At 48.7% G+C, this 103,585-nt stretch overlaps 20 protein-coding genes across 22 annotated transcripts; 10 read left to right on the forward strand and 10 right to left on the reverse strand.

The window, feature by feature from the left end:
- Positions 1–44,540: 44,540 nt before the first annotated feature.
- Positions 44,541–46,552, forward strand: LOC112342944 (F-box protein At5g46170-like). The gene has a single exon (XM_024665620.1). The coding sequence runs from the start codon at positions 44,893–44,895 to the stop codon at positions 46,072–46,074; it is 1,182 nt and encodes a 393-aa protein (XP_024521388.1). The 5' UTR covers positions 44,541–44,892; the 3' UTR covers positions 46,075–46,552.
- Positions 46,107–47,327, reverse strand: LOC9644126 (peroxidase 51). The gene is made up of 4 exons (XM_024665599.1): positions 47,106–47,327; positions 46,810–47,043; positions 46,587–46,752; positions 46,107–46,531 (listed from the first exon to the last, which is right to left on the reverse strand). The coding sequence occupies exons 1-4, from the start codon at positions 47,325–47,327 to the stop codon at positions 46,107–46,109; spliced, it is 1,047 nt and encodes a 348-aa protein (XP_024521367.1).
- Positions 47,328–47,624: 297 nt separating this feature from the next.
- Positions 47,625–54,434, forward strand: LOC9644453 (UDP-glucose:glycoprotein glucosyltransferase). The gene is made up of 37 exons (XM_024665612.1): positions 47,625–47,811; positions 47,868–48,245; positions 48,304–48,457; positions 48,505–48,676; positions 48,733–48,809; positions 48,862–48,958; positions 49,011–49,123; positions 49,192–49,307; positions 49,366–49,423; positions 49,473–49,628; positions 49,698–49,796; positions 49,849–49,983; positions 50,037–50,105; positions 50,156–50,238; positions 50,300–50,462; positions 50,519–50,659; positions 50,708–50,810; positions 50,861–50,955; positions 51,011–51,135; positions 51,192–51,369; positions 51,415–51,483; positions 51,532–51,674; positions 51,726–51,827; positions 51,881–52,028; positions 52,078–52,134; positions 52,187–52,308; positions 52,360–52,448; positions 52,503–52,849; positions 52,900–52,980; positions 53,033–53,088; positions 53,139–53,241; positions 53,288–53,446; positions 53,493–53,633; positions 53,684–53,727; positions 53,783–53,897; positions 53,952–54,104; positions 54,162–54,434. The coding sequence occupies exons 1-37, from the start codon at positions 47,672–47,674 to the stop codon at positions 54,318–54,320; spliced, it is 4,740 nt and encodes a 1,579-aa protein (XP_024521380.1). The 5' UTR covers positions 47,625–47,671; the 3' UTR covers positions 54,321–54,434.
- On the reverse strand, positions 54,349–55,917 carry LOC9644127 (plant UBX domain-containing protein 2). Its single transcript, XM_002991790.2, has 3 exons — positions 55,026–55,917; positions 54,700–54,978; positions 54,349–54,647 (listed from the first exon to the last, which is right to left on the reverse strand). The coding sequence occupies exons 1-3, from the start codon at positions 55,812–55,814 to the stop codon at positions 54,432–54,434; spliced, it is 1,284 nt and encodes a 427-aa protein (XP_002991836.2). The 5' UTR covers positions 55,815–55,917; the 3' UTR covers positions 54,349–54,431.
- Positions 55,821–58,667, reverse strand: LOC9644454 (mitotic checkpoint serine/threonine-protein kinase BUB1). The gene is made up of 14 exons (XM_024665615.1): positions 58,523–58,667; positions 58,404–58,463; positions 58,187–58,340; positions 57,966–58,123; positions 57,317–57,908; positions 57,177–57,264; positions 57,020–57,123; positions 56,896–56,967; positions 56,752–56,841; positions 56,539–56,696; positions 56,435–56,486; positions 56,247–56,381; positions 56,077–56,198; positions 55,821–56,024 (listed from the first exon to the last, which is right to left on the reverse strand). The coding sequence occupies exons 1-14, from the start codon at positions 58,621–58,623 to the stop codon at positions 55,844–55,846; spliced, it is 2,067 nt and encodes a 688-aa protein (XP_024521383.1). The 5' UTR covers positions 58,624–58,667; the 3' UTR covers positions 55,821–55,843.
- On the forward strand, positions 58,654–60,948 carry LOC9644455 (DNA-directed RNA polymerase III subunit rpc3). The gene is made up of 13 exons (XM_024665619.1): positions 58,654–58,754; positions 58,829–58,994; positions 59,051–59,260; positions 59,306–59,430; positions 59,492–59,641; positions 59,699–59,788; positions 59,843–59,954; positions 60,004–60,159; positions 60,219–60,256; positions 60,314–60,403; positions 60,457–60,540; positions 60,598–60,741; positions 60,803–60,948. Exons 1-13 carry the CDS (start codon positions 58,695–58,697, stop codon positions 60,917–60,919), a joined length of 1,542 nt encoding a protein of 513 aa, XP_024521387.1. The 5' UTR covers positions 58,654–58,694; the 3' UTR covers positions 60,920–60,948.
- On the reverse strand, positions 60,905–66,233 carry LOC9644128 (probable manganese-transporting ATPase PDR2). Its single transcript, XM_024665613.1, is given in 24 exon segments — positions 60,905–61,920; positions 61,922–62,061; positions 62,117–62,233; positions 62,284–62,395; positions 62,449–62,603; positions 62,664–62,735; positions 62,784–62,849; positions 62,910–63,038; positions 63,086–63,194; positions 63,249–63,328; positions 63,377–63,505; positions 63,558–63,608; positions 63,658–63,840; positions 63,898–63,984; positions 64,033–64,143; positions 64,200–64,304; positions 64,355–64,526; positions 64,580–64,752; positions 64,804–64,876; positions 64,943–65,142; positions 65,205–65,297; positions 65,375–65,867; positions 65,932–66,015; positions 66,068–66,233. Coding segments are annotated over 22 exon segments (3,519 nt in total). The 5' UTR covers positions 65,621–65,867; positions 65,932–66,015; positions 66,068–66,233; the 3' UTR covers positions 60,905–61,004.
- Positions 66,234–66,430: 197 nt separating this feature from the next.
- Positions 66,431–67,570, forward strand: LOC9644456 (syntaxin-132). Its single transcript, XM_002991764.2, has one exon. The coding sequence runs from the start codon at positions 66,613–66,615 to the stop codon at positions 67,504–67,506; it is 894 nt and encodes a 297-aa protein (XP_002991810.2). The 5' UTR covers positions 66,431–66,612; the 3' UTR covers positions 67,507–67,570.
- LOC9644129 (ABC transporter G family member 22) lies at positions 67,531–69,866 on the reverse strand. Its single transcript, XM_002991793.2, has 8 exons — positions 69,603–69,866; positions 69,347–69,502; positions 69,085–69,268; positions 68,725–69,027; positions 68,390–68,662; positions 68,051–68,335; positions 67,885–67,992; positions 67,531–67,825 (listed from the first exon to the last, which is right to left on the reverse strand). The coding sequence occupies exons 1-8, from the start codon at positions 69,728–69,730 to the stop codon at positions 67,556–67,558; spliced, it is 1,707 nt and encodes a 568-aa protein (XP_002991839.2). The 5' UTR covers positions 69,731–69,866; the 3' UTR covers positions 67,531–67,555.
- Positions 69,867–70,472: 606 nt separating this feature from the next.
- LOC9644457 lies at positions 70,473–72,664 on the reverse strand. 2 transcript variants are annotated; one of them, XM_024665617.1, is made up of 2 exons: positions 72,486–72,664; positions 70,473–72,436 (listed from the first exon to the last, which is right to left on the reverse strand). In XM_024665617.1, exons 1-2 carry the CDS (start codon positions 72,571–72,573, stop codon positions 70,665–70,667), a joined length of 1,860 nt encoding a protein of 619 aa, XP_024521385.1. In that variant the 5' UTR covers positions 72,574–72,664; the 3' UTR covers positions 70,473–70,664. The 2 variants fall into 2 exon arrangements, with proteins under 2 accessions (XP_024521385.1, XP_002991840.1); XM_002991794.2 differs by having other exon boundaries at positions 70,473–72,664.
- Positions 72,665–72,834: 170 nt separating this feature from the next.
- Positions 72,835–75,798, forward strand: LOC9644458 (leucine-rich repeat extensin-like protein 6). The gene is made up of 15 exons (XM_002991765.2): positions 72,835–73,025; positions 73,145–73,369; positions 73,436–73,604; positions 73,675–73,746; positions 73,812–73,883; positions 73,933–74,004; positions 74,057–74,125; positions 74,181–74,249; positions 74,313–74,387; positions 74,445–74,516; positions 74,570–74,713; positions 74,769–74,831; positions 74,887–74,966; positions 75,034–75,459; positions 75,515–75,798. Exons 1-15 carry the CDS (start codon positions 72,968–72,970, stop codon positions 75,790–75,792), a joined length of 1,944 nt encoding a protein of 647 aa, XP_002991811.2. The 5' UTR covers positions 72,835–72,967; the 3' UTR covers positions 75,793–75,798.
- LOC9644130 (probable serine/threonine-protein kinase WNK3) lies at positions 75,790–79,107 on the reverse strand. Its single transcript, XM_024665616.1, has 9 exons — positions 78,853–79,107; positions 78,750–78,787; positions 78,470–78,697; positions 78,175–78,398; positions 77,949–78,106; positions 77,509–77,887; positions 76,223–77,462; positions 76,119–76,136; positions 75,790–76,051 (listed from the first exon to the last, which is right to left on the reverse strand). The coding sequence occupies exons 1-7, from the start codon at positions 79,012–79,014 to the stop codon at positions 76,603–76,605; spliced, it is 2,049 nt and encodes a 682-aa protein (XP_024521384.1). The 5' UTR covers positions 79,015–79,107; the 3' UTR covers positions 75,790–76,051; positions 76,119–76,136; positions 76,223–76,602.
- On the reverse strand, positions 75,799–76,587 carry LOC112342945. Its single transcript, XM_024665621.1, has one exon. It carries the CDS (start codon positions 76,557–76,559, stop codon positions 75,879–75,881), a length of 681 nt encoding a protein of 226 aa, XP_024521389.1. The 5' UTR covers positions 76,560–76,587; the 3' UTR covers positions 75,799–75,878.
- A 125-nt stretch (positions 79,108–79,232) lies between the features above and the next one.
- Positions 79,233–81,477, forward strand: LOC9644459 (carotene epsilon-monooxygenase, chloroplastic). The gene is made up of 9 exons (XM_002991766.2): positions 79,233–79,752; positions 79,818–80,114; positions 80,167–80,364; positions 80,420–80,521; positions 80,610–80,750; positions 80,802–80,909; positions 80,963–81,045; positions 81,105–81,267; positions 81,325–81,477. The coding sequence occupies exons 1-9, from the start codon at positions 79,297–79,299 to the stop codon at positions 81,352–81,354; spliced, it is 1,578 nt and encodes a 525-aa protein (XP_002991812.1). The 5' UTR covers positions 79,233–79,296; the 3' UTR covers positions 81,355–81,477.
- Positions 81,478–81,573: 96 nt separating this feature from the next.
- Positions 81,574–84,310, forward strand: LOC9644131 (ABC transporter G family member 17). The gene is made up of 3 exons (XM_024665614.1): positions 81,574–82,326; positions 82,387–82,655; positions 82,716–84,310. The coding sequence occupies exons 1-3, from the start codon at positions 81,781–81,783 to the stop codon at positions 84,220–84,222; spliced, it is 2,322 nt and encodes a 773-aa protein (XP_024521382.1). The 5' UTR covers positions 81,574–81,780; the 3' UTR covers positions 84,223–84,310.
- Positions 84,311–84,345: 35 nt separating this feature from the next.
- Positions 84,346–85,210, forward strand: LOC9644132 (photosystem I reaction center subunit II, chloroplastic). Its single transcript, XM_002991768.3, has one exon. It carries the CDS (start codon positions 84,459–84,461, stop codon positions 85,083–85,085), a length of 627 nt encoding a protein of 208 aa, XP_002991814.2. The 5' UTR covers positions 84,346–84,458; the 3' UTR covers positions 85,086–85,210.
- Positions 85,211–86,060: 850 nt separating this feature from the next.
- Positions 86,061–88,248, forward strand: LOC9644133 (beta-catenin-like protein 1). Its single transcript, XM_002991769.2, has 8 exons — positions 86,061–87,134; positions 87,185–87,248; positions 87,302–87,398; positions 87,453–87,510; positions 87,561–87,617; positions 87,667–87,704; positions 87,757–87,838; positions 87,888–88,248. Exons 1-8 carry the CDS (start codon positions 86,076–86,078, stop codon positions 87,954–87,956), a joined length of 1,524 nt encoding a protein of 507 aa, XP_002991815.1. The 5' UTR covers positions 86,061–86,075; the 3' UTR covers positions 87,957–88,248.
- Positions 88,249–94,569: 6,321 nt separating this feature from the next.
- LOC9644135 (pentatricopeptide repeat-containing protein At4g02750) lies at positions 94,570–96,264 on the reverse strand. Its single transcript, XM_002991796.2, has one exon. It carries the CDS (start codon positions 96,262–96,264, stop codon positions 94,570–94,572), a length of 1,695 nt encoding a protein of 564 aa, XP_002991842.2.
- Positions 96,265–96,422: 158 nt separating this feature from the next.
- Positions 96,423–97,648, forward strand: LOC9644460 (oxygen-evolving enhancer protein 2, chloroplastic). Of its 2 annotated transcripts, XM_002991771.2 has the most exons (4): positions 96,423–96,742; positions 96,820–97,052; positions 97,107–97,157; positions 97,224–97,648. In XM_002991771.2, exons 1-4 carry the CDS (start codon positions 96,484–96,486, stop codon positions 97,482–97,484), a joined length of 804 nt encoding a protein of 267 aa, XP_002991817.2. In that variant the 5' UTR covers positions 96,423–96,483; the 3' UTR covers positions 97,485–97,648. The 2 variants fall into 2 exon arrangements, with proteins under 2 accessions (XP_002991817.2, XP_024521362.1); XM_024665594.1 differs by having other exon boundaries at positions 96,425–96,742; positions 96,820–97,157.
- Positions 97,627–99,069, reverse strand: LOC9644136 (UDP-glycosyltransferase 13). The gene has a single exon (XM_002991797.2). The coding sequence runs from the start codon at positions 99,067–99,069 to the stop codon at positions 97,627–97,629; it is 1,443 nt and encodes a 480-aa protein (XP_002991843.2).
- Positions 99,070–103,585: the final 4,516 nt, after the last annotated feature.

Genomic DNA, 103,585 nt, shown 5'->3' on the forward strand with positions numbered 1-103,585 from the left:
CCGCAGCAGATCGATGAACTTGGGGGCCCCCTTCACGTACTCGTCGATGTCTTCATTTGACAACTCCAGCGCTTCCATCATCTCTTGCGTGGTGTCGATGCTCACCCTCTCCACGGCCACTTGCTCGAAGATCCAATCCTTCAATAGCGCACGAGCTCTCAGAGTCGTGCACAAGTCCTCGTATGTCACAATATGGCCGGGAGTCATTTTGGTCTTGTTGAAGACTACCTCACCACGTAGAAGAGCATTAGCCACTGTCAGAAGGTCTTCGTCGTCTAGAGACCGCGAGAAACGCAAGGCATTGAGCTTCAAATCATTGGGCTTCCGGCCGTCCTCCACACCCATTGAGTTTAGCAACTCCCCGTCATGGTACCTCCTCAGCACATCTACCCATTTGTCAAAAACAACTTTTGTCGCGAGTATAATGTTATGGATGCTGAGTGTGTCATTGACCCCCAGTGTTTTCGAGAGAAGACTCGAGAATTCCTGCAATGGAAATGGCGTGAGGCCATATGCTATGCCACATGCAACGAGGCTTACCTGCCAGGCGCTAGTTGCTAGTGCACGTCCTTGTCCTGGTTTTTGTGGCTTCTTTAGTTGAACCCAGAGCTTCCGTGTTCGTGCCAATGTCTCGTGCAGACCCGATTTGTAGCACGTTTCTTGCTTGACATTCTGCGCGTGGGAGATGGATATGATAGATCGGAGGGGCGAGTTGCCTTTTATCAGGCGGACAACTCTTGTCTTGAAGACTTTCTTCACCTCCTCGCCCACCATAATATCCACAACTATCTCTTGCATCGCCAAGCTAGAATGCTGCCCGGAGACGGCATAGAACCGGATGTTCTGATCGTCCAACACCTTCCTATTGATCAAGTCTGGAAACCTCGTCTCGCCCTTCATTGTTCGGTAGTAGGGGATCACGTCTGCGATGTCGGGTGTTACTGGACTTGCCAGCATCTTCTGCTTCAGTTTCTCCACCCACTCATCAGATACTAGCCTGTGGTTGTATTTGCTTTGGATGTCGATACGGCTCACGTCGATTGTATATACTTTGTTGGAATAGTAACAAGTACTATTATTTGCGACGATTTTTGCTGCCTCTTCTTGCTCTTTCTGCTCTTTGCGGCTCTTCTTTTTGGTGGGTGTAGTGTTCGAACCCGAGGCAATGGCATCACCGAGTAGCTTCTTTTTTGGAGGAGAGTCGGACGTCGGCTTGAGCTTGACCACCCTTTTCTGCTTCGGGGTAATTTCCAGATCGACCCCCTTCCCCTTCGCTTCGCGAACTGGAGGCACTCTCAACGACTCAATGTTGGAATATAGTTTTTGAACATCGCCGTAGGTGAGGTCCGTGGATTCCATGTGATCTTCATAGACCCGCAGCGTCTTTGAAATTGTGGGCCTCCTGGACAACCTCTCCCTAGCTCCCTGTAGGAATTCCTCATAACCGCTGCCCCCCTCCGGGAAGCCGCTAGGATGTGCAAGGTGGATCTTGAAGGCAGACGCTGTCTCTACCACAAGTGCCAGTCCATATTCTTGCATGGAACTGCATGGAGTGTCTGTCACTTGGATGAGGATCCCCATGCATTCTTTTCTCCCACCATCTGTGTTGTACAGCCTCAGATCCTCGCCTTCCATCCCGAAAGTCCAACTGGTGAGCTCCTCCCCCTTCTCTGCATCCACATTGACAGTGGCTGGAAGAAGAACGCAATTCCTCGCCTATTCAGAAATGCACAACAATTAGAGCTGACAGATGAAAAGCTAGCAGCTATAAATAACGTGAGGCCACACGCCATTCACCACTGCATCAGATGTCTTGAGGCTGCATCCTAAGATGGCGTGAGGCTACATGCCATCTGTAACCGGACTGCACTCGAGAGCCCAATCGGTGCATGCCAATGTTGCTACTGAATGGCATGTGGCCTCATGCCATTTTCTACTTGGCCTAAAAGACTTACCATTTGAAGCCGAATGGAGGCGTGACAACCGGACTCGCTGGCGAATGTGCACTGTGTGTGCAGCGGATCGTAGCAGCAAGGCTACTCTGCCACTTACAGTTGGAGAGTGGCGCTGAAATCTCCCGGGACGCCAAGTGGGCTGCGTATGGGTGGCGGAGTGGGCGGCGGAGTTGGCGGCGAAGTTACAAACTGGGTGTGTCTTGAAGTGGACGCCGATGCACACGAGTGCGATGCGAGCGCGAGTGTGATGCAAGCGCGAGTGGACGCCGATGCACACGAGAAACCTGTAGAGAAGTGGGAGCGCGAGTGGGAGCGCGATGCGAGCGCGAGTGTGCGAGTGCGAGTACGAAGCAAAATGCAAAACCTAACCTCACACGCGCGAAATGTCACGACGGTTGGTAATCCCGCCACGTCATCATTCCTCGGACTTGGGCGCCACCATTAATTTCTGGATCGGCGCGCGCATGCGTGAAATCCAAAAGAAATCCGCAACGTCATCATTCCTCGGACTGCATGCACGCGAAATCCAAAAGAAAGATCATGATTGGGATATCATTTAATACCCTCGCTATATTTATACCATGCATGATTGGATATTCCAAAGCATCTTGTATTTCCAAAAATGCCAGATGTTCAGCTAAATAAATTGTCAGAGGATTTGATATGACGTTCAAGCGTGTGGGCTCATGCAATTTTGATCCCAAAAAATGCACCAAAAAATGCTCGGCGTCATCTGGCATTATCTCTTGAATGGCGTGGGGCCGCATGCCATTTTCAGGAGCACATAGGAGTATATTCCTAGAATATTCTGACACGTGCGAGATTGTTTTGAGTTTCCTGGAGATCCAACCGTTAGATCACAACTAGATTTTACAGAATGGTATACAATGTCTTTCTTGATGACCCTACAAAGAAGCATCTCGATCGGACACCACATGAGACCACACGAGCCTTATAATGTTTCAGGGGCATTTGCCATAGATCCGACCGTTATTTTGCTCCAAGATTCTACATTTTGGTGTGCATTGACCTTTCCATCGACACTGCAAAGGGACATCACAATCAGATGCGGGATCACAAGAAACCAACTTCACTAACTCTGGTTTCACCAAGATCTACGTAAGGAGTTATGAAATGAAAGGACCCTCTCTATTGAAATGTGTTTATGGTTCTAGGGGCATTGTGACATATCAAAGGATTTTGCATCAAGTTCTGTATTTGCATGTTTATCAAGCTACTGAATTGCTAAACCCTAAACCCTAACCCTAAACATGTGGCAAATGCTGCGTGAAGAAAGATGCCCTTTCTAGGCAAATGCTGTAAGAGGCAGATGCCGAGCAGATGTATCTCAGGCTAGCGAAGGGGACAAACGAAAGCTAGCTATAAACATGACGGGATGCAAATAGATTACTAGGCTGGTCCTGCGAAAATCAAAAACCATAATTGAAAACATTGAAAATGCAAAAAGAAAGGTTTATAATATTTTTGAATTTTAAGCAACCAAATGAATGTAAGTAGGGCATGTGTTTGTAAATTTAAAAATGCCTCAACCACTTAAATTCCCAAGTAAATAAAGCTGTTTCTATTTTTGGTACAGGTAAACTTTATAGCGTGTGGGCTCATGCAATTTTGAACCCAAAAATGCACCAAAAAATGCTTGACTAGCATTATTCTTTGAATGGCCTGTGGCCTTATATTGCCATAAATGGACGTACACACACAGCATAATTATTCCTTTATACGGCGAATAATCTTGGCGCGGATCGCTAACATGGCATGGCAAAGTTCGAATCACTGACATGGCACAGCTGGATCGAGGCAAGGACATGATGTGACAAAGTTCAACCTCCGACAGCAAAGTCTAGAAGCTACTCAGTTTGAAATTTGTCAGAGGAATCATAAGATCTGGTTTGTCAGAGGATTTGATGTGACGTTCAAGCGTGTGTTATTTTTGAATTCTCGAACTCATTCCTAGGTCTATCATTTTTGTGCGCCGTGTTCTTGGTTCCGCTGAGCGCAGTGAGCGCTGCTTGTGTAAGCGGCGTTGTGAGCTGTGGTTTATGCGTCTACAAGCGGTTGCGGTATTGCGAGCGCCATTGCGAGTGGCAGTTTATGCGAGTGGCAGTTTGTGTGAGCGGCGCTACGAGCAGTTGCGGTGTTGCGAGCGGCGCTACGAGTAGTTGCGGTGTTGCGAGCGGCACTGTCTTTGGTGTGGCTACCGCTTCCTCTTGATATTCGGCACTTGTGCTTCCTAGTATGTTCACCATGGAATGGTTTAGGACCACATTTAGAAATGGCATGAGGCCACATGCCATCTTGGGCCCTTGCAATTTCATGGCTAGCGTATTGTCATGTATGTTTTTACTTGCCTGCAGCTGTGTGTATATCAAGATGGCATGAGGCCTCATGCCAATTTTGTGAATGCGAAATTTCATGTGGGTGTCAATAGCATGTTTGAATAATGGCATGTGGCCTCATGCTATTTGGTATGTTATGATTTAGGGCATTCTCCAATCATTTTTTGTATGGTCTTAACTTCTTTTCTGCACTTTCAGAATGGCCTTCAGGGTTGGGGAAAAGGTTTACATTTTGAATGGTGGGAAGAGAGTTGCAAAAGGGACCCTTGTGTCTATGGATCGGAACTTTGTTATACACTGTCAAAGGCTTGGGGAAGGCAATGCTGCTGTATCAGTAGAGACTGTCTTCGATGGGAATGTGGTTGCTATTGAATGAGGAGAGATGGTCGTCGGGGTAAATGTTGTTGTTGCCTTGAAAAATCTGCAGAAGAAAGCAGATGTTGGGGACAGCGCAAGTGCGACGCATGTTCCCTCCGTGGATCTTAAGAACCGTGTTACATGGATTCAGGCAAAGGTGTTTCTAAACAACCCCGAGGGGGAGGTGGTAGCTGAGGGCTTAGCCATAATTGTCGATCCAAGAGATGCGGTTGCTAATCAAGAATTGGGCTGGGATGATGTTGGAGTTGCAATTTTAGAGGTTGTTGACACAGAAGAAAACAGTCTGACTATTGGAAGCATTGTGCGGTGGAAATTGAGGCATTTAGTGTTTGAGAATGTGAAGGATTCACAATCAAACACCACTACAACTGATGACAGAACATCTCTTCATGGGAAAAGAAAGTACACCTTCCTACAGCGCAGCCAAAGGGATCTGAGCAACGAACCGAAAAGGCAGAAAATGGCGATGGAGGTTCGAATGGTCTCGACAGTTGCTTGTTGCAAGAGGAGGTGCTGTCAACATGCTGATTGGGATGCTATTCAAGAGGAGAGAGCAAGATACAAGACATTGTCCTGGAAGGCAGCTCGCAATTTTGTGTATGAGGCATTACGGTCATCTGTTGATGCTTTAGAACATCAGGTGGGGGGCATGGTCTTCCAGAGGGGTTTGGTCTGCATGAAGGCATGGAGAATCATTTATGGAGTCCCTCGAACCACATTCTACAGAATCAAAACTGAGTTCGAGGAACAAAGGGTTTAACAGGCAGTCCATGGGAACGACGGTACGCACAAAACCAGGGGTCATGTTGTATATGGAGAGGCAATCTTCAAGAGGTTTGTCGAGACATGTAGCGAGCAGCAACCACATAAAACCCGCCTCTTGGAAGATGGAACACGAGACACCCAACGAGTTCTCCCTTCCATGTATACCAAGGGGGCCATATTGGAAGATGTGAATCGGGAACTCCAGAGTAATGGCTACAGGAAGCTGAGCCAATCTAGATTTAGTAGATTGTGGAGCAACAGGTTCAGGGATGTGAATATAGGAAAGTACTCTAGCTTTTCAAAGTGTGGCGAGTGCACTGCTATCAAAATGGCTTTGTCGAAGAATTCTTGCAGCGCTCAAGAGCGAGAGACGTTGGTTAGAAGGCGGCTTGACCACAACATCGAGCAGAGAAGCTGCAGGACTGCATATTATCATAACAGGATTCTCTCCATGGAGAGACCTGACTCTTACCTCTGCATCATCCACGACAAAATGGACCAGAAAAAGACGTGCTTACCTCGACTCAATCCTGCCCCCAAGGCAATCTCTTCATCCATGCAGCTGCCTGTGTCTCTGTTTGGCATAATCGCTCATGGGCATGGTGCCCAGAACTATGGGAACTTCTTTGTACCTCTATGGGGTGGCGGGGGTGCAAACATGATGATTGCGTCCCTAGCAAAACACTTAAGGTCTCTGCAAAGTGCGCAGACTGAGTTGAACGGCCAACCCTTGCATAAGGCCCTTGTCGATCGAACCCCATACAGGGTTCAGCTGGAGGAGGAGCAAAGGCTTGCAGTATCGCGTGGGGCCCCATGCCATCCCAGTGAATATGTTGGCCGTCAGATTGTAGGGTTATCACGTGAGGCCTCATGCCATTCCGACGAGGCTGGTCGCCCGGTGAATGCACAGCCTCATCCAAACGAAGCAGAATCTCAAGGAAGTTCTTGCGGCCGATGTGGCCTTCCACCCCATCTTCTGCTCCAAACAGACAATGCTGGCAGTGAGAACAAAAACATGTACGTCTTTGCGTACTTGGCAATGCTTGTTGCCAAAGGCATATTTGAAACGGTTACACTTGGCTTTCTCATGGTTGGGCACACTCATGAAGACGTCGATGCCATGTTCAGTCACCTGGCAGAGTCCCTCCGGCGATCCAATGTCCTCACCCTCCCACAACTCTACGATGAATTCCAAAATTGCATCAAAGGCATTGTTGAAGCTGCACTTGTGACAGAGGTTCCAGACTTTAAGGGGTTTGTAAGAGGCTACATCAGGGATGGATCCGAAACGCTGATTGGCCACTCCAAGCCTCTTCAGTTTCATTTCAGCATGCGTGATGGTGCTCCAGTGATGAAGTACAAGATGAGAGAATGGGACACAGTGTGGCTGCCAGTGGATGGCATTGAACTCTTCAAGAGAGATCCCATAACTGGGGAACCTATGATTCCTCAGGGTTCCCCACGGCCGATGCACCTGGATGGACTCAAAGACCAGGAAAGTATAGTGGCCGGGATTAGACAGCATATTGCCTTCTGGAAGAGGGGGTTGGTGTTTGGTGGAGAATCCTATTTTAAGAGGTGCAAGCCTTTGCTCGAATACTGGGAAAAGATTATATCTGCTATCCAAAATGGGCCGGTTGTATATGAAGAATTGGAAGAGTCCTTTTGGTCAGAACCCAGAGCACCAGATAGTAGCGGAACAATGTCCTTTGGAAATGCAGTGACAGATAACGATGTTGAGGATCACTATTGTGGGCCGAGGAACAAGAAGCTGGATTCAGCATTCAATCCAGTACAGGTCTGCAAAGGAATGGTCGTGCTTGTCAGACCCAGTAATAAAAAACAAATGATATGGGTGGGGCTCTGCATCACTGATGCAGAGGAGGACGCGGAAACTAACTCCTTCAATGTAACTGTGGAGTGGTTCAAGCCAAGTTCCGGATATACGAAGGATTGCCTAGAAAAGAGATGGGTGCTGAATCCAAGGGATCCCAGCATGAGCATATCGGTGGATAATGTTGTGCATGGTTGGATGCGGAAGCAGAGTGCCACCATCACCTTGCCAGACCATGCAAGAGATGCAGCAAGAGCATTCATAACCCGGGTTTAAGGTGAGATTCATTAATATTCCTTTACTAAGTTTCTAATGTATTTTATTTCAAGGTGAACAATCTGAATCTGAATCAGAGGAGGCGTGATGGCATGTGGCCCTTTGCACTAGTATATCTTAATACCGGTCTGAGAAATAGAATGGCATGTGCCCTCAGGCCTTTTACTAAATCACCTTTGAAAGAAATGCAAGCCTCTATGTCGTAAAAAAAAGGTACTAGAGAAATTCCTTAATAATATGAATGTTATTTAGTTTCATGAAAATACACTAAGGGTCAAATGAGTTAAATGACTTCTCCAGACTAGCAATGCCTCTTGCTACACCTTCACAATTAGATTCGTTAGAAAAAGATAACATTGAATAATATCTAAATGTTCTCACCATTAAGTTATATGTCTGGCTAATAGGAATGACGTTCATCTTGGAAAGCTCACCACACGCTCAATGAACAAACAAATAGTGTGTGCGCGCATGCCATCGCTTTTCTTTAGCTTCAAATTCGGCTTGTTCACCTTGACAATGAGATTTATTATACAACCAGATGGACTCAGTCTGGACACAAAGTCACCGCGCTAGTCACCATGCCCCAGATATGTCTAGCCTCTGGACAAAAAACATATAATTTCACGTCATTTTCAAATACTTGAAAATTTGTACCTAGTCCCATTTTACTGAATAAATCCCACTTTAACGAAATAGAGCTTCTCGGTTGATGACGGAGGTATTTGGGCGTTATCTTCATGAGTTTGTGGAGATTTTCTTGGACGATATTCTTGTTTTTAGCAAGAATATGGAGGAGCATAGGGTGCATTTGCACAAGGTTCTTTTGTTACTTCGAGACAGCAAACTTTATGCGAAGAAGAGCAAATGTGAATTTGCAAAGTCGGAGGTGGAATATCTAGGCCATATTGTGACATCTAAGGGTGTCAAGACAGATCCAAGGAAGGTGGCTGTGGTGGAAAACTGGCCTACACCGACTACAGTGGCCGAGTTGCGCAGTTTTCTTGGTATGGCTAGTTACTGCCGACGTTTCCAGCATAAGTTTGCAGAGGTGGCTATTCCTTTGACGCAGATGCTACGCAAGAATGTGCCATTTGAGTGGAAGACGCCACAAGAGGAGAGTTTTGTGGCGCTGAAACGATTGTTGAGCGAGGCTCCAGTGCTTCGCATTGCTGATCCATCGAAACCTTACGAGGTGACATGCGATGCGAGTGGTTATGCACTGGGAGGAGTTCTCATGCAAGAGGGACAGCCTATTGCATATGAGAGTCGAACTTTGAATTCCGCGGAGCAACGCTATTCCACATATGAGCAAGAGTTACTCTCTATTGTTCATGCTTTGCGGACGTGGCGGCACTATCTTTATGATGCAATGTTCGTGGTGTTGATAGATCACAAACCACTTGTGTATCTTTTCACACAGAAGGAGTTGAACACTAGGCAAGCTCGTTGGATGGTCAAACTCATGGAGTTTGGGGAGTTTCCTATTGAGCATCGTCCGGGAAAAACAAATGTGTGTAAGGAACCAACTCCCCGAGATGTCGTAGGCTAAAGGATCCCCAAAAGCTTGACCGAAATGACAAAGAGTTCATCGGATGGGACCAAGTCGAGGATCGAGTCCAAGACCGACTCTAGGACCAAGTTCGAGATAAAGTCCGGAATCGAGTCCGAGACCGACTCAGGGACCGAGTTCGAGTCCGAGTTCGAGACCGAGTTTGAGACGGAGTCCGAGATCCGAAATTGGGTCCGAGACCGAGTCCGAGGTCGAGTCCGAGGTCGGGTCCGAGATCGGGTCCGAGATCGAGTCCGTGATCGAGTCCGAACCCGAATCCGAAGTCGGATCCGAAATCGGGTCCGAGATCGAGCCAGAGACTAAGTCCAAATACTAATACGGGTCAAGGGGTGAAAGCCCAAAGCGTGCGTCTCCCAGGGGGGGGGGGCTGCAGGGGGTTCCAAAAGTATAGTAGGGATAGTGAGGTCCAGGAACCAGTTTTGAAGGGACTCTCCAGTTGGGCTTCCAAACCGACTTGAGGTTGAGACTGGGACCGAGGGGCCTTGGGTGGGAGTGAGCATGGACTTGGCTGGTGCCAGAGGGGCCATCCAAGGAAGTGCTCAAGAGCAGCTCCCACTCTCGAAAGGGAAACCGATTGCAGTGCTCCCGGCTCATGTGGAGTGGTGCCCCACTTGAGTACCATGCGGCTCATTGGTCTTCGCCCTTCCTAGGGGCTTGGGCCTTCCTTCGGGATGGAAGTGGGGGGCGAGAGGTACCCATACCGGGCCGCTAGGCCACGGTGTTTCGCCCCGGCGTCCCGAAGCAAGTGTTGCACTCAAGACTTGGGATTTAGAGGGTCCCATGATCAAGTCTTGTGGTACCAAGGGATGTTAGGAACCTGGAAGCTTGGTGTGCTTGGCTGCTTGTGCTTGTGGGGAGTGTAGCCGAACCTTAAGTCCAGTCTAACCTGGGGAGGGGGATTGGGAGTGATTTGGGAATCCGTGGAAGGATGGCTAACACTCCGTTGCTCGTGCAGTGAGTAGCTGAAACCAAGTAGGAGCTGGTACCATAGGCGAGAACCTTGGCGAGGGAACTTAGCAAAATCCAAGGCTGTGTTGGACGGATAGGCGAGGTAAGCTGGCAAAGTGGAAAGGAAAAATTTGTGGCTTACAATTTGGTATCAGAGCCTTTATCTCAGTTCTAGCGAAGGATAGAGGCGGATTGCTGGGAGATGGCAAGGGCAGGGCGTAAGCGAACCCAGGCGGAGACGGAACCTCCGCCGGAGCTGGAGCCTCTGGTTGAACGAGAGGCTATGGATGAGGAATCCTTGCATGAGGAGGACTCTAGTGAGGAAACTTCCAAACAGGAGTCCGGTGGCGAGGTTCGGTCGTCCAAGGCTCGATTGGACGTGCTAGAAGGACAGTTGGCACAGACCAATGCCCTGCTGGAGACTCTCGTATGCAAGTTAAAGCGTGACGAGAAGCGGAAGAAAAAGCGAAAGACTGCGGATGAAGGCAGCGCAGAAGGTGCGGACCCTTCGGCAGGGACTGAGGCAAAACCAGACAAGGTCGAACAGACCGAAGTGGAATCAGTCCCTCAGGCAGTTCCCAAGTACAAACCAAAGCCCCCACCGGTGTTCAAGGGAGTGAACGACTATAAGGTTGTGGAGGATTGGTTTTACGATATGGAGGACTACTTCCGAGCGTTACGATTACCGAGCTCGGAGAAGGTCCCATGTGCAAAACCATACTTGGCAGATAATGCCAAGTCTTGGTGGAGAACAATGGAGGCCAACGAAGGACCAGTGGCCACCTGGGACATGATGAAGGCGAGGATCCGCACGACATACGTTCCTCCGAATACCACTCTGCATCTGAGAGATGAGCTGAGTAGGCTGAAGCAGACTGGAACCATCCAGGAATATGTGAATGGGTTCATGGCAAAGAGGATACTTGTCACGGACATGGGGGATATGGATGCGTTCCATGCCTTTATGTCAGGGTTGCAAACCTGGGCTCACGGTGAGGTGATGCGCTGGAACCCGACCAACTACAAGGAAGCGTTGGATGCGGCCATCAAGGTGCATTTCAACGATAACCTGCGAAAGGGGAACACGACGGGGTCGGGATCCACGTTTCACAAAGGGGCCAAACCGAGGGGAACATATAACAGGGGGAAATTCAAGAAGAGTTTCTCTAAGAATGAGTCCTCGGGATTCCGGAAAGGCAAATCTGGTGGCCAGCGAGCAAGTACGTGGGGGAGTCAAGCGAAAAGAGACAAACCCACGGATAAGAAGGTCAAGTCATATAGCAGCGTGGGAAACAACGTATGCTACAACTGCGGTGAAGCGGGACACTTTTCGAGGGAATGTCCCTACCCGAAGAAGGCCAGAGCCAATATGGCCATCAAGTCGGGTGAAGTCCAAAATGAGGTATGTGATCCAGTCCCTAACTCAAAGTTACTCATTACACGAGCAACTTTGGTAGAGAGTCGTTCGCGACATCTACTAGCCCTCCGAGGGAAGCTCGGAGGTAGCTTTGTTAAGATCCTTATTGACACGGGTGCTTCGGATAATTTTGTGGCTGCAGACATAGTCCGGCAAGCCGGACTAACGGTGCAGCGGCTAGGCGAACCAAGGACTATAGAGTTTGTTCAAGGTAGCCAAAGCACCGATGAGGTACTTCGACAAGCGAAAGTCGAAGTAGGGACATGGAAGGTAGACATGGATTTCACCGTGTTGGACATGGCGGGATTTGACGTGATCTTCGGAATGGATTGGTTCAATCGGTTCGTGGTAGCCCTACATGGACAAGGTAGGAACCTTGTGGTACTGGCGAATGCCCAAGGAAGAAGATCTAGGGTGGAAGCCCAGGATCTAAGGTAGGGCAAAGCAAGGCCAAAGAATCCTGCTTAAACCTGGTGTCCACGAGAGGACAACTCACTAAAGGAACTAAGGCAGCCTTTTTGTGCTTACTCTCGATGAAGAGTGACAAAAAGACAAGAACGGAAGAAGTGCCTTTAGTGATCCAGCGAGTGTTGGACCAATTCCAGGATACCATGCCGGAGGAGCTACCGGCAGGGTTGCCCCCCGCACGACCGATAGAACATAAGATTGAGCTGGTCGAGGGCGCTGAGGCGGTGGTTCGTCCACCCTATCGTTTGAACGAAAAGGAACTCAAGGAGCTCAAGTGCCAACTAGAGGAGTTGGTGGACAAAGGGTATGTTAGGTTGAGCAAGTCGCCGTATGGGGCGCCGGTATTATTTGTGAAAAAGAAAGATGGATCTATGCGCATGTGCATAGATTACCGGTTGCTCAACAAGTATACCAAGAAGAACAAGTACCCTTTGCCTAGGATTGAGGACCTGTTCGATAGGTTGGGAAAGGCAAAATATTTCTCGAGGATTGACCTAAGGTCAGGATACTACCAGATCAGGGTAGCTGAGGAAGATGTCGAGAAGACAACCTGTCGAACGAGGTATGGGAGCTTTGAGTTTCTAGTGATGCCCTTTGGGTTGTGCAATGCGCCGGCAACGTTTTCGGCGTTGATGAACCACATCTTTGTACCCTATCTGGATCACTTCGTGGTCGTCTATATTGACGACATCCTGATCTATAGCGAGACGCTAGAGGAGCATGCTGAACACTTGGCGAAGGTGTTTGAGAAACTAAGGGAACACAAACTGTATGCTAAAGAGAGCAAATGTGACTTTGCTCAACAAGAGGTAAAGTTTCTCGGGCATGTGGTGGGCCAGGACGGGCTCAAGGTGGACCCGGAGAAGGTCCAAGCGATCCAGGAATGGGAGTGACCATCGAATGTACATGAGTTGAGGGCATTCCTGGGGCTATGCAACTACTATCGAAAGTTTATCAGACACTATTCGAGAGTAGCCCTGCCCTTAACGGACCAAACAGGAAAAGGGAAGATGGTATGGACAGCAGAATGCGAGGTGGCATTCGTCCACCTCAAAGGGAAGTTGAGGAAGGCTCCCGTATTGGCATTGCCAGACTTTGGTAAGGACTTTGAGGTAGAAACGGATGCTTCGGACTTTGCGTTGGGCGCAGTTCTGAAGCAAGACAACCATCCGGTAGCGTTCTTCTCAAAGAAGCTGGACAAGGCTCAACGGAAGTGGCCTGCCCATGAGAAGGAATTGTTTGCGGTGGTCAAGGCACTCAAGGAGTGGCGACACTACCTTGGGAGACACTTCAAGGTTTACACGGACAATGTGGCAACGAAACACTTCTTGTCACAGCCTGACCTAAGAGGGAAACAAGGTCGGTGGGCCAATGCCTTGGCCGAGTTTGATTGCGAAATTCTGTACAAGCCTGGGAAGAGCAACATCGTGGCGGATGCGCTAAGTCGAAAAGCGAGCTTGAAGTTGGCAATATCCAGCGCAACAGCAACCTTCTGGGACGATGTGCGGACAGCATATGAGAACGATGGTCTAGCATAGGAAGTGTTGCTGAGGAATCTAGAGGCGCGGGAAGCTCACCAGAGAGGTGAGCTGCCAACGGAAGAGAAAACGGGCTATGTGGAACGCAACGGACTCATTTATTACAAACAAACGAGGGTGTATGTTCCAGAAGGGGAACTAAGGAAGGTGGCCTTAGAGGAGTGTCATGACGGACCTCTTGCGGGACACGGTGGAGTGCCCAAGACGATGGGCTTACTCAAAAGGAAGTACCATTGGCCAGATATGGCTAAGGACGTCCAAGACTATGTAAAGACATGTCCAACATGTCAGCAGGTAAAAGCCGTGACCAAGGCTAGTGGGGGCTTGTTGCAAAGCATCCCAATTCCAGATCGCCCGTGGAAATGTCTTACGATGGACTTCATCACGGGACTCCCCCCAAGTGAGGGGTTTGATGCGATATTCGTGGTGGTGGACCGATTTTCGAAAATGGCACACTTCATACCCACCACAACAGAGGTGGATGCGGAAGGTGTGGCAAAGCTGTTCTTCGAACAAGTGGTTCGAGTGCGGGGAAGACCGGAAGAGATAATCTCAGATCGAGATAAGATCTTCACCAGTAGGTTCTGGAGGACTCTCTTGGAACAGTATCGCACCAAGTTGAAATTCAGCACAGCCTATCACCCACAGACAGGTATGGGGTATGGAGTCAAGTTGTTGGCACTAACACTTCTTGACAGACAGACAAACGGAAAGGGTGAATAGGCAGCTGGAGGATTATTTGCGATGCTATGTCTCGGGAGACTAGACCGATTGGGTAAGTCATTTGGGACTTGTGGAAATGTGTTATAACAACTCACCACATTCGAGTATCGGGGTGAGTCCATGGGAAGTCATCAATGGGCGAGCTATTGAAGGTCCTGTGGAACTCGGCGTGGCCGAGTATCATGGAGAGTTACCCGCAGTGGAGGCATTCACGGCAGAAAGACTCAACATTTGGAATCTAGTGAGGGATTCCTTGGAACGGGCTCAACAAAGGCAAACCAAGTACGCGAACCTAAAGCGCCGAGATGTAGAGTTCCAAGCTGGGGAGAAGGTGTGGCTGAACACCAAGAACCTCAGGCTACCAAGTGGGATCAGCCGAAAGTTGACCCAAAGGTAAAAATGCATGTATTCCTGTAAATGAATTGATCTTGAGTTCCTTAAGCAGGTTCGCGGGGCCTTACGAGATTGAGGCACGAATCGGTAAAGTGGCTTACCGACTCCGACTTCCTCGAGAGATGGGGAAGATGCACCCAGTGTTCCATGTGAACTTACTCAAGCCGTACTTTGAGGATCCGCTTCGCAAGGACCAAGTAAGACCTTTACCTGAGGTTATCCAAGGGGAAGAGGAATACGAAGTCGAGGCCATCCTCAATGCGCGCAAGAGCAAGCGACAAGGACGCGAGGTGAGAGAGTTCCATGTGAAGTGGAAAGGATTTCCACACTGCGAAGCAACATGGGAACCGGAGGAGAACCTAGCGAATGCGCGAGATCTAGTGGAGGAATTTCTGCAAAGCAGAACTCTATGTACTTATGCAAAATTCAATTAAAAATATCAATTTGCAAAGTTGAGCAAGTGGCATATGTTGGGACCCGAAGGCGCGCCAAAGGTAAGCTAATTAGCATGGGTTGGATAGGTTGACCAGGCGTAGGGCACTACGCCCGACTCCCTGCGGGGATGTCGAATCCGTAGACGTATTCTACGAAGGTTGGGTTCCAGTCCCAACCCCCTAGTAAAGCAAGGCTGGGTTCAAGTCCCGACCCTATACTAGGGCATGGTGAGGTGAGGAGTATAGGGACACCTATATTCCGTTGTCATGGGCTCTTGGCCGGGGATGCTAACTTAGGCACACCGCTAAGTGGGGGGATGCCCCCGGAGACATGGACAACAAGTCGTAGGATAAAACGAGACATTCGATGTGGGCATCGAACTTCTTCTATGGGTGGTGGAGTTGTAAGGAACCGACTCCCCGAGATGTCGTAGGCTAAAAGATCCCCAAAAGCTTGACCGAAATGACAAAGAGTTCATCGGATGGGACCAAGTCGAGGATCGAGTCCAAGACCGACTCTAGGACCGAGTTCGAGATAGAGTCCGGAATCGAGTCCGAGACCGACTCGGGGACCGAGTTCGAGTCTGAGTTCGAGACCGAGTTCGAGACGGAGTCTGAGATCCGAAATCGGGTCCGAGACCGAGTCCGAGGTCGAGTCCGAGGTCGGGTCCGAGATCGGGTCCAAGATTGAGTCCGTGATCGAGTCCGAACCCGAATCCGAAGTCGGATCCGAAATCGGGTCCGAGATCGAGCCAGAGACTAAGTCCAAATACTAATACGGGTCAAGGGGTGAAAGCCCAAAGCGTGCGTCTCCCAGGGGGGGGGGGGGCTGCAGGGGGTTCCAAAAGTATAGTAGGGATAGTGAGGTCCAGGAACCAGTTTTGAAGGGACTCTCCAGTTGGGCTTCCAAACCGACTTGAGGTTGAGACTGGGACCGAGGGGCCTTGGGTGGGAGTGAGCATGGACTTGGCTGGTGCCGGAGGGGCCATCCAAGGAAGTGCTCAAGAGCAGCTCCCACTCCCGAAAGGGAAACCGATTGCGGTGCTCCCGGCTCATGTGGAGTGGTGCCCCACTTGAGTACCATGCGGCTCATTGGTCCTCGCCCTTCCTAGGGGCTTGGGCCTTCCTTCGGGATGGAAGTGGGGGGCGAGAGGTACCCATACCGGGCCGCTAGGCCACGGTGTTTCGCCCCGGCGTCCCGAAGCAAGTGTTGCACTCAAGACTTGGGATTTAGAGGGTCCCATGATCAAGTCTTGTGGTACCAAGGGATATTAGGAACCTGGAAGCTTGGTGTGCTTGGCTGCTTGTGCTTGTGGGGAGTGTAGCCGAACCTTAAGTCCAGTCTAACCCGGGGAGGGGGATTGGGGGTGATTTGGGAATCTGTGGAAGGATGGCTAACACTCCGTTGCTTGTGCAGTGAGTAGCTGAAACCAAGTAGGAGCTGGTACCATAGGCGAGAACCTTGGCGAGGGAACTTAGCAAAAGCCAAGGCAGTGTTGGACAGATAGGCGAGGTAAGCTGGCAAATTGGAAAGGAAAAATTTGTGGCTTACACACAATCAGCCAGCCCAACCCAGCCCAATAAGATAGCCAGTCCAACCTAATCAGCCAGCTTGTTCCACTCTGTCAGTCAGACTAATTATAGCACACTTCATTTCTCTCCCCTTAAACTATCTAGAAAAGAGCTAATTGGTTGATGGAGTAGCATTTGGAGGAATATAAATTGCTTAAATCCTCATCTTCATCACTTTTTAAAATATTTACTTCATTGAAGGTAATATTTGAAAAAACTACTCAAAATGGTGCTATATATACTGAATGGTTTGAATTAAATATGCATGGTTCTAATGCATATGTAACCAACAAAAAAAAATGACTTAAAATCCGATCTATAAAATTCAAATATAAAGAGAAAGGGCTAAACAAAAGTGCATTCCATTTTGTAATCCGTTAAGGGTTTTGGGATACTTAGAATTAAGCATCCTTGGGTTTGAATAGTATTAGGCTCGGTGATATTCTGGGAAGTCTAAATTCAAGAGCTTACATTTAGTAATAAAAAGGTCTCAAGTCCAACTTTATTAGTTAGTTAAAGGAATCATACCACATATTGAAATTAATATTTAGTAGGTCCAGGTTGCCTTCAACTGGGCTCAATTCAAGGGGTAGCATATCAAGAGAGTGGGGTTCTCATAAGAGTTATAGCTCTCAACTTTTGTTCATGAGGGCGTGAACTTATAAAGAAGCATAGTGGATTGTAAAATAACTTGAGAGATAATCTATAGGGTTTAAATATAGAAAGAAAGGGCCTATGAATAAAAGTGCACCCACTTTTTTAATGGGTTAAGGGTCTTGGGATATTTAGAGTTGAACATTTTTTGTTTAATTAGTACTAAGTTCGATGACATCCTAAGAAATCCAAAATTCTGGAGCTGACAGCAAAATAATATATATATATATATATATATATCTTAAAATTCCTTTACATTATACATATAATAATCACACTCATCATGATTAGACATCAATGAAATATTATCTCATAAATGTATTATATTTCTCCATCTAATATTGAACTTTATCATTTACATTTTATTTTGCTTCACAAAACAAGTGTTACTTCTTTCAACGATGAAACTAGTTCATAATTGTAGTGCTCTTGAATTTAGAGTTAAACTTCAAGCCCATTACATTATGAAATAAAGGTTCAATACGCACTCAAAATTCCCTATAAGCACTAGCTCTCCATATCAAACTCTTTCATACAAAATAGTATCAAATAATGTCTAGCACAATTTTGGCATACCAATAGTCTAGCACGAGGAGGAGAGTATTGTAAGTGACTAATTTTTTCATTTTACTTTAATCACTCAACGACACATTTGACCACTTGGAAGAGTCTCACTCATAACTTTTATAAGTTTTATTTCAGACTTGGGGACATAGTAGCCCTATAAATGGCATCTATTCCACTTAGCCTTTGCATTTGGTTCAAATGCTCTACGTATCTAATCCCATGATAAACACCCCAAAGGTACTATTGACATATCAGCTCGTTATGCTAAAGTTATGTCTATTCACCTTTGTCTCATTAATAGTCCAAGATCACCTATACTATAGTTTTGTCTCTCAAAGACTGGGCCATTTGTCTTTTAGTGGTCTTCTTAAAACCACACCTTAGCATCCTTAAAATGCTTGGAGACATGAGGAACACTTCGTTAATATCCTTTTTGCGGTCCCCACTAAGTCCCTCTCCATCTATGGCCTTGTTCACCAACACTACCATTGAGTTAGGGTTTGAAAGCCTGACCACTAAGTCCTATTGACTTCTACAACTCCTTCACTATATGGCTATATCCTTGATCACTACATAAGAGGACTATTCTTCTTCCTTTCCACAGTCTGGTACTTTGAGGCGACATTTCAAAACACCATGGCCTTAAGTAAAGCTCATAATTACTCTTCCCACCTTTTGCCTTTGGGTGCCCTAGCCATAGGGTTAGAGCAAAATTCCAATGTGCCATGCCAGGTATTCAAATATATAATGCCACCTACACTTGGATTGGGAGCATTGACCATTTGATCTCCCAAGCGAGCTAGAGCCAGCTCTTGAACACTTCACCAAGTTACTTGACTTGTCTGTCCATGTTCACTTTAGCCTTAGACTCTTCAATGGTCATATCATCACCCACCACATGGGTATAGCCTTCCTTGGTCACATTGGTCTTTTTTGGCCAAACTGACTCCACTAGAGTTTTCCCCCTACTATACTTTTGGAACTCACCAAACCCCCCAAAGTCTGGGAGATGATTGCTTTGGGCTTTCACCCTCAAACTCAGATTTGGATCACTTTGGGCTTTCATCTTTGGATTCGAATTTAGATTCAGACTTGGACTCGGACTCAGACTCTGTCTCTATCTCGGTCCCTATTTCAGACTCCTTTAGACTCTATCTTGGACTCTATTTCAGATTCCTTCTTGGACTTCATCTTAGACTCTATCTTAACACTTCTATATGTCATAACAATTGCAATGTATCATTCCTTCTTGTGTCCCTTTTTAGAGACTCATTCACCGATTACTTCATGCTCATTCCTCAAACACTTCTTTAGGAGTTCCACTCCCATTTTTTACTTTTTAAGTTAGAACTTTTAGTCTAAATATGTTATGCTTGTTGGATTTCCACTTTGACCACTATTATGTGGCACACTTTAGTGCTTAAGGATTTGTGTTTCATAGGTACCTCACCAATTAGAGTAATATGGAGCTTGGACTTAAACTCAAGTTAAATGCAAAACAAGGAGCAATATAGCCCAATAGGAGCCAAACTAATGATTCAGATGGTCAACCATGCACTTCAACCACTATTTCTACTGTATATTTAAAATCCCTCTAGCCCTGCACCCCCCCTCCCTACCCTGAAAAACACATGCTTTGGGCTTTCACCCTAGTACTAGGAGTTAGTCTCTTGGATAAGTTTAAAACTTACTAAATATAGAATGGCATTAGATTGTGAATTAGGATATGGGAACAACACTATAGGGTTTAAGACACACTTTACATTCTATAAATATGCCTTTTAGATTTAGACAATTATCATAAATATCATATTGATCTAGAATAGTACCAAGGCATGATAGCAAGGGTGTTTAATAGATATGGTAAACTATTATATAGTGATATTGAGGGACTAGACTCAACATGTGAAAGTTTTTGCCAAGCTAATGCAAGACAAAGTAAAAGAGAACTAACAAGTCAAGCCAAGTATACTTAACTAAATAGATATTTAGGAATTCCTTTTTTATGCTCATTTAGTTAAATATTATTACTAAATCTAGTTTATTTAAACTTGGACAAGAGGGGCTGACAAAACGAACCAATAGTACCGATCTTCTACCATCATAACAATAAGAAAAGAGTATCTGTAAGAATTAGTTAACAAATATCTTTCAATACTCAAAGTCATATTTGTGATATTCTTCCCTCTTTGGGAAAGATTGACATTCTCGTTAATGCATACCCTAGTCTAGCAATACATCAAGGAAACAATTCCAAAAAATAGAAAGCACACTTTATGAGAAACACACCAACTTAAATTAGTGGAGAAATTACTTCTTCTCTACATCAAAAAACACTAAGACTCAAACACCCTCCAACTATCACCGACATGAAAATAATTAATGGAGTTAGCCACCTTTATTGCTCTGAGTACCACTTAGATTACAAAAAAATGATACACCTCTATCTGAAGGGATATAGGGATAAAAACAAAGGCCCAACTCCCATGAGCACAAAGTCTAAGATGAAGTCTGAGATGGAGTCTAAGGAGTCCAAGAAAGAGTCCAACATGGAGTCTAAGATGGAGTCCAAGACCAGAGGGAATATCTTCAAAATGTCCACTATAGTATTAATCTTAATCCAGGTAAAACTAAGGAAGAGCCTAGGGGACATAAATGTCCTAGCAGCTAAGTGCTCTACAGAGTGTTCTATGATAGCCCCTGGTTTCCCTTACGTCACTTTAATCTTAAATGTCATGGCTGAGGCGGAAAATGGCAAAAGAATCACTGCTCTTCTACTGTAGGTGTGGATCACAGCTAGGTTCTATGCAAGGTGTCACTTTGAGAGGGAGCAGGGAGAGATCCTAGATACCTGTGTTTCTGGCTTGGATGGGATGAGGATGGAGAGGGTGTTATGATCTGGCGCAAAAAGACAAAGATCTAGTTGCCCTAGACTATGCTACGCCACCTCTTGAGGTTCCTCACCACCCAACCACCCCCGAGCTACCTCAAAAGCTCCATTGCGTCGCCGCTCCACTGTGAGCCCTAGGGTAGGTTAAGTCCCTTACCCTAACATGCCTTAATATACCCTTGAGCCTCCCTTTGACCGACGTTGACCACGTAGTCAAAGCTGGCACCTAACAATTCTTTCCCCCCAACAAAGTCCTTGTCCCAAGGACAAGTTGTACCGGTGATCACCCTTTCTGGGGAATCCTGCTCAAGCTCCTGGTCCATCTTCCACAGCCGTATACATCAAGGAGGTATTGGGCCCGTCACTCCGAGATAGTACACCTTTCAACTGGCTGACATAAAATACCGGATGAATTTTCACCCCAACTGGCAGCTGCACCCAATAAGCCGCTTTACCAATGCGCTCCAACACTTCATATGGACCAGCATATCGATGGGAAAGTTTATCACTCTTCCTTGTCCGTAAAGGCACCAAGGTGTTCCGCCGCTCACTTGACAGAAAGATCACTCGCACAAAGACGAGATCACCCACCTTATATTCCCGGAATTGGCGATGCTCATTGGCAAACTTCTCCGTTCTATCCTGAGCTGCTTGCAAATTCCGTTTACACACCACCAGAATCTCATCAAGTTCTGTGGCCAGATCAGTTGCCTCGGAATCAAGCTTATCTTGAACGTCCTTACTTAAATGCAATCCCAACTCCACTGATGTTCGAGGATGCCTTCCAAACATGGCAAAGTAAGGACTTAGCTTGGTTCCACTGTGTTGGCTATTGTTGTAAGCAAATTGCACCAACGGAAGATATAGATCCCACTGTCCTTGCCTTTGACCAATGCTACAACGTAGCATATCCTCCACCACCTGATTCACACGCTCAGTTTGCCCATCCGTCTGAGGATGATCTCCACTCGAGAGTTTCAAAGTCACTTGCATAGCCTTTGCAAAGCTTTTCCAAAATCCACTGGTGAACTTTGAATCTCGATCACTAATGATTTCCTCCGGCAAACCAAAATCAGGAAAAACCTTCTCCAAGTAAACCGCAGCCAAGTTTGAGGTAGTGACAGTCTTCCGAAGAGCCAACAACCGCACATACTTCGTCAACCGATCCACTATGACCCATACTTGCTCCTTTTGCCTCTGTGTTCGTGGCAAACAAGTGATGAAGTCCATAGAGATAATACACCAACGGCTCTAAGGAATAGGTAAAGGTTGCAAAAGTCCCCCTGGCTTCTCCCGTGGCACCTTAACCCGCTGACAAAGCTCACATGATTTACAATACTTGAGGATATCAGCCTTCATATTCCTCCAATAAAAGTTGCGCTTAATCAACTCATACGTCTTCTTCCCCCCAGAATGACCGGCCTCTGGACGATCATGATAGTGGAATAAAATTTGAGTAATTAATGCATCCACCCGTGGCAAATAAACACGGCCATTGTAGCAGAGAATCCCATCCACCAATGAGAAAGGAGCTTCCATCTGGTCTCGCAAAGAGGCCACCTCAGCATCCTGAGCCTGAGCATGCTCAACCAATTGCCCAAACTCGCTGACCACCTTACTCAAATGATGACAAAATCGTGTTCGTAATGTCATCACATGACGAACACGAGATAAAGCATCCGCCACCACATTGTAAGCCACAAATTTTTCCTTTCCACTTTGCCAGCTTACCTCGCCTATCCGTCCAACACTGCCTTGGCTTTTGCTAAGTTCCCTCGCCAAGGTTCTCGCCTATGGTACCAGCTCCTACTTGGTTTCAGCTACTCACTGCACGAGCAACGGAGTGTTAGCCATCCTTCCACGGATTCCCAAATCACTCCCAATCCCCCTCCCCGGGTTAGACTGGACTTAAGGTTCGGCTACACTCCCCACAAGCACAAGCAGCCAAGCACACCAAGCTTCCAGGTTCCTAACATCCCTTGGTACCACAAGACTTGATCATGGGACCCTCTAAATCCCAAGTCTTGAGTGCAACACTTGCTTCGGGACGCCGGGGCGAAACACCGTGGCCTAGCGGCCCGGTATGGGTACCTCTCGCCCCCCACTTCCATCCCGAAGGAAGGCCCAAGCCCCTAGGAAGGGCGAGGACCAATGAGCCGCATGGTACTCAAGTGGGGCACCACTCCACATGAGCCGGGAACACCGCAATCGGTTTCCCTTTCGGGAGTGGGAGCTGCTCTTGAGCACTTCCTTGGATGGCCCCTCCGGCACCAGCCAAGTCCATGCTCACTCCCACCCAAGGCCCCTCGGTCCCAGTCTCAACCTCAAGTCGGTTTGGAAGCCCAACTGGAGAGTCCCTTCAAAACTGGTTCCTGGACCTCACTATCCCTACTATACTTTTGGAACCCCCTGCAGCCCCCCCCCCCTGGGAGACGCACGCTTTGGGCTTTCACCCCTTGACCCGTATTAGTATTTGGACTTAGTCTCTGGCTCGATCTCGGACCCGATCTCAGACCCGACCTCGGACTCGACCTCGGACTCGGTCTCGGACCCGATTTCGGATCTCGGACTCCGTCTCGAACTCGGTCTCGAACTCGGACTCAAACTCGGTCCCCGAGTCGGTCTCGGACTCGATTCCGGACTCTATCTCGAACTCGGTCCTAGAGTCGGTCTTGGACTCGATCCTCGACTTGGTCCCATCCGATGAACTCTTTGTCATTTCGGTCAAGCTTTTGGGGATCTTTTAGACTATGACATCTCGGGGAGTCGGTTCCTTACAACTCCACCACCCATAGAAGAAGTTCGATGCCCACATCGAACGTCTCGTTTTATCCTATAACTTGTTGTCCATGTCTCCGGGGGCATCCCCCCACTTAGCAGTGTGCCTAAGTTAGCCTCCCCGGCCAAGAGCCCATGACAACGGAATATAGGTGTCCCTATACTCCTCACCTCACCATGCCCTAGTATAGGGTCGGGACTTGAACCCAGCCTTGCTTTACTAGGGGGTTGGGACTCGAACCCAACCTCCGTAGAATACGTCTACGGATTCGACATCCCCGCGGGGAGTCGGGCGTAGTGCCCTACGCCTGGTCAACCTATCCAACCCATGCTAATTAGCTTACCTTTGGCGCGCCTTCGGGTCCCAACATATGCCACTTGCTCAACTTTGCAAATTGATATTTTTAATTGAATTTTGCATAAGTACATAGAGTTCTGCTTTGCAGAAATTCCTCCACTAGATCTCACGCGTTCGCTAGGTTCTCCTCCGGTTCCCATGTTGCTTCGCAGTGTGGAAATCCTTTCCACTTCACATGGAACTCTCTCACCTCGCGTCCTTGTCGCTTGCTCTTGTGCGCATTGAGGATGGCCTCGACTTCGTATTCCTCTTCCCCTTGGATAACCTCAGGTAAAGGTCTTACTTGGTCCTTGCGAAGCGGATCCTCAAAGTACGGCTTGAGTAAGTTCACATGGAACACTGGGTGCATCTTCCCCATCTCTCGAGGAAGTCGGAGTCGGTAAGCCACTTTACCGATTCGTGCCTCAATCTCGTAAGGCCCCGCGAACCTGCTTAAGGAACTCAAGATCAATTCATTTACAGGAATACATGCATTTTTACCTTTGGGTCAACTTTCGGCTGATCCCACTTGGTAGCCTGAGGTTCTTGGTGTTCAGCCACACCTTCTCCCCAGCTTGGAACTCTACATCTCGGCGCTTTAGGTTCGCGTACTTGGTTTGCCTTTGTTGAGCCCGTTCCAAGGAATCCCTCACTAGATTCCAAATGTTGAGTCTTTCCGCCGTGAATGCCTCCACTGCGGGTAACTCTCCATGATACTCGGCCACGCCGAGTTCCACAGGACCTTCAATAGCTCGCCCATTGATGACTTCCCATGGACTCACCCCGATACTCGAATGTGGTGAGTTGTTATAACACATTTCCGCAAGTCCCAAATGACTTACCCAATCGGTCTGGTCTCCCGAGATATAGCATCGCAAATAATCCTCCAGCTGCCTATTCACCCTTTCCGTTTGTCCGTCTGTCAAGAAGTGTTAGTGCCAACAACTTGACTCCATACCCCATACCTGTCTGTGGGTGATAGGCTGTGCTGAATTTCAACTTGGTGCGATACTGTTCCAGGAGAGTCCTCCAGAACCTACTGGTGAAGATCTTATCTCGATCTGAGATGATCTCTTCCGGTCTTCCCCGCACTCGAACCACTTGTTCGAAGAACAGCTTTGCCACACCTTCCGCATCCACCTCTGTTGTGGTGGGTATGAAGTGTGCCATTTTCGAAAATTGGTCCACCACCACGAATATCGCATCAAACCCCTCACTTGGGGGGAGTCCCGTGATGAAGTCCATCGTAAGACATTTCCACGGGCGATCTGGAATTGGGATGCTTTGCAACAAGCCCCCACTAGCCTTGGTCACGGCTTTTACCTGCTGACATGTTGGACATGTCTTTACATAGTCTTGGACGTCCTTAGCCATATCTGGTCAATGGTACTTCCTTTTGAGTAAGCCCATCATCTTGGGCACTCCACCGTGTCCCGCAAGAGGTCCGTCATGACACTCCTCTAAGGCCACCTTCCTTAGTTCCCCTTCTGGAACATACACCCTCGTTTGTTTGTAATAAATGAGTCCGTTGCGTTTCGCATAGCCCGTTTTCTCTTCCGTTGGCAGCTCACCTCTCTGGTGAGCTTCCCGCGCCTCTAGATTCCTTAGCAACACTTCCTATGCTAGACCATCGTTCTCATATGCTGTCCGCACATCGTCCCAGAAGGTTGCTGTTGCGCTGGATATTGCCAACTTCAAGCTCGCTTTTCGACTTAGCGCATCCGCCACGATGTTGCTCTTCCCAGGCTTGTACAGAATTTCGCAATCAAACTCGGCCAAGGCATTGGCCCACCGACCTTGTTTCCCTCTTAGGTCGGGCTGTGACAAGAAGTGTTTCGTTGCCACATTGTCCGTGTAAACCTTGAAGTGTCTCCCAAGGTAGTGTCGCCACTCCTTGAGTGCCTTGACCACCGCAAACAATTCCTTCTCATGGGTAGGCCACTTCCGTTGAGCCTTGTCCAGCTTCTTCGAGAAGAACGCTACCGGATGGTTGTCTTGCTTTAGAACTGCGCCCAACGCAAAGTCCGAAGCATCTGTTTCTACCTCAAAGTCCTTACCAAAGTCTGGCAATGCCAATACGGGAGCCTTCCTCAACTTCCCTTTGAGGTGGACGAATGCCGCCTCGCATTCTGCTGTCCATACCATCTTCCCTTTTCCTGTTTGGTCCGTTAAGGGCAGGGCTACTCTCGAATAGTGTCTGATAAACTTTCGATAGTAGTTGCATAGCCCCAGGAACGCCCTCAACTCATGTACATTCGATGGTCACTCCCATTCCTGGATCGCTTGGACCTTCTCCGGGTCCACCTTGAGCCCGTCCTGGCCCACCACATGCCCGAGAAACTTTACCTCTTGTTGAGCAAAGTCACATTTGCTCTCTTTAGCATACAGTTTGTGTTCCCTTAGTTTCTCAAACACCTTCGCCAAGTGTTCGGCATGCTCCTCTAGCGTCTCGCTATAGATCAGGATGTCGTCAATATAGACGACCACGAAGTGATCCAGATAGGGTACAAAGATGTGGTTCATCAACGCCGAAAACGTTGCCGGCGCATTGCACAACCCAAAGGGCATCACTAGAAACTCAAAGCTCCCATACCTCGTTCGACAGGTTGTCTTCTCGACATCTTCCTCAGCTACCCTGATCTGGTAGTATCCTGACCTTAGGTCAATCCTCGAGAAATATTTTGCCTTTCCCAACCTATCGAACAGGTCCTCAATCCTAGGCAAAGGGTACTTGTTCTTCTTGGTATACTTGTTGAGCAACCGGTAATCTATGCATATGCGCATAGATCCATCTTTCTTTTTCACAAATAATACCGGCGCCCCATACGGCGACTTGCTCAACCTAACATACCCTTTGTCCACCAACTCCTCTAGTTGGCACTTGAGCTCCTTGAGTTCCTTTTCGTTCAAACGATAGGGTGGACGAACCACCGCCTCAGCGCCCTCGACCAGCTCAATCTTATGTTCTATCGGTCGTGCGGGGGGCAACCCTGCCGGTAGCTCCTCCGGCATGGTATCCTGGAATTGGTCCAACACTCGCTGGATCACTAAAGGCACTTCTTCCGTTCTTGTCTTTTTGTCACTCTTCACCGAGAGTAAGCACAAAAAGGCTGCCTTAGTTCCTTTAGTGAGTTGTCCTCTCGTGGACACCAGGTTTAAGCAGGATTCTTTGGCCTTGCTTTGCCCTACCTTTAGATCCTGGGCTTCCACCCTAGATCTTCTTCCTTGGGCATTCGCCAGTACCACAAGGTTCCTACCTTGTCCATGTAGGGCTACCACGAACCGATTGAACCAATCCATTCCGAAGATCACGTCAAATCCCGCCATGTCCAACACAGTGAAATCCATGTCTACCTTCCATGTCCCTACTTCGACTTTCGCTTGTCGAAGTACCTCATCGGTGCTTTGGCTACCTTGAACAAACTCTATAGTCCTTGGTTCGCCTAGCCGCTGCACCGTTAGTCCGGCTTGCCGGACTATGTCTGCAGCCACAAAATTATCCGAAGCACCCGTGTCAATAAGGATCTTAACAAAGCTACCTCCGAGCTTCCCTCGGAGGGCTAGTAGATGTCGCGAACGACTCTCTACCAAAGTTGCTCGTGTAATGAGTAACTTTGAGTTAGGGACTGGATCACATACCTCATTTTGGACTTCACCCGACTTGATGGCCATATTGGCTCTGGCCTTCTTCGGGTAGGGACATTCCCTCGAAAAGTGTCCCGCTTCATTGCAGTTGTAGCATACGTTGTTTCCCACGCTGCTATATGACTTGACCTTCTTATCCGTGGGTTTGTCTCTTTTCGCTTGACTCCCCCACGTACTTGCTCGCTGGCCACCGGATTTGCCTTTCCGGAATCCCGAGGACTCATTCTTAGAGAAACTCTTCTTGAATTTCCCCCTGTTATATGTTCCCCTCGGTTTGGCCCCTTTGTGAAACGTGGATCCCGACCCCGTCGTGTTCCCCTTTCACAGGTTATCGTTGAAATGCACCTTGATGGCTGCATCCAACGCTTCCTTGTAGTTGGTCGGGTTCCAGCGCATCACCTCACCGCGAGCCCAGGTTTGCAAACCTGATATAAAGGCATGGAACGCATCCATATCCCCCATGTCCGTGACAAGTATCCTCTTTGCCATGAACCCATTCACATATTCCTGGATGGTTCCAGTCTGCTTCAGCCTACTCAGCTCATCTCTCAGATGCAGAGTGGCATTCGGAGGAACGTATGTCGCGCGGATCCTCGCCTTCATCATGTCCCAGGTGGCCACCGGTCCTTCGTTGGCCTCCGTTGTTCTCCACCAAGACTTGGCATTATCTGCCAAGTATGGTTTTGCACATGGGACCTTCTCCGAGCTCGGTAACCGTAACGCTCGAAAGTAGTCCTCCATATCGTAAAACCAATCCTCCACAACCTTATAGTCGTTCAGTCCCTTGAACACCGGTGGGGGCTTTGGTTTGTACTTGGGAACTGCCTGAGGGACTGATTCCACTTCGGTCTGTTCGACCTTGTCCGGTTTTGCCTCAATCCCTGCCGAAGGGTCCGCACCTTCTGCGCTGCCTTCATCCGCAGTCTTTCGCTTTTTCTTCCGCTTCTCGTCACGCTTTAACTTGCGTACGAGAGTCTCCAGCAAGGCATTGGTCTGTGCCAACTGTCCTTCTAGCACGTCCAATCGAGCCTTGGACGACCGAACCTCGCCACCAGACTACTGTTTGGAAGTTTCCTCACTAGAGTCCTCCTCATGCAAGGATTCCTCATCCATAGCCTCTTGTTCAACCGGAGGCTCCAGCTCCGGCGGAGGTTCCGTCTCCACCTGGGTTCGCTTACGCCCTGCCCTTGCCATCTCCCAGCAATCCGCCTCTATCCTTCGCTAGAACTGAGATAAAGGCTCCCAAGTCTTGAGTGCAACACTTGCTTTGGGACGTCGGGGCGAAACACCGTGGCCTAGCGGCCCGGTATGGGTACCTCTCGCCCCCCACTTCCATCCCGAAGGAAGGCCCAAGCCCCTAGGAAGGGCGAGGACCAATGAGCCGCATGGTACTCAAGTGGGGCACCACTCCACATGAGCCGGGAGCACCGCAATCGGTTTCCCTTTCGGGAGTGGGAGCTGCTCTTGAGCACTTCCTTGGATGGCCCCTCCGGCACCAGCCAAGTCCATGCTCACTCCCACCCAAGGCCCCTCGGCCCCTAATATAGAGGGAAAGGGCCCATGAACAAGAGTGCACCCCCTTTTCCAATCGGTTAAGGGTTTTGGGATAGTTGGAGTTAAGCGTCCATGGGTTTGAATAGTATTGGGCTAGGTGACCTCCCAGGAAGTCCAAACTTAGGAGCTTACATTTGGTATCGGAGCGGTCTCGGGTCCGACTCTGTTGGTTGGCTAAGGGAATCACACCACATGTTGACTGACATCTGGCTGGTCCAGTTTGCTTGCACTGGGCTCGACCCGAGGGGTAGGGTGTCAAGAGAGCGAGGCTCTCGGGAGAGCTGCGGCTCTCAGCTTCCGTTCACGAGGGCGTGAACTTGTAGGGAAGCATGGTGGATTGTAAGCAACCAAAGGGAACGACTCGAGAGACGATCCATGGGGTTCAAATATAGAGGGAAAGGGCCCATGAACAAGAGTGCACCCCCTTTTTCAATCGATTAAGGGTTTTGGGATAGTTGGAGTTAAGTGTCCTTGGGTTTGAATAGTATTGGGCTGGGTGACCTCCCAGGAAGTCCAAACTTAGGAGCTTACATTGTGCTAGCAATTGGTAGGTTAGCAAGCAAGTCCAATTGATGAACCAAACTTGTCTAGACATGATTGCTTAGCAGCATAACTAAGTAACCAAACTGTTAGTTGACTAGGCAAAACTAGATTTAATGATGAACCAAACTTGCTCAAACATGGTTGGTTGGTTGGCTGAAATGACTGACCAAATGGACTAGGTTGCCTTAATGAGTTAGACTAGGCTGGACTAGGGTAGTTGACCTTGCTGGACTTGCTAGTTAACCATTGATTGCAAGGGTTGGCACTAGTAGGAAAATCTGATTCATTGACAAACCAAATTTGCTAAAACATGGTTGATATAAGCTCTTAAGTTTGGACTTCCTAAAAAGTCACTTTGCTTAGTACTATTCAAACCTAAAAACACTTAACCTTAAATATCTTAAATCCTTAACCGATTGGAAAAGAGGATGCACTTTTATTCATGGGCCTTTTCCTTTTATATTAAACTTCATAAATCATATTTCAAATCATTCTTTTTAGTTGTTTACAACTGACTATTTGGCATGAGTGACTAGTTAAATTGAGGTGGATAACTAGGTTAAACCAATTGGTTGATTGGGTTGGACAAACTGACTGACTAGGTTGGCTGCTAGTGAGCTGGTGGCAAGTCTAGTTTACTAGCAAACTTGACTTGCCCAAACATGTCTATCTAGTTGGTGTTACTAACCAAGTAAACTGGGGTTGTTGACCAGGTTTGACTGGGCTAGGCTGCAGTGGAATGGTGGGCAAGTTTGGTTTGTTGGCAAACCAAACTTACCCAGATATGGTTGGCTAGCTTAAACCTTAAAATAAGCTAGACCCATAATGTGAAAGGAGAAGGAAGAAGCAAGTAAAGAAAAAAATGGAACTTTGGAGGAAAATTAAGAAAAAAAGATACTTAATTTTGGTGGAATTGTGGTTCACTTAATTATTAATGGCGATAGTGATGGTGTGAACTAGGGCACAAGCATGGTGTTGCAATGCTACAAGTGTGATGGCACAATAGCACTATGGCATATTGGCACAATTGATCTAGCTTCCACACCAATCAAGGCAACAAATCTTTTATTTATTGTTAACAAATTTATTTATCAATGTGAGAGCTAGTGAATCTATGACAATAATAATAGAATTAATCTTGGCATGGAATCTTGACAAGGATTTGGCTAGTTTCATATCATCCCTGTACTCATTCTAAGTTGGTGTTGCATAAAGGTACTATTTCCTTCATCAATATAGAGGCATATGTGCTTTGGCACTTGGAGCTTCATATTTCAAACTCACCAAGCCCCTAAAAAATGCCCCAAACTTCAGCGGTGAAAATAGATGTTTAACTAGTGAGGAGTGGTTCCATGTTTACATTTGGGAGGTCCTGATAGATATGAAGGCATTTTTTGAGGCTACACAGAGTTGTGCATGTTTCATTGCTTCACAACAAGCATAAAGTTCCTCAGTGCTGGGTAATAAGTATCCAGGTCTTCCATTATAAGTATGGCTAGATATTGTGAGTAACAGATGCAAAGCTATGACTTCCCAATGTGGCAACTTACTCTTTTAGCATAGAGGTTGAGGACCACTACCATGATGCAAAGACAAGCTCTAGTACATAGTAGAGCATTCATCTTTTTTCAAGAAGCGGTGAGGTTTAGGCATGATATAGTATATAAAGCAAACTTTATTGTAAGCAACCAAAGAGAATGACTTGAGAGACAGTCCATAAGATTCAAATATAGAGGGAAAGGGCCCATGAATAAGAGTGCACCCCCTTTTCTAATTAGTTAAGGGTATTAGGATGTTTGGGGTTAAGTGTCCTTGGGTTTGAATAATATTAGGCTGGGTGACTTCCCAAGAAGTTCAAACTCAAGAGTTTACATTTGGTATCGAAGCAGGTTTTAGGTCCGACTCTGTTGGTTGGCTAGGGGAATCACACCACATGTTGATTGACATTTGGCTGGTCCAGTTTGCACCCGAGGGGTAGGGTGTCAAGAGAGTGGGGCTCTCGGGAGAGTTATGGCTCTCAGCTTCCATTCACGAGGGTGTGAACTTACAAGGAAGTATGATGGATTGTAAGCAACCAAAGAGAATGACTTGAGAGATAGTCAATGGGGTTCAAATATAGAGGGAAAGGGCTCATGAATAAGAGTGCACTCTTTTTTCCAATCGGTTAAGGTTCTTGGGATACTTGGGGTTAAGTGTCTTTGGTTTGAATAGTATTGGGTTGGGTGACCTTCTAAGAAGTCCAAACTCAAGAGCTTACATTTATGTGGCAATAGTTTTCCAGTGATTTATGTGCTAATAATTTTGTGTGATTTACATATAGTGCATTATTATATCAATTATAACTATGATTTGTACTACATATTGTCACAACCTATCCAAGACAACAAGTAACATCCTACATACTTTTATTTATTATGTGGGCAATCTAGGGAATCTAACAATATAAGTAAACATATAGAAAGGTTGTCACTTGTGACACTTGTCCACCCTAAGTGTGAGTGCATGATAAAGCAAAATATTCTCTAGTTTAAATTACAGCCTTCCATATTGCTTTAGAATGCTTTATTCCAGAGGTGTAGTAGCTCATATAAATTTAAGGAAATCTCTTAGAACACAATTGTGTTTCTTTTGTGAATATAGGCTTTTGGTAAACTTTATGGTTGTTTAGGGTCATAATATCTTTATCAGTAAGGGGTATACTATATTGCAATAGCATGTATAAAATGTTGGGGCAAACATGCTCATCACCTTAACTTGCATTTGTTGGGTTGGAATAATCTTTCCAAACCATATGTAATCCAATATCCATGTTTTTTTTTATAGTGTAGACTATATACAAATTCCATGCACTTTTATGTTCTTCAAGCCACTATAGGAAATCAGCATAAAGGACTATGAATATGCCAAGTATCCTTTATATCAATTAAGTGATACCACTCTATAGTTAGCATTATACTTTTGAAGTACCAGGCCACTTTGCATTATATCTCTTTTAAAACATGTTCGATGTGGTACAAAGTTACTATTATTATTACATAATACACTATAAATATTTTAACCTAGTTATAAACTAATGAACCATGTATAAACACTCTCTAACAACCCTCTCATACATTTATCAAGTCCATCTGAATTTTATTATACTCCCCCATCCAATCACCCCATATGCATTTCAATCACCCATAATATACAATTGCCATGCCATAGTATTCATAAATACTTAATCTGCTTTTGTTTGTTGATACAAGCATGATTGTGACATAGTGGGTCTCTATAAAAACAAAACAATATCAAAGGAATTATTTGTATGCTATAAAAAAATTAAAAAAATTACTGATATCAATAATTCTATATAAAGAGATGGCCCAAGGTTCTAACTTGTAGTGCTTAGGCATTGTGGTGGCCAACAATCCCCCCATCTAGCCACTACGGTTCTTTGTAACAGAGTTGTTCCCAACTAGTTTCAGTGATAGGACAGCCACCAAATTACTGGTTGAGTTTAGAACCTTGTTAATAGTGGCTATCTCATGACAGAGGAGGGTGCTAGGATATGAATTCAATGTAGTGTAGGAAATTTACTATCAATACACTAGAGCTTTATAAGCAACTCCACATTGAAAAGCCTATGGGGAATTAGCTCTAGGCACCTTTGCAAAACACACTTTGGGCAAGTATTACCAAAAATGATAGATAATAATCACTGTAAAGCAATTGAACCCATAGTACATATCATTCTCAATTTGTCCATATCATTATGTTCTTGAATTGTAGAAGAATCTGCAAAAGAAGCACTTCAACCTTGACAAGAGTTTTCATTGAGTACACAACCTATGTTCTTAAGATAAGGTGCAATGTGGAGCAATCCACACCAATAGATTCAGTGAGATCCTTTATTTTGTAACCTCCAATCAATATAGCATTTACCCACCTTTGCTGACAAACTACTCTTTCATATAGTGAATGGGGGATCAATTTTGCAATGAAAGAGCTTGTTTTATGCACTGTTAATTACCAACAGTTTGACATAGTCCTATAGGAAGTGTGGAAAAGCCGCTAGAGTGTAAAATCATTGCCATGGTTCTCATTTACAATTCTATGCATGGCTAGTGTTGATTAAAAGCATTGCTTACACCATAAAAAACACATTGACAATAAACTCCTATATAATGCTGCCAAAAAATCTAAACCCTATACATAATGGTGACATGTAAAATAGCTCTTGGTATGAAAAGTATGCCCATGCCCAAAAAGATAGTTTTAAAGTTTTACAAAAACAATTATTCATTCATGTGTTTTTGTTGTGAATATGACTTTAGGTATTGAAAATTACCTGTCAGCTAGTCATTTCAGATATTTTTTCCTTATTACTATGATGGCAGGAGGTCGGTATTGTTAAACTTTTTATTAGTCCCTCTTGTGCTAGTGGAGTAAATTGGGCATTTTGAGTGTACTTAGACCAGACAAGCATAAGGACGGAATTCCTACATGCTATTAACTAGGCTACTTAGCCTAGTAAGGAGTTCAATATTGCTGGATAATAGCTTACCGTGTCTGCCAAACACTCTCACTATCATACCTTTGTGTTAGTCTCATTCCAGTTCTAAATGCTAATTGTGGAAAGTGTCTAGATTTGCTCATTTGGCATATCTACTAAATGTAAAAATTGTCTTGAACACAATGGTATTCGTCCCGTGTCCAAATTCACAATTTAGGAACATACTATATTTAGTAAATTTCAAGCTTGTCCCAGAGACTAACTCCTGGTACTAAGGGAGGCTTGGGGTGAAAGCCCAAAGCCTGTGTTACCAAGCTCAAAAAAGGTCCCATGTGCAAAACCATACTTGGTAGATAATGTTAAGTCTTAGTGGAGAACAACAGAGGCCAACGAAGGACCGGTGACTACTTGGGAAATGATGAAGGTGAGGATTCATATGACCTATGTTCCACTGAATACTACTTTACATCTAAGGAATGAGCTGAGTAGGCTAAGTAGTAAGTGGGAACCATTCAAGAGTATGTGAATGCATTCATGGCAAAGAGGATCCTTGTCACGGACATGGGTGATATAGAGGCATTCCATACGTTCATATCAAGCTTACTGTGAGACACAAAATCCCTAGGCCCCAAAGTGGAGCCAGAAGGGCACCACATGGTAGTGGCCGAAGCGAGAGCCAAACGAGCGTAACACGTTTGGACCAAAAGCTCCGACTTGAAAAGTCAAGAGCGGGAGTGGAACTCCCAACGAAGTGCTCGAGGAATGAGCATGAAGCGAGCAAAAGGCGAGGCTCCAAAAAGGGACCCAAAAGGACCAACACATGACACGTGGGAGTGTCCGAGATGGACTCAAGTTGGAGTCCGAAGTGGAGTCCGAGATGGACCCGAGTTGGAGTCTGAAGTGGAGTCCGAGATGGACCCGAGTTGGAGTCCGAAGTGGAGTCCGAGATGGACCCGAGTTGGAGTCCGAAGTAGAGTCCGAGATGGACCCGAGATGGAGTCCGAGATGGAGTCCGAAGTGGAGTCCGAGGTGGACCCGAGTTGGAGTCCGAAGTGGAGTCCGAGATGGACCCGAGATGGAGTCCGAGATGGAGTCCGAGATGGAGTCCGAGATGGAGTCCGAAGTCGAGACCGAGACCGAGACCGGGACCGAGACCGAGACCGAGACCGAGACCGAGACCGAGATCGGGACCGAGACCGAGACCGAGCCCGAGGCCGAGACCGAGCCCGAGCCCGAGTCCGAGTCCGAATCCGAGTCCGAGTCCGAGTCCGAGTCCGAGTCCGAGTCCGAGTCCGAGTCTGGAGCCTGAGAGGGTGAAAGCCCAAAGCGTTCGTCTCCCAGACCCTGGGGGGTTTGGTGAGCTCCAAAAGTATAGTAGGGGGGAGGACTGCAGTGGAGCCAGTTTGGCCAGGAAAGGCCAGTTTGGCCCAGGAAGGCCGGACCCAGTGTTGGGTGATGAGCTGCCCACTGGGAAGTCCAAGACTAGAGTGAACACAGACCGACAAGCGGGGTAGCTTGGTGAAGTGTTCAAGAGCCGGCTCTAGTTCCCCCGGGAGATCGACTGCCCGATGCTCCCAGTCCAAGTGTGGGTGGCACTACCTACTTGGATACCTGGTGTGGCTCAACGGAACCCGCTCTAAGCCCATGGCTAGAGCACCCAAGGGCAGAAGGCGAGGAGAGTACCCAGGTGGCTCGCGTAAGGCCACGGTGTTCCGAAATGTTGTCCCAAAGGCCCAGACTGTGGAAAGGAAGAGGAGCAGTCCCCTGGGGTAGTGACCAAGGACACAGTCGTGTGGTGGGGAAGTCCCAGAGGACCGTGGGACTTAGTGGTCGGGCCTGTGGGTCTCGATCCAGTGGCAGTGTTGGCAAACACGGCCAGGGGCAGAAAGGGACTTAGTGGGGACTGACAGAGGGATATTGGGGAAGGCTATTCCCCTTGTCGGTGGGCATCCTAAGGATGCTAAGGAGTGGAGCTGAGATGACCACTCATGGATGGTTTGCCTAGTCTTGGAGAGCCAAGACGGTGATGCAAGTGGTATTGGACTACCAGTGTGGCAAAGGTGATTGGGCATGGCCTTAGCGTAACAGGCTGCTATGTCGGTGGTACCTTTGAGTGTCGGTCATGGGATCGGACACGTGGAGCACTTGGACCAAGTGCAAATGTTGAGTGGCATGGATGCCATTCTCGGGGCTAGCAAGTCCCAAGTCCTGGATTGGACTTATGGAGGTTGTGAATGAGACTCCTCCAAGTGGTCAGAGGTGTGGTTAAGTGACTAAAGTAGAATGGAAAATTTAGTCCTTTACAACTTGGTATCGGAGCTGTTCCTTAGTCCGACTTTTATTGGTGCTCAAGTATATCACCACTGGTGTTGGCAACGGAAGGTCCGAGAAGTGGGCCTATCCTTGAGGAGTAGCAGGTCGGGAAGACATGGCTCACCATTACAGTTCATGTGTGAACTTGTAGACAAGGTGGTGGATAGAAAAGGGGCCAATAATGGAACGACTTTGGGATCTTGGGAACAGTGCAAGGTTTTCCTCATTGAGTTGAGGAGGTGATCCAGATGAGTGTTTGACTCAGCAAACGGGCCAATGTAGTTGTGGTAAACAACTAAAGTTGGGATCACAGGAAAGATAAAGACTCCAAAGCAATAAAGGAGTCACAAGATTATCCTCATATAGCTGAGGTTGGTGCTCATGAATGTGAGACCAAAAGTAATGACCGTGGGAGGTCAAATACGGAAGAGGACTCAAGTCCTTGAAATGGTAGCCGGGGCTAACTTTAATAAATGTTGGAACAACCCAAGGAGTTGGGGGGTGTACTTAGAGATGAGTTGGTATTCTCATCACATGGACAAGTAGTCCTAAGGGGCAAAGGTTGCCCCAGAGAACAAAAACAAGTGTCAGAGTAACACTTGTGAAAATAGTCCTTCTAAGTAGGACAAGAATGCAGGAAGTGTATTCCAGTGAGCTAGTGCCTCACAAGTGGGACCTTACGGGTCTGTGGATGAACCAAGTCCAAAACTGCTGGATGACTCAAGTAAAGTCAAGGAAAGGTCCTAAAAGGACTGATTGAAGCATTTGGACTGAGGTGTGTTGCACCCCATGAAGGATGGGGGGGGGATCATAGGATCCAAGGATGAGAACAGAGGGTATCTCATCGATGGCAAAATGTGCCATACTAAAGTTATGGGAAAGGTGTTCCCAGAAGAAAACAACTTTGACACAAAGTTGTGTGTGACCTCTATGGTTCAGTGCTAACAGATGGTTGGCATGAGAAAGAGCGGTGTTGGTCTTGGCAAAGACTTAAACACGAAAGGGAAGAGTCATAGAGGTAGGCTCGTGGAGCCGATGGTGTGGAGACACCAAATGTGCCAAGGTGTGATACCTTGAGGCTATGTTGGTGGGTTCATGAGAACCCCTTGCCAAAGGAATCCCAATGGAAATGGGAATGGCATAGCCTAAGCTGCAAAGCATGCAGTTGGAGTGTGGTGACCCAGATAATGATGGAGGTGTGAAAGCACCAAGCAATGAGTAGTAGGACTTGACAAATATGAGGCAACTAAGCAAGAGGTGCAAAATAACTGGTTAAACGGGTAGAAGGTAGCTACCCAAGACTTCTAACATAGGGAAGTCGGATATACCCTTACGGGGGATAAGTTGCTTATGTTGCGATATAGTAAGTCAATGTCATAAAAGGAAATACTCATTGTCAAAACGCCATCATTGGGACACCCGAACACTCTAGAACACTAGGAGGTGGTGTTTAATGTCGCGAGGGCAATGGATAAAGCCCAAGGGACTAAGTCCCTAGCGAATGATGGATAGAAGGTGCTATCCAAATGTCCAAGGTTGCGGAGACAGGAGAGGACTGTCTACCCGAGTTGGACAAAGCCAAAAATGGAATTTTGGCAAGGCTAGTGATGGGCATGTAAAGGCCCATAAGCAACAATGTAATCCCAGTGTGTGGGATTATAAGGTGAGCATACCCGGATTGAGGAACCACTCCCTAGGCTATTGGGTAGGTTCATCCCTAAGAATACTTGCTAAAGCATGATAGAAAGTGCAAAGCTATCCTCCTTGTCTGGAGGAGAATGACCAAAGGAAAGAAGTGAAGCCAAAAAGCAAGAAGTAAGGGGATAGAACCGAACCGTAGGAATCAAAGGGCATAACTAAGGTTGGTTATGCCAGCTGGGAGTGGAGAATCAAGTGGGGGCTCGAGGGTGTTGCTGCTAGCAACCGTGATGCCATGGAGAGTCTAAAATATGGAATTGTCCATGTTAGACTATATGGCATTTGGAAGGCTTGCAAAAAGGGAGGCCTTAGCAAGCTGAGGGATAGAGTTCCTTCAAGGTTCCCAAAGATGATTCTAGGTAGTTTAGTACCTAGAAAGGCCAAGTGTAAATGGTTCATGGAACGCGCGAAATTAGAGTGGCGCAGCAGAAGCGTGGCCTTGAAGCTTGCCATGAGGCAAGGCTATCAAGGTTAGGGAAGTAGTTCCCGAGTGTTCAAAGAGAGGGCTTTGAACGAAAGTCGATGATCAAGGACTTTCACGCTTATGCAGGAACCATGTTACAGTGGTCAAAGGACTTGCCAAGCGAGATTGGCACGTCGGGGGAACAAATACCCTAGTTGAAGGTGATAACTTCAAAAAGGGTGGGCCATGGGGCCGAGCATGGAGGAGTCCATGCATGATCACAGACATGTCAAGTGAGAGGACTTGGCAGTGTGGAGGAACTAGGTTCCTAAGTTGTGATCTGTAGCGCGCTTTAAAAATAAGGTGGTGCACCGGCGTGGGGAGTCACGCCAGGCATCTTGTGTGATGCCGTCCGTAGATGCATATACGGAGGTTGGGTTCAAGTCCTGACCCTCTAGTGCTTGGGTTCGAGTCCCAAATCACTAGGGCGTGGTGATGGTTTGGAATATGAGGACACTCATATTTCGGTGGTCATGGACTCTCAGTGGGGAGACTGGTTTGGGCACACCGCCAAGCGAGGGATGCCTCGGAGTCGTGATGCACGGTTAGATTGCTTAGTGTGAAAGCTCGGCATATCTAACTTGAACACTTTGGTGCGAGTGGCACCAAGGACGTGGTGAGTGAGATGGGGACACCTAATCTCAGTTGCTATGGACCCTTGGCCGGAAGGGCTGGCTTGGGCGCACCGCCAAGTGTGGGGGATGCCCCCGGGGTCGTAGTTAACAAATTAAAGGTCTGGAAGACCTAGTACCTATTGGCAAACCTGTTAAGGTGCCGAGGTGAGATCACTAGGTGATCTTGTGGCTAAATAAGGACAAGGTTCTTGTTTGGGTTAAGGAATAAGGTTCCTAGTTCAAAGTGTTGATTTGAACTATTGATGATGGTGTGGCTTGGTCAAGGTGACCAAGGGGGAAAAGCACCCTAGGGAAATGAGCTATGTCATTGCGATGGCATAGTGTGTCCAAGGAAAGTAGTCTCTAAAGAGACCCATGGGAGGGTCACAAGTTGGGCCGTGGATAGAGCCCACAGCAGAAGGTGCTAAAGAGACTTGCTAGGGGTGAACACCCTAGTCTTGGCAAAGCAAAGCCTTTGCTATGGAATCAAAGGAATACCTCAAGGAGGGAGGTAGACATTCGGTGTTGCTGAGTGCAACCATCAACGGATAGGAGCAAAAGAGGAGTGGCCAGGATAGGGCCGTGGAATCCCTTGGAAGGAATCCAAGTGGCAAAGTTAGGCGAGGAACACTAATGTGTTGGACGCTAACAAATTGCGGGAAAGGAAGTGTGTTTCCAAGGATGGATTCCGAATTGCTCCGATTTGGCGAAAGTGGAAGCTCCAAGGGAGGGAGCGGTAAGGTAGCCAAATGATAGGGCGATGGACAACCCTAGCACAAAGTGTGATAAATGGAACTTAGTGCCCAAGGTGGCACGAAATAGAAAAGAGGATGATGGTGCCCTCAAGTAATGAACTTCCTAGGATAGGGAAGTGGAGTTGCACAATCTGTGCAAGGCAAGGTGTTGGAGACACCTAGGAAATTGACTTCCAAAAGTCAAAAGAGTAAAAGTTCCAAGGTGCAAATATTCAATAGATGGAAATTGAGACTACTCGAGAAGGAGTAGTGGGATTGACTTAGAGAAGGGTCTCTAAGAGGTTTAGCGAGAACTAAACCAATAAAAGGAGAGAACCACTACATGTGGTTCAATCAGTCTCTAAGTTGGAGAGACTACCCTCCTTAGAGGATAGGCAAGGCATGGTGAGCCTTTGGTGGCAAACCATTGAGGCATATGCAAAAGGCATGGTGAGCCTTCAATGTCAAACCATTGACAAATATTGGCTAGGTGTCAAAGATGGAAATGGTAACACATGCGAGTGTTACTTTACAAAATGGTTTACCGTTCGATGAGGACATCGAACTTCGTCTATGGGTGGTGGAGTTGTGAGACACAAAATCCCTAGGCCCCAAAGTGGAGCCAGAAGGGCACCACATGGTAGTGGCCGAAGCGAGAGCCAAACGAGCGTAACACGTTTGGACCAAAAGCTCCGACTTGAAAAGTCAAGAGCGGGAGTGGAACTCCCAACGAAGTGCTCGAGGAACGAGCATGAAGCGAGCAAAAGGCGAGGCTCCAAAAAGGGACCCAAAAGGACCAACACATGACACGTGGGAGTGTCCGAGATGGACTCAAGTTGGAGTCCGAAGTGGAGTCCGAGATGGACCCGAGTTGGAGTCTGAAGTGGAGTCCGAGATGGACCCGAGTTGGAGTCCGAAGTGGAGTCCGAGATGGACCCGAGTTGGAGTCCGAAGTAGAGTCCGAGATGGACCCGAGATGGAGTCCGAGATGGAGTCCGAAGTGGAGTCCGAGGTGGACCCGAGTTGGAGTCCGAAGTGGAGTCCGAAATGGACCCGAGATGGAGTCCGAGATGGAGTCCGAGATGGAGTCCGAGATGGAGTCCGAAGTCGAGACCGAGACCGAGACCGGGACCGAGACCGAGACCGAGACCGAGACCGAGACCGAGATCGGGACCGAGACCGAGACCGAGACCGAGATCGGGACCGAGACCGAGACCGAGGCCGAGGCCGAGACCGAGCCCGAGCCCGAGTCCGAGTCTGAATCCGAGTCCGAGTCCGAGTCCGAGTCCGAGTCCGAGTCCGAGTCCGAGTCTGGAGCCTGAGAGGGTGAAAGCCCAAAGCGTTCGTCTCCGAGACCCTGGGGGGTTTGGTGAGCTCCAAAAGTATAGTAGGGGGGAGGACTGCAGTGGAGCCAGTTTGGCCAGGAAAGGCCAGTTTGGCCCAGGAAGGCCGGACCCAGTGTTGGGTGATGAGCTGCCCACTGGGAAGTCCAAGACTAGAGTGAACACAGACCGACAAGCGGGGTAGCTTGGTGAAGTGTTCAAGAGCCGGCTCTAGTTCCCCCGGGAGATCGACTGGCCGATGCTCCCAGTCCAAGTGTGGGTGGCACTACCTACTTGGATACCTGGTGTGGCTCAACGGAACCCGCTCTAAGCCCATGGCTAGAGCACCCAAGGGCAGAAGGCGAGGAGAGTACCCAGGTGGCTCGCGTAAGGCCACGGTGTTCCAAAATGTTGTCCCAAAGGCCCAGACTGTGGAAAGGAAGAGGAGCAGTCCCCTGGGGTAGTGACCAAGGACACAGTCGTGTGGTGGGGAAGTCCCAGAGGACCGTGGGACTTAGTGGTCGGGCCTGTGGGTCTCGATCCAGTGGCAGTGTTGGCAAACACGGCCAGGGGCAGAAAGGGACTTAGTGGGGACTGACAGAGGGATATTGGGGAAGGCTATTCCCCTTGTCGGTGGGCATCCTAAGGATGCTAAGGAGTGGAGCTGAGATGACCACTCATGGATGGTTTGCCTAGTCTTGGAGAGCCAAGACGGTGATGCAAGTGGTATTGGACTACCAGTGTGGCAAAGGTGATTGGGCATGGCCTTAGCGTAACAGGCTGCTATGTCGGTGGTACCTTTGAGTGTCGGTCATGGGATCGGACACGTGGAGCACTTGGACCAAGTGCAAATGTTGAGTGGCATGGATGCCATTCTCGGGGCTAGCAAGTCCCAAGTCCTGGATTGGACTTATGGAGGTTGTGAATGAGACTCCTCCAAGTGGTCAGAGGTGTGGTTAAGTGACTAAAGTAGAATGGAAAATTTAGTCCCTTACACTTACAGACTTGGGCTCGAGACGAGGTGATGCATTGGAACCCAACTAACTACAAAGAAGCATTGGATGCTGCTATTAAGGTGTATTTCAATTATAACTTATGAAAGGGTAACACAACAGAGTCAGGGTCCACATTTAACAAAGGGGCCAAACTAAGGGGGATATATAGCAAAGGGAAATTCAAGAAGAGTTTCTCTAAGAATAAGTCCTTAGGGTTCTGGAAAAGCAGATTTGGTGGTCAGCGAGCAAATACGTGGGGGAGTCAAGTGAAAATGGACAAACCCACGAATGGTCAAGTCCACTAGTAGCATGGGAAACAATATATGCTTCAACTGCGGTGAAGTGAGACACTTTTTAATAGAATGTCCTTACCCGAAGAAAGCCAAAGTCAATATGGCCATTAAGTCAAATCTAAATTGAGGTACGTGATCCAGTCCCTAGCTCAAAGTTACTCATTACAACCCTAAACTGGCTATGGGGGGTTCCAAATCTAGATAGTAGGTAGGTCGGGCATGGCCGACCAACCTGAAGCATAATTTAAATCCCACTTGCGTGCCTGTCCTTGTTTTATGTCTGGCTTGGGTCTAAGCCCAAGTTCCATACCTTGCTAGTTGGTGGAGTACCTATATCCTCGAATTAGGCCACCAGTATGCTAAAATAGCGCCAGAATCTATTTAACTCCGTTTTACATGTTTGTCTTGGCATTAGGATGCTAAGTGCTCTAAGATTATTCCAAGTTGCTTTGCGCTTTTGTTCTTTCATTCCTTGGGCTGTATGCTCGAGAGTTGTTCCATGCTCCAATGCCATTGTTCCTTGGCTCCATACTTAGGAGTTTGGCACTGTTCTTTCGTTAAGTGGCCCAAGGTTTTGAAACTCGGGTTTTGCAACACTATCATTTGGACACGTGGCATGTAACATATGGCATGTGACACGTGGCACATAGAGGGTTTAGGTTCCACTTCATGGTTATCCTATGGTAAATAGTAAAAACTATATGTGCTACAATTTTGCAAGATTTAACTTTATGTGTTGAGCCTACCTTCTCTCTGCTAAGCCTGCTACCAACTAAGTTTGGGCTATACCCACCTTTGGAAAATCTAAGTTCAGCATATCTAAACCACCACATTGTAAGAAACCAACTCCCCGAGGTGTTGAAGGTTAAAGGATCCCTAAAAGCATGACCAAAATGATAAAAAGTTCATTGGATGGGACCGAGTCTGAGATCGAGTCCAAGACTGACTCTAAGACCGAGTTCGAGACAGAGTTTGGGATCGAGTCAGAAGACCAAGATTGAGACTGAGTTCGAAATCAAGTTCGAGACAGAGTTCGAGATCCGAGATCAAGGTCGAGTCTGAGATCGAGTCTAAAGTCGAGTTTGAGATTGAGTCTGAGACCGAGTCTAAGGTCGAGTCCAAGATCAAGTACGAGATTGAGTCTGAGACCAAGTCCAAGTACTAATACAGGTCGAAGGGTGAAAGCCCAAAGCGTATATCTCCCTGTTCACCTTATCATTGCATAAACCCAGTGACATACGCTTTGACTGTCCTGAACAAGGCTTCCAGTCGCTCAAGTAGACTTGTCATATCATCCAGACTAGCAGACTCAACAGCCTCCTTCAAAGCTTGTCCAGTATCAGGAATCTCAACACCCTCACTGATGTAATGCACGGCTGATTTGGCCTTGAGCTCCTTGCTGAAGCTAGCTGCAGTGTAACTTTCCCCTGCATATATTGACGAGGATCGGAAATCACTTGCATCCTTTCCTTAAACTCGGACAGCAAGGCTGACTTGCCAGAAGTCAGAGCAGCACTAGTAGCTCACCTACTGTTGCACTTGTCTCGAGACCACCCAGCAGAAGAATGGGCACCAAAAGTAAAACTTTCAAACCATACTCCAGCAACGCCAGCACCAAGCCAACACTGCCACACCCAGCTCCCAGCTCAATCCCTAGCTTCCCCTGGATCCTGTTGTGAATCCTGCCCTGCCGGGCCACACCATCATCCTGATGTGCATCGATCTAATTCAAGAATCATTTAGAGCAGAAATATTTAGTGTGGTGCGAGAAGGAACAAGCCCAGACTTCCAACAACAACAGATTTACGGCCTTTCCTCCGCCATGCTTCTGACAGCCATCTCAAACCGAACAAGATCGTCCATTTGCGTTATCAGCTTGCGCACGAAAATCTTCTTGACCGGGTGTAAAAGGCATGCACAGGGGCCGGAATATGCTCATTTCCAAGAGACTCAACCACAAGTATATGATTTGCCGGGTTAGTGATCCGTACAGTCTTTTTGTTTTTGTGCCATGTGGCTCAGTGCGCAGACGCGTACGGCGATGGCGTGATGGACCGAGTTTTTTGTGCTTGTTCCGCGGTGTCGGTCCGTGCTTCTTGAAGGTTTGATCTTCCTTGTTGGTGGCTGGCGGGGAAGGGGGAGGGCCAAGGCGGCGGCAGCAGCGGCAGCGACGGCTGATGCTCGAGGGGGGCTGGGCCCCTTTTCACGCGTAAGTCACCAGATCTATCCGTTTTCGTGAGTGCCGCACACGCAACTCAAGCAAGAACAAGTGATCCGGGGTTCCAAGCCTCTGAATGAGTGAGTGAGAGAAGGAGAGATCCCGGAAGCAAGAAGCGATCACAGGGTTTGTAGGGTGTATTCCTAGAATGTATCTCGAGGAGGGCTTGATCCATCCCGAGCAATGCCTGGATGAGCAACGGCGGCAGCAGGAGGGGCAGGAGGAGGAGGAGGAGGAGTTTGATCACTTTGAGCGGCTGCCCGACTCGTTGCTGCTCACCATCTTCAACAAGATAGCCGAGATCAAGGCGCTGGGCAAGTGCTGCGCCGTGTCCAAGCGCTTCAACAGCGTGGCGTCTCAGGTGGACAATGTGGTGGTGCGAGTCGACTGCGTGCTATCGGGCGAGGACACGAACTGCAGCAGCAAGGCCAGCAAGGGGCTTGTGTCCAGCCTCGTCAAGCTCGTCTATGGCAGCCTCCTCAGGCCCTTCCAGGTACTGCAACAGATGCTCTCCTTCAGCGCTGGCGGGAAGAAGAGCTCAGGCTCCCGGCCGGTCTCCGCCACGGAGGTGTCTCACCACTCTCCGGGCGAGGTGCTGCGCAACTTCAAGGAGATCCAGACGCTACGGATTGAGCTCCCGGGTGGGGAGCTGGGGCTGGAGGAGGACATTGTGTTGAAGTGGAAGGCGGAGTTTGGGAGCACGGTGCAGAGCTGCGTCATGCTGGGTGCTTACAGGGAGAAGGTGGCGGACGTGAAACCGCTTGAAAGCAAGGAGGCGGCCGAGGAAGTCAAAGTTGGCGATTGCGATCAACACGAGGGGGAGCGGGAGCAGCAGCAGCAGCAGCAGGACGACAATGGGAGCATTCCGGAGACGTTCTACACGGATGGAAGCCTAAAGTCGAGAGTGGTGTGGACAATCAGCTCGCTCATCGCGGCGTCGGCCCGGCATTTCTTGCTGCAGCAGATCATAGCGGAGCACCCGACGCTGGAGAGGCTGCTGCTGACGGACGCAGATGGGCAGGGAACGCTGTGCATGAGCAAGGAGCAGCTGTGCGAGTTTCGCGACAGTCCGATCGCCGCCGCCTCCGTCTCTTCCAACCGGACTCAGGTCCCCGCCCTCAACATGAAGCTGTGGTATGCTCCCCTGCTGCCGCTGCCCGACGGCACCTTGCTCCGCGGCGCCACCCTCGTCGCCATCCGGCCCAGCGACACGCCGGCGCCCAAGGACCTCCAAAGCCTCGTCGCCGGCGCGTTCCAGGAGCCGTATGCCAGTGCCGCCAGCCTGCTGGTCAAGCGCCGGACTTATCTCCTGGAGATGAACGCGTTCTAGCGCTTTTTCTAGAAAGCAGGGAATGCCATTGGCTAGGTGTTTGATCGAGCATTGAAAGCTCTACAGTCTCTGCGGACCTCGCCCTGGCTGCCGGTCTTGATGCCGGTGTAGCCCAGCTTCACCATGGCTTGCATGAAGGCGAAGAAGAAGTCTTCCTGGCTGGCGGCCAAGCTGGCCACCACGGGCGACGTCCGCTTGTCCAGGGCCAGCGCCTGATCCGACACGAGCAGGCCCCTGTTGTTTTGCAGGTTGCGGTAGTAGGAGTTGTCAAAGGCTAAGGGCGTGGTGGCGTCGAATCCCCGCACCGTGTTGGGGCTCCCGCCAACTTGCGGGCACGAAGCCTTGAGCGACGCAGCTAGCGTCGGATCCAGCGACGGGTCCGTCTTTGCGGCGCTGCTGAAGTTGTAGAGCCTCTTGGAGAACTGGTTGCAATGGGAGAATCCAATTGTGTGTGCTCCTGCGAGGAACTATATCACTATCTAGTGTCGCTACTTGTGTAATACTATGCACACCTGACAGTACAACCAGATCTTCGATGCTCAAGTTGACAGTGGCCAGCAGGGTGATAAGTTGCGACACATTGAAACTGGAGGCCGGGAGGCGGCCCTCGACGCGTGCAGCGCGAGAGATGAGGCCGTCCCGCCGACCTTTGGGGACCGCCCACCTGGGGCCGCCACTCTGTCGTATGAAGCGCAAATATTTGGATCGTGAGAGAGAGCATCAATCGTCACTTACAAACACAACCACGTCCCTGGCGGCCATTGCGAGGATGTCGGCGCACGAGACAACCGCGGGGCATGCAGCCTCCACTGCCTTCTTGGCCTCCACAATTGCGTCGAATCCATTCTGCGGGAAGCTCAAATTGTCGGCCGCGTCTCGCTCCGCGACGTTGGTGGGCGTGGAGGAGATGAGAATGGATGCATCACAGCCCTGCCAGTGCCAACCAAGATCATACAATGTCAAGCTAAGCTACACTGCCAGTGGATGGATCGAATTCATCCATAATTCGCAACACGGCCTCACGTACTCACCTCCACCAGGCAATCGTGGAAGTAGAGGCGCAACACCGCGGGTGGAACCACATTGTCCCTTTTGGAGAGGGCGAGAGTGACGTTAGCGACGATGGCATCCACATTCGGACAAGCGGTCTTGTAGAAGTCGAAGGTAAGCTGGCCAGTTGCTCCATGTAGTAGACAAGACAATGAGACAATGACGATCCAAGAGACAACGTTAGCATGGATGGGATGAACCATCGCTCGATCGTAAACCGTAGAATCACAATGCAACGCGAGGAAATCGTCCTCTCGTTGTCGCCGTCGTCGTTGTCGTCGTCGTCCTCGATGGGTGATAGATGAAAGTGGCCGATTCGTGATCGATATCAACCAATCTTCTCCGGCTCTTGGACAACAATCATTCCTGGCGACAAGGTTGTGAAATTCATGGAGGCTTCGTTCGTTCGTAAGACTCATCTCTTTTGAGCCAGCCACTGTCCCGTCTCGTGACTGTACAAGACCACATGTGACTTCGCTGACATCGTAGGGCAGCCAGGCGTTCGATTCCAGCGAGGGGCTGCAACAAGGTTTAGGGTTTATAGGCCATGTCGAAGGCGCTGCTGCCGCTGCTGGCATGGGTCGCGATCCTGGTGCTGGCTGCAGCAGCGGCGCATCGGCTCCACAAGAATGTGATCGTGGAGCTCCACGCCAAATGGAGTGGGACGTCGCTGCTCTTGGAAATGGGGTAAGTTGCCTGAGCGCCATACGCTAGAAATTCCACTCTCCCGTGTGTGCTTGCAGTGAGCTTGTGGCCAAGGAGAGGGATGACAATTTCTGGAAATTCATTGACTCGTGGATCGAGCGGGAGGAGAAGGAGAGCCAGTCCTCCTCCAACAGCACCAGCAATTGCCTAGAGCAGATATTATCGCAAGGCTCCGCTTTGTTGGACGGTCACCTCGCGTCTCTCTTAGATTTGTCCCTCTCGCTGCGCAGCGCGTCACCAAAGCTTGTTGTCTACGCACAGCTCGCGCAGGAATCACTGTCAGCCTTCAACCTTCATTCCGGAGGCAGTGATCGGCCACGACCTCCACGGCAAAAGTGCTGCTGGGTGGACGTGGGATCCAGTCTTCTGCTAGAAGAGTCCGAGCTCCTCCACTGGCTGAAATCCTTGTCGGGCGAGTGAGTTACCGTCTCGTTTTTTTGTTTTCTCCTCGCTTCTCACAATGTTTTGAAACAGGCCTTTGCTGGATAAAGCTTTGAACTTGTTTGAGTTTGATCACGTCTATCCACAATCCGCATCTTTTGCCTACACTGCCATCCTATACGGCGCACTTGGTACGCCGTGCTTCAAAAGGTTCCACTCAATCCTCAGCGACTCCTCAAAAACTCAGGTACGCGAGGCATACTGCGGAGTGCTTTTAACTGCTGTTTCTTTCAGGACCTTGTGCGGTATGTGGCACGGCCATTCCTTCCAGATGGTTGCGAAGAGTCGTGCTCAGCTTGTAGTAAAGCAGGGGTCGGCGAGCCACTCAACCTTGCGGGCTACGGTGTTGAGCTTGCGCTGAAAAACATGGAGTACAAAGCTATTGACGACAGCGAAGTCAAAGCTGGTACCATGTGTCCGTGCTGTCTTCCCTTACCAAGTTTCCTTTGTGTGCCTCACCAGGTGGATCATCTGAAGATACCTCTGCTGAGGATCCCCTGGCTCAAGAAGTCAGAGGGTTTATCTTCTCGAGGCTTCTTGTACGTACATTGCATTTTCCTTTGTTGTACTGTTCTTATTGCATGCTCTCAGGAACGTAAGCCTCATCTTGAAGGGGAGCTCATGACGTTCAGAGACCAGTTACTGTCGTCCGAGATATCGGACAGCATGAATGTCTGGGAAGTAAAAGGTAAAGGGGAATAACGTTTACTCTTCTAGGTACTTACTCACGTTTCTAATAGATCTTGGATACCAAGCAGCTCAGAGAATCGTAGGAGCATCTGAACCATTACGGCTGATGCAGGAGTTGAACCAAAACTTTCCAAATCTCGTGTCGTCATTGTCTCGCATGAAGGTAACTATCTTCGTACATTCCTCGTCAGACTGGGCTTGATACACCTTTCTTTTTATTTATTTACCTAGATCAATGAGACCATCAAGCAGGAAATAGTTTCCAATCAGCAAATGATTTCACCAGGAAGAAATCTTCTTGCTATCAATGGGGCTTTAGTCAATCCCGAGAGCCTTGATCTTTTCACGTTAGCCTACTACTCTATGTAGATAGCGGTCTGCTACACTGACCTTCTGTTTTTGCAGGTTGATTCATATGGTGCATCAAGAGCTGTCCTTTGCTGATAAGATACTGAAAATGAAGGTCAGTATGACGCTCTGGAGGATAAAAACGTAACTATTTATCTCTACAGGTTCCTTCTAGTTCTGTGTCGAAGCTTTTGAGGCTACCTGAGCCGGTTGAATCAGTTGCAGTGAGAGTGGATTTTCGCTCCAAGGATTTTGTACACTATCTGAATGATCTTGAAGAAGATAATAAATACAATAGGTGGAGGACAAATCTGAACGAGGTGCTATCGGGTTCTTCTTTTTCTTTTCCATTGATATCTCGCCTAAATTCTCTGTATACTTTGATGCAGCTATTAATGCCAGCTTTTCCAGGACAGCTTCGCTACATCCGAAAGAACTTATACCATGCAGTCTACGTACTAGACCCGGTTTCCGTGAGAGGACTCAGAGTAAGCCGCTTGTGAGACTCTGAACCTTGCCCACCAATATTGATGTTCGCAGACGGTGGAGATGATTCTGCACTATTATCATAACAACTTGCCAATGCGTTTTGGTCTCATCCTGCTCTCGGCGGCAGATTTGCATTCATTAGACGAAGAAAATGGAGCTCGTGAGAAGGACGATTTATCCAGCTTGGTGAGCCGTTTTATTTTTCTTTCGGTTTCACCTGTTTCAATTTGAAATTCCAGATGATACGTCTTTTTCTTTACGTTAAGAATACGGGAGGAGTTTATAACGCTTTTGAGTTTCTAAAAAACGTGAGAGTTTCGTGGAATTTCCAGTATGATGAGACTTCTTTGCGTTGTAGGTTTTGGACTCTTATTCCGAAGATTCTGAAGAAAACTATACTGAGGCTAGACATATTGAGGAAGGATTTGTTAAATCACTCGGGTAAGCTTTTCTTTGTTGCTGTCAATTTGAACTCCGATGCTAATGCTTGCAAAATTCATAGGACTATGACGAAAACCAGTGCTATGGAGGTCTTTTCCAAATTGAAGAATGGTGAAGATTATAGAAGGGAAGCATTTGAAAGCAGCCAGTTTGTATACAGACTTGGTTTATCCGAAGTATATCCATGCCTCCTCATGAACGGTCTCGTTTATGGAGAAAGTCAGGTATACTGTCATTTATCAAATCTTAGGGACATTCCTAACGTGTCACTTGCACTTAGCCACAATTTTCAGTGATGGCGGCCATGAATGAAGAACTCCCTAAAATACAAGAAATGGTCTACTTCGGTCAAATACATTCGCGGACAGATGTTTTAGACAAGTTTTTAGCAGAGGAAGGCCTTAAAAGATATAACCCAAAGGTACTAAGCGCGCACTTGAGCTTTACAATTAACTTGTGCTGCATGCAGATAGCTGGCACTGGGAAAGATTCGAAGTATGTGTCAGTTGCACTGGTGGTTTCTGAGAGCCATCCAGTTGTATGTAGTCTCCAGTATCTGCACACACCTGGAAGTACGTATCCATTATTCACGTGATGTGCTGAAGCGATTGCATGCTTGCAGCCGAAGACGACGTAAAACCTGTAACTCACTGGCTACTTGTTGACTTGACGAAGGAATCTGGTATACGTCTGTTGACGCAAGGTGTCCGCTACATCGTAAGTTGTGCTTGATGAAGCGAAGAGTGTATTATTACCTTTGCTTCAATTTCAGATGGAAGGTACAGACAGAGGGCGTCTTGCTATTCTACATAACATGAAGGATGCGGACAATACTCCAGAATCATCAAAAGAGTTACTGCTTCCCCGACTTGTTAGTCACGTTATGCAGGCATCAAGGTACTAAACACTAAGGTTTTGTTATCACTTTTCTCTTACGGTTTTCTTTTCTCCAGTCGCCGAGCAAAATACCTGCGGTTGTTACATTCTTTTTTAACGCATTACAAGTCAGGCACTTTTGGGGAGGTTCTGCATTTGTATTTGAGTACTGCTAAAGAGATGGGTCTGGACATTGCGAAGGAGGCAATCTTGGAGTCCTCTACATTATCTACTCAGCTTTTACAGTTCCATAAAGTAATGGATTTTGTTTCTATATCGATGCTGACCAATAGTCTACAGGAAAAGAAGTTTGTAGCGGAATTGTTTGGCATCAGGCCAGGTATTAACGCCGTAGTTACAAATGGGCGGGTAAGTCCTTATTTTTATTTTACTCATGAGTTACCACCGTCTGTTTAGATTTCTATTCAAGACTCAAAACCTTTTATTGCGGAAGACCTCATGCTTTTAGAATCACTAATGTATCGGCGAAGGATAAAGGACGTACGGGAAATTATTGAAGATGTGAAGTGGGAAGGTTTAGAACCTGATGACATTACAAGGTATGTCAACCTAATTAATGTGGCTTTCCTCTCTTACTTTGTTGTGCTTAGTGCGTACCTAAGCACCGTCATCATGGCAGTCTCATCCACAATGGCGTCGCGCACTCGGAGCTCCGAGACGGCACAGTTTGAGCTCCTCAAGGCTGATCACAGGTATGTACTTATTTCACCTGCGTTTTCTATTCACGTGTTCTTTCGGTGGAAAGTGCTATTGTCCGGCATGTCGATGGCTCGCCGATTCAAATCGATGCGGTCATCAACCCGCTGAGTGCTCTTGCTCAAAGACTGACTCCTCTTCTGCTGATGCTTGAAGAATGGCTCCATCCAAGTATACGTATAGTCTTGAATCCGATGGTACGCTCGCCTGTGTCAGTTTTTCTTGCTTTTGACGTAAATTTTTCAGAGCTCACTGGGGGACGTTCCCCTAAAGAATTTCTACAGATACGTTCTACCGTCAAAAGTAAGACATCTGATTGTGTTGCAGCTGATGCCTGAGAGTTGCATGTTGCCAGGAAGAGTTTTTATCAGGTGGTATCGGGCCGCATGCGAGGTTCTCCAACATGCCCCCATCGAAGACGCTAACGCTTAATCTAGATGTACCCGAGCCATGGCTTGTAGAGCCTGTCGTGGCTATGTAAGTTGACGTTTATTCTACTATCTTGTACTGACGTGTACTGACTTGCAGTCATGACCTGGATAATATTGTTTTGGAAAAGCTCGACGATGAAAGAACTTTGCATGCCGTTTTTGAGCTTGAAGCTCTTATGATAACAGGTATTCACAGTTCTATATCGTTCTATCGCATTTCTTGATTCTTTTATTTGCAAGGACACTGTTATGAACACAATGAGCCGCCTCGTGGACTTCAACTTATCTTAGGAACTAAGCAGCACGCTCATGTGGTCGACACCATTGTCATGGCCAATCTTGGCTATTTTCAACTCAAAGCTGCTCCCGGGGTATGGACTCTTGGTCTAGCCAGAGGCAGATCGAGCGAGCTATACACTTTACAAGGACATAAACAAGGAACGGATGAGGGTCCGATCAGCAAGCAAATCTTAGTTGCTGACATGAGAGGAGAACTAGTACATCTTGAGGTGGTAAAACGAAGAGGGATGGAAGATGAGAAGCTGTTGGTAGTGGATGACGACAACGGGAAGAAAACATCTCTAAGCGTATGTTCCCCATCTTATCACATTACGTTGGCCTTATGCTATATATGCAGGACAAGACGAAAGGTTTCTTTGAATGGGCTGCGAATATTATGGGCACAGGAGAAAAGAAAACTTCAAAACAGAATACCTCGGTGAAGTTCTACTTTACAAGTTTTAGACTCACAGTGAACAATTTCATTACAGGCTTCAGCGAGGCATGGTGAAACCATCAACATTTTCTCGGTTGCGTCGGGGCATCTGTAAGTCTTAGATGTTTGAATGATCCGACTTTCTCACAGAAGGTTTGCAGATACGAGCGTTTTCTAAAGATTATGATGCTCAGCGTTTTGAAGAATACTAGACGGCCAGTGAAATTTTGGTTTATCAAGAATTATCTTTCTCCACAATTTAAGGTTGGCGGACTTGTAAATCGCGTCTAGCTGACAGGATTTCGTGCAGAATTTGATACCTCATATGGCTGTCGAGTATGGCTTCGAATACGAGCTTGTAACGTACAAGTGGCCTACCTGGCTTCATAAGCAGACTGAAAAGCAACGAATCATATGGGCCTATAAGATTTTGTTCCTTGACGTGATTTTCCCTCTCTCTCTCAAAAAGGTATGTGCTTAATTGCCTTAATGGCAATCCTCACTCCTTGAAGCAGGTTATCTTCGTGGACGCTGATCAAATAGTGCGTGCTGACATGGGGGAACTATATGACATGGATATAAAGGGCAGACCCCTCGCTTACACGCCTTTCTGCGATAACAACAAAGATATGGATGGTTATCGCTTTTGGAGTCAGGTATTCCTTTTTACTGCCATTGCTTGTTTTGTGTAACTATTATATGTCAGGGATTCTGGAAGGAACATCTGCAAGGAAAACCTTATCACATCAGGTAAAAATCTTTGGATCAGCTGTTCTTTTTGTTTACTTGCACTGTTGAGTTGCAGTGCGCTCTACGTTGTGGATCTTGATAAATTCCGCCAAACAGCAGCCGGTGACAACCTGCGTGTATTTTATGAAAATCTAAGCAAAGATCCAAACAGCCTTTCCAATCTCGACCAGGTGAGGTTTGAAGTTGAGTTGTTTTTAATTTTTTTTTCTCACAATTTGAAGCAGGATCTTCCAAATTATGCTCAACATACGGTACCGATATATTCTCTCCCTCAAGAATGGCTGTGGTGTGAGTCTTGGTGTGGAAATGCCACCAAGGGCCGAGCAAAGACAATCGATTTGTGTAACAATCCCATGACCAAGGAGCCCAAACTACAGGTAAAACCGCAAACTTTCTTGTGTTCGTTGGTAAATTCTCATTGTTCTCCACCGCAGGGCGCCAGAAGAATTGTCCAAGAATGGCCGGCCCTTGACGAAGAAGCGCAACTTTTTACCAAAAGGATCCTCGGCAAAGGCAGGGACGAGGAGAACACAATGCAAGTGCCCAAGGAACCTTCTTCCACAAACGATGCTGACGTGAAAGACGAGTTGTGAGCTCTTAGTAGCATACGAACGAACGGTAAACGAGTCAAGAGTTTGATTTATTTTATTGTATTCAAAACGCGTCTGGGACGTGGTTCCATGAATGATTGGTTTATGCGCTTCTCAGAACGGTGTTGGCGTCAATGGCTCCATTCTCGCGAGATAGTCGGACCGAAGCCCAGAGAAATCTGCCGCATCAGTTTGGAATCTCAACATGGCTGTCGGTACCAGATCCGCTTGGTCTAGACTGAAGTCAGAATCGAAGGCAATCGGCTTTGCCACAGCAACTGGATCCACAAGCTTGAACTCAACTTGGTTCTTGAGGGAGGCCTTGACGAACTGCACACGACAAATCTATAAGCCAAAGCGGAGATACAAGAGTAGAGACAACCTCGTGGATTGCGGACGTTGGCTCCTTGGGAAGAAACAGGCCCTGCAGCACCACATTGTCGGGGAAGAGTATGCGAATCACCGACACCTTGTACTTCTGACGTGCTGCAAGTACTTGCTTCTCCCTCAGAGACTTCGGAATGAGCAGCTGAGAATCTTCCAGTTTCTTTCGTTTGATCGCCGCTTGCTTCTTCACCTCGTCCAGCGACAGCTCGTAGAAGTCGGCCGAAAGCTCTGCACGCGACGCAGTACCTTCTGCCGAAACATAAAACACTCGCACCTGCCAACACAGTCGTCAGGACAAAATCCAGAGCCTGGACCAAATACCTGTCTGTCAAACGAACTCGCCTCTTCGGTTGTCCTCGCCGCAAGCTGTGGCTGTGAAGGCTGTGCAAGCTGTGCCTCGAGCGCCGCTACAACTTCCTTGATCACTCGCAAGCGCTCAGCTGACGGCTCTTCCATTACGTTCCACAGCTCACCTTGTTCCATGACGGCCTCGAAGCCCAGAAACTCGAGAAACTCGGCACCACCAACGGCCGAGCCAATACTCTCCTGGATCTTGGGATTTCCCATGCGAACTTTCCTGAACTTGTCCGACGCCGGATCTCTAATGATGTTTGTGAGAAGCCGGACGACAACTTGGACAGCTCCGTTGGAGGCGCCGCCAGAGAGAAATGTCGCCACGGCTACCTCCATCTTCTCTGTGTCGTCGTGGGTCATTTCCTGAGAGACATTCGGATTGTTGCTGCTTTTACTGAAGAGACCACCACCACCATCGTTTACGCTTGGATCGGGGAGTAGACGGGACCGTTGGGGCTCTACGCTCACCTCCGCCGATGCCGATTGCCTTGGAGTCAATGACGGCGTCGTCGGCTTGGGGCTTCTCGACTTGGATTTGTCGGCCTTGAGCTGCTCCGCTTCCCACCTTTGCTGCTGATTTCTCCTCCATTCGTCCTGCTGCTGCCGCTGATCGCTACTCTTGGCTGCTATGCGGGGCGACGGCTCTGGCTGCGGCTCGCCCAACCTGTGTCCCTCTCCCTTAAATCTGCTAGAGGAGCTGAAAGGATTCTTGAGCTTCTTCATCAGCCCCTTGGCCTTGTCCTTGACGTCGTCCATATTCGCGCATCAACCCTAGATGGACTGCTCTACCGCCGGGGGTACATCATGACCGTCTGCTTTATAAGGAGCTCCTTTAGCCGCCTTGGGTGTGCCGCATTGGAGACGATGGTTTGTTCCAGCATTTCCCGCAACGAGGATAGCGGCAGTGGCGGCGAGGCATTCAAGAGTGTCTTGAAAAACTTGTCCCACACATTCGTGTTCCAATACCTGAGAAAACGAGGGGAAAACGAGCTTTAGCTACCGTGGGAAGTTGAAGTACCGTTTAAGCGATGCTTTGGGCTTATGGACGCGACCACCGTCCGGGCTTCTCTCCTCTTCGAGCTCCATGTAGCTTCCATGGAGCATACAGTGCACTATACAGCATAAACCGTAGCCGTCAACCTGCAAAAGCACTTTATGAGCATCGAGTAAGAAAGCATTGTCACTCACCTGATAAGTCCATGGCCTTTCTTCCACCATCTCAATGCATCTAAAGGCCGATGTTTTGCTGTCTGCAAAAAACTCGGTCCCTTCTGGAAAGAGTCTCATATCTATGCTTCTTCCCCAGTCGATTAAACATAGTCCCTGCAACGCGAGACATAAGCCTCGAGGGACAGAAACTAAGAGATATCTTTTACCTGACCCTTCCAGCAACCGGGCCTGTTCGGCGCCCAGTTTTCCCAGTTGTCACTGAAACATAATATGCAAGGGCGTAACAAGGCAGAAAAACTTCCAGAATTACCTGTCGTTTCGAATAAGTAGATTGTCGGGCTTAAAATCAGCGTGAATGATGCCAACTCCGTGCAACACCTCAAGCATGCGCAGCATCTCGATCGTGTAATACATGCAGAGGAGCTCGTCCATTTTCAGCGAATGCGCTAGATACGCGTTCACAACGTCCTGGATGCAGTAAGTCATGAGATACTAACAATCAAGTGAAGAAACCCCACATCACCTGTAAGGTTCCATGCTGGCCATAGCCAGCAACCAAGATGCTGCAATCGGAAAATACATACATTTTCCGGGCACTGCCAAAGCTGTCTCTCTGCAGCAATGTACATCATATTAGTTACACAAAAGCTTGGCCAATCTACGTAACCTCTTCAACTGGGATCCTCTTGTCCAGCTGATAATATATGTAGAACTCCCACGGACACGGCGGCTTTTGGATCTACATATCATGTTTGAGACTCAACTGAAAAACTCCAAGGGGCGCTTCTCACCTTCAGTACAACTGGTGATTCATTGTTGCTGTTTTCGTGGGCCTGGTAAACTTGAGCAAAAGCACCTTGTCCTGTACATCCTTTTAGGAAATAAGTCGAGTTTCCTGTCACACAGAAAGGAAAATCTTGGTAACCAGCGCAACAAACAGAACCGTACCTAGTTCGACAGTCTTATTGCGTGCGTTCGCTTTGAGAGATGACAATGAGACGCCTCCGCTATATTTTTTGCTGCTGCAATGGAATCCCTACAGGCAGGCAACTCTAAGTTCATATAGAGATTATCACCAAAGACCATACCTTGTAAGTTTGCAAGGGTGGCGCCAGTTTCTTCAGCAAGTCCGCAACCAAGGTCTCGTCCCAAGGATCTACGAATTCGCTCTTGCGGTCTCGCCGGTCGTCGCAGAAAGCATCGTCAACGAATATATTGAAGTCCATCTTTCCGGCTCCCAGGCTTGGTTTGTCCTGTCCCTGTGGCTTCTTTGCCTGTTCCGAAGGAGCTTCATCTACAAAGACATTTAGCTCCATTGCTCCTGGTAGCTCACGTCGTTGAGATGAAGGTGCTTTAGGCTGCTTCACTTGATCCAATGGCAAGGGCTGGTTGAACAAGGAAAGAACGTTGACAAGAGCTTCTCTGGTGTTGATTGTCGGCTCAACCAGACCAATGTGAGTCTCCGCGTTTGCTGCCTCTGGATCAACTCCCAGAACGATAGCTTCCTCCGCGTACTTTTTGATAGCGATTGTCTCATCTCCATGAGGCCGTGCAATATTGGACATGGGATTAACAGCGGCTACGGAGCTTCCTTTCACTTCGGAAGGCCTGCTCGTCTTGAACTTGCGCTTCAAAAAGCTCGCGTGCATTTTCTCCAGTTGCTCCACCGGTTGAGCGTGTCTGGGAGGATGGAGATAAGTACAAAGAGAAAACAGCCAGTGAAAATGGCAGACATACCTCGAGATACCGAGCTCATAAATCTGGTTTGCCTTGGTTATGTCTCCTCGTAGCTCGAGGATCATCGCGTAAGCTTCGTAAAAGAGAGAATGAGTCTGGCCAATACGCTTCGCCTCTAAGAGCTCAAAGATGTGAAGTGGATCCGCGCAGCAGTCTGCCTGAAGCGGTTGCAAAGAAGGAAAATAAGAATACAGAAGCACCAAGCAGAGGAGGAGACTTACGTAGCGCAACCAGATGCGCAGGTACCTCAGGTCCTCCCGGTATCGGGGATCGTCCAGAAAAGCTTTGGTGCAAAACTCGAGCAATGGACAGAGTTCTCCTCGGACTCCCGGGGCGGAGGAGGAGGTGATGATGCTTTTGGCCCACTTGACACATCTGGGAGGGAAAATCTCGAGTGAGTGAGAGCGAGCGAGGGAAATGCAGGACGAGCACACTTACGCAACCCATGGCTTGAGCGGATCGCTGCCGGCGTAGCTCTGAATGGCGTCAAGAAAGTACCTGGACAAGCAAAGAGAGCACAGATCTGGATGGATGAACGTCTGCTGGAGCTCGATTACCTGCGCTGGGACTGGATGGCATCGCTGGATCCGTTGCTCTTGAGCAAGTCCTGGAGATTGGGCGGGAGATTCTCCTTACCCTTGTGCTGCGCCAATGCCATGGGCGGGAGCACAAGAACCCTAGCGAGAATTTGAAAGCTAGGGTTCTTGAGTGTGCCCAGCGCCAGTGAAAATGGCTGCTCGCAACCTGGCGTGTGACCTCATCAACGACCAATTCGGGGAGCTTGTCCAGGTAACGCCATCGCCATCGCCATCGCCATCGCTCGCAGCGTAGCTCACCATTGCTCTCTGGGTGGATGACGCTAGAAAGTATGCGACTGCCTTGTGCAGCGTGGAAGCCTGTTGCTGTCCGAGATTGCGCGCTTCACTGGCATCGACGTCGCGCCGCTGGGCGACTGCCTGAAGCAGCTCATCCAGCACAACTGCGTGCAAGCCTTTAGAGCATCGGTGGAGCAAGAACACGATGGCCTGGGTGAGTGCGTGACTTCTTCTTCGACTTCGCTTAGTTGTTTTTCTTTGCTTGTCTAGGCGCTGGAGGGAGGCCAGCACCAAAGCCCAACACCTTCTACATGCTCATACTGGACAACGTCCTCCACCGGATGCGCTTCCCAAAGTTTATGACGCTCGTCCGCGACGACATTGGCAGCGAGGCGCAAGGCTTGCTCGGCGCCTTACTGCAGCACGGCCGACTGACGCTCGACCAGCTGCTCAAACGCGCAGCGGAATGCGCTCAACCAGGTAGAACTCTCTCGCGCTCTTCTATTCTCACGCCTCCATTGCCAGGTGACGTTGAGGTCGAAATGAGCGTGAAGAAAGCATTCGTGGAGCTTGTCGAGGCGCATTTCATTGAGCGCTGCCCGTTGCCAGAGCCAACGTTGCCTCTGGCGGAGGAAGAACAGCCCAACAAGGTACCTGTGCTTGTTTGCCTACAACTACAAACAAAAGCTTTTCATTCCTTGCCAAACGAAGCGAGCCAGGATGACGGCTCAGACGCGGGAGCGGCGTGTACTCGATGCGGCGGCACAGTCGGACGCCCTCAGGTTTCGGTTGCCAGCATCGTTGCAACTACAATCCGGGGACTTGGTCACGCTAGATGATTCTCTTATCACGGGTCACAAGGTATCGCTCATTCACTTTTGTTATACTGAACCTTGACTGAGGATCACTTGGAACCAGCGCAAGGAAATGGATACGACCCTCCTTGACGACAAAGATGTTATTTGGCGAGTCAACTACGAGGAGTTCATACGTCGCCTACGGCATCAGGTAAGTAGGAGTAGTGCTCCCAGCTACCATCGTACGTAATCGTTTTATTTCCAGGCCTGCGTGAGGCTGGTGAGCTCCAAGTGTGACCTTGGGTGTGGAACTGTTTTGGCGTGCATTCTCGACAGAAGCCGCAAGGCAGAGCGGAGCGTCAGACAAAGGCTGTCCAGTAAGCTTTTAGCTCGATGCTTCGCAACTAGCTTACGTTTCGCTGTCAGGCCCTCTTGAAATGGAAGCGATTGTCGAGGCCGTGAGAAAGACAGAGGAGGGACGATGCATGCCCTTGGAAAGGATACGCTGCGCTCTTTTGCAGATGACGGCTGATGGTTTTGTCGTTGATCGAGCTGGTGAAGCGAGTGAACAGTATGCTATCAGTTCGTATTTCCGCCATTTTATTCTAGTCGTGCTCTTATGCCGCTCGGCATGTTTCCAGATATGCGAAAAATCTTAGATGTTGCGAGGCAGGCTGAAGTAAGTGAAGGAGATATCGTTATTCTCACATCTCATCTGCTCTGGCTACTTTGACAGATCGAAGGCATTGTGCTACAAAGATTTGGACGGAAGTGCTGCAGAATCTTTCGGCTCCTGTCAACAAAAGGCCGCCTGGATCACAAGCAGGTGTGCAAGTTTGAACGCTCGACTGTTTTAACGAATTTGTTGTGCATGTAAAGATCTCCGACAAGTCGCTCGTACCTTCAAAGGAGGCATGGGAACTGCTGTCGAAACTTGTCAAGGAGCACTTCATCGAGCTAGAGGCATGGCACTCTTGATTTTGTAACTCAATGCTAGCGTTTGACCTCGTTTCCTAACAGGAGGATGATCCAAAGCCTATCTCGTGGCGCGTCAATCTCGAAATAGTGGCATGGAACGTGCTCAACCAAATGCATAATGCAGCATGGAGTCTGGGCCGTCGCCTCTCCCAGGAGCTTGAACAGCAGGAGCAGGAGCAAGATCAAGTAAGTAGTATGGTTGCTTGCTCGTGAGACTTATGGATTAGATGTGTGTGATCCACCACAGGCTGGCGCGAGTGTTCCTCTTGACGAGGCGAGCAGCAGACGAAGAAACATCGCCAAGGTGCTCGAGGCATCTGCGACAAGGCTAGACGACGCAATCATGCTGTTCCACGACTTTTAAAGGCTTCAAAAAATTTCGTCTGCCAAGAACTCGTCGTACAAGCTCTCCGTCAAAAGGATTGCCCCTCCAGTCGAGAACCAATCTACTACTGCACCTTCTTATCGACGTTACTGCTCGCCTTGCTCCGTGTAAGTGGTCGCCTTCCGGGGAAGAGAGCCCGTAGAAGCCTCTCCCAAACAAAGCAGCCAAGCGACATCATCCCCGCCCACAGCAGCAGCTTCCACCCAAGCGGCTTTGGCAGTGGAACCAGCCTGAGCCAGTCATTCAGGTCCCTCAGCAGGTCGGAGCTGATGGTTGTGAAGAACAGAGCTGCGGCTGTTAAGGCGTAGAAGAACGGCTTGTTCTCTCGGATACTCTGGTTGAACGGGTGGCCGATGTAGTTCACCGCAAACGTAGCCACTTGAATCATCATGTTGGCCATGTACGAGACCGTGTTCACCAGGTTGGGGGTGAAGTCCGAGTCCGGCTCCACGCACTCCTCGGGCATATACGACTCGGCAGCCCGGACGACGGAAACCAGGAAGCAGAGGTGCATCGCAAACTGTCCCAGCATGGATATGATCACGTAGGCGGAGAAGATGTTGGGGTGCGGCCTCTGAGCGGACAGTGTGCTTAAAGGTCGTGCGTTCGAGATGAAAAGGAAGAATGCCGCCGTGAAGAGACCACTGATTGTTGCCTGCACGTCGCCAAGCTTCACGCCATCCAGGTACATGACACTGAGCACATAGGCCGTTGACAGGCAATTCAGGCCCAGGATCTTGAACATCTGCAACGTCGTCACCAGAGTGCTCCTGCCTTGACGTATGATATCGGCCGTTGGCTGCACCGATGCGTGCTTGGCAGTAAACGCGGACGCCATGGACGCATCACCAAGTCGCACCACGGGAGCGCTTCTACCGTCGTCCGAATTCATCTCGTCCATCATCTGCTTCAATTTCTGCCTTTGCTGCTCGGCACGACTGGCAGCACTGTTCGGACGACTTGTCTGCGAGGATGTCGGGGCCCTTTGTCTCTTCACTGTCACTATAGAGGCTGTTGGACAACGAAGAATATAAAGTGCAATGCCTACCGGTAGAGCTGGAGGCCGATGGCGATTTTCCAGGCACTTCTACAGCATTAAGTAGTGCGACCCCTACGTGCGCCTTTGAAAAACCCAATCAACGGTAGGAAAGACAGTTTATAAAAGAGATTACAGACCTGTTTCAGAGCACCGACGTCGTTTGTACCATCGCCGCACATAAGGGTCGTTCTACCCACATCCTTCAAGGTGATGAGAATGAGCTCCTTGTGATCCGGGGCAACTCTTGCATACACCTGTACTGAAGTAACCTCAGGACCGCACAAGAACATGTTTCGACCCTTACCTTTACGAAAGGTAACACTGATTCTAGTGCACCTGTACGCTGGAGCATAGCAAGTCCGTCACCAGAAACGCACAGGTCATAGTTGTCCGCCAATATCTGGATCTTCTCTACCCTGGAAACAGCTCCCATGTTCGAAAATATAAGAGAAAAGACACAGAGTCTTACTCGTAAGCTATCTTCGTTTCCTCGTCAGGCGAAAGCCAATTAAAACCATCCTGCCCGTTTGATGGAGGAGTCAAGATTAAAACTGGCTGAGAGACAATGTGAACTTGACCAGCAACATGACAAGCCGTAAGAGCTTGATCCCCTGTTATCATCACCTAAGAAACATAAAAAAAAACAGCGTCAGCGTTAGAGCACGAAAATCCAACGTTATGTACCAGATCATGAGACGAATCTTTGAGGTCTTTCAGAACGGAGGCCGAATCCTTCCTGAGAGGACAAGCAAAAACCTACGGCCGACGTTAACTAAAGAGAAAACTTGAAAAACTGCATCATACCGCAAAACCACAAAAAACTAAATCGCTTTCAACGCTCTGCCTTTCTAACGATCGAGCCTCGCCCACCTTGTATACAGCACCCGTTAATAGTAACAAAAAACTGCAATTATGTCCATAATCACTTACCGGAATGTCTGGAAGGACTTTGTAAGCTAAAGCTAAAACTCGAGCTCCCTGCCGTGTATACGTCTTATATGTGTGGACGTAAGACTCAGGAACGTGAACCAGTCTTTCTTGAATTGTTTCAGGTGCACCCTGGAAGGGCGAGTCGCCAGATACTTAAAGTGAAAACTAAACACTACCTTTGTGAAGGCCAGAAAGTTCTCATCTATACGCACAACGGTGGACATTCGTTTCAAAGAAGAAGAAAAGTGATGCCTCTGTATGATTTGAACGGCTGGCACGCTTCCCCTGTCACAAAGGAGCATAAAGTACACGTCTTTACAAGCACGAGCTACCACAGACCTGCGGGCAACAGCCTTCTCATCGGCTGTGTAAGACCAATCCACACCTTTCAGAGCAGCCTTCTCAAGAGGATCTCCCACCTGGAGGACACTTTCCACGTTAAGCACAGTCAACAAGCAAGGTATTACCAGTTTGTTATCCACGAAAACAAGGGCGTGGCAGGCGGCCAAAATCTGCAGAGTACGATCAGGGAGTTTCGTAGGATCGCTCTCGAGATGAGAGCCTTTCCCCTCCATGTTGCAAACCCCAAGAAATTCCTGTACATCAAACAGTGAGGAGAACTTCCATTTAAACAATATGTGTGAATACCATATCATCGCTCGTGAGAGTCCCAGTTTTATCAAAACAACAAGTATCAACCTGGATGCCACACCCCGTCAAAGAAATCAACAAAAGACTACAAGCCTACCTTCCCCGCGAAAGGTATTCTAAAAGGTTCAGTGCAATAGATTCCACGTCGTACAAGAGCTATGAGAGAGGTATTCACTGCAATCGAGAGTTCCATCGGCAACTCCGGCGGTATAACAGAAGTTATTATCATAGAGCAATTCAGGAACAGCTTGAATTTGCTGCGCGTTGGGTGCTCTAGCCCCTGAAAGTCGCTATGAATAAATAAGAAACTCCAAGCTTGCACAAAGAGAAACTTTACCTGCTTGAGGACATACCCGGCCGCAACCAGAGCAAAGAAGACAAGGAACAGAATGAAAAGACCACTCTCCCAATTGTTTGCAGTAACCTGCAGAGCATAGTAGTCACAATGGATCGCAATAAATCACGTGCTCACCCTCTCGGTAGAGAAAAGTATAGTCCGCATTAGCTTCCCTTGGCTCGTTTCGAAGCCCGTGCGTAGTACGACAGCCAAACAACCACCGTCCGGAGTTTTCAAGTGACTAGCCTGCAATTTCAAAAGAAGGCGATCCTCAACTCAAGTCGCACACAACTTTGCCTTGCCTTGTCTGGAGTATGCTGAAGTATTTTAGTTCCCCCAAAAAGTACGTGAGCTTTATCCTTTCGGATTGACAGCTTCTCCTCCATATCGCGGCCTACAATGGAAACCTGTCGATACACTAGTAAACGTACGAGAAGACGAGAATTCCGTATGATACCTTCCACTGTGGTGTCGATTCACCCGTCAGAAGAGCTTCATTGGCGATAGCCGTCCCGGCAAGAAGTAGCATATCGGCTGGTACCGTGCGTTCTTCGCTTGTTTGCCCTGTGGCTCGACCGATTGATACAAGATCTCCCGGTAAAAGATCTACTCCTGAGAGTTTTAACCATCTGCAGGAAAGGCAGCCAATGACACAACAGCGGACTTTTAAGTATCAACTTACTTCCCAGTGCGATACACATGAATTGTCTGACTATCCACTCGCACGCGACGCAATTCCGCGAGCGTTTTCAGGCGGGATTTGACGACAGTGGACTCGAAAAGGATCAACATGAAGAGCGTAAAGATGCTGTAGTACCAGTACTCGTCAAGGCACCATAGGCCTACACAAAACACCTGGGGAAAGAACATATAAGCCAGGGAACTTTTCGAACGATCAACAAGTACCTGGAAAACGAAGAACGGTTCCATGCAGTGCTCCTTCATTAGCTTCTGAAACGTAGGTTGAGGGAACTCAAAGCTGCATAAAACGAGGTCAGTGGGGAAATCAATGCCAAGGGCAGGGCGGGGCGCGAGATTTTCCTACACGTTCCGGCCCCATTTGCCCAAAGCGGCCTTCTCTTTCGCATCCGTTCCATAGCCGCTACTTCTGCTGTACACGCCAAACGTCTCTTTGGACGGATAGAGAAGCTTGCGAAAGGTATCGTCTGAAAAGATAAACTTTTGCTTGCGAAACTCGAAGCTATGCTCTGGCTGAGACGATATCGAATTCTTGGATCCGACTTCCTGATTGACAATGAAGCAATGGTCAGTCCCATGAAATGGATCGAGCGAGCGCATTTCCATACCAGGGTTGTATGCACCAAGGGAACAACTTCTTTGGAGCCGGAGAACTTGGCAGGAACAACTTTGACGACGTCGGCCTCGCGCACACGATTCACCTGCAAAGAAAGCCACGGGCACGATTCAGCGAGAGGGGAGAGAGAGAGAGAGAGAGAGTAGCGCGTGGAAGGCAAACCTTAGAAGCGTGCATGAAGCAGCGAAAATCCACCGACCAGGCAGTGAAGAGCACGACGAGAATGTGGAGCAAAGCCAGGCCGAGCAAGACGATCGCGGCATCCATAAAATCGAGCTGGGGAAGCAGCAGCAATGCCCAGGCAACATAGAGCAGCACAAACGGCCACACATCCAGCTGCCAGGCGACGCCGCGCCATCTGTAGAGCTCCACGCGCTTGATAGTCTTGGCGTCCACATCCAGCTCCATAGCGCTGCTGCTCACGATAAACCCTAACCCTAATCCTCTCGGCGGACGAACTAGCCTATAAGCCGGCCTCGCTCGAATGCGGCGGTGCCCCTCGTTGCACAGCCTGGACGAGGTATGGCGCCGCGCTCATCCCCAGGCTGGATGGCTGCGCAGCGCTCACCAGCGATGGCGGGCCCGCGACCTTGGCTACCTTGTGCGCCATTTGAGCAGGATTGGCACCCTCGAGAGTGTCCACGACCTCGCAGTTCTGTGGGAGCAGCAGTGGGACTGTGAGAGAGAGAGAGAGAGAGAGAGAGAGAGTGGTTTGATACCTGGATGAAGACGAGGAAGGGCGCCGCAGCATCCACTGGTACTCCAAACTTGTGTGCTATCTCCGCCTGCTCGTCAGCGTTGATCTACAAAGGAGGCACATTCGTTCGGGGCATCAAAATCGATCACGCAACTCACCCGGAGGAATGTTGCCTGTGGGGTGTCGGCGGAGAGGCGGTTCAGGAGCTCCTCCGCCTCCTCCACGTCCTTGCCTTGGCGCGGAGAGAAATGCAGCACCACCGCTGAGCCCCGCGCCACGATCGCCTCCAGCTCGCGCAGAGATGTCACGCTGCCCAAGCCCATCTCTTCTCTCTTCAGCCCTAGGTAGCGCAACGTGGCAAACAAAGGGGATGGATGGGGTATGTTATTTCTCACAGGGCCGAGAGCTCTTGGAGCTCTTGTTATCTTCTCTATAGCTTTTTGAAAGTGGCATATACCCGCAGGATATTCTCTTCCGCAATTCTTTCCCAGCTGGTGGGACGTCTATGTCTTGTCAGCTGGCACAGGGGCTTATCACGAGCCCGATCTGGGGAGACCTTCGTCTCCCAGTGCTAGGCCAGCGGAGGACTCACTCACCCTTTGGATCAGATCGATGGAATGGTGGTAAGCAGCGCATAGATCTATCGAACTAGATCGCAGAGGCAGGGTGTGGAAGTAGCGGGCGCACCTGCATTTGGCACAGGATGAACGATCTTCTGGGTGGTGATGGTGGCGCCGATTTGGAGGCAGGGCAGCAGCGCCAGCCGGAGCATGGGAGTGACAAGCTGCTGGGCCGCTTCTTCGACGAGGTGGGGAAGATCAAGAGCGACATGGAGAGGCTCAAGATGCTGCTGGGCAAGCTACAGGCCGCGCACGAGGAGAGCAAGACGATCCACAAGGCCAAGGCGATGAAAGCTCTCCGGCAGCGCATGGACAAGGACATTGAGGAGGTTCTCGTCAAGGCCAAGCTCATCAAAGACGAGATCCAGAAGCTGGATAGATCCAACATTGCCAGCCGCCAAGTTGGCGGATGCGAGGAAGGGACGCCCACGGACAGGACGAGAACGGTGATCACGGCTAACCTCAAGAAGAACCTCCAGGACGTGATGGCCGAGTTCCAGAAGCTGCGGCACAAGATCACGGGGGAGTACAGAGACACGCTCATCCGGCGCTTCTTCACCGTGACGGGGAAGAAGCCCGACGACGAGACGGTGGACTACATCCTCGAGACTGGAGAGAGCGAGAGCTTCTTGCAGCGGGCGATCCAGGACCAGGGGCGAGGCCAGATTGTGGAGACGATACGAGAGATCCAGGAGAGGCACGACGCGGTGAAGACGATGGAGAAGAACTTGCTGGAGCTCCAGCAGATCTTCCTCGACATCTCGGTGCTGGTGGAGTCGCAGGGAGAGCAGCTAAACAGCATCGAGCACCAAGTCCACCGCGCGGCAGCGTACGTGGAGCAAGGGGCGGGGAGCCTCCGCGGCGCCAGGAAGATCCAGAGGAGCAGCCGCAAGTGTATGTGCATTGCCATCGTTTTGCTCCTCGTTGTCATCCTCGTCGTCGCAGCTCCGGTCATCTTTAAGCTCAAGAAGAATTGATCTATCACACCAAGATTGCTTGCTTGGTTTCACTCCATGAATATTACAACTATCTGGCTGTGTTCATCCTTTTGAGAGCGACATAAGCCAGGATCCTGTAGCCGACGACCATGAGGAGCAGAGCAAACACGTCCTCCATTGGACCGGCCTCGTTCAGGTCCACGTCAGCCATTACTCGCGCCGAGGCAATGCTTTTGCAACCCGTTGCGCTGAGGCAGTCGTAGACCTGGGAGCGACTATACTGCACCTTGATCAACAGCCTAAAGGCGTAAAAAGTGTAGGAAACGTACTTGATCCACTTCACAAATGATGCCAGGCCCTGCTTGGATCATCACGCAACGTTATATCGTGAAAGAGGTTAAAACTTTCAAGGCTTACGTGAGTGAAAAATCCACCCGTGAGCATGAAAATGAGGAGAAGGATTGATGCCAGAGTTGTTGCATGCTTTGTGTCCATCATCGCGGCACCGATGAACAGACCAAGCCCCTGCAAGGACATATAAGATCAATCGCTGTGCTCTTCCAAGTGCGTCAAGTTTTCTCACCTCAGCGGCAATGACAATGAGGAAGAGGCTGAGGAGTGTAAGCAGGAAAGCCCCCACGGTGAGTTTCAAATGCGCCATGAAGTATGTGATGAGCAAGAAGACCAGCGGCAACACCAGGTTGAGCGGAAGATCACCGAGTGTTCTACTCATGAAATAGGAACTCAGCCTGTACATGTCAGACGCTCTTTCCTTCGCGATCATGGCTCGTTCTTGAGGGAATGTGTAGATGGCCACGAAAATGGGGAAGTAGGCCCAATAAATGGAGATAAAGAAGATCAGCCCAACCTGATGGGTTCATCTCCATGAGTTACTTAGTGCATGATAGATTGAATTGCTCACCTGGTCTTGTAAGTGTTTTTCCGAGTCGGCGCTTGAGTGCCACCACACGAGGCCGGCTACGACCGCCGAGACAAGAACTTGAAACACCCTCAACCAGCTCAGGTACTCGTGCCGCCTCTCTTTGAATCCGCGGCTCATAAGCACCAAAAACTGCTGCCACCACCCGATGCTCCACTCGCGCCTTGGCGGGAGGATCACGTCCTTTGCATGGGGCGGAGAATCAACACTGCTGTCCCTAAATGCTACCTCGGAGCTGAAGCACTCCACCAGATACTGCAAAGCACAGACCCCCGTGACTTACAAGATCAATGGAAACTCTAATGTGGAAAACTTACTTCTTGCACTGCAAGCTCGGGAGGCTTTCCTACTTTGCTATCACCTTTGCTTTGTATAAGCTTAATCTCTAGCTCTGGGGGGATGGACGTGTCACTGATGTTACCATTGGCGAGATCTAACAGGAAGTCCGCTGGATTCATAAGCAGCGATGCGTTGAGGCCGATGGAGCTGAAGTACGGCAGAGCATCCTGCCCTCTTCCGAAGAAGATAGCGTGGCCATTTGAGAGGAGGAGGAGATTATCAAACATATGGTAAAGCCGGCTAGAGGGCTGATGAATTGTTGTGATGACTGTTCGTCCAGCCTGACAATTGGTGGTTAGACTTTTCCTCAATGAATGAAGGGATCAATTCTACAATACCTGAGCAAGCCCATGTAACAATTGCAGGATCCTTAAAGCAGTTGTAGAGTCGAGGCCAGAAGTTGGCTCATCCAGAAAGATTATGGATGGATCAATCAGAATCTCCTGCCCGATGCAAACCCGTTTTCTTTCACCGCCTGATACACCACGCTCGAAAGGCCCTCCAATTATCGTGTCCTTGCACCTGCATTGCAAATTGCCAGTTAGCAAGGGTTAGCGAGAGAGGGAGAGTAGAACTCTCGCGAGCTAAGATCTTTCTTACTTATCAAGGCCCAGCTCTAGGATGATACTGTCTGCCCGCTGAATCTTTTCTTGCCTCGAGAGTTTCTTGGGCAGCCTGAGCAAAGCTGCATAGCGGAGCGTTTCTTTCACTGTCAAGTGCATGAACAGCACGTCATCCTGTGTCACGAAACCCATTCTGCCCCAAATCAAATGCTTGGTGTTTTCAAACCATAGGCATTACTTTCACTACCTATGGAAAAGAAAATCTAGAGCCTAGGCTTTTGAAAGTTTAGTACCTTCGCTTGAGTGCCTTGGTGTAGCCCATGTCATTGTAGGTGATCGATCCAGAATGTAAATTTGTTTGCGATCTTCCAGCTAAAAGACTGAGCAGTGTGGTTTTACCACTCCCGGAAGGACCCATCATCGCTAGAATCTGACCGGGTCCAACAGCGCCAGATACTCCATGAAGGATTTCCTTTCCAACAATATTGGAGGAACCACGGCACAAGGTTGAAGTCTTGAATCGGATGTTGCATCGAACATCCACAAACTGTGCGAGAGGATCCAACGATTCAATGATCAGATGAGAACAACACGAAATAGACTACCTTCAAATAGATTGGAATCACAACGCTCTTGATGTCCACGGAACAGTGTTGGGGAGCTACTTCCACTTCACACATACATGCAGGATCCTTTGTCTTGATCTTGATCTCACCCAATGAGATTTCTTGATGATCCACACATGATTGCCTGGGAGGAAGAGCCATGCCAATTGTAATGTATCTCCAGAGCTAACTGGAGACATGCACAAGAGCCCTAATTCGGTTTGCAAAGGCAAATATAAACACTGACGGTTGGCCGTCAAATTTCCGCCGCTCAAAAATGAAATCGAACACCTGTACCCGCCTTTCGTTATCAACGGCCACTCACAAATATTCCAAATTCCAAACTTAGTGGTCGATGGAGGCAATCTAAGATCGATCGCCCAAAAACAGCAGATACTTTCCAGATTCTACATATTTCTTTTGTGCTCCCAGCAGCCGCACTCACATGCCGCCCTTCCCGCAAAATCTCCTTTAGATCATGAAAGTTCCAGAGCTTCTTCCAGATGTTGCTCTTGTGATGGTCTCTTTTAATCATTCTAGAGCAATCATGCTTCCAAGTCCATGAAATGGCCATCCCATATGCCTTTATTGGGAATCTTGTTCCGTGTGGCATCCTCCAAGCATATTCAGACACCAGGTATCTACCATATGCCCAAGGATGGCATGGAGATTTGGATATGCCCACAAAGGTCATATTGATGATTTACATCAGGCAAGGAGGCAAGAGGGAGAAACAATGAGAAAAAAAACTCATCTCATCTCATCTAACAACGTCGCCTGCGCAATCACCTGGTTGATCACGCCATCCACAATCTCTCTTCTCAGCTCTCCAAAGAGTGCCGCAACTTCCTCATGCAGCAGCTGGAGTGACTCGTCACCACATCCGGCAGCCCGGTAAAGAACGCCCATCTTCGACAGCGTCTCGAAGTTCCCGGGAGCAGTCTCGTGCAGGATTCTCAAGTAGTCGCCAGCGCTTGGAAGCTCCGGATGCTTGAGCACGCAGACCGCAGAGTAACGCTCCACCTGTGCCGCACGGATGCAATCCTTCTCCTCGTCGCTGAAACCCCTCGCAGTCATCCTCTTCTCCAAGTCCAAAACTTCGTCGAGGGTCTTCTGCGCGTCACCTCGACGACGATCATAGAACTTAAAGCTGGCGACAAGATCCTTGTTCGTCCTCTCCAAGACGCACCGCTTGCAAGAGCACTCAAAGTCGAGGCGCTTGCACTTCACCTCCCGCGCCGGCAACGGAGCCAAGAGCAGTGGTTCCATGCTCCCAGTCGCCTCGAGATAAGATAGCAGAACCTCGTCACCGGCACTCATGTTCCTGGCAGCCCGGATGAACATCACGCGTCCGAAGCACACCTTGGAGGCATTGGGAGTGCACGAGTGATTGAAAAAGCCGCTCGAGGCCCAGACTCCGGCGATCCAGGCATCTCCGGCCTGGGTGGTGAAGCCGCACCGGTGGCCAACTCGTCTCACTCGCTCGATATCCACCTCCTCAACTTTCGATCCCGGCGGTACCACAACTCTTCCAATGTTGCACTTGAAGCGATCCAAGTCCGGTACCGTCGTCATCTTGCTCGCGTCCGCCATCGCATAGATGTGGTACCGTGGCCTGCTGGAAGTGCTGCAAGATCGTATCAGCTCCACGTACAAATCCCTGTCCGCGTTCTCGATCCTCGGAGTCTTCACGTACGCAGTCGGGTTGCAAACGATGAGCAGCTCCCCCCGCCTTACGTCCCGAGTGAGATACACACCTCTTCCTCGACCGTCCGGAGTCATCCTCAGCTCCAGAGGTCCGAAGTAGTCACTACACTCGGGTTCCACCTTCCGGCCCAGCACGAAGTCCGTGATATCGTACTCACCGTCCCGGCTCTCCCGCAAGTAAGTCCTGGATCTCTCCAAGTCGATCGAGACGTCAGGCGGAGCGTCCGGCAGCGCCACAGCCGACCGGAAGCACGGAAGTGCGAGCTCGTGCTCCTGGAGCGCGGTCAGGCTCTTGCCTTTGCACCACAGGCTCCGTGCATGGTGGCTATCGGACGCCCCCGGGATCTTGGTGGCGGTCTCGGCGTCCACAAAGGCCTCCTCGTACCGTCGCAGCCGGAGCCTCGCCTCGGCTCTCCTGGAGAAGACTTGCTTCTCCAAGACACCGTAAGTTGGAGCTCCGCTCTTGGCTCTCATGTCCAGCAGCTCGGTGTAGTACAGCTCGGCCAGCACGTAGCTCCCTCGACTGAGCAACGCGTTGGCTTCCTTGAGGAGCCTCCCGAGCGGCTTGGCGCTGGCGGCTCTCGCGAGTCCCAGGAACTCCACGGATGCGGGGCTGGAGACTTGCAGCGCGGACGAGAAGCACAGCGGCTCTTTGATGGCAACTCTGGCATTTGGCGGAAACAAGAGCTCGCCATCTTCCTGCCTCGAGGTGGAGGCGACGGCATTGAAGACGTGCAGCAGCGCACAGCCGCGGTCGTTTCCACCGTCCTCCTCCTGCTCCACGAGGCACAGCACCGCATTGGCGGCCGGGAGAGCTGCGGAGGTGCATATCTTAGCATACACTACGCGACCGTGATAGCAAACCTCGCGGCTGAGGCACCGGGTTCCAACGCAGGCGTCCACCATGTCCAGCTTCCTCAGCCCTGGCAGCGGCGCCGATGAGAGCTTGCATCCATCGCTCATCGCCGTGCCGGTGGCATTGGGCACGGCGGCCTTGAACGCGCGCAGCAGCACCTCCTTATCCATTGCACCCAAGCTCTAGGGTTTATGCCACGTCACACGAAAGCATATTCCCAGGATTTTACCTACATTCTTTTCTCAAGGGGTGAATCTCCATCCGCGACCAACGGTCGCAACGGCTACCACGTGTTGTTTGTCTGTTGGCCACAGCAACTAAAGCGTAAGCGTTAATGTGGGTTTTTAGCGCATATTCTGTCGCATTCACACACGCAACACTTGAGCTCCTGCCAAGGGAAAAAGGGAGGGACGCAAACGCCCAACGAGCTCCAGTTTTTTTAGGTTTGCGCGTTGCCAAGATCGATCCGGCTGCGCCGACGGAGGTGTAAATGGCGCCGATCTGGTCGGCGGCGCTGCCACTGCTGCTTCTTCTTCGTCACACCATAGGTAGGCGCGCGCCGGTGATTCTTTGTTCCTTGATCTCTTCCATAGTTCCGGGGCATAGCATTCCTGCTGCATTCTCATCTTGTTCCAGACTGGTCTCTAACGCCTCCAGGAGAGAGCAGGATATCACGGTGTGGCACTCGATCCGGATCAAGTGGTAGCAGCGCACCGCCGACCTTGGCTGCTTGAGGAAATCGACCAGGGCCACCATCCTCCGGGTGTAGGACATCACCCTCCTGGGGTGGGGCATCATCCTCCGGGCGTTGGACACCATCCTCCCGGTGTTGGACACCATCCTCCCGGCGTTGGACATCATCCTCCTGGTGTCGGTCACCATCTCCCCAAGCGTAAGTCTGATTAGCTTCTCTTGGCAGCAATGTAGATCCACTCATGCGTGAATTCATGCTCTACAGCCTCGTCGCTAGCTCGGGCATTTGTGGCATTGCAAGCCTGGAAGCGCATGATCTTTCGCGACCCGCTAAACATTACCGGGAGCTGGGTGGGCAGCGAAGTATGTAACTACAGAGGTGTCTTTTGCGGGCCTTCTCTCCACGACCCTACACTCCGCGTTGTGAGTGGGATGTACGTGTACATGTAGACCATGCTTGCGCGGTATTTCACTGACCTTTTGATGCGTTGCTTGTTATTCCAGTGATCTGAATCACGCCAATCTTGGTGGTCAACTCCCCAGTGAACTGGGACTTCTGACCGAGCTCGGTATCTTGTGAGTGTGGTAAATTCATCCACCGTCCAAGAGTTCTTGCTTATCTTTTTCTTTTCCTTGTCCAGTCATGTGAACAGCAACGAATTTACAGGGGGGCTACCCGAAAGTCTGAAAAATCTCGTTCTCCTTGGAGAACTGTAAGCATTTGCGGTTTAGCTGTTGGTCTTGACGTTAATATTTTTACAGGGACGTAAGTAACAACAAGCTGTCTGGAGTATTTCCTGCTGTTACTCTGCAATTGCCAAGTCTTATATATCTGTAAGTTGACACTTTTTCTTCGATATGATATGTAAGTTTGGTACTTTTGCAGGGATATAAGATTCAACCGGTTTTATGGAAGCATACCCGCAGAAATCTTTGATAAGAAGCTGGATGCACTGTAAGTTACTATACTGCAATTATCTGAGACAGGACTTGACGTTTGCTGTCTTCAGCTTTGTCAACAACAATAACTTCGGAAATCCTATCCCGGCCAATTTCGGAAACTCTCCAGTTTCTGTTGTGTACGTGTCCTGTTGCACATTTTTTATGCTAAAACAATTTGTTCTGTTGCTGTCATGCTGTAGGGTCCTCGCCAATAACCAGTTCACTGGAGATATTCCGAATAGCTTAGGAAGCATGTCGAGGACATTAAATGAAATGTGAGTGACGACGAAATGTCGACCATACTGCGCCTGATCCTTGGAGTTCTATTGCAGAGTATTTCTCAACAACAGTCTCGCGGGTGCCCTACCATCAGAAATCGGACTTTTGAATCAAGTATCTGTATTGTAAGATGTTTGTTTTTTGTTTCGAAGTTTCTAATACCTGCTCCTGTGTGAAGTGACGTGGGCTTCAACAAACTAAGTAGCAGTTTGCCCGACAGCATCGCGAACATGGTTGAGCTGGTTGAATTCAACGTCGGAAACAATCTCCTCTCCGGAATTCTGACTGACAATGTCTGCAACTTGCCGAAGATAAGAAATCTGTGAGTTTCGCTAAACGGTCTTGTATGTATGTTAGTAAACCTTTTGTGTGTGCAGGACCTTGTCTAACAACTACTTCATTGGGGAGAGTCCCTCGTGCGCGTCTCTATCAAGACGAGGGTATGCATCGCACTCGTTCATGTTGTTTTTTGCGTGACGCAATTTGTTTTTGCAGTGTGACGGTAAGTACGAGTGGGAACTGTTTCTCAAGTCAGAGTGGCCAGAAGTCAGGCAAAGAATGCAGAGATTTCTACGGTAAGCTCGTTAGGAAGTTATGCGGATTGTGCTAACTCTTGTTTTTCTTCTTCTTCTTCGCTCTCAGCTCCACCTCCACCTTCAGCACCAGCTGCTCCACCGGTGGGAACACCCCCACTATCTCCGACACCTCTCCCTCCTAGCCCGATATTTTTTCCACCTCCAACTCCACTGGCACCATTCGGCTCTCCACCTCCACCGTCACCAATCGGCTCTCCTCCACTATCTCCGACACCTCTCCCTCCTAGTCCGATTTTATTTCCACCTCCACCTCCACCGTCACCAACCGTTTCTCCTCCTCCAGCATCCTGTCCATCGGGATATAGCAGGGGTCAAAATTCGGGACATTGCTTCCAGCTTGTGAAGCAGCATGCAACCTGGAGCAATGCCGAGAAATATTGCGCACAACATGGGGGTCACTTGGCAGCAGTGACGGATTTTAACGAACTCAAGGACATCGGCGACTTTTGCAGCCAGGCTCCCCCGAATCAAGGTAAGCACGTAGACTGTCTCGTTCGATATTTCTAACAGGAATTATCCTCTTGCAGCATTGGTGGATCCTTATAGTCCTAAAGGTCAAGGATGTTATCTGGGAGGCCAGAAAGCGAACGCCTCCTGGATCTGGCCGAGTTCTCCATGCATCAACTTCAACAGCAGTTACTGGAACTTCTTGGAGCCGAATAACTTGTATGGAAACGAAAACTGCACGTCCATAAAGTATGAGCCCCCAATCTTGCGAGCCTCGGCTTCTTCACTAGCATACATGCTCAACGATCTATTCTGCGAACACGAGCTTCCGTTCGTATGCGCACCAACAAGATGCTGAGCCCGAGACTAAAAAGTTACGTTTTATATAAAATACAGCCCGGCCAAGTCCTCCCAGGTAAACAGAAAGAACACAATCGAAGCGTTTTAACTGCTTTCATCTTTTGCAGCATTGGCAGCAACATCACCAGCAGCAGCAGTAGCACGCAGCGCTTTTCTCAAGCCGAGCACTATAAACAGATTCGTGACTGTAAGGAAGGATTCGGCACCGCCGTGAAGCCAATCAACGTTCGAGAGAGATGTGCCGTAGTGAACTTTGGCTGCATAGCAACACACAGAGTTCGTCATCAAATCGTGGATATAAGGCTTTCGCATTTGCGAGCGTACCATAGATGCCAGCAGGAACTGTGGTAGCACAGAAGCGGTTCCAAAGACGTACATATGTTGCAAGTTAGTTAGATCCACAACCAAAACAAGACGAGAAGACTTACTTGTAGCTGCGACGAATGCGAGTAGAAAGTAGAAGCCAAAGAGGGTGAGCTGGGGCGCAGTCTTGGACTTGGTAAGGTGATAGAGGAAGCCGAGATACGGGAAGAGCGATGCAGCAAACAGCTGAGACGCCAGGCTCTGTGAATTGACGCCACCGGGAGACCAAGGATCCACCACAGTCGCAGCAGTAGCAGCGACACTAGAGGCCGCGAGCTCCACCAATTCAGTAGCACCTGTTGCTGCTGTCAATCTTCCGGGCCTGCGATTGCGAAGACGGCCATTGGGATGCAAACCCGTTGTCGCTGGAGGAGGAGCTCCCGTGAATGCTATCACCACCATCGTCCTAAACCAGATAGGTAAGTAGAGACTGACTGTCTCCCCTCTACACCACTTCCAAAGAATGACCGCCCTTGTGCTCCGGTCTCGGCATTGCTTCCAGGGCCAAGGATTTCTTCACGTCCATATCCGACATGCTCTTTTGCCTGCGCTGCACGTCCAGGCCACAGCTGGTCTTGGACGCCGGAACCTCCTTGAACTGAAACTCGGACGATCCAAAACTCTGGCGCTTGTCACCTCGGTCGTCGCACATTGCGAGCTCTTCGAGTGATGGCCGGCCACAGAAGCGCATACCGGGCTTCTGCTTGTATCTGTCTCTCAGCTCTAGCACTGCCTGCTCGTGCTGTCTCCGGAGTTGCCTCAGCTCCTGCTCTTGCTTGTGTGCCAGCACCGCCATCTCCCACTCAAGTGGATCGTCAATCCCAGCACTAGAGCCTTCTTCCTCGCATGATGACCCCTCCTCTGGAACAGCACCGGCATGCTCGGGTCTCTTGTCTGGAACTGGCGTCGAATGGAAGTCCCACAACTTTGCTGTTTCCTGATTCTCTCTCGGAGTCGCGTGAGATCTCATTGGCAACGACTGATACGTAAACTCCTCGAATCGTCCGTGCATTGTTCCCTCCAAGTTCTGTGGTGAAAGGCTCTCGACTTCGGAGTTTCTGGAAGATACTGTCTCGCAAGTGTCGATATCGTCGGTATCGTGAAGGATGGTGTCTTCTCTGTGTTCTTCAAACGAAGCCCCGGGTCTCCAGTGAGGGACCAGCAGCACTATCTCCGCATCGATCATATCAGCGATGGTCGTGACATCCTGGTCGGAGAGGTCTAGCTCGGCTACCATTTCACTTGCCACGCATAGTGCAGTGTCAGCTTCTACGTCGAAGGGGAAATGAATGTTTCGAATGCAGCCTGCGATGGAAAGATTAAAGAAGCCACTTTGAGCAGAGAAGCATACCTTCCTGGTCCGCAATCCGGAGTTTTAAAAAGATTGTGTCGTCGTTTCTTCGCCTGACTCTTACTCTGAAGTCTCTGCTGCGCCGTGTCAACTCGTGGTGATTGTGATGTGCACCTCTAGGTGCCAGGTCATAAGCCATAGCTCCAGCGTGAATAGTGGACAGCGAGTCGTCGCCATTCTCTTCGAGAATTACTTCCAGCTCGTCCATGCTGTTGTGAGGCTCGTGAACGACCCCCCTTTCCGCTGTATGGCACTGAAGAAATGGATCCATGAGCAGCTCTCTTGCTGGAAGCCTCCTACATGCTTTGGCTAGGCACTGCTCCACAAAAGCCCGCATTTGAGGATCCTGAACTTTGTTCAGCGCAGCGGGCTTCTTTCCCTGTCACAAGGAGTCACCAGGGAATTAGTAACCGGTCGGGAAACTCTAAGATTGAGCTCACCGATGTAACCTTCTTGTAGATTTGGGCCGCATTCATGCACTCGCTGTAAGGATACTCGAAGGTGACCATCTCCAGGAGGCACATACCAAACGAGTAGATGTCGACAAGTTCATTGTAATCCTCCTCGTACAGCTCAGGAGCCATGAACTCCGGCGTTCCTACACAGTGCATGCTCTGTGAATATCTCAGAATTCCAGCAACCTCTTCTTGTGCTGCTTGAGCTTACCAATCACGCTATGAGCACCGTGTGCTTGCCGCAAAATCCCAGCAAGTCCAAGGTCTCCAATCTTCACTTCGCCGTGGTTTCCATTCACAAAGATGTTGTCACACTTGAGGTCGCGGTGTATGATCGGTGGATCATGGCTGTGCAGATAGAGAAGCCCCCGCAGAATCTGCCTTGCCCAGTGCTTGACAGCCTTCAAATCAACATGCTTGTGTTTCCTACGGTACCTGCTCTGAGAGAAAGAAAAATTGATCAAGCATCACACTTGTTTTGAGCACAGAGAAGAAACAAAACTTACTGCCTCAAGTTCCCCGACGTGAATATCTCGGTGATGAAATTCACGTTGTTGTTCTTGGTATCCACCCACGAGTTGTAAAACTTGATGATGTTCTTGTGCTTGAGCGATTTGAGCAAGTGTACCTCCGAGTATAGGCGCTCCAAATCCTCGGGACTCCTGAGCACATCGTGGAGCTTCACTTGATTCCAGGCAACTTCGATCCCATCGATCTCATCGAAAGCCTTGTATCTGTCACGATTGACAAGTTAAAGCCAAGGAAGCGCAAGAGAAGACAACTTACACAGTCTTGAAAGCCCCTTTGCCGAGTAGCTCCTTGTACTGCGCGGGCATGAAGCGTTAGATTACTCTTTTATCATCATCGCATCGCTAAAGCAAGCACATACCCGGCCATAGCGACCAGTTGGATCGACTTCCACGAATTCTGCCTCATCCTCACTGCCTAGATCCAGCTGAGAGCTCATTCTAGAAGCAAGAAATCTGGATCTCGATCGATTCTCACACTGATGGAGCTGCGCCTCCGCCTGGCAGCCGTCGCCGGTGCGCATTGGATGGATCCGTGGAGCTAGAAGATCACGCTACCCTCCATTGCCCGACTACTTAGGTCGAGGAGCTAGCTAGGTTTACCCACCCAACACACACCCAACCCACACACACTCTCCACACATCACACACGCACGAGTTACTCCTAATTAAAATTCTATTAACACATAAATGGTTTAAACGCCGTGGATCTGGGTTAAGCTTGAAAAGCATCTTTCCGCCATACAGCGCCAAGGAGCTAGCTAGTGAAATGGTGGAGCGCGAGAGTGCTAGGGCAGGGGCTGGGAATGGAGGCTCTGGCGCCGCGGGCGCTGCTGCTAGCCGCCGCTCCTCGATCCAATGCCAGAATCTCCATCGCCTCCCGGCGGCCGTGCCACAGGAGGATAGTGTGCTGCAGCCACAAGCGGGTGAATTCCGCCACGGTGAGCCTGGAATGGCTGACATCGCTGGTTTCTGGAAGAGGGCGCGGCGAGACTGCTATTCCGACTGCCCAGGTGAGGCTCGAGGACTTGACCAAGCTGCTCCAAGGCTCGCTCTTCTTGCTGCTGTTCAAGTGGATGGGAGAATGCGGCCCTGTGTATCGACTCACTGGAGGGCCGATTAACTTCATCGTGCTCAGCGATCCCGCCGCTGCCAAGTACGTGCTAAAGAACTATGGGAAGTACGCCAAAGGCCTTGTTTCCGAGGTGGCCGAGTTTCTCTTTGGCTCTGGATTCGCGACTGCTGAGGGTCAGATATGGATGGTGAGGTTTTTTTAGCGACTAGCCAACTTCTACTAGAAGTGCTCATGATCGTTCTCTCCTTGCAGACTCGCCGAAGAGCGGTGGTTCCATCTCTTCATCGTAACTTCTTATCCACAATGGTGGATGGGGTCTTTTGCAAGTGCTCCGAGCGGCTTATTGACAAGCTTGACAAGGTCGCGCAGACAGGAGAGGCAGTGAACATGGAGGCTCAATTCTCTCAGTTGACACTGGACGTGATTGGCTTGTCGGTCTTTAACTACGATTTTGATGCGCTGACGACCGATAGCCCTGTGATCCAGGCTGTTTACACGGCTCTCAAGGAAACGGAATCTCGTGCTACAGACTTTGTTCAGTACTGGAAGGTACTCGGTGTAGAAAGATGTCGTGCACTCTTACCATTTGCGTGCAATGCAGGTGCCTTTGCTTTGTCAAATTGATCCGAGACAGCGAAAGGCCGCCAAGGCGGTTTCTCTCATTCGAAACACTGTTGAGGATTTAGTTGAAAAGTGCAAGAAGATTGTTGACACTGAAGGGGAGTGTTTGGAGGGCGAGGAGTACGTGAACAAGTCCGATCCAAGTGTTCTTCGGTTTCTCTTGGCAAGTCGTGAAGAGGTACGTCACGCAACGGTTTTTCTTCACAAAAAAATACTCTTTCCTTCTGATGTAGGTGTCAAGCCAGCAGTTAAGAGACGATCTTCTGTCAATGCTAGTTGCGGGACATGAAACCACAGGTTCCGTTTTAACTTGGACAGTATATCTCCTAAGTAAAGTGAGCAAGTAGCCTCTTCTATCGTCATTATGTTTAAGTGTGGATTTTCTTATTTTCTTTGTTTTTTTTGTTTTTTTTTTTTTGCTAGAATCCTTTGGTGCTTGCCAAAGTGCAAGAGGAGCTGGACACTGTCTTGAACGGTCGTAAGCCCACAGTCGCAGACACGAGAGAGCTCAAATACCTTACACGTTGTATCAACGAGTCCATGCGTTTGTATCCTCATCCTCCTGTATGTCTGCGTAGTAGACACGGTCTTGTTACTAATTTTCTTCTTGCGCAGGTGCTCATTAGAAGAGCTCAAGAACAGGATACACTGCCTGGCGGATATAAACTGGAACGCGGCCAGAATGTCATGATATCTGTGTATAACATACATCATTCACCAGCTGTAAGCTTCAAATCGCATGTTGAATGTTTCCTGATATTCATAATCACACGCAGCTCTGGGAGCGAGCAGAAGATTTTGTTCCAGAAAGGTTCGATCCAGATGGTCCCATCCCGAACGAATCGAACACAGACTTCAGGTGCGGCTAGTAATTTTATTATGGAGCTCTGCTCACTTCGAAAGTTACTCGATTGGCAGATACATCCCATTCAGCGGAGGGGCTCGAAAGTGTGTTGGAGACCAGTTTGCAATGCTGGAAGCACTTGTCACACTAGCAATGCTGCTCCAACGTTTTGAGCTCGAGCTGGTTCCTGGTCAAGATATTGGGATGACGACGGGTGCAACAATACATACGACTAAGGTAAGAGTACGTATACAGTGGAGGAGACCATTGACAGGTCTTTGTTGTGCGTTGTAGGGTCTCTTCATGACGGTAAAGCGACGATGAGAGTAACAGTTTTCTAGAAAAGAAGAAATTTAATCCGCGGATACAATAATAATCAACGATGAGAGTCATGGCCGTTCCTTTCAAGGTGGGCTTGTTCTCATCTCGAGCCGTATGTTTCTTCAAGTGCTGTTTCCGTAGAGCTAGGAAGGAATCTTCTATTTCCTGTAAGGACAAAGGTGGAAAAGCTGGCAGTCTGGACAAACGGCCAGCTGAAGAGGCGAAGTGAAGGACAAGTATACCATCTTTGCCAGAATCGCCAGGAACTAGAGGCCTCAATTCCACCTCTCCATCAGAGAATGAAATGCCTGTGGGAACTCAGGAAGAAGGCGTCCTTTTCTTAGGGGGGTAGCCATCTGCTGGCATAAGTATGGTATGAAGTAGCAGAAGCAAGTAGCATCGAGCGCAAGCAGCAGCGGCAGCAAATTCATGGCTCGTCAGAAGCACAACGGATTACACCGCCACGATCAGCCGACCCTGCAAAACTTACTGGGAAGTGCGACGCCATATAGCCATGCTGGAAGTGAGTACAGCGAGAAGAACGACAAGCTCTACGGCCCGGGCCTGGTATTTGAAGATCTCTTGTACAGTGTGAGCAAGAAAGTGAAGAAAGAAGGCAAGTCGGTGGTGACTTCAGTGGATTTGCTGCATAACATCTCGGGCGAGGCACTCAAAGGCCATGTCACTGCTGTTCTCGGGCCGAGTGGAGCTGGGAAGTCGACTTTCCTGGACGCTCTAGCAGGCAGGATTTGCAAAGGAAGCCTGCGAGGCCGAGTGACGGTGGATGGCAGGGCAGTGAGTACAAGCATGATGAAGAGAATATCTTCATACGTGATGCAGGACGATCAGCTGTTTCCCATGCTCACAGTGTACGAGACGTTTCTTTTTGCGGCTAACGTTCGGCTTCCCAGTGCGTTCACTCCGGAGGAGAAGAAGGCGCGTGTCGAAGAACTGATCACGCAACTTGGCTTGGAGGTGAGTTGTTTAAGCTAAACGTGTACGCTTAGACTTACATGTGATTGTTTTCTCCTGTAGCATGCAGCTGATACGTACATAGGCAACGAAGGAGTGAGGGGTGTCTCCGGCGGAGAAAGAAGGAGAGTGTCAATTGGCGTGGATATCATCCACGGGCCATCTCTCCTCTTCCTTGACGAGCCAACTTCGGGATTGGATTCCACGAGTGCATTCGTTGTGGTGGAACGTCTGAGGGACATTGCGCAGCGGGGAAGCACAGTTATTCTGACCATTCACCAGCCGTCCTACCGCATTCAGCAGTTGCTCAATCGGCTCATTGTTCTTGCGAGGTAGGCATGTTTAAACTCTAGCTAGCTCTTATTACAGCTTTGAGTGGATCTGCTTCTCAGGGGGAAACTGATCTACTTAGGAAAGCCTGATGCGCTCGAGGACCACCTTGCAGGCCTTGGACGGCCTGTTCCCGACGGGGAGAATGCACTGGAGAACCTCCTGGACGTTATCAAAGAGTATGACGAGTCGGACTTGGGTTTGGAACCTCTGGTGCAGTTCCAGAGGGATGGCGTTCGACCGGATGGGCTTGGAGCAGAAGCGACGCCACTGCCATCCAAGAACAGGAACAGGAATTACTACCAAGTCGACGCCGAAGATGACAATGACTTCGACCGCTCCCTTCCAAAGAGCATGGCCATGACTCCCTTGCACAACGATCCCAGGCTTGCGGCTCAGTTTTACAGGGAGTTCTCCGCGTGGCTGTACAACGAAGCCATTGACACGTTAAGACGGACTCCGGCGAGGACACCGGCAAGAGCTTTACGGGGGCCAACACTCTCTGCATGGAGGACGCCTATAGTGGCACCCGAGAAGCAACAGCGGCAGCAGCAGCAGCCAGTGGACGTTTCGGTGTCTTGCACCGTTGCTCTGGATGACCGCTTCCAGCCGGCCCACGCGCCATACTCGGATTTCAGCACCGATGACGAGGAGGAGTCGGAGGAGTGGAGGCACAAGTTTGCAAACCCATGGTCGAGAGAGCTGGTGGTTCTCATGTGGAGGAACTACAAGAACGTGTACAGGACACCCGAGCTCTTCCTCTCCCGCGAGCTGGTGATTGTGGTGATGAGCGCAATGCTGGCGACACTCTTCAAGCGGCCAAAGGACACTCTGGACGGCGTGAACGAGCTCATGAACTTCTACATCTTCGCGGTGTGCCTGCTCTTCTTCTCCTCCAACGATGCCGTGCCCACCTTCATCCAGGAGCGATTCATCTTCATCCGGGAGGCGTCGCACAACGCGTACAGGGCCTCCTCGTACGTGATCGCCAACCTCATCGTCAACCTCCCCTTCCTGGCCATCCAGGCGCTCACGTTCGTGGTGATCACCTGGTGGACTCTCCGCCTCCACGGCAGCGTCTTCACCATCTGGCTCATCCTCTTCGCGTCGCTCATCACAACAAACTCGTTCGTCATGTTCGTCAGCGCCGTGGTTCCAAACTACATCATGGGCTACGCGGTCGTCATCGCCATCACCGCGCTCTTCTTCCTCAACTGCGGCTACTTCCTCAAGCGCTCCCAGATCCCCGGGGTGTGGCTGCCGCTGCACTACATCTCCACCATCAAGTATCCCTTCGAGGCGCTGCTCGTCAACCAGTTTGACAATGGCTACCACGCGTGCTACGCGAATGGGCCCGTGTTCGAGAAGCCGGGGCCGCTGGGCAAGGTTCACACAAGCGTAACGTCCAACTCGTCGTGCACGGTGGATGGAACCGACGTCCTCAAGACCATGGACATGGGTGGCGCGCGAATCGGGGTGGACGTTTTGGTCCTGCTGGCCTGGGGGGTGTTTTACAGGCTGCTCTTCTACGTCATCATCAGGTTCTACTCCAAGAACCAGCGGCATTAGATCTCTTCTCTATGATATTTCGATAAAGCTCTAGCGATCATAAGATCACTAATAAGTACTAGCGCAATAAAGACTAAGTTTCGGATCATCCTACGTGGCGGCTTCCTGGCGTGTGATTCGTGCTTGGCCTATCCGCGTTCTATCCACACCATCCCTGGGCTTGGAGGTGAATCCACACACACCATCACTCACTAGTGCTCTTGAGTTTCAAGGGCGCGATTGCTAGCACAGCAAAGATGCAGGCTCTGGCAGCAATGCAGGCGTCTCCAATGTCGAGCGTGCGCTCCACCATCAGCAGCATCGCCAGCAGCAGTGCTAGCAGTGGGAGCAGCAGCTTCTTCCAAGGTCAGTCCAAGATGACTGTCTCCATGGCGGGTGCGCGAGTGAGCATGATGGCGACGGCGGACAAGGCAGCAGCACCAGCGCCGGCGGGATTCACCCCGCCAGAGCTCAAGCCCGACACTCCATCACCGATCTTCGGCGGCAGCACGGGCGGGCTGCTGCGCAAGGCACAGGTGGAGGAGTTTTATGTGATCACCTGGGAATCGGGCAAGGAGCAGATCTTCGAGATGCCCACGGGCGGCGCCGCCATCATGAGATCCGGGCCCAATCTCCTCAAGCTCGCGCGCAAGGAGCAGTGCCTGGCGCTGGGCACGCAGCTGCGCTCCAAGTTCAAGATCAACTATCAGTTCTACAGGGTGTTTCCAAACGGCGAGGTGCAGTACTTGCATCCCAAGGACGGAGTGTACCCCGAGAAGGTGAACCCCGGGCGGAAGGGCGTGGGCGTCAATCTCAGGTCCATTGGCAAGAACTGCAACCCGGTGGATCTCAAGTTCACTGGCAAGGCCGCCTACGACGTCTAAGATCTCATTTCTAGTTCTCCGTGTAAACCATGAAACTTTAAAAGCAGTCCATGGGCCTTGCATCTCTCACCTTTGAGTAAATGGATCTCGATCGAACTGTGTAAATCTATCTTCTCTTCGTTCCATCTTTTCTTCATTTTTTAAGTAATGTTTATGATAACAAAGAACGCAAGTTTGAAAAGCTTGTACTGCATGTGGTGGTGTTCTCAGGTATGAAAAGTTTGTTCACCTCAGTATCTACTGCAGCTAGGTAGACGTTTCAGTCTTGCCTTTGTCCATTTGAACCTACATATAAACATACACTTTAAATCATATTGAAAACTATGGTGTATGATTCTTCATATCCTTTCATCTCTTCTTGTACAAGATTCTTGTGTAGAATCACATATGTTACATATGAAAACTTTTTAAATCATGAATTACCTTTATGTTGCTAGTAATGTTTATATGCTTATGTATACATAGGAAATAAATGGGGAAAATCATTCTTACACTGCCGCAAACATGGACACAAGGAAAACCATATGGTATGTATATGTTGTAACTGAGAATGTATGTTTACAACAACAAAAAAAAAACAATACCTTATACAAAATCTACTACAACACTGTTATTTTAGAGCTTTTGGAAGATTTACACCTCCCATTCCCCATTAACCTCAAAATATTAGAGGTGGGGATTCCACAATTTTTTTCATTTCTAAAGATGGAAGTATACCTTATGGTTACTAAAAGAAATTATATTTTGAACATCAAAGACAGATAAACATTTTTATGAAGTAGAAGAAGCTGGGCTATGGATTAACACTCACATGTTGTTGGGCCTCAAGTGTTCATGAGAAAGGTAAAGAAGGGGTCACAATCGTCGTGTCTCAGGTCCAACGCCTGGGGAAGAAGTTGACGAGCGTTTCATCTCCTTGATATATATACGCTCGTGGCAGCAGCCTTGAGTCGACGTGGCAGATTGGCTGGCAGTTTAGGGCAGCGCAAAATGAAGCGCAGGAGGGAGGAGGAGAATGGAGGAGGAGGTGAGATCGACGAGGCGCTCCTGGCGGCACTCGAGTCGTCGTCGAGCGGCGCGGGCGCAGGAGGAGGAGGTGGGGCGGCGGTGGAGCTGCTGGACGTCAAGGGCGTCAAGAAGATGGTGCTGGCGTTTGAGCGCAAGCTGCGGGACAACATCGAGGCCCGGATGAAGTACGTGGATCAGCCCGACAGGTTTGTGGAGTCGGAGGTGGATCTGGACGAGGAGCTCAAGAAGATGCACGCATTGGCAGCCAGCCCCGATTTGTATCCGGAGCTCGTCCGGCTCAAGGTAGTGGGATCCATCGTGAGCCTCCTCGGCCACGAAAACACCGATATCTCCACCGACGTTGTCAATCTCCTCAACGAGCTCACGGACGGGGACGTGATCGGCGACAACGAGCCGGCGGGCCTCCTCGTGGACGAGCTCGTCTCCAGCAATGCGCTGGAGCTGCTCGTCCAGAACTTGTCGCGGCTGGACGAGGCCGACCCGGACGAAGCGGCCGCGGTGTTTAACTCGCTCTCCATCGTCGAGAACCTGATCGAGGTGAGGCCGGCGGTGGTGGAGCTCGTGTGCGAGAGGAGCAAGCTCCTCAAGTGGCTCCTCACCAGGATCAAGGTGAAGGAGTTTGACAGCAACAAGCTGTACGCGAGCGAGATCCTGGCTATACTGCTGCAGTCGAGCGCCGCCAACCAGCTCCGGCTGGGACAACTCAACGGTGTGGACACTTTGCTCCAGAGTGTGGCGCTCTACAAGTCGAGGGATCCCAAGAGCAGCGAGGAGGAGGAGATGCTGGAGAACCTGTACGATTGCCTGTGTAGCGTTGTGATGCATCCGGACAACAAGGACAAGTTTGTCAAGGCCGAGGGTGTGGAGCTCATGGTCATTATCATGAAGCAGAAGAAGAAGCTGGCCTACGGATCAGCGCTCAAGGCTCTCGACTTCTCACTCACCAAGTGCTCCGATGCCTGCGAGAGGTTTGTGGACGTGTTGGGCCTCAAGAGCTTGTTCCCGGCATTCATGGGAAAGGTAAAAAAGTGGCTACGATTACAAGGTAACAATTCGGTCTTGCGTTTCAGGTCCCAAAGAAGTCTGGGGAAGAAGTGGATGAGCGTTTGATATCCTTGATATACTCCTTGTTCGGTAAAACGTCTTTCATTTTGTTGCCTTTTTATAAGTTTGTGTTTTTGTTGCAGCTGGGCTGACCAAGGACGCCAGCAAGGAACGGCTGCTGAGCAAGTTCGAAGAGAATGAATACGAGAAGATCGATCGGCTCATGGAATTCTTTGTCAAGTTAGCAGCAGCAGTCATGGTGTAGATTCTTCTAACTTGAGCTCTGTTTTGCAGGTACCACAACCGGGTGAAGGCGGAGTCGAAGAAGCTAGATGCGGAGAGCTTTGAGGAGGTACTTCTCTTGTTTCTTCACTGGTACTGATTTTCCTGCGGGATCTGCAGCTGGACGAGGACGACAAGTACTTGAAAAGACTAGACGCCGGGCTTTTCACGCTGCAGGTACACGTGACTCTAGAAAACCTGACAACACTTTGTGTATTGCTTGCAGCTACTTGCGTTGATTCTCGCGCACATATGGCTCTCCAAGTACGTAGATTTTTGTTCTTCTCAACTGTTGATCTCCTTCCTTTGTTTGTAGGCTCCCGGGCGTGCAAAGTCGCATCGACCTTTTACTGAAGCAGCAGCGGCTGTCTAGAGAAGACGTCAAATCTGTATTGCAGGTAGAGTCCACTGCTATTTTATGTGTCACTGACGTCTAGGCAATTACAGGAGTATCGTGACAATGTGGACGATGAAGGGGGTAAGGCTAGTGTCGAAGCCTTTATAAGTGCAATGTGATCGGGAAAAGACCCTTTTCGGGGATGACCATCTGGGACAGGGGCCATGCTCTCGACAGCATTGAAGAAGATATGATCAGCAGCTATGGAAGATATCTCTCTACTCCCTGCTTGTGTCGACCCATGATGAACTGTTTTGCGACAAATTTTGGTGTTCGCTGCTAAAGGTTTCTTTGCGATCTCACTCGCTTCAAGTTCGCGTTTACGAAGTGGCGTGTGGCTTCAGATCTGGTGAGGGCACCATATTTGCCTACTGAGATTACAAAGACTTCAATATATTATGTTTTACATCTTGTCGTGCCCAACTAAGAAGAATAAGATTGAATCCAGCACATCAAAGAGAAGAGCCTTGTGTCTAACAGGTAAAGCACGATGGTGCTTTACCTGTGTTTGATCAGTGTTTGATTATGCTGCTCTTTGTTTGTGGAGTACTCAGTTTGTCACCTTTCCAGCATCAAGTTCTACACGGGATTGGTCCCACTTGTCCTCAATGCCTTCGGAAGTTTTGCAGGAAAAAGACTTGTTTTCAGGGGAGCCTTGGGTTGTTGCATAGACATTCTGTACTGGAGGAAGATGAATACTGTGATGTTATTCTCAAGAAGTTTGACAAGACCAGTTGCTGCAGTGAAAAAGAATGCTCAGGAATGCAGATTGGACATGCATAGATGGCATATATGCAAGACAACTGCTTACAAATAATTACTTGATCAGTTAGTCTTCTTTGAGCTGATGTGAAATTTTAAGTGGGTTCAAATTACAACCACCGCTTAATATGACAAATGTGAAAATGAACTTGAGATTCTCATGGTTTCTGAATGTGTATGATTTTATTCATAGTATATTCTCTTGAATTTTGCAAGTTCAAAATCCAATGTGTGTAATATACAAAAATGGATAGAGACCGTCTATTTACTAAAATTAGGTTATTTATCTATCTATCTCTCTCTCCCTCTTTTTCTCTCTCTCTATATGTGTGAGTATGGGATCCAAGTGTACAATTATAATCTTGTATTAGCATAATGGGATTTTGATAGCCATTAGATTTTTCAATTCAAACCACTTATTTTTGTATATAAACAGGGTTTCTTTAATGCATATTTTTGTATTCCATACACTTATATAATGGAGATGAGGGGCAACTCTAATCACCTTTGTAGATTTATGATTTTAGTTTTGATTTAACTTTTACATTGTCTAAATATCTTTTATATTTATAACTTTTCCCATTTATTCTCTTTTGTTTTTCTTCCTTTAGTTCATCTTCAAAATCAATAAAGTGTCTTACACTAACCAAAAAGACCATTCCCCTTCTTTTTCACCATTACATTCTTTGGGATAGGCCAACACAAGCCTTAAGGTACTCTCCCCACCTTTTGCAACTATGGTGCCTCAACCATATAGATAGGGTGAGGTTTTGATAAGATCATATTAGTTCTTTGAAATTTTCCCTTTATTATCCTATAAAAATTTATAAAACCTTTTAAAGTCTAAGAAATTATTGATTTGGGCTTTCACCCCTCGAACTTGGACTTAGTCTCAAACTTGAACTCGGACTTAGTTTTGGTCTCAGTCTTGGTCTCAGACTCAACATTTTTCATATACTAATTCTTCTTTTGTCCTTTTCTAAAGATTTATTTATCGATCACTTCATACTCATTCCTCAAGCACTTCTTTGAGAGTTCTTTTCCCACTCTCAACTTTCCAAGTAAAAACTTTGGTTCAAATGTATTATATTTGTTCAGCTTTCACTTTGGCCACTACTATATAGCATACTTTTGGCTGTATTTTAGAACGTAAAGTTACAAAGAACAAGAAGAAGAAAAAAGAAATAAAAGTACTTAAACCAACTAAACCTAAGAAACTAGAACTATTTTGCAATATAACCAAATTTTATGTTGGAGCAAACTTATTAGCAAGAGAAGCTTGCTAATATAGATAGATTTGATATCAATAGTTTATCCTACCCTAGCTGCTTAAAATGTATAAAGATAACTCTTTTGTCCCCTTTAATCTAATTAAAAAAGAGGTAATTATTTGATAAAAGAACTCTACTATTTTATCCCTATTTATCCCCTAAAATTCAAAAGATCCACAGTGATAGTATATTATGGTTTAATGACAAAGAAGTCTTAGAGGTCAATAGGACTTAATAGACAAGCCTTTAAACCCCAACTCAATAACAATGCTAGCAATCACTACCATGAATAGATAGGGATTCAGTAGAGATCAAATAAAAGATTACCAACTAACACATCCAAACTAGACATAAATGTAAACTTTTAAATTTGGACTTCTTGATAGGTCATTCAGCCCAAAAACCCTAAATATCCCAAAACCCTAGAAAAATGAATTCACTTTTATTTATGAGCTCTTTCCCTTTGTATTTGAACCCTTATGGAAATAATTGTTTTGGTTATTTACAATAGAAAAAGAGTGATATAACTTAGTAGAAGCAAAATTAATATCTCATGTGGTTGATTACTATCTCTACTATATATTTGGAACCCCTTATAATCTACCCCTTGCCCCATATAAAAGCTCATTTTATATTTTCAACTAAATAATCTCTAGGACAAGTTTGAAAATGGAATGGTGTTAAATTTCAAATTGGAATATAGGAACACTACTATAACTTTACATTAACATCTTTGGTAGATTTAGGCATATTCTATAAATAGTTAATGGGACTAAAATAGAACCAACATACAAAATATGATAGTGAGAGTGTTTGGCTATATGGCAATGTTTAATTTAACTGACTTAAGCCTCCAATTTTGGGTTGCCACATCTACCACCTCAACAAGCTTGCCACTCATCCATCTCATCAAAAAGCACTTACCAGCCTAATACTAGGCTCACCTATTTTAGGTAGGAACAAGCTTACCCTACCTTTGAACTAACTTATTTTCTGGGGCAAGAGGAGGTGATGCTGCAAGTGAAGGCTACAAGAGAATACAAGTTTATAGGTATATGAAATTTAAAATTTAAAATTTAAAGCCTTCAAATAAATTTCATATGTTCTAATAGATGCTTATATGAAGCTGTTGGTTTTACTTCCTTTTGCTATAGAAATGGATAAGGACTAAAGACAAACTGAGACTAGGTTTCTGAATTCACCAAAATGTACTAATACTCCAGTGAAGAATAGGTGGCATTGACATTTAGTTTTGTGTAAACCAGGAGTGTTGCACTCAATTGTTGTGCTGTTTTGCAAACGGTATAGGCAGTGGATATACTTAGAATATTTTTGAATATTTTAGGATATTCTACCATCTAACTGTTATTAATGTTTATAATCTATAAACTTTCTTAAACACTTCCTGATATTCAATAAGATTAATCTTGTATTTATATGTTATAAACTTCCATTTGATTAATTAGATGCATGCAACGCACAGCAAAAAATTATTATTATTATTATTCTGGTCACTCATTAATCTTTGATACTGCGTGGACCACTGCTCTTATGAACAGTAGGTAAGAAGCTGGAACGCACTCCAATCTGCATGTGTGTAGATACTTTGCGTACATATAATTGCATAACCGTAGTACCAGCTGGCTACCTTTGAATGATTATATGAATCTGTTAGAACAAAAATCATGAAAATGATATAATATTTATGCATATGAGCTGTGTGAGATGTGTAAATTATGAAGGTGGAGCTTGAGTTAGCGCGACTTTCTTATGAGCAGTCACCAATACTTTGGCTGGCTGCCGGGCTTGGTGTCAATGAATTCTTTGCTCATAAGTTCTCGCAGCTTGTCTACCTTTGGGGATCCATCGTTCTTGGGGTCAATACCGACGATCTTCCGGTTGAGCAGTTCTTTTTGTCAGTCGCTCTGCTTGTGATTAGGTACTTTAGAATACATGTTCTTCCGAAGCCCTCTCCAGAAGACTTGTGGAGCTACAGTATCCTCGCAGTATTCGGCTTGATACTTGACGTGTTTAGTATGGCGGTGGGTTGCTCCGGCCTTGCTTTGATGTCAAATGAGTTCAGCCTCTCGATCTTTCTACTGGTGTTCTACTCTTTCTCCTTGCTCGAGACGTTAATCTATTTCCTGGCGAGGGTATCTTGTTTTGCACGAAAGTATTCTATCTGAGGAAACTCTACAAGCTCTTGCATGAACAGCAGGTAAGCAACGAGCAAGATGCTGAGAATCAGGAATGCAATGGTAATGGCCCAGCAACAGTGCCAGTTCATGACAAGTTCAATGTTCAGCTCCTGAATGCTGTTGCCTTCCTTGAGATTTACAGCATGCACCATGAGAAGCCCGCTTACTATGATGCTTTGGACAAAGAACAAGTGTGCGTTCGCAACATTATGGTTTCATCAGAGGGTGGCAAGAAGCGCTGGTCCTTGCCAGCGCTTAGTGGATCTTCCACTCTACTGATTCGGAAGGGCATTCTGCACAATGTGGACTTGGACGAGGTCCTTGAGTTCATCTACAAACGCTACAACGACCCTGCAACTTGGCTACAGAATCTGAAGTACCGCTGCACAAAGTATGAAGTACCTGCACACAAGATTGGGGAGAATCCTACAACTTCAATTTCTTTCACAGGTCCTTGTGGTTTTTGTGTTCGTCACTGTGAACATTCTCTTTCTTCTCCACTGGATGACGAGTATGAAGAACGTATAAGTTATGTTTCACACAACAAGCCTCTGATCAAACGGATCTTCAATGAGCTCCTCACCTGGGAAAGCAGCCTTGACATCCGACGGTCCGCGGTGGCACTCTTGCTTTGCATCTGCGAAAACAAGGAGGCTGCTTCCGTGGTATCTCAAGCTGCTAAATCGGATGACCGACGACTCCAAGCACTTCAAAACGCCTTGCCTCCCAGTCCGGATAACGAGCTTAACAGGCTTCTGCAGAAACTAAATCTTTCAGAAAATGATCTCCAACAGGGTGAGACTCTGGACCTGAAGAACAAGGTCACAGAAACAAAACAAAAGTACATGATATAGATATGTGTATACATATGTGGCTTTTCTATTTCATTGTGAGATATGCCATTAGGAAAGAAGATAAAAGAATCCATAAATCCATATATATATATATATATATATCTAAAATGCTTCTCTTCCTTTGGTCCTTTAGTTCCAACTAGTATAATTGTGAGAATGCATAGTTTATTATGTTTTTATTCTAAAATGAATTTATCTATAAATAAATTAACTGTTAAAAATGAAGTTTTAATTGAATGAGATACTATAATAAACATATTTTCTTTGCAACATATGCCATACCTATATCTAGATCCTATACCACAAAATGTTTGAGGCTTGGTTGCTCAAAGAGTGTAGCTAAACCTTAAATTTAATCTAATATAGGAGGGGGATTAAAGTGAGTTTGGGAAATCCATGAAGTGATGGGTAACATTTTATTACTCATATAATAAATAGTTAAATTTAAATAAAACCAAGTAGAAATTAATATAATAAATAGAAATTTTGGCAAAGGAATTTAGCTAATCCAAAGGCAAAGGTGGTTGAGTAAATAAGGTAAACTGGAAAATTGGAAAAGGAAATTTTTTAGGTTATAAATAATATCTATTGATCACTTAATATAGTTCTTTTGTAAGCTCTTAAATTTAAATTTCTTAAAATGTCACTTAGCCCAATATTACTCAAACCCAAGAATGCATAATATATGAGTTCACATATAATAAAAGCCCATAGTTAAAGAATTTTATGCCATATGAATTCCTTTTATATTGAAGAAGATTAAATTTAGTTTTTTTCTATTAGAAATTATAGTAGTATTATACAATTTTCTCTTTGACTTAATTGCTTATTGGACTTATGTTATTTAATTTCTTGTTATATTTAGGATATGTTTTAACTTTTGAATAAAATTGTTAATTGAACCTAAACTAATCATTTCAACGTCAACTTTTATATTTAATGGATTATGTTAACTTCTTTTGACTCGAGCTTAGCTCTTGAGGTGAGCTCAAAAACCACCTAACCCTTTGTTTTTCCAACAACAAAATTTGTGAGTGTAAGTTTTGCAAAGATAGAGGATAATGTTGGTCCCTCTTCAAATCATGATCATACTGGAATGATCAGAAGTTCAGGTAAGGATTTTAATATGTTTTACTATCATGGTTATAATACTCCTTTTTTTGCAGATGATGAAGATAAACTCCTCTTAACTTTGTCGAAGGATCCAAAAGCTGCCAAAACTCTATCACCATTAATACAACCACTTTCAAGAATTGTAACATAACTAGTTATGTAGCTTTCAATATTTTCATAGGTGTTGGGCAGCAAGAGTTAGAGCTGTTTAAGCTTACTCCAGCCAAATAATAATAAAAAACAATATATTCAGTGTGTGAATATGGTAGTATATGTTCTAGAGAACATGCGTGCCATGTGGGTGGGAATACATGTTTTGGAGAGCATATAGAAGCCATGTAGGATGATAATGGTTTGGCAGTAACATTCTCATAAATAACAAATCTCAATCCAATGGCACGGCCGGATCACCTTAATGAGCAAGAGAGTTCAAGTAGGCACCACTCGCCCAGGAAACAGTCAGGAAGGCGAAAAACATTCCTCGCCAAGTTGGCGTCACTACCATAAGATCTCATCCACCTCCATGTGTAACTGTTAGTCACAATCACTCACATGTAAGAGATGGTTTCTCATTAATACATACGAAGAGCCGCAGTTTGGATCCATTTCATTTGCTGCTGACTGCCATCGCTTGGTGTCGTGGTGAATCTTGCAAGCATTTGCAAATGCCACCCATATCTGTGTCTCGGCCTGGAAAGGCATGGCGTCAAGAACATCCCAAGCGCACTCTAGATGCCCCGCGCGTCCAAAGCTGTCAACCACGCAGCAGTAGTGCTCTTGCCCGGGAAGAATCCCATAGTCCTGCTGCATGGATCTCAAGTAGTGGCAAACTCGCCAGAGTCCACCCAGCTGACTACATGCCGTGAGCAAGCTCACAAACGAGACCCCTCGCGGACAGAGGCCCTCGAGCGCCATGGATTGGAAGAGTGTAATTGTTTGTCCGGCAAGCCCCGCGTTGGCCAGAGCCGTGAGCATCGTGTTCCAGGACCACTCGTCTCGTTTCGGCATTATATCGAAGAAAAGCCGGGCTTGGCGGACGCTGCTCTGTGCGTGCGCTGCAATCAGCGTGTTCCAGGACACCACATTCGTCTCGGGCATTCTCTCAAACGCGGCCACTGCCTCGTCGACATGCCCTTGGTTAGCATTCACTGCGATCATGGAGTTCCAGGAGAGAGTGCTCCATTTTGGCATTCGATCAAAGACTTTCTTGGCTTGTTCTGTATGGCCATTGAGGCCAAAGGCTGCCACCATTGCATCGCACGACACAAGATCTCGATTGGGCATGGAGCAAAACATTTGTGTGGCGCGGTCGAGTGTCCCCGGGGATTGGGCGTAGCAAACCATCATCGACGTCCAAGTAACTGGATCCCATACGGGGATTTGAGAGAAGAGGTTCTCTACCTCTTGCGTCCCTCCGGCATGAGCGTAAGCCGTGATTACCGTGTTCCATGACACTCGGTCTCTTACAGGCATCGACTCAAACAGGATCTTGGATCTTGCGAGGTTACCACTGCGAGCTGCCGCGGCGATGAGGGAGTTCCATGACACAACGTCCGGCTCTGGGATGGCCTGGAACAGATCCATGGCTGCCTGGAGCTGCCCTCTTTGAGCATATCCAGCAAGCATCGTGTTCCAGGAGTTCACAATAGTTTCTGACATCCTGCTCATCACCTCGAGGGCGTTATCTATCATTCCAAGCTGGGTGTATGCAGTGATCATCGCGTTCCAAGACACCACATTTCTCTCCGGCATCCTTGTAAAGATTTGGCTCGCATCTTGGACATGCCCGGCTTGGGCATATGCGCAAAGAAGAGACGTCCAAGAGATTACATTGGTCTCTGGCATTTTCCCCAGAAAGTACTCTGCAGCATCTATATCCCCAGATTGTGCCAAGACCCCAACAATCATTGTCCAGGAAATCTCGCTGCGACATGGCATTACTTGAAACAGTGACTTTGCTAGCAAAACGTTCCCGCAATGGGCATATGCAGAAATAATCAGGTTCCAGGAGACAGCATTAGGCTTGTGAATCGAATTAAAGACGCGACGGGCCTCCTCCAGGCTCCCACATCGAGAATACATCTGGATCAAAAGATTGGAGAGATACGTATGCTGGTGTGGGTTAACGAGATGCCGCTGGATGCAGGCGTGAATGGCGCGCGCCTCGCTCAGATCCTTCGCCGATCTCACTAGTGTCACGTAAAACGTGCTCTTACAAGACCCTGTCATCCATTACACTGGAGCAAACCCAGGAAAATTTGCCAGAGAATGCCCGGAGTGGGCATCTGGAGACGCAAGCGTCCAGTTAAGAGCTGGTTTATCTTTGAAGAGATTGGCTTACGTGGCATCCGGCGGGCCAATGGCAATGAGCCCCTTATCCACAAGGGATCCAATTGGTGGCGGGAGAAAGAGAGGGCTTTCTCCAATCGATCCATCCATCCGAGAGCAATGGCGGCCACAGCGGCAATGGTGTCCTCGGCGGCGGCATTGGCATCGTCGCGGAGCGGCGTCCATGGCGCCAGCCTCGTCTTGGCCAAGGCGCCCCTCCCCAAGGCGGTGGCGGCGAGGCAAAGCCTGAGCTGCAGCTGCTCCATGGCGGACGAGGAGGAGCAAGGAGTGTCGAGGAGACTGGCCTTGGCGCTGGCGGCCGGAGCTCTTGTGGCCACCGGCAAGGTGTCCACTGCGAGTGCGGCTTATGGCGAGGCGGGTAAGCCGTTCTCCTCTTCCTTGCCATGGTTTTAGCTAGCAAGCTAATCCAATTGTCTCCTCGCTTTGCTCGAGCAGCCAATGTGTTTGGCTCGCCAAAGCAACAGTCGGGCTTCACCACCTTGACCGGCGATGGCTTCAAGCTGGACGTGCCCTCCAAGTGGAATCCCAGCAAAGAACTCGAGTTCCCTGGCACACTGCTGCGATACGAGGACAACTTCGACCAAAAATCCAACCTTGCAGTCATGGTCATCCCCACGGACAAGAAATCCATCACCGACTACGGATCGCCCGAGGACTTTCTCAGTGCTGTAAGTATCAATCATCTCATGTCGATTCACTTGATTTCTTGCTTTCTTTTGCAGTATAGCTATCTCCTCGGCAAGCAGGCCTATGCTGGCAAGACCGTCTCAGAGGTATAGTTCATCTCATCCATGTCCATGAATCGAGCTCAAAGTTTTTGCGTGAATCCTGGCTGGCAGGGAGGATTTGATCCCAACGCCGTGGCCACTGCCGCGGTGCTACAATCCAAGACAAAAGACATCAATGGGAAGAAGTACTACGATCTGGATGTACTGACCAGAACAGCCGACGGTGACGAGGGTGGCACGCACCAGCTGATCGTTGCGTCCATCAACAATGGCAAGCTCTACTTGCTCAAGGCACAAGCGGGCGACAAGAGGTGGTTCAAGGGCGCGCAGAAGTTCGTCAAGGGTGTTGCCGAATCCTTCAGCTTGGCTTAGATATATATACCTTATAGCAAGCTCCACCACAAAGCTCTAAAACGTGAAAGAAAGCGATCCTTAAATTCATCGCTGATCGCTCTCGCTCTCGATAGAGGTGTACATTTTCTACGATGCTTGCGTGAATTTTATTCAAGGAATATCAGAAGAATTTAAATTGTAAACCAGTTTGGCGCGAACGATTACTCTCGAGAACTTTGTTGATCAAGTCTTTGATCTTCCGAGGCGATACCTTGAAAGCAGCGCGAGCGGCCTGTTTCACCTGGGCAGCCTTGCTCCTCACAAGTTCGCCCTCGTCAATCACCGCGCGAAAAGCTTGCTCGAAAGCAATTCTCGTGATCAAACCATCTTTTCCATCTTTCGCCAGCCCCACGCCAATCCCCAAGTGCTCCACGATAATCCGTGCGTTCCCTCGCTGCTCTCCATAAAATGGCATCGTGATCATCGGAACGCCCCGGCTTAAGCTCTCCATCGTTGAGTTCCATCCGCAGTGGGTCATGAAACCACCCACGGCCCTGTGCGACAGAACCAAGAGCTGTGGTGCCCATTTCCTCACCGCCATTCCTGTCTTGTTCGTCGTCGCCCGTTCCAGGAATCCTTCCGGAAGTAACTCCTCGGCACCATTGTGCAAAACCCACAGAAATCTCTTCTCGCTTGCTTCCAATCCAAGCGCAAGCTCTTCGATTTGTTTCCGGTTAGCGCGAGCGAAGCTTCCAAACGAGATGTACACGACGGACGCGGTGGGCTGCTCGTCCAGCCATGCCAAGCACTCGACTTTGTCATAGTCTTCACAAGCATTGTCCTCCGCGAAGTAAGAGTCTGGAAGCAAAGGCCCGATATCCACGAAAGGAACCTTGTTGGGATTTATCTGGGGGTTCTCGCTCACAGCGATGCATGCCTCCTCCTCGATCGCAGCAAACGTGTTGCACATCACTCCAGCTGCCTCGTGATCTCGAACAGCGTTTGTCACGTAGAAATCCCGCATGACTTTGGGGACTGTCTCTAAGATCAAGTCGATAACTTGGTCGCTCGAGAGTGGCGAGAGTCCAGCCGAATCTATCCCGGGTATTCGCACCAGCTCTTGAACTCGTACAGGAAGCTTGTTCTGGTGTAGCATATTCTTGACGTAGAAATGGAAGGCTAGTGCCATTCCCGGCGATGGGTAGAAGATAATCCTGGGAATGTTGAGCTCGTCTGCTACGTCTTGGGCCCAGGAAGCAAGCAAGTTGTCCGTGATGATGCAGCTTATAGGAGGATTGGCAGCACTAATGAGCTCCTTAAGTTCTACTCCATCTTCGGGATGGAATCCAAAGGCCCAGCCCATGAGCTCCATCGAGTCGTGCCCTGAGCTCGATTCCTGCTGCTCTTTGGAAGGGAAGTTTTTCTTGAGCGTCTGGAACTTGATGTGTGGGTTGCATGCTCGTGCTTTGGCCTCTCTCTTCACTTGCTCAAGCCTAAAATCATGACAAACGTAGCTTACCTCGAAATCAAGGCCGGCTAGCCTGCTCGCGAGCACCAAAGCTGGGATCATATGCCCTTGAGCTGAATAAGGAACCACCATCAAGTGAGGGACCTCCTCCTCCATTATTGATCACTCTCCTTGGTACCCTGGACTTCCTTCTAGACAGGCCTTGAAACAAATGGTGCCAAAATGATCACTGTTGTTCCGGCAAAAATGAAGCAGCATAGCTCGCTCGTAGCATCGACAAACAAGCTAAAACGAATCTTAAGACAGAGCATAAAAAACAAAACAAATACCATCGGTGAGGATCGGCTTGTTAGCTTATGCCACCACCTCGGGTAGTTGTCCATCATACTTGATAACCTCCTCTAACTCGTCATTGTTACATGACACACCTCACCACATCTGTTAGTGCAGTGTGCTTTGATCCCGATTTGTCTCATGGTATCGGAGCTGGGATAGCATTATGGAAGGAAAGCCATCCATCCACAAGTTTGATGGAGAAGAGATTCAAGATCCATCTTGAATCCTACCTCTTGTTTCATGGTTTGTAGGGGATTGTAGATGGGACAGAGCCATCACCAGCTCTAGGCTTTAGCGCTGCTGAGGTGCATGGTTAGAACGTTTGGGATTCCAAGGCTAGAGGGAGTATTGTGATGTGCTTGTCCTTGAATGTTTTCTTTGCTGCTCCATCAATTCTAAAGTCCATTGTGGTAGTGCTTTGGACATGGTTGAGTGACACTTACAGCACCAAGAGTGAAATGGATGTCTTCAACTTCTATTCACAAATGGATTCCTTGAGGCTAGAGGAAAATGGTAGTATCCAGACTCACATTGCCAAACTCCAAGGCTTCTTCACACAATTTGCAATTGTTGGGGCAAAGCACTATCTCACATATGAGCAGCAAAAGATGCAACTCTATAAGTCCTTGCCAGCTAGTTGGAAGAATGCAGTTGAGAGCTTGCTTCTCCAACTAGGGATGACTTGGGCAGATGCCATGAGGAGTCTTCACAACATTGAAGCCATGTGGAACGAGAGAGCAGAAATACCATAGGCTATGTATGTTTTGCAGGCTTCTGGTAAGCCAAGGTGGCAAAACTGCATACAGCTGCAAATGCCCAGAAAGGGCAAAAATCCATGGCATCTGGGCATGCCAAGAATCAATGCATTTGCTGTTTGGAGATGGGCTATTGGGCTTGAGATTGTACTAGCTATGATGGCAAAAAGCCAATCTACTCAAGGGTGATGGAATTGGTACAACAAATGAGGCTATTGAGGAGCTCTACAATGTAGAGGCAGTTGTAGCACCGAGTAGGCAGCTCTTAGACTCTAGTTGTACTAATCTTATGGGCAATAAGAAGAGTTTTTTTGAGTGTTATCAGTTGAGAATTGGAAAATGTGGTGTTTATTTAGGTAACAATACCACTATCCCTGTGGAAGGCATTGGGCAATTTGGCTCTCACTTGACCATAACATTTAATGTGTGAGACACAAAATCCCTAGGCCCCAAAGTGGAGCCGGAAGGGTGCCACGTGGTAGTGGCCGAAGCGAAAGCCAAACGAGTGTAGCACGTTTGGACTAAAAGCTCCGACTTGAGAGGTCGAGAGCGGGAGTGGAACTCCCAACAAAGTGCTCAAGGAGCGAGCACGAAGCGAACAATAAGCAAGGCTCCAAAAAGGGACCCAAAAAGGACCAACACATGACACGTGGAAGTGTCCGAGATGGAGTCCGAGGCGGACCCTAGTTGGAGTCCGAGATGGACCCGAAGTGGAGTCCGAGATGGACCTGAGATGGAGTCCGAGATGGACCCGAGATGGAGTCCGAGATGAAGTCCGAGGTGGACCGAGACGGAGTCCAAGGTGGACTTGAGGTGGAGTCCGAGATGGACCGAGATGGAGTCCGAGATGGACCGAGACGGAGTCCGAGATGGAGTCCGAGATGGAGTCCGAGATGGAGTCCGAGGTGGACCCGAGGTGGAGTCCGAGATGGACCGAGACGGAGTCCGAGATGGAGTCCGAGATGGACCGAGACGGAGTCCGAGATGGAGTCCGAGATGGAGTCCAAGAAGGACCCGAGATGGAGACCGAGGTTGAGACCGAGACCGGGACCGAGACCGAGACCGGGACCGAGACCGAGACCGAGACCGGGACCGAGACCGAGACCGAGGCCAAGGCTGAGACCGAGCCCGAGTCCGAGTCCGAGTCTGAGAGGGTGAAAGCCCAAAGCGTTCGTCTCCCAGACCCTGGGGGGTTTGGTGAGCTCCAAAAGTATAGTAGGGGGGAGGACTGCAATGGAGCCAGTTTGGCCAGGAAAGGCCAGTTTGGCCTAGGAAGGCCAGACCCAGTGTTGGGTGATAAACTGACCACTGGGAAGTCCAAGACTAGAGTGAATACGGACCGACAAGCAGGGTAGCTTGGTGAAGTGTTCAAGGGCCGGCTCTAGTTCCCCCGGGAGATCGACTGGCCGATGCTCCTAGTCCAAGTGTGGGTGGCGCTACTTACTTGGATACCAGGCGTGGCTCAATAGAACCTCGCTCTAAGCCCATGGCTAGAGCACCTAAAGGCGAAAGGTGGGGAGAGTACCCAGGTGGCTCGCGTAAGGCCACGGTGTTCCGAAATGTTGTCCCAAAGGCCCAAACTGTGGAAAGGAAGAGGAGCAGTCCTCTGAGGTAGTGACCAAGGACACAGTCGTGTGGTGAGGAAGTCCCAGAGGACCGTGGGACTTAGTGGTCGGGTGTAAGCGACTAATTTTTCCATTCTACTTTAGTCACTTAACCACACCTCCAACCACTTAGAGGAGTCTCGTTCACAACCTCCATAGGTCCAATTTAGGACTTGGGACTTGCTAGCCCCAAGAATGGCATCCATGCCACTCCACACTTGCACCTGGTCCAAGTGCTCCACGTGTCCGGTCCCAAGACCGACACCCAAAGGTACCACTGACATCTCGGCCCGTTACGCTAAGGCCATGCCCATTCACCTTTGCTGCACTAGTGGTCCAATACCACTTGCATCACCATCCCGTCTCTCCAAGACTGGGCCATCTGTCCACGAGTGGTCATCCTGGATCCACTCCTTAGCATCCTTAGGATGCCCACAGACCTGGGGAATCGCCTTCCCGAAAGTCCCTTTGTCAGTTCCTACCAAGTCCCTTTCTGCCCCTGGCCGTGTTTGCCAACACTGCCACTGGATCGAGGCCCACAGGCCCGACCACTAAGTCCCATGGTCCTCTGGGACTTCCTCACCACACGACTGTGTCCTTGGTCACTACCCCAGAGAACTGCTCCTCTTCCTTTCCACAGTCTGGGCCTTTGGGACAACATTTCGGAACACTGTGGCCTTACGCGAGCCACCTGGGTACTCTCCTCGCTTTCTGCCCTTGGGTGCTCTAGCCATGGGCTTAGAGCGGGTTCCGTTGAGCCACACCAGGTATCCAAGTAGGTAGTGCCACCCACACTTGGACTGGGAGCATCGGCCAGTCGATCTCCCGGGGGAACTAGAGCCGGCTCTTGAACACTTCACCAAGCTACCCCGCTTGTCGGTCCGTGTTCACTCTAGTCTTGGACTTCCCAGTGGGCAGCTCATCACCCAACACTGGGTCTGGCCTTCCTGGGCCAAACTGGCCTTTCCTGGCCAAACTGGCTCCACTGCAGTCCTCCCCCTTACTATACTTTTGGAGCTCACCAAACCCCCCAGGGTCTGGGAGACGAACGCTTTGGGCTTTCACCCTCTCAGGCTCCGGACTCGGACTCGGACTCGGACTCAGACTCGGACTCGGACTCGGGCTCGGGCTCGGTCTTGGCCTCGGCCTCGGTCTCGGTCTCGGTCCCGGTCTCGGTCTCGGTCCCGGTCTCGGTCCCGGTCTCGGTCTCGGTCCCGGTCTCGGTCCCGGTCTCGGTCTCGACTTCGGACTCCATCTCGGACTCCATCTCGGGTCCATCTCGGGTCCACCTCGGACTCCATCTCGGACTCCATCTCGGACTCCATCTCGGACTCCATCTCGGACTCCATCTCGGGTCCATCTCGGGTCCATCTCGGACTCCATCTCGGACTCCATCTCGGGTCCATCTCGGACTCCATCTCGGACTCCATTTCGGGTCCATCTCGGGTCCACCTCGGACTCCATCTCGGACTCCATCTCGGACTCCATCTCGGGTCCATCTCGGACTCCATCTCGGACTCCATTTCGGGTCCATCTCGGGTCCACCTCGGACTCCATCTCGGGTCCATCTCGGACTCCATTTCGGGTCCATCTCGGGTCCACCTCGGACTCCATCTCGGGTCCATCTCGGACTCCATCTCGGACTCCATTTCGGGTCCATCTCGGGTCCACCTCGGACTCCATCTCGGACTCCATCTCGGGTCCATCTCGGACTCCACTTCGGACTCCAACTCGGGTCCATCTCGGACTCCACTTCGGACTCCAACTCGAGTCCATCTCGGACACTCCCACGTGTCATGTGTTGGTCCTTTTGGGTCCCTTTTTGGAGCCTCGCCTTTTGCTCGCTTCGTGCTCGTTCCTCGAGCACTTCGTTGGGAGTTCCACTCCCGCTCTTGACTTTTCAAGTCGGAGCTTTTGGTCCAAACGTGTTACGCTCGTTTGGCTCTCGCTTCGGCCACTACCATGTGGCGCCCTTCC

This window comes from Selaginella moellendorffii, unplaced genomic scaffold, assembly GCF_000143415.4.
Source record: "Selaginella moellendorffii unplaced genomic scaffold, v1.0 SELMOscaffold_124, whole genome shotgun sequence".
Lineage (NCBI taxonomy): Eukaryota > Viridiplantae > Streptophyta > Lycopodiopsida > Selaginellales > Selaginellaceae > Selaginella > Selaginella moellendorffii.

Coding starts and splice junctions, on each gene's coding strand:
- LOC112342944 (XM_024665620.1), top strand. CDS start 44,893: ATGTATCTCGAGGAGGGCTTGATCCATCCCGAGCAATGCCTGGATGAG.
- LOC9644126 (XM_024665599.1), bottom strand. CDS start 47,327: ATGGTTCATCCCATCCATGCTAACGTTGTCTCTTGGATCGTCATTGTC. Junction 47,044..47,105: donor TCCACGATTGCCTGGTGGAG/GTGAGTACGTGA, acceptor CTGGCAGTGTAG/CTTAGCTTGACATTGTATGA. Junction 46,753..46,809: donor CCAGGGACGTGGTTGTGTTT/GTAAGTGACGAT, acceptor TTCATACGACAG/AGTGGCGGCCCCAGGTGGGC.
- LOC9644453 (XM_024665612.1), top strand. CDS start 47,672: ATGTCGAAGGCGCTGCTGCCGCTGCTGGCATGGGTCGCGATCCTGGTG. Junction 49,124..49,191: donor CGTCATTGTCTCGCATGAAG/GTAACTATCTTC, acceptor TTATTTACCTAG/ATCAATGAGACCATCAAGCA. Junction 53,242..53,287: donor ATCTTTCTCCACAATTTAAG/GTTGGCGGACTT, acceptor GATTTCGTGCAG/AATTTGATACCTCATATGGC.
- LOC9644127 (XM_002991790.2), bottom strand. CDS start 55,814: ATGGACGACGTCAAGGACAAGGCCAAGGGGCTGATGAAGAAGCTCAAG. Junction 54,979..55,025: donor CGAGTTCGTTTGACAGACAG/GTATTTGGTCCA, acceptor CTGTGTTGGCAG/GTGCGAGTGTTTTATGTTTC. Junction 54,648..54,699: donor CAACGTCCGCAATCCACGAG/GTTGTCTCTACT, acceptor TGTCGTGTGCAG/TTCGTCAAGGCCTCCCTCAA.
- LOC9644454 (XM_024665615.1), bottom strand. CDS start 58,623: ATGGCATTGGCGCAGCACAAGGGTAAGGAGAATCTCCCGCCCAATCTC. Junction 58,464..58,522: donor GCCATCCAGTCCCAGCGCAG/GTAATCGAGCTC, acceptor TTGCTTGTCCAG/GTACTTTCTTGACGCCATTC. Junction 56,199..56,246: donor AAAGGCCATGGACTTATCAG/GTGAGTGACAAT, acceptor GTGCTTTTGCAG/GTTGACGGCTACGGTTTATG.
- LOC9644455 (XM_024665619.1), top strand. CDS start 58,695: ATGGCTGCTCGCAACCTGGCGTGTGACCTCATCAACGACCAATTCGGG. Junction 59,261..59,305: donor AGCGGAATGCGCTCAACCAG/GTAGAACTCTCT, acceptor CTCCATTGCCAG/GTGACGTTGAGGTCGAAATG. Junction 60,742..60,802: donor AGGAGCAGGAGCAAGATCAA/GTAAGTAGTATG, acceptor GATCCACCACAG/GCTGGCGCGAGTGTTCCTCT.
- LOC9644456 (XM_002991764.2), top strand. CDS start 66,613: ATGAACGATCTTCTGGGTGGTGATGGTGGCGCCGATTTGGAGGCAGGG.
- LOC9644129 (XM_002991793.2), bottom strand. CDS start 69,730: ATGATGGGTCCTTCCGGGAGTGGTAAAACCACACTGCTCAGTCTTTTA. Junction 69,269..69,346: donor CTAGAGCTGGGCCTTGATAA/GTAAGAAAGATC, acceptor TTTGCAATGCAG/GTGCAAGGACACGATAATTG. Junction 68,336..68,389: donor AAAAACACTTACAAGACCAG/GTGAGCAATTCA, acceptor TGAACCCATCAG/GTTGGGCTGATCTTCTTTAT.
- LOC9644457 (XM_002991794.2), bottom strand. CDS start 72,647: ATGGATAAGGAGGTGCTGCTGCGCGCGTTCAAGGCCGCCGTGCCCAAT.
- LOC9644458 (XM_002991765.2), top strand. CDS start 72,968: ATGGCGCCGATCTGGTCGGCGGCGCTGCCACTGCTGCTTCTTCTTCGT. Junction 74,250..74,312: donor AACTCTCCAGTTTCTGTTGT/GTACGTGTCCTG, acceptor GTCATGCTGTAG/GGTCCTCGCCAATAACCAGT. Junction 74,714..74,768: donor TTGCCGAAGATAAGAAATCT/GTGAGTTTCGCT, acceptor TTGTGTGTGCAG/GACCTTGTCTAACAACTACT.
- LOC112342945 (XM_024665621.1), bottom strand. CDS start 76,559: ATGGTGGTGATAGCATTCACGGGAGCTCCTCCTCCAGCGACAACGGGT.
- LOC9644130 (XM_024665616.1), bottom strand. CDS start 79,014: ATGCGCACCGGCGACGGCTGCCAGGCGGAGGCGCAGCTCCATCAGTGT. Junction 78,788..78,852: donor CAACTGGTCGCTATGGCCGG/GTATGTGCTTGC, acceptor ATGCCCGCGCAG/TACAAGGAGCTACTCGGCAA. Junction 78,399..78,469: donor ACGTCGGGGAACTTGAGGCA/GTAAGTTTTGTT, acceptor CTCTCAGAGCAG/GTACCGTAGGAAACACAAGC.
- LOC9644459 (XM_002991766.2), top strand. CDS start 79,297: ATGGAGGCTCTGGCGCCGCGGGCGCTGCTGCTAGCCGCCGCTCCTCGA. Junction 79,753..79,817: donor CTGAGGGTCAGATATGGATG/GTGAGGTTTTTT, acceptor CTCTCCTTGCAG/ACTCGCCGAAGAGCGGTGGT. Junction 80,115..80,166: donor ACTTTGTTCAGTACTGGAAG/GTACTCGGTGTA, acceptor CGTGCAATGCAG/GTGCCTTTGCTTTGTCAAAT.
- LOC9644131 (XM_024665614.1), top strand. CDS start 81,781: ATGGCTCGTCAGAAGCACAACGGATTACACCGCCACGATCAGCCGACC. Junction 82,327..82,386: donor TCACGCAACTTGGCTTGGAG/GTGAGTTGTTTA, acceptor TTTCTCCTGTAG/CATGCAGCTGATACGTACAT. Junction 82,656..82,715: donor CGGCTCATTGTTCTTGCGAG/GTAGGCATGTTT, acceptor TCTGCTTCTCAG/GGGGAAACTGATCTACTTAG.
- LOC9644132 (XM_002991768.3), top strand. CDS start 84,459: ATGCAGGCTCTGGCAGCAATGCAGGCGTCTCCAATGTCGAGCGTGCGC.
- LOC9644133 (XM_002991769.2), top strand. CDS start 86,076: ATGAAGCGCAGGAGGGAGGAGGAGAATGGAGGAGGAGGTGAGATCGAC. Junction 87,135..87,184: donor TCCCGGCATTCATGGGAAAG/GTAAAAAAGTGG, acceptor CTTGCGTTTCAG/GTCCCAAAGAAGTCTGGGGA. Junction 87,618..87,666: donor CCGGGCTTTTCACGCTGCAG/GTACACGTGACT, acceptor TATTGCTTGCAG/CTACTTGCGTTGATTCTCGC.
- LOC9644135 (XM_002991796.2), bottom strand. CDS start 96,264: ATGACAGGGTCTTGTAAGAGCACGTTTTACGTGACACTAGTGAGATCG.
- LOC9644460 (XM_024665594.1), top strand. CDS start 96,484: ATGGCGGCCACAGCGGCAATGGTGTCCTCGGCGGCGGCATTGGCATCG. Junction 96,743..96,819: donor TGCGGCTTATGGCGAGGCGG/GTAAGCCGTTCT, acceptor TTGCTCGAGCAG/CCAATGTGTTTGGCTCGCCA. Junction 97,158..97,223: donor CTGGCAAGACCGTCTCAGAG/GTATAGTTCATC, acceptor CCTGGCTGGCAG/GGAGGATTTGATCCCAACGC.
- LOC9644136 (XM_002991797.2), bottom strand. CDS start 99,069: ATGGAGGAGGAGGTCCCTCACTTGATGGTGGTTCCTTATTCAGCTCAA.